The sequence below is a fragment of the Thamnophis elegans genome, chromosome 11, assembly GCF_009769535.1.
Source record: "Thamnophis elegans isolate rThaEle1 chromosome 11, rThaEle1.pri, whole genome shotgun sequence".
Taxonomy (NCBI): domain Eukaryota; kingdom Metazoa; phylum Chordata; class Lepidosauria; order Squamata; family Colubridae; genus Thamnophis; species Thamnophis elegans.
In genome coordinates, this window is record NC_045551.1 from 45,931,064 (window position 1) to 46,075,242 (window position 144,179).

The following is a 144,179-nucleotide window of genomic DNA, read 5'->3' on the forward strand; positions in this document are numbered from 1 at the left end:
AGCTTGAAGTCTCTATTAGTCTTACTCATTGATTTCATTTTTTCCCCGCAGCAGTTGTGTGTGCAGACTATTCATTCTTCCCGCTATCTGGGGGAGCTGTTAATTTTTGAAAATCCAAATAGGAAACATGTATGGGCTCCAATTAATTACAGGAAACAATTGGGTGTGTTGCAGTGCACAACTGGGTGTGTTGCATTGTCTGAAACCAGGAAGAAAAGCAAAGTGACCAATTAGTTCTATGATAATACCTCTGACAGGAAACCCAGCTGATTAAACGTTTTAACTCGCTAAGTTATCAATTAACAGGTTCTGTGTAGGCTGATTTAGATTAGAACTATATCCTTCTATTGAAATCTGTGGGAACATATAATGAAAAAAAGAAAGATCAACCCCAATCCTCGCCTGCCCAGAATCAGCCAGGAGAACGTCAGAGATGTCTGGCAATCTAACACTTTGTTACTCCATCCAACTTATTACTGCTCCAGCTCTTCGGAGTAAGTCCCATATCTCTTTCTGGAATTTATTTTGAATGCCAAGCTTTCGATCCTTCCAAATACTGTTTCTAATGATCTTTACAATAGCATCACACTGTCTTCAGGATCCTCTTCTTTTACTTATAGTTGACAGATCTAAAACAACCTGTTTCACCTCTTTCTTCTTATAATGCCAATGCCACAATTGCAATTGTTTGTAAACTTATGTTTTTCTTCCTTTCTCCCTCCCTCCCTTCTGGACTAATGCAAGCATTTGATGCGGCAGGATGGCGCGCTATGGATATTCCACTTAATAAAAGAAAGCATGGATTATTTTGGTTTCCCAGGGCAGACATTTACATTTATATTATAGCAACCTTTGTAAAAATCTGGATAGGCAGATTTCAAATAGAAGCTGTTTACGCTGCTTAAAAACTAAATTTATATATCTATTAGATTAAAATTTTCAAAATCCTGAAGAATACAGAGAAAACATTTATGGAGAAATGCCTGAACACTGCCAAATTTGATGGATTTCATAAAGGAACATTTCCAAATCTGATGGGTGTGGTAAATTTAATTGTTATAAGCCTGGTTCTCGCATTTTTCTTTTTTTAGAAATTTAGAAAGCTTACTGTGTGGTACATTCCATCTGAACAAATGGCAGCAGCATCCAGAAATATATATTTAATCTGCAACATGTATTCTTCCATACAGTTTGAAAGAGCTTCCAGATGATATTGTTTTCTGCAGTCACGAAGCCACCCAGAGTTACCATGTAGGGGAGATGGAGAGCCTCGAAATGTAATAAATAAAAATAAAATAAAACATCTTATTTTTGTCCCATTTTTACCTGAAAGAGGATAAAGACAGAAAGATCAAGTTCAAAAGTGTATAACCTCTAAACTATGGACATGCCACACCACATAATTCCCACAGGGTAGAAGTGAATAACATATAGCTTCTGGAAAAAGCAAGCGAACAAATGAAAGATGAAAAGGCAGCTTTGTTGTTGTGATCAAATTCCAACCAAGTACTTACGACCATGATTGAGCCTAAACTTTCTGTTGCTAAGTGAAAGATTTGTTAAGTGAGTTTTGTCCCATTTTACAACTTTTCTTGCCACAGTTGTTCACTGAATATTGCATTTATTAAGTTAGTACAGAGGTGGTATTCATCCAGTTCGCACCGGTTCGGCCGAACCGGCAGTGGCGGCCAAGCTGATGTCATCATGCACGCGCAGAAGATCCTGCACATGCCCAGAAGTGTGTGCTCCCGCTACTGAACTGGTAGCGAAGAAAATAGGATTTCATGCCTGAGTTAGTAACACGGTTATTAAGTGAATCTGGATTCCCCATTGACTTTGCTTGTCAGAAGGTCGCAAAAGAGGATCGTGTGACCTTGGGACACTGTGACCGTCTTAAATATGAATCATTTACCAAGCCATGTCACTTGTTTCAGTGCCACTGTAACTTCAAATGGTCACTAAATGAACTATTGTAAGTTGAAAACTATCTGTTTTATCAGTGCCACAAGAACCCTACAAAATAAAATTGCATGACTGAAAATAAAATCTTAATGAATGAAAGGAATGAGAAGAATCATTCCTTCAAAGATACACACCCCAAGCCCCTCCCTCTCTCTGAGTCTGTGTGTTAATGTGTGATCATATAAACACATGAATAATTTCAATTTTCTCAACAGTTATATTATGAACCCATCATACAACAAGCAAAACATAAACTACATCATAATTCTCAATATTTGTAAAAATCAAAAAGTATCAGTCATATAGCTCCAGGTTATTCAATTATCGATCTGAAAGAATTCTTTGTCAGTAGTCAGGGCTGACTGTGTCTCATGTGATGGCACAATGTCCCCTTAAGGAAAGCTCTTCTATTTTTCTTGGGAATGTCTGTCTCTTCTTGAGGAAGAATTGTGACCAATCTACTCCAGGGTCAAAGATGTCAAACTTTGTTCATTGTATTTATAGTGATATTTCATGATCCTAAATTTACTTTCTAAGGTTAATTTGAGTTGGAGGGACATAGATTTACAGTTGTAATCTAACAAAATGTTTCATTGTTAATATGAGTTCAGAGGATTAATTCTCAAATGTAGTTTGTATGTACCCTCCAATTTTTTTTATACATACATACATACATACATACATACATACATATCACAAAGCCGAGTAAACCAGCCTGAAGATGATGAATGAGACTTCGTCGAAATGTCGCCAAGACACTTCCAATTTTACGCGGGAGAAAACCCGAATAACCAAAGATCTACATACAAACACCCGCAAAAACCTCAGAAAACAAACATACGTGTGTGTGTGTGTGTGTGTGTGTGTGTATACACACACACACACACACACACACGCACACACACACAATGTGGAGCAACCTTCTCTATCTTGATCAGTGCTAGTCAACCTGATCCCTACCGCCCACTAGTGGGTGTTCCAGCTTTCATGGTGGGCGGTAGAGGTTTTGTCCGATACTGAAGCACTTTCCTTTTTTTTAATTTAATTGACTTTTTTTAAAAATTTCACAGCATTATTTAAAAACATTTTCATTAGGTTTTCATAAAATTACCATTACTGTGGAACTGGTGGGCGGTTATAAAATTTTACTACTAACAGAGATACAAAAGTGGGTGGTAGGTATAAAAAGGTTGACTACCCCTGATCTAGATGATTCTTGCAAGCAATCAGCTAATTTTGCAAATATTAAAAATTATTTAGTTGCTTGTAAATTACCACTACAATGATTCTTCCCCCCCCCCCAATGTATGCATTTAATTCAATAGCAGAGACGATAACTACAAATGCAGAATTGATCTTATACTGATATATTTTGGAGTTTTATTGGATATCATTTCTGATTGACTACAGGAAGTAATTTAAAGGACACTGTCAAAACAGGGGGCAACAAGCAAGAGTTTGAAATCAAATATATCCTGAAGAATAATTTATTGATAGAAATAAATTGCCCAAAACATTTTCTAAGTTGAGTACCTCACAAATGGCAGCTGAAAATTCTCCTGTATCAAAATATGCATCACACCTCTCCTGCCTTAGTTCCTTAGGAAAAAAACCCACTTTGACTCCATTTGTCTGAAAGCTATACTTTTACTAAAGTCCAAGTGGTTTCAGTAAAGCAAAACTAGAACTGAAGTCCATGCGAAGATTCCCTAGTTAATGTTCCCTTTTCCTGTTCCTTCTCCGTTATCTCGCCATTGTCCAGTTACATTCAAAGCATTTGTTTTGTTAGCGATCCCTGTATTGGCAAGTTAGTTGGTTAGCTGTTGTGCTTCCCCTCCCACGCCTCTGGCCTTGAGGTGCTGACCAGTGGTGGGATTCACTTACCTTTCCAACCATTTCCGCAGACTTAGAGAAGGCCAAGTCTGGGGAAACGGTTGCAAGGCTGCCTGTCTACTGGCCTGCCCCACTGTCTCTCAGATCCTGCCTCAACACTGAGGCAAGAAACTCACTCAGCCCAAGGGCACAACTGGCCCTGAGTAACCCCTTAGAAACCTCCTTTCTTTGCCTTTTCCCATAGAACACATTCATAAAATTGGGAGTAAATGTTTCTAGATCATGAGTTAATTAGCCCTCTCTGACTTTCCTAGGAATTAGAAAGGACACAAGGGGGGGGGGGGGACACAAAGTAAAGGAAACATTCATTCTGCAATTGAAATAGTCCGTTTCCCCTGTTGAAGAATGAAAATCCATTGTTGAAAGTGCTTCTTTTCTTGGCTGAGTAAATACAGAGGATTGAGATGCTTCATCTGATGAGCAACCTCACTTTATTATCTAAGCTTCTACAGCTGTTTCCTTTAAAAGCTCCTCCTTAGCTTTCATTGAGAAAAGGTAAACAAACTTTCATCATTTCCCCCCCATCCTGCATGTGCTAAAAAAGCAATGTTGAATCCCCAGCTACTCTCAAATAGAGTTCTAGGAAAACTGTGGGAAACAGGTATGAACAACTTCAAAACTGCGTTCTCAGAAGTTTCTGCTATTAGAGCGGAAACTGTTAGGTAAGCTCCCCATTGGGAGAGCGGGTCCGTTCAGAGAAGCGTTGTGAGAGTTGTGTTGGAGAACACACAAACCAGCATACAGAGACACTGCAGTTTAAATAGGCTCTTACTTTTGTGGAAATAGAGGTATCAGAGTCCATCAAACTGTCCAAGTCATACACGGATAAGACAGTCAGTGCGCTTTACATGGGGCTACCCCTGAAAAGTGTTCGGAGACTACAACTAGTCCAGAATAGCGTGAGCGATATTGGGTGTACCAAGGTACACCCACATTACACCTATCCTCCGTGAGCTGCACTGGCTCCATATTGGTCTCCGAGCACAATTCAAGGTGCTGGTCATTACCTTTAAAGCCCTACATGGCCTAGGACCCGGATATCTGCGAGACCATCTTCTGCCACATACCTCCCAATGACCGATAAGATCGCACAGGGTGGGCCTTCTCCGGGTGCCATCAGCCAGACAATGTCGGCTGGCAGCTACCCGGGGGAGGGCCTTCTCTGTAGCCGCTCCAACCCTATGGAATGAACTGCCCCCAGAGATCCGGACCCTACCCACTCTCATGGCCTTCCGAAAGGCTATTAAAACCTGGCTATTCCGGCAGGCCCCGAGCTGTTGACCTCATGACTGAGGTCCAGCCCCGATTAGACTGGGAGTATGATGTGGCTTTTTTAATCTGTGTTTCTCTGTTTTAACTTTTCTATTTTTTAAATGTATTTGTTGTAAGCCGCCCGGAGTCCTCCGGGATTGGGCGGCCTATAAATTCATTAAATCTAATCTAATCTTTCAGTTAAGGGATAATCCAAATAACATAGTCCATAAACATACAAACAGTCTGGTACTCAAAGTTTGCTAGCAGTTGCAAAACTTACAATAGCTCATGGCACTTTCTAACAGCCAGCTTCTAAAACACTCAGATCAGATCAGCCCAGCATCTAACAAACCAGAGAGCTAACAGTCATTCTGGCTCCCTCTTATGGCCGATTGAGGAAAACAGCAGCCAATCACATTTTACAGCATGATTTAAAGAAACAGGTACAGCATTGCTATATGATTTATATATTGCCAACCGAACCATTAGATTATATTCCTAACAGAAACCAAATTCATTCTATTTATATATGCCCCTTTGCAGGTGCTTGCCTGAATTGAGTAGGCGAGCCTGTATGCAAACCATATCTCTACTCATGCATTTACCTGAAGAAATACAAATGTGACAACATTCTTCTAAACGCCCTTGCAGCTTATAGATGTTTGTATTAAAGGCAGGAAGAGCAAAAAGTCACATCTGTCATTACAGCTTTTCCTTGCTCATCTGCAGGCAAATACTTGTGTGGACTTTGATCAATATAGATTTATTATTTAATTAAAAATACAAATACTTTTGTTTCTACTTGGAAACCGCTTCTGGAAACTTTGATTTTGGGTTTTACTGATTAGATAGTTCCTTTAACTTTAATTTGAAGGGGAAAAGTGCAATCAAGCAATGTCATCCCCCAAAGAAATAAAAAGAGTCACAAATACAGTTGTGTGAAATCTCTTATTGATAAAAGTAGCAAGCCACAAGGCACTCATTGATGACAACAACATATAATTGGCAAAAGCATGACTCTAATGCCAGTTTAAATCAACTTTTTTGCCCAGCGGCTTAAAACAACACTAAACCTTTGTATATTGTAAGGCTTTCACAGAAGAGCCGGCAAGCATTTGGAAAGCATTGGCCGAGAATTATGGGAAGATGTCTCTGCAGAAGCCAACATGTTTATGGAGGCCAGTGCCCATTAACCAGAAGGAAGGAACTGTGCCTTAGAAGCCTAAAATGGTCAATGATTGCTGGGCAGATTCCAGTTCTGACTGCTGTCAATCATATCAATTAAACTGCAGAGGATTGCCCCTATAGCAGAAATTATGTTAGAAGGAGAAATAGTATGTTAAGATTGCAGTAGCTAAGGAACACATGCCCTAGCTGTGGACAGCACAAAGAAGAAGGCAGTATTTGCTATCCTGTCGTGTAAATGGTTACCACACTATATTTGTGTGCCATGGTTGATGAGATACTACCTAGCATTATTACTGGAATTCTTAGTTTTACAAAAAAAAATGTATTTTGATTAGTACTACCTCTGCATTTGTGAAGAAATAATGAGTGTTTTGAATAGTCCCAGGAGCTCCTAAAATTCAAATAAGCAGATGTTCCAAGCACAAATGGCTCTTTCCCACTGTGATGCCAATTTTCCATGTAGGAAAACTACACGTTATATAGAAAATTAGAAAACATATTAGAATTAGTACAAAAATATTCCAAAATATGTTTCGATTAAACGAATTACTTGAAATCCGGGGTATAATTTTGGCCAGTAATATAGAAACTATATATCTACATACTTACAATTTACTAACTATTGCAAGACATTACTAACACCATGGATAACTAGCTCAAAATGGGTAGACTTTCAGATAGAATGTGGAAATTCTAGCTCTAGCTGTACTGAGACACTGCCATCTGGAATTGATGAGATGAGAGAAGATACTCTTCATTGCTATTTGATAAGTAAAAATACAAGGATATTAGAATTAGTTGTTTCTGTGTACAAATTGAGTCAGCTTGGAGTCTGACCTCTCTGTTTTATTATTTTATTCATTTTAGGGCACGAACTGCAATGGAAGATAGCCCTTGTGCTCATGGTCCATGATTAACCGAAAGTACACCACTTTATAGTGTATAGTGTAATAATGCCTTGGTAAGGCCATGCTTGGAATACTGCATTCTGTTTTGGTCGCCACGATATAAAAAAAAAGATATTGAGATTCTAGAACAGTGTTTCCCAATGTGGGGCCCACAACCCAAAGGGGGGCAATTTGATTTTTAATGGGGGCAATTTGAACCTTGTTTAAATCAGGTTAATGGCCTTCTAGGCTTCCTCCATGTGAATAGAAGTTCACTTTTTGAGTAAAGTAAGAATTATATGTCACAGGGGAGGACATCAGGGTTTTAAAGATGCTTAGGTGGGACATGGCCAAGAAAAGGTTGGGAGCCACTGGTCTAGAAAGAATGCAGAGAAGAGCAACAAAGATTATTAGGGGACTAGGGACTAAAACATATGAAGGACGGTTGCAGGAACTGGGTTTGTCTAGTTTAAAGAAAAGAAGGACTAGGGGAGACATGATAGCAGTCTTCCAATATCTCAGGGGTTGCCACAAAGAAGAGGGAGTCAAGCTATTCTCCAAAGCACCTGAGGGTAGGACAAGAAACAATGGGTGGAAACTAATCAAGGAGAGAAGCAACTTAGAACTGAGGAGAAATTTCCTGACAGAACAATTAATCAGTGGAACTACTTGCCTCCAGAAGTTGTAAATGCTCCAACACTGGAAGTTTTTAAGAAGATGTTGGATAACCATTTGTCTGAAGTAGTGTAGGGTTTCCTGCCTAAGCAGGGGGCTGGACCAGAAGACCTCCAAGGTCCCTTCCAACTCTGTTATTCTAAGCAATCTAAGCATACACTGTACTAAAGCCAAAGTGGTTACAGAAGAAGTGAAGCTGGATCTGAGTTTGTCGTGTGCAAAAGATACAGTTAACTTTCCCTTGTTCCTGCCCAACTGCTTGGTTATCACTGTCCAGTTAGGTGTTAACAAACTGTTCAGGAAACTGTCTCTCACTTCGCAGCTCACTGATTCTGCATTCTTTTGATGTGACCTTGAAACTGCTGGTGTTTCTCACAGGATGGGATGGCTTGGTTAGGATTCCGCTTGTTTCCATCCCTGTATCCCCACCCCGCTGCTCCCTCCCTTGTTACTAATATCAAGCTGTCAGCTTGGGAGGCATAGCTTAGCAGAATGGCAGCCATGACAATATGGTTAAATCCAATGTATTTTCGTACCAAAATAAAGGTTCGTGGTTATATTTCAAATGCTTTCTCTTTACTTCCAAACCTACTAGTTATGCCAAACGCCCATGCAATACGAGTAGATGACTGAAGGAAGAGCATTATGGGTTCACAATGTTTAATATTAGAACGGATAGGGTTAGGGTCGCACAAAACGGGGGGGGGGGGATTCTGAAGAGCTCCATGACTGAAAAAGTTTAGGAACCACTGCTCTAAGGTACAGCTGGAGTTATATTTAACTTTAAATTCTGGTTCCCAGACTGCAACTATGGGTAAGTGTGGGTTTGCTTCCCCTTCCTCTGATAAATGTTCTTTCTTGGAAACAATACAATAGGCCAGCCAATTCAGTGTTTTAAAGATATAAGAAAGAGCCATGGCCAGGAGAACTGCTAGGTCACAACCCAAGGGTTATCATTTAAGCATTTCTATTTTGACTCAGTTCATTGATTCATGAAGAACTTGAAATAAAGCACACAGCTGCCTTTATGAAAGAAGGAATCAGAGCTTGGTCCAACATACTATATAAAATATTTTACGACAAAAAAAGTGATTTTTCTAAAGTTGATTATAAACATAATACATTAGATGGTTCAGCTATTTTTCTGACTTGAAATATGATTTTGCAGAATGCAAAGGTTATGTACATGTAATGATCTTTTGACTAATACAGGTAGTCCTCGGCTTGCAACAGTTCATTTAGTGACTGTTCAAAGTTACGATGGCACTGAAAAAACTGACTTATGACTGTTTTTCAGTTACAACCTTTGCAGCATCCCCATGATCATGTGATCAAAATTCAGATGCTTGACAATTGGCTCATATTTATGACGGTTGCTGTGTCCCGGGGTCACATGATCTCCTTTTGCGACCCTCTGAAAAACAAAGTCACTGGGGAAGCCAGGTTCACTTAACAACCAGGTTACTAACTTATCAACTGCCATGATTCACTTAACAACTGTAGCAAGAAAGGTTGTAAAATGAGGAAAATCTCAATAACAGAAATTTTGGACTCAATTGTGGTTGTAAGTCAAGGACCAGCTATATAGTATAGGCTGCATAGTACAAATAATTTTGGAAATATATTTCAGAACATAGAATAGAATAGAATAGAATAGAATAGAATAGAATAGAATAGAATAGAATAACAGAGTTGGAAGGGACATTAGAGGTCTTCTAGTCCAACCCGCTCCTTAGGCAGGAAACCCATTTTAGACAAATGGTTGTCCAATCTCTTCTTCAAAATTTCATTCGCAACTTCTGGAGGCAAGTTGTTCCACTGATTAATTGTTGTAACTGTCAGAAAATTTCTCCTTAGTTCTAAGTTGCTTCTCTCCTTGATTAGTTTCCACCCATTGCTTCTTGTCCTACCCTCAGGCCAGTGGTGGGTTCTGGAACCCGTTGCAACCAGTACGGTGCAATGGGGCCGCACGTCCACCACATGCATGCGCGCAGCACATGCACAGTGTGTGCATGTGTACTTACCGCTCGCGACACTCCAGCTGTTCGGTGGAGCATCGTGCAGGCACTGTACGCTCCGTGCATGAAAGCCCTGATCGGCTCAAATACCGGTAAGGAGTGCAGGTGGGCTGGTGGGCCCTCTGGAGCACCGTACCGGAATGGTACCTGATGCTCCCAGCAGGCACCGTACGCCCATACCAGGGCGTACCAGTCATATCCCACCACTGCCTCAGGTGCTTTGGAGAATAGCTTGGCTCCCTCTTCTTTGTAGCAGCCCCTGTGATATGGAACACTACTATCATGTCACCTGTAGTCCTTTTTTTCATAAGACTAGACATACCCAGTTCCAGCAACCGTTCTTGATATGTTTTAGCCACTCCCCTAATCATCTTTGTTGCTCTTCTTTGCACTCTTTCTAGAGCAGTGTTTTTCAACCTTTTTTGTGCAAAGGCACACTTTTTTCATGAAAAAAATCACGAGGCACACCACCATTAGAAAATGTTTAAAAAATTTAACTCTGTGCCTATATTGACTATATATAAAGTGTTTTTCCCACGGCACACCTTACACTATGTCACGGCACACTAGTGTGCCGCGGCACAGTGGTTGAAAAACACTGTTCTAGAGTCTCAAGATCAGTACCTAGATCAATACCTATCTGCATTTTTTTAAAGCAGCAGTTTCTTTTTTCTTCCCCTGAGGTCATTCAGTTCTTTTCTATTCATTATAATTACAGATTCTCTCTCTATACATATATATGAATATCTAGATGTATATTATATTATTATCTGGAGTAGTTCTGCATTTCCATGACTGGAAAATACAGGCCAGGTTTGTTATCTTCTGTTGATAGTTCTGGAGTCGGCTTTGTGCTTTTCGTGCAGACACAAAATGGCAGATGGGTTGTTTGTAGGGGTGTTAAATCCATTTTTTTCATAGTCTTTTATTTACTCACTGCCCTTTCTCCCATCCTCCCCCCACCTCTGCCTCTCCACAATCCTTCAAAGGTTGTTGCTCAGGAACAGAATCTGAATGAGTTATAAGGCTCTATCTGCCAAAATATGTAGTCACAGCACAGCCTAGAGGACGTATTTAAAATGGATGGACCTTGTATGGTATGCAGCTGTTTTGAAGATATTAATTTTATGCTGATATGCTCAGATGAAACAACCCAGAAGAGTTTCCAGGCTAGTGGACTGGCTTTCTGAAGTAAGGTATTATAGACAGGGATGGATTCCTGCCAGCATTACTACCAGTTCGGCAGCCAAAACATTTTGCACGCATATGTGCATTTGCACCAGAGGTGGGTTCCTACCAGTTCGCACCTATTCAGTAGAACCGGTTTGTCAAATCTACCGAAACACTTAGAAGAGGTTCCACCAGTGGACCCGGAAAGCAGGCCCCACCTACAGAAGAGGTTCCAAATTTTTTTGAAACCCACCACTGGTGGGTGTGTAATGTCCCTATTCAAAGCCTTCTTGATTTTAATTGTCAATTTATTTATTCCTGCACATTGTAATATTTATTCATTTACATATCTCTGTTTTTCCACTGTTGTGCAAACACAATTCCAGCAGTTGCTAACATGTGTAAAATTAAATATATATTATACTTCCTTTCAAATAGCCAACAAAATATTTCTGGTTTTAATTCCATATCTTGCTTTACGATTGCTTCTAACCACTAACTTCTGAATAGCTACTTGGGCCGACCTAAGTACTAATTCATAATTTCATATCCGATCACATGAGCAGCAAGCCACTCCCATCTGGTCACATGGGTGGCAAGCCATTCCCACAAAGGACACCCACAGAGTCGGTTCCAACAATTTTTGAAACCCACCACTGATTTGCACCTAAAAATGTCTGCTCTTGAGCACAATATTAAAAAGGGGGGGGGAGTACATTTTTTCAATGAAAATTGTTCTGCGCATGTGCAGAACAGAAAATCAAGATGGTGGCCCCAAGGATAAAACTGGTTTGGGTGTGTGTCCAGCCGAGTTACTACCTACTCAGCCAAAATGCAGGTAGATAGGTAGAAATTTTTTAAAAAATCCTACCTTTTCTGTGGGTGTGGCTTGGGGGGCATCATGTGACTGAGTGGGCGTGAGTGACATCAAGTTGGCCATGCCCACTCAGTCACATGACACACCCCCTCACCTAGTCACAACCACCGAACCGGTAGCAAAAAAAATTGAAACCCACCACTGATCAATAGGAAAGTGGTTAGCCGCTATCTTCATCCAATATTTTTATTTTTTTATTTACCAATCTAGCCTACAACCTTAGTACTCTCTGGAGGTCTCTCATACAAGAACAAACCAGCATTCTGAGTGATCCCATTTCTTTAAAATGAATCTGGCCTGATGCATTACACTCTGTTTATCTTTGATGCTACATTTGAAGCTCTGTGTTTACTTGGCGCTTAAGCAGTACAAACACAGAAAGTTATTTGGAAATAAATTCCACAGAGTTCAATGCTGCAGAGTTCAAAGTCACTGTTATGTACGTTCATATATGCAGGCTTACTGTCTATTGCTATTGTCTGCTACAATAGTGATGTATGTTGACTGGGCAGGAGAAATTTGAAGCACCCTGGACTGACTGGAGTACACAAAGCAGTGGTGGCTTGCAGGTGGTACACCCTGTTACGGGCGTATCAGTGCCTGCTGGGAGCACCGGGTACCATTCCAGTATGGTGCTCCGGAGGGCCCACCCGCCTGCCTGAGCTCCTTACCTGTATTTGATCTCTTTGGCGCTTCTGCGCATGTGCATGGAGCATATGGTGCCTGCGCAATGCCCTACCGAGCAGCTGGAGCGTCGCGGAGGCGTCACGGAGATAACAACGCATGCGTGTGTGTGTGCGCGCGTGTGTGTGTGCACGTGTATGTGGGGGATTCTGGGCCCCATTGCACCGTACCAGTTGCAACGGGATCCAGAACCCACCACTGACACAAAGGAACACATAAATGATGCTTGGTTTGTTATGATTAGTGCCATTTTTGTAATATTAAAATCTGAACAGGCTTCTTTTGGGGTCTCTCAAAATCCACATTTCCTCTGGGATAATATCAGGGCATGAACAGCAGTTGGGTAGCATACAAGGCAGCAGTTAGTGGAGCCAAAAACTGTGATGAATGGATCCTCTCATTTTCCTGTTTCTGCCACCTTTTTCCCCTCCCTGTTCCTCCTTTTTTCCTAGTGTTTCCATGATCATTGTGAGTTGATTTGAAAAGAGACAGATGGGAGAAAGTTTAACTTATTGCCATGTTGGGGTATTATTAGTTTCAATGATAGGATTGATATACTCTCATATGTATATTCCAGCTTCTGTTGTAATATATTCATGAGTTTATTCTAAATATTTTGGATTTTTTTAGTTTACCCATTCAAACCAACTTAAAGAAGAATGGAAAATAATTATGTTTTAGAGGGGTTTAGGCAAAACATTATATTACACAAATGTAAATTTAACAAAATTCTTTCTTAACAAAAGACTTAAAATATTTTTTTAGGAAAAAAAGATTACCGTATATGCACAATAGATACCATAATGCTATTTCCTTTTCATGATATGGGAACAGACTGTTCTCCATATTTCCGCATGCCTTTCTATCCTCATAGATCTTACTTGCTTTGTCTTTGTCTATCCCATCTGCTCATTTACAAACAACTCAACCAGATAAGAAAAAAAAATGAATCACATAAACAATTCTAGTTGATTAGATCGATTTCTGAAAAGCGCTTGGCAGAAAAATCACCATATGATTGATAGGAGAGTCATTATGATTGGTAATGAATCATAATGACACTGATTTCACACTTATTTCATTTGTCCTTCCAAATCCATTACAAATAATGGTCTCTGATTTTTTTTTCTTTCAAATCATCAAGATTTTCCAGATCTAAGTGTGCCTGGAGATAGTTTGTCTAACAGATGCTGTTTTGAAATTTGTGACATGTAGCATTTCATCCCTCAGTAAATCACATAATGTAAGAGTACCCAAAATAGCAATGTCAAAAATCTGAAAGCCATTCTAACTGCTCACTTCATCACCAGGTGGGGAAGGTCATGAGAATCTAGGGAAACAAAGCAGACACTAGTGAATGTCAATAAGATTAAAATCCTCATTATTTTAGTCATCGTCTATCCACTGTAGGATGAAGGCCTCTTCCGCATGATTCCAACCAATACAGTCCTGAGTTTTCTTGGCCAATTGGACCCACAATACTTCCTGATGTCGTCAATCCATCTTGTTTTAGGTCTCTTTTGTGGATACTTTTTATCAAGTGGGATCCATTCTATGACTGCCATCATTTCTTTTTGTTATGTGACCAGCCCATTTCCAATTCAATTCTTTTACTGTCTTGATGATATCATATACTTTTGTTTGTTCTCTAATCCATATGCAGGTCTTAAAATACCAAAGATTAAGATACATGATATAAAGTTCAACTTGGTTTTTAATGCATTAGCCTTTAGATAGACTTCATGCTCTAATGCACGTAATAGCTATTTATTCTAGGGAGTTATAAATGCTCATGTATTTTGCAATATTCTGACATCATCTCTGGAGCTGCTAGAAGTTGTTGCCGGAACATCTGTCTGAGCCTCAGTTGTCATTTTTACGCTGCCAAAGCTAACCAAATAAATCACATCATTTTCCAGAGTTGCTCTATTTTGTTTATAAATATATTCATAAACAAAATCACAGATTTGAAATTAAATGACTAATTGGACCCCATTTTATCACTGGCAATTGTTTTAGTTCTTTCAACTTTACCAAAAAACAGACACTTTTAAAATATCAGCATATACTCATTATGTATGAGTCAGGTGGGTGCGCTTCGCACGCGTGAGCAATTCAATGGAAATTGTTCTGCGCATGCACAGAACTCAAAAACAAGGTTGTAGCAGTGACTGCGGTGTCCGGGGAACCGGTTCAGAGGTGTGGCCAGCCTGGGTTGCTGCCGGTTCTGTGACCCAGGCCAGCATGCCACTACCAGTTCAGCTGAACCAGGCCAAAGTGGTAGGAACCCACCACTGGTATGAGTCCTTTATTTGATCTTACTAATTGAACTATGACTTTAGGAATAATATACTAATATACAAAGGTCGCATTTTAACTTCTTTGCCAATCCTCAATTGCTTTTTTCTATTAAAGGTAGTCCCAACTTACAACGGTTCATTTATGGACCACACGAAGTTACAACGGCATTGAAAAAAAGGAACATGACAGTTTTTCACACTTACAACGATTCTAGCATCCCTATGGTCACATTTCCAAACTACAAACAGCTGGCAACTGGCTCATATTTATGACAGTTGCAGTGTCCCAGGGTCATGGCGGTCACCTTTCTGCAATCTTATTGCACAACCTTTTTCCTTTCAAGAGTTAAAATTCCATAATAAAGTGATTGAAATGAAGCCTCATTTCAATCACATTATTATGGAATTTTATTTAATCTCATCTAAATTTAATGCCTCAGCGTATCATCAGAGGTGGGTTGCTCCCGGCTCAGTCCAGTTCAGCCGAACCAGTAGTGGTGGTAGCATGAGGCTCCGCCTACCCGCCCCGGACACTTCTGCACATGCGCAGAAATGTTGCACACACGCGTGAGCTCAAGCAAACCGGTAGTAAACCGGTTAGCAACCCACCACGGCATATCACCTAAAGTCAAGCGTAATTCTTGAAAGAAAAAAAGGTTGTGCACTCTTGGTACTATAAGGGTGGAGGTTGGAAGGGCTATCAATTGATGAGGAAGGACCAGTTGTGTCCAAGTAGAGAAGGATATTACATAGACAATTCTCAATCTCTTCTGAAATCCATTACATGACACAACAAGCACCTGTTAATTTGGAAATGCATGAGGAAATATTTGGAGTTTCAACTCTGGAGTGTAGATCTCCCTTCTGCCAATTGTCCCATTCCTCTTGCTAGAATCCAGAACAATGCAACACAAGTAAATGCATAATATATACTTATGCTTTGCAACATGAATCATGTTATTGGGAGGACTTTCAGATTTCTCCCTGTTCTATGTGAATGGCTAATGTATCAAGTTTCATTCCTGGCCCAGAAGTAAATCACAGGTTTCCATTAACTCCTTAATAATCCATCTTGACTTAATTCCCAAGGAGGCCATAGAGTTTTTATTATAGACACAAATGAATCTTTAAAATATTGAAGACCTATTGTGGTACAAAGAGATCAGAGACAGAAATTGCACAGAACTCATAGACCTATGAAAATTTATGACATTATAAATGATAGTATAATTGGTGACTCTCATGGTGTTAGTGCTGATGAATATTTTAGAGATGAACCAAAGATAGGGAAATGCTCTGATCCAGAAAGTTATCTGTATTTTGGAAGCTGAGCATCATGCAACCCAGTTTATACTGTTTTAATCAAAAGCCCATAAAATCCCCTATAGGAGCACCTTTAAATCCATTAAAACAGCTAGTTGCCTAAGGGCTGGGGGAGTGCAGTAGTAAATAATGAGCTGGATTTATTTCTACTTATCCATGTGCTGAATACAGGAAATTAAAGTCAATCTAGATGGATCCCAATATGCAAGAAAGCAAATGTGGATTATTCTTTGATGTCCTTTTAAGTAATGCCAACTTAAGTATAAGATAAAGAAATCAACTGCACTCTCTATTTCAGGAAATTATTTTAGCTTAAAGCTTAACAACAAATTGAAGATGTTTTGGATTAATTTCCCACATGTAGATGACATGATCAAAATCACAAAACTACATCTGATTTACTTTGGCCATGTCATGAGTGCAAATTCATTGGAGAAGTCAATTGTCAAACTCGCAAGTGAAGTTAGCTGAGCCCATCTTGGAGGCTTCAGGGTTGCTACAAAGCAGAAGAAGGGGGAAGGAAGGAGGGGGAAAATAGTTAGTTGGGGTTTTGTAGCCAAAAAAAGGAAGTTTTTCTGTCGGAACCAAGGACATTCCAACAGGTGGCTGTCCAGGGGAGGAGTGAAGTAACCAAGCAACTGGCCAACACCTTGATTTGACAGTGTGACCAGTGACTTGGGGAAAAGGGAAAACGTTTACTTTTTAATTCGGTGAAAGCCATTAGAACTTTCAGAGTTGACTTTCACCAGTTGTGCCAATATGATGTATCCAATAAACTGTTCTTGGAGGAATCTGCCTGCCTCAGATTTCTGCTTTCTATGGGTGTGTTACTTGGAAGATTGACATCAATGATGCTAGGGGAACAAGAAGAAGGAGCAAGCAAAGCAGACATTGGCTTGATAACATCGAAACTGATACAAAGATGAACATCCAACAACCGAAAGAAGCTGCTTAAGAGGGTAGGATGAAGAGCACTTGCCTATAAAAGTCATCAAGAGCAGGACACGACTAAATGGTTAAAATAAGAAAAGTAGATTGAACATTAGAGGACTTGCCAAACAATCTTAAGAGAAGAATCAAGTTAAATGAACTAACCTTGTTTAGAGATAATTTAGAATCATTAGGTATTAATTTAACTGTGATTAACTATAGGTTGTCTGCAATGAGCCCAAAATTTCTGTTGCTAAGTGAAACATTTGTTAAGTGAGTTTTTCCCCATTTTATGACTTTTCTTGCCACAGTTCAGTGAATCACTGTAGTTGGTAAATTAGTAACACAGTTGTTAAGTGAAACTAGTTTTCCCATTGATTTTTTTTCTTAGAAGGTCGCAAAAGGTGATTACCTGGACTCCTGCAACCGTCACAAATATGAACCAATTGCCAAGCATCTGAATTTTGATCATGTGACCATGGGGATGCCACAATGGTTGTAAGTGTGAAAAATTGTCATAAGTCACTTTTTTTCAGTGACATAGCTTTGAACGGTCATTAAATGAACTGTTGTAAGTCGAGGACCATCTTTATTCAATGTGACTGAACTGATAAAAAATAGTACCAGCTACACAACACATGTAATCCACTAGTCCCGTGATGGCAGTGGTAGGTTTCAAAACTTTTTAGAACCTCTTCTGTAGGTGTGGCTTGCTTTGTGGGAATGGTTTACCGGCCATGTGACTGGGTGGCAGTGGCTTGCTGGCCATATGACAGGGTGGGAGTGGCTTGCCGGCCATGTGACCAAGTGGGAGTGGCTTGCTGGCCACGTGACCGAGTGGGAGTGGCTTGGCAGTCATGTGACTGGGTGGGCGTGGTCACTTGTAAAATGTGAAACTTAAGTGAAACTCACTTAAGAGCACTCTTGCTTAGCAACCAAAATGTTGGCTCAGAAATTCTGGCATTGAAGTGTGCAAGTCTTGAAGCTGTCAAGTTACAAGACCCTTGCACCCCTTACCCTTTAGACAAAACCCCCAGGGGTGTTCAAACTTGATAGCTTTAAGACTTGTGGACTTCAACTCCCAGAATTCCTCCTCTCGCTCTTCATCTTGATGATGTGTGGACGGGCAGGGGGGAGGGAGCTGGAACCAGTTCTAAACGGCACTGTAGATTTGTGGAACCTCTTCTATAGAAGAGGTTAGAACTGACAGGAACCCACCCCTGCGTGATGGTGAACCTATGGCACGTGTGCTACAAGTGGCACATGGAGCCCTCTCTTTGGGCATGCAAGCCTTCGTCCTGCTGAGCTCCACCATGCATGCAGGTATGTCTCCTGCCGGCCAGCTGATTTTCAGGTCTCTACTGCACAAATGCAGAAGATGTGGGGGGGGGGCAGGGGGGGCATGGACATGCCCAGGGTGTAAGGAGTGTGGCACCCCCCCACAACCTGTTTTTTGTTTCAGGAGGCTTCAGGGAGTCCTTCTAGGCCCAAAATGGGGTGGGGTGGGTTTCACATGCATGCACTGGGGGTCACACGCATGCACAGGGGAGCACGGGGGCACATGCATATACACTTGTGCAGGGGGCAGGGTGCATTGCATTATGGGTGTGGGCATGTTGACATGTTCTGTCACATGTGCACGTGTGCTGTTGCATATGCACGATTTTGGCATGCAAAGAGAAAAAGGATAACCATCACTGCACTAGTCCATGAGCTGCACTGGCTGCCGTGTTGTTTCCAGGCGTACTCAAGGTGTTGGTTGTCACCTTTAAAGACCTACATGCCTTGGGACTGGGTTACCCCAAATACTATCTTTTTCAAAAAGTTTCTACCTATCCAATCTGATTCAACAGATTGGGTATGCTGGAGATCCTATCAGCCCAAAAACCGTCAGTGTTTTTGTTAATGGCTTAGGGTTAGGGGTTAAGGTTAGTGTTAGACTAAGGGCTTGGGCTAGGGCTAGTGTTAGCCTGGGTACTAGGTGTACATTATGATTTGAATATGGTTATGGTTATGACTACAGCTACATCTACATTTAGTAACAGTTATGACTGTTTGACGTTTATGACTTTTATTGGTTTATCAATGTATAAAGTACAAAGAAAAATAGGAAATTAAAGAAATAAAAATGAAAGGGGGAAAGAAAATATGAGGTCCATTGGAAGAAAGATAAAGGCTTTGACTTCCGACTCTTTTTAGCACAGTACAATATAACATCACAGCCTCAACTTTTTACTTTTACGCATTAGTATATAACTAGCCATTTCTATAACAACAAATCTATCAGCATAGCCAAAATCAAAGTTTCATTTTTTTTATCACAAGCAGAAAAACATCAATACATTCTCCTCTTTGAACAGAACAATCAACTTAACAATTTCTGCTTTATCTTCCTTACTGTTGAAATAGTATATATTTCTATTTGCCCTTAATAATCTTTATAAACTATCACAATTTATATTAACAATATTCACTGTATTCTTTCAGATGCTTTAACCTCAAAAGAGAAAAATACTTCTTTTTTCCATCCATTTTAAAACACTAAGTTTTTGTTAAAACATTTTTAAAAATCAAAACATTCTAATACATTTTTTAAAACTTCCTCTTAACATACATACTTTAAAATTCAGTTTAAACTTTCATTAAATTTAGGCCAAGGTCTCATTTTTCCAAAATACACATTTTTGTAGTAGGAATCTTAAATACTGGGCCTGTTCTAACAGTTTTATGAAGGCAACATTATAGTAATATAATCAATGTAATGCATTCATATAGTAAGAATCCATTAAACATGTATTGTCTTATGTGACTGGAACAACAATTTTTCAGTCTTGAACTTGGTCATCCTCAGAACTACAAAATTGTTGTAAGTAAATTTTGTTTAGTAACAGAGATGGAATACTTGAGATCAAGATTGGGAATAGGAGAAAGAAAAAATACCAGATTTCCCCAAAAATATCTTGGAGTACAAACTTTTAATGGGTTGGTTAACTTTTAACCAACCCCAGCAAAGACTTGGCAATTTTCTGCAGGATCATTCTTCTTCACCACACGGATGGTGCAACTTTTGCGGTGAAACATGGCAATGCATTTCTTCTTATCATAGTTGATAGGTCTGAAAACTCTAAATAAATAAGACAGATATTCAGGCCATGTTGCATAAAGGATATTAAAATTACCAGTACATTAAAGAAATTGTCTAAGACTCCAATGAACTTGCAAGATAGACTGACTGTTGGTACACAACACTTATGGTGCTCAGATGCTCAAACTGAAGACTATCACTGGTTAGAATGCAGTACTGCATTCTCTAATGAAGAGGATTCTGAAGTAAGTTCTTAATCATTCAATTACAATTAAACTGCATGCAGTTTTGGTCACCACGATGTAAAAAAGATGTGGAGACTCTAGAAAGAGTACAGAGAAGAGCAACAAAGAGGATTGGAGGACTGGAAACTAAAACATATGAAGAACAGTTGCAGGAACTCGGTATGTCTAGTTTAATAGAAAGAAGGACTAGGGGGGACATGATAGCAGTCTTCCAATATCTCAGGGATTGCCACAAAGAAGAGCAAGTCAAGCTATTCTAAAATGCAGGTTTAATAAAAGTTAATTTACATTAATAAAATCTAAAATTGCTTAGATCTTTATGAGAGGACAGTATAATGATCTAAGCAACGTTAGAGTTTATTAACTTAATTTAACTTTTATTAAAACCTGAATTTTATTATTCTTAAAAGTTTGAGCTACTGAGATAGGTGGCAAATACATTTAACAAATAAATAAAAATAAATAATTTTGCAAGCATAAATAAATGACGAATTCCGGACACAGGTTGGCCTAGATCCACGGTCCCCATCTCTTGGGTACCAGCACCGGTACCATGAAGAGAGTTTCTTCCACAGACTGGAGGGGGCGTGGTTTTCCATGCTGCCTGAATCCCATGGATGGGGCTTTGCTTGTTTGCGCAACCCGGTTTCTGGCATGCCACGGACCAGTGCCAATCCATGAACCAGGGTTTGGGGACCTCTGGTCTAGAGTCAACAACCCAAAAGATGATTTATGTAGATCAATAGTTGCAGACACTTGAGAGTCAAACAGGAAGATTTGGAAGGTCTTTAGAACAAGAAGGTCAAGGACAATATTCTCGCCATTACTTTAAAAAAAAACAGCAACATGAACTGCCCCCAAAGCTTTCACATACAATCTATATACATGAAGGGAAGTGCTTCATGTATTTGACAAAGTAAATTCTATCCTACGACCACCTTGACTAGATGCCATGCCTGAGTAAGTTTCTGTGCCAGCCAGGATCTTGCATTACCAGGATTTGTTAACCATTCTCATGGAAATATAGATATAGGTACAAAGATATAGATATATAGACATAGATGCAGAGCATATATCTATGTATATAGAGTTGAAAGTGCCACACAAAGCCAGGGGTGGGCTGGCACGGTTTGCCCGGGTTCAGGAGAACCCATAGCTAACGTTATGGCTGGTTTGGAGAACCTCCAAATCCCACCACTGGCTGGCCCTGCCCACTCTGCCTCTCCCCTCCCAGGAGTCTCCATTTGGCCCATTTAGTTGTGAGGTAAGTGCAGGGCCCCCGCAGCAGCTTGTGGAAGGGGGGAGGAAATGCGCCTTCCGGAAGTTCCAGAAGGCTGGAAATGGGCCTGTTTCCAGTCTCCGGAGGGCCTCCAGAGACAGGGGGAGGCAGTTTTCGCCCTTCCAAGGGGCTCAAGGAAAGCTTCCAGAGTCTGGGGAGGGTGAAAACACACCCCATCGTGGTGCAGGAGGCTGACTAGACCATGCCCACCATGGTCATGCCCACCCAGCAATCAGGCAGAGAACCCATTATTGAGATTTTTGAAGCCCACCTCTGTACAAAGCTGGTGTCTTTTGAGTGAGGTGAATGGACATTCAAAATATAGCAACTTCAGAGGAGGTTTACAGTCATCTAAGAATTTAAACATAACAATTCAGCAAATCCGAGAGAGTTGAACGCTTGAACTTACAGGCTGCAGCATATTAATTTTTGGGGTTTACATTCACATCTTTGGCAGTTGTTTGTTTTCCAAACAGCTGGAGCACGGTACCATTTTCCATCATGAAAGCAGCCTGCAAGATGCAGAACACAAACAATTTAGGACTAATTCTGAATTTCTGGATATGATCCCAGCAACTTTTCAGTGAATTTGAGCGGACAATTTTTCATAAAGTGGCCAAGTCTTTTTCATGTTCTCTTATCATGTAATCAGCACAGAAACAATTTGTTTCTAGAGTTTCCTTTATCACAAACTTTACAAGCACCCTGTTCAATTCTGGAAGGTCCACATAGAATTTCCTACCACATGTTCAATTCACTCACATTGATTATAGTTGTGACAGTCAAAGTAATATTATTAGTGAGAGCCTTGATTTAAAACCAAATAGATTCATTGATAGATTTTAATTATATACTTGCATGCTGCCAATTCCATTAGTGGCTCAGAAAAGCTATTGTCTGAACTCAAAAACTGCTCAATAAAATGACAGATAACTTTAAATAGTGGATGGATGGATGGATGGATGGATGGATGGATGGATGGACGGACGGACAGACAGACAGACAGACAGACAGACAGACAGATATGATATAGAGATAGAGATAGAGATAGAGATAGAGATAGAGATAGAGATAGAGATAGAGATAGAGATAGAGATAGAGATAGAGATAGAGATAGAGATAGAGATAGAGATAGAGATAGAGATAGAGATAGAGATAGAGATAGAGAAAGAGATATAATCAATGTTGGCTAACCTTTTTGGTACTGCCAAAATGGGAGCGCATGCGGAATTCATTTAGTGACTGTTCAAAGTTACAACTTTTTTTACACTTATGACCATTGCAGCCTCTCCATGGTCACAGGATCAAAATTCAGACTTTGACTCATATTTATGATGGCTGCAGTATCCAAGGGTCATGTGATCACCTTTTGCGAACTTCTGACAAATGCTCAATGGGGAAACCAGATTCACTTAGTGACCGTGTTCCTAATTTAACACCTGCAGTGATTTACTTAACAGCTGTGGCAAGGATGTCATAAAATGAGGCAAAACTCATTTAACACATGTCTCACTTGACAACAGACATTTTGGGCTGAATTGTGGTCGTAAGTCGAGCACTACCTGTACTATAGAACCCTCTTTTAACCCTGCTTCTTCTTTCTATAACATCTTAAAATTACATCTTTATTCCTGGATAGGGCATTTTTGCTTTGAAAAGGAAGAAAAAGTCAACAGCTCAAACACCTCACAGGTTTTCAAAAGGGACTATTTTAGGCAGAGTGGGAGGAATTAACTGAACCAAGGAAAGACCGCTCCCAGAGAGCTTCAGAGAACATTATGCTTTATTGTTACAGATTGTTCTGATCACTCAGGAAGCATCACTAAGGATCCACTTCTATGAGTCTTCAGGTTGCAAAACACTTTTATCAGAATTTTAAACCAATTTCAAAAATACATATTTTTATGCAGGAATGTATTGGTATTTAGATGTAGAATTGAATGATTTAATGTAATAGGCCATTCTAATTACTGTATATACTCGAGTATAAGCCTAGTTTTTCAGCCCACTTTTTGGGCTGAAAAAAGCCGCCTCGGCTTATACTCGAGTCAGTGAAAAATTTGCCCGAAATGGAGGAGAAAAAGGGGCGGGGCCATGCCGCTGGGTGACACTCGTGAATGGCCCAGTGCCCCTGTGAGTTTCCCCTCCCTCTGTGTCAGTTTGCCGCGCAGCGCGCACCGCACCATCCCCCCTCCTCACGTTCTAATGTAATGCAGGGCTGTCTTACGATTCCCCTTCCTCCCCCTCCTGCCGCTCTGCAACGATGTCCCACCTCCTCCTTGTTATGGCAAGCAGCCACATAGCGATGTCCCACCTCCTCTGGTACAGTGATCCAATGATAGGAATCACTGTGCCGTGTGTCATAGGAGGCGGGACATCGCTCCCGCGGCTGCACGGGACATCATCATCACAGCGGGACATCATCATCATGAGGTGAGTGAAGTATTTCATTGAATACACCGCTAGTTTACTGTTTTTCTTTGAAATAAATATTCAAAAACATTATTGGTATCTATTTTTATTTTTGAAATTTACCGGTAGCTGCTGCATTTCCCACCCTAGGCTTATACTCGAGTCAATAACTTTTCCAGTTTTTTTGTGGTAAAATTAGGTGCCTCGGCTTATATTCGGGTCGGCCTATACTCGAGTATATACGGTACCGAGATTCTATTTTTTAAAAATCTTAATCAACTATAGTAAAATATTGCATTAAATTTGTATGTTATAATATATGATTTGTACAGTGAAATTGTGTGATATTATTTTCATCAAATTGAAATCGGACTTTGCCTTCCTTCTTTGGATGCTGCTTTATTTTGCATTTTGAAAAAAAAACATTAGGAGACTCTGGATAACCATAATTAGCACTATTTCAATTTTTTTTCTTTTCTTTTGAACACAAAACAAAATTCTTACCCTTTTTACCAACTGGTTTCACAGAACATTGAGCGTCACATAAGTTTCTTAAAAGGGCAAGGATCAGAAGGAAAACCAGAATATGCCTCTGTAAAGAACAACAACAGGAAAGCAATAAAAGTTAAATTTAGTGGGTAATTATGGTGGATATTACTGAAGGCAAAACCTGTTAACCCAGGAGTTGCATTTGAACATTAGGTATTGCACAATTCTTGCAGGAAAATGCAAAAATCCACTCCTCTGCTCACAATAGAATCCCTTATGCCACCAGGCTCGAAATTTTGGGCTAAGCATAGGACACAAAATTGTCTGCTACAACGTCCTACCTGTAAATGACTACTTCAGCTTCAACTACAATAATACATGGGCAAACAATTGATAGAAAATCAAGGTAAATCGCTCCAAACTCGACTGCAGAAAATACGACTTCAGCAACATTGCCTGGAATGCTCTATCTGACTCCGTTGTTACATCCTCAAACCCTCACAGCTTCAACCTCAAACTCTCTACCGTGGACCTCACCCCATTCTTAAGAGGTCCGTAAAGGGGGCGTGCATAAGCGCACCAGCGTGCCTACCATCCCTGTCCTACTGTCCCTATTTACTTGCATTCATTTCCTTTGTTCAGGTCCATGTTCATACTTATACCTGCTACCCTGAACATGTTTGACAAACTAATAAATAAAAATAAAATAATAAAACAAATAAATAAATTGGCCACAATCCTTCCCTTAGGATTTGGATCCCTCCAGCCAAAGGTGCACATGAGCCTGACCTCAGGACCACCATTCTTCCCTTCTGGGTCGCCTCTGGAGCTTTCAAAAAAGAACACGGATATTCTCTCTTTCCTTCCTTAGCGATTCTGGAACTGAGCAGCAAGGGAAGATAGTATGGTGGCTTCCTCGGAGAAAGCTGGTAAGTACTGGGTGCAAGGCCTAACCATTTCCAGTCCCCATCTCTTTCCAGCCTTAATTTTGGTCCAGCACCCAGAACTCCCCACCCTGCATCTCTTCCTGCTTATCAGACATTCACCTTGTCTGGATCCTTCTGCTTTCCCCTCTCTAGCACTCCTCATAGGTTGTCTATCCTTCTGTTGGGACAAAGCCCAGCTCTAGGTTTACTGTATCTAGTTGGTGTAGAAAAATCCTCCATCCTGTCTTTAGGAACTGTTTGTGGACACCCTAAAACACTTCAAACATTTAAAGCTATTTTTGAGAAGGGGGGGGGGCAATTTCAATTAGCTTAATTTTGAATATGATTCCTGTTTTATTTTATGTTATTGTTCTGATCTCGGCTTCCCAAGAGCATGAAGCAAACTCCTTGTCCCAACAAAAACTCCTTTTATTGTTTTACTGTGAATTTTTCTCATTCACATCCAACAAATTCTTTCAAGGGAGGATTTATAGTCACAGACCTTATCTGGCTTAAACTGTTGCCAGGCCAATATATGCAAAACTTGGCAAGGAGTCTCAGAGAGTCACAAACCAATTTAGCAAACTAATTGTCTCCTGCAAACTCCCCTCCCCTTTCACTCATCTTTTATTTCCTCTGGGAGGGGACATTCATTGTCCACCTGTGGCCTTATTCCCAAGTTGACCCCTGTTCTTTAGCTGTTCTCTTCGACTGGCAACTCTGTGCATGCACACACTGGAAACAGACTCCAGCTGTTCGTCTGCTTCACTGATGTGACTCTGAAGGCAGCTGATAACTGGCATACGTTCCTGGCCCCCACTTTGCCTCCAACACAGGGCTCTCCTCAGAGCCTTCTCCAGACTCCAGGACTGGCCCATATTCCTCCCCAACCTCCTCACTATCTGAATCTGCTGCCAGCTCCACTGGCTGCTGGCAGGCCACAACAGTTATTGCCTTATCTCTATTTATTTTTTGGAGATGTTCTAGGAATCAGACCGGCTGTCAGCCTGAAAAGGGTTAAGCATTGCCAAACTAAAAAGATGTAAGCCAGAATATCATAACCAAATCTTTTTTGCGTTACTTCCAACTAAATATTCTACATTCAGGGTATTCATGAGACAGGAGCAGAAACAAAAGAATCCTCTAGGCACTTACCATAAGGGAATCATCTACTTTTCATAGGTTGCTCTGAGAATTTGCAGGCACTGTTCTGCAAATTTATAAGTGGATGCAAATGTATGCATTATGTATGTACTGCCATGTGAGCAGAGTTTGACAACTGACAAATTTGCTAATTTGTCCTAGTCACTGCTCAGGAGAGGTGACTTTGGAGAGAAATTCCAAAATTTCTGGAACTAAATGCTTGGCCAATTGATTATGAGAATTGATCACTGGTGTTCCTTTACAAAGTCCAGATTACTGCAGCTCTCATTCTACTTTGAGCCAAACGGGGGGTCTGTATGCCAGCAATTCATCAAAGCATTATGTACAAAAGGACATATGTGACAATGTGTTTTGTTCCACTGACCTGCTACAAGGTAAAATAGGTCATGGGGAATGAATACCAAATGATCCCATGCAGGGCCTTCATTGTTTCGTGTGCAATTCATTTTTCGGAGGGAAATAGTCACCACAATAAAATGTTTTGTTTCTAGATCACTGATTCCAAAGCTCATCAATTAAAAGCAGACTGGATTCAGTGTTGGTTACCTGGAACATTACCCCCCTAACTTGTTTGGTGAACTCTCCAAGTCCATCTGGTAAACCAGCCTGTGAACTAGAGAGGTTTTTGCTCCAACTCCCTATGTTCTGAATATCGTTGGCCAAATCTATGGATAATTTCTCACCAAATATCAGAGAGCCACTTAAATCCATAATTAGTCACAGATTTTTTAAAAAAAACAACAACATTAAAGTAGCAGACTTTCAGAGCAGTATTCAACCTAATCAGAGAACCACTTCTCCTTGATCAGATTCATATCTGGCTCAAACACTGAGAAATCATTTTGTTTTTCATATCAAATATTAGATAACCAGAGTATCATTAAGCTAGATATACTTTTGGAAAACGTATTGTCATAGTGAGCATGTTGTTCAAAGTCACCAAAAAACCCCAACCAATTAGCATACCAGCTATCCTTCTATGCAGTAGGTTCCTTCTGCAAGCAGCTATCAGGCGTGGTGTTGGAATCCTTAAGTTTGTGTTGGATGACTTTAATCATCCTGTCCTCAGGGTTGTGTTAAGTAATGCTCATAATCATGGGTTCGTCCTAAGTAACCTTGAGCCCAACAAATAAAGATTGTGTTGGACCTGCCACAACTTTAGATGAAAATGATTCTTGGCTCTATTTGTTGAGAAAGGTGTAGTTTATTAGAGATTAAGAAGTATATTGAAGGTGTGCAAAGCCAGCACTGAAAATCATGCGCCAAAATCCCTAAGTTTTTCTTTTCCTTTACTTAACAGTCTCTCATTGCCCACCCCAGCATAACCAATCAGGATCAGGCAAGATGTTTTCCTAATGGTCAGTCCAAGTGTAGTCTGGAAAGTGGTCCCTTTCCTTCTCCCAGCTGGGTGACCTTGAGGCAACACCTTGAAGAGATAAAGCACTTACCTTTATTTCCCAAAGCATTGCTCATTCATTTCCCCTCTGCCAACTCACAGCAGCGAACCACAAGCAAACATAAGGTGGCAGGAAGGGACTGAAGCACTTGATAAGATTACTTCTGAATGGTCTTTCTCTTTTACCTGATCAGGGGAGACTATCTGATTAGGGAGGAGTCTAGGACAACTGATGGACCAAGACAATTCCTGAATATATGAGCAGCCAGCAAAGAAGATAAGGCAGCAATGGAACAATCTGCTGCTTTTGTATTACTGTTGCACTGGCAAATTAATGTGGGATTGCTTTCTTTCATTTAGCTCACATTTTGAGCATAACCTTATAGGAATGGAATGTTCAAGTTTTCCTTTAGTAACCAACTTCCTGTAACTAATTGCAAGGTAAGAACTTTCTCAGGCTGAATAACAAAGGCTTTCTTTTTCAATTGTGCATGTTAAGAAGTTTCAACTTAGCTGAAATTATATCCATTCACAACAAATTCTATGGGACCCATGATGTCTTTTCCAGTGGTGGGTTCCAATTTATTTTACTATTTTATTATTTACTTTAGCGCATGCGTGCGCGCTCGCATCCAGGTGGGTGGGCAGAGCCTCCCCCCGCCACCACTGTTGGTTCACCCGATTCAGGGCAAACTGGCAGAAACCCACCTCTTGTCTTTTCCCATGCTAACATTTTACTTTTGATACTTTTAATACAATGTGCTTTTCAATTCTTTTGTTAACATTATTGGATGTTTAATTTTTCATGATGTAACTGGGCAAATGATTGTTCCTAAACCAATTGACTTTTACTTTGTTGTGCAAACTATAAAAAGAGATGAGTGTTTATGTTTCTCTCCCTCCCTCCCCCCTCCCCTCTCTCTTGTAAAACCAGAATCCTTTTTATCTTGGGAAGTTCCAAATAAATTGTAAATTAAATGGTCTTATCCCAGTATTTAATTGGGGTTCAACATAACATTTGTCCATCAAAAAGCACCTCCCTTTTTAAGATCCTATACTCCCTATTTGGGGTAGAGTTGGGGCAAATGGATGAAGCTGAGCAATTTACCAGCTGGATGCCTTTCCTAATGCCTATATGGAGTTCAGAACAGATTTTTTTTTCCTCCCTTTTTAAAAAGTTTACTTTTTAATTTTTTATAAATGAAAAACTGGGTATGTCTAATTTACTGATGTCAAACACACATCATCATGGCGTCATCAAGAGCCGAGGTGGCGCAGTGGTTAGAGTGCAGTACTGCAGGCCACTTCAGCTGACTGTTATCTGCAGTTCAGCGGTTCTAATCTCACCGGCTCAAGGTTGACTCAGCCTTCCATCCTTCCGAGGTGGGTGAAATGAGGACCCAGACTATGGGGGTGATATGCTGACTCTGTAAACTGCTTAGAGAAGGCTGAAAGCCCTATGAAGCGGTATATAAGTCTAACTGCTATTGCTATTGCTATCATATGATGTATCACAACTTTTTTCCCCTTCACTAAACTGGGTGCGGCCATAGCCAGCACATGACACATCCAGCTCACAGGCCACAGGTTTGACAGCCCTGGTCTAGTTTAATGAAGAGAAGGACATGATAGCAGTGTTCCAATATCTAAGGGGTTGCCACAAAGAAGAGGGAATCAAGCTATTCTCCAAAACTCCTGAAGGCCAAAAAAGAAGAAACAGATAGAAACTAATCAAGGAGATCAAACCTAGAACTAAGGAGAAATTTCCTATACAGTGAGAACAATTAGCCAGTGGAACAGCTTGCCCTCACAGTGGTGGATGCTGCATTACTGGAGGCTTTTAAGAAGAATCTGGATAGCCCCTTGTCTGAAATGGAATAGGATTTCCCGCTTGGGCAGGGGGTCAGACTAGAAGACCCCTTAGGTCCCTTCTAACTCTGTTGTTCTGTTATTGCTATATAGCATATTGTGTCAAACAGATCTCTCCGTTTTTAAAGATCTGGTCAGGCATTAAAAAGATTATTAGACTTCCTACAGATAGCAATATACCTAAGGTTCTGTTCAGGGATGAGAATGGAAAGCAGGTTGGGTTATTCTACTTGAGATTTGGGTCTTTGGGATCTCCCCTCATCCCAAGAGGGAATATTGTGCTGCCAAATTATGACACTGTCATCTTTCAACCTAGAAAACTCAAAGGAATATAGGAATCGGGAGGGGAGAATGCAGAGGATTGTTCAACCCTATTGTCTATTTTCATCCAGGTCATGGTTGTCCCAAAGGTGCTTTTTTAAGAGGCAACTGGACTTTCTTTGTTTTTCTTTAAAGATGTTCCATTTCTCATCCAAGAAGCACTACTCAGGTCATCCTGAGGACAGGTGGCCTCAACAACTCTCCAAAAGAATGCAAACAACCAGCAAGGAATATAAATCCTTCCATTCCTCACAATCCAGTCAGAGCTGAAGAAGAAAAAAAATGAGAAGGTCCAGTTGAACTCTTGAAAAAAAAGCATCCTTTGGTTTTTCCCTATTAATCATCCCTCTTCTTGAAATATAAGAAAACATGGTAATTCTATTGTTACTGCCACTGGACAACCCCCAACTGGGGCTTTGTAACCTTGAGAGCTATATGCAACAAAATTTCATTTTAATCTATGCTGATTAGTTTACATTCAAAGTGAAAATAAAGTTTCCTATCCTATCCTATTCTAATCTATTCTATCCTAATCTACCTTATCTTATCCCAATGCCAACCTATTCTATCCTATCCTAATCTATTTTATCCAACCCCAACCTATCCTATCCCAATCTATTTTATCTTATCCCAAAGCCAATGTATCCTATCCTAATCTATTTTATCCAACCCCAACCTATCCTATCCCAATCTATTTTATCTTATCCCAATGCCAATGTATCCTATCCTAATCTATTTTATCCAACCCCAACCCCAACCTATTCTATCCTGTCCCAATCTATTTTATCTTATCTTATCCCAATCTATCCTATCCTATCCTAACCTATTCTATCCAGTCCTAATCCCATCCCATCCTATCTCCTGCCCCGTTCCTTTCTCCATCCCCATTCTATCCTTTCCCGGGCTCTTTTCCTCGTCCGTCGCCTTTCCGCCAGTCCTGAAGCGCTGGCGGAAGCGGCTCCGGCCGAAAAATCACTTGACAGGCCGTCGGGGCAGCCCGTTTTAGGGCGCTTCCGAGGCGCGGGTCACGTGGGAAGCGTCAGCTGACGGACGCCATTGCCGCGGCTTTTGAGAGAGAGAGAGAGAGAGAGAGGGGAGGGTGGGGGGCGGGAGAGAAAGAGGGAGAGCGCTTCTTCTGCCGGAGCGGCGATGTCTTCTCCCACCTCGTCCTCCTCCGCCTCGGATGACACGGAGGCTTCCTCCGGAGCCGGAGCCACGAAGGAGGCGGCGGCGGCGGTGGCGCTGCTGCTTTGGGAGCGCGCCTGGTCCCTGGAAGAGATTCGCTCCAGGAGCCAGACCTGGTCCCTAGCGGCCGACGCGGGGGTAAGGACAGGCGGCTTGGGCTTGGGCTGGGCTTGCAGCTGTCTAGCTGGACACAATTAACCCGGTGCTTTTTGTTTTGCTACCGCAAAGGTTTAACGACTATTTATTTTTATTCTGTAATAGTTTTACTTTAATAAAATCATGACTGCATTATATACATTAATTCGGGATATTTCACAGAATAATGTGGGTTTCTTCAATAATTCTATACTGTATACCAGGGGGCAATTTTAAGACTTGTGGACTTCAACTCCCAGAATCCCTCAGGCAGCCATGTCTTGCTGGGGAATTCTGGGAGTTGAAGTCCAAAAGTCTTAAGGTTGCCAAGTTTGGAGAAGCATGCTCTATACTGTAGGGTGGTGGGGAGCACTGAACCAAGGTCCAGGTTATGGGCGGCTGCAGGGAAGAGCGTTCCAGCTCGACTTCAATGCCCCGATTTCCCCGGGCAGCTTCCTTTCGCTGAGGGGGAGGTTTCCTTGCCCTGGCGACTTAGAAAGGAGATGTTCAGTTAGGTTGCTGGTCGCTCCATAGGATGGTTCAATCAATCAGAATAGAAGGACCTTCGAGGTCCTCTAGTCAAACACCCCCCCCCCCCCTTTGCTCAAGCAAGAGACCCTGTACAGGTAATTTTCACTTTACGGCTGTGATTGAGCCCAACATGTACGTTGCTAAGTGAGAAATTTGTAAAGTGAGTTTTTGCCCCGTTTTACCACCTTTCTTGCCATGCAAGTGAATTGCTGTGGTCGTTAAATTAGGAAATTGTTAAGGGAATCTGGCTTCCCCATTAGCTTTGCCTGTCAGAAGGTGGCAAAAGGGGCTCAGATGACCCCAAGATACCGCGATTGTCATAAATATAAGCCAGTTATCAAGCATCTGAATATAAGTCATGTTACCATGGGAATGCTGCAATGGTCATAAGCATGAAAAGTGGTCATAAGTCACTTTTTACAGTGCCGTTGTAACTTTGAACGGTCACTAAGTGAACTGTTGTAAGTTGAGGACTACCTGTACAATTTGAGAAAAGTGGCTGTCCAGTCTCTTCTTAAAAACCTCCAGTGATGAAGCACCTATAATTTCTAGAGGCAAGCCATTCCACTGGTAAATTGTTCTCACTGTTAGGAAGTTTCTCCTCAATTCCAGGTTGCTTCCCTCCATGATTAGTTTCCATCCATCGTTTCTTTAGGCCCCTTTGTTAGTTATTGATTCGTCTCTTCATATTATGTTATGACTTTCTGGAAACGCATCCAAAGGCTTCGTAAATTAAAAACATAGGTTTGATGATCCATATATTTTCAAACTTAACATGGCAGTGCTTTTATAGTCCCACCTGCCCACCATCTCTCCCTCCTTCTACACTGCAATTTAAATTCTGTACAAACACATTTTTGGCAGCTTTTGCAGTTTCTGCAAGAATTCTCCCAGCAAACCATCTCCAGGACCCATGAAATAAAGAAGCAGATGGACAGACTGATTCATGAAACTAAAAGTGTAGATTGTCGCCTGCATAATGTCTTCAACGGTTTCCTCATGCTTTCAAATATGCAGTTCATTGAAAATGTAAGTATGTTGCGTTATGAATGGAGAAAGATTAATGGCAGATTTCAGCTCTGATAAGGAAAAGCGATCTAAAAGAAGTTGCAATTTAACATGTTATTTGTTTATTTACAATAGTTCTGTTAATTTTTCATACAATGCATCTTTAATTATTGCAAAACTTTTTATACAACTTAAAATACCTGCATATCAAATAATTGAAAGTTAAAGGGTTAAACAAACCAGTTTATTATTAGTGGAGCCATTATTATTGTGAGAATCATCCTGTTGAAAATCATGCACTAACCCATGTTAAATTCAATTTCCTGGCATGAATCATTTTCTGATTGGCCAATTTCCTGACAGGATTGGCCCAAAATAATCTGTCAGCTTCCATGCCTAAGAGAAGACTAGAACTCAGTCTCCCGGTTTCTAGTCTAGCACCTCAACTACTAACCAAACTGGCTCTGTTTAAAAATTAATCAGATTTTCTTCTCTCTGGGCTGAGTGGTCTCCCACTGGCTCTGGCTCCATGCTATCACCTCCATGCTTCACGTGTATATCCATGAATGCATAGAGCCTCAGAGTCAGGCCATCTCATTTGACCCTACTGGTGAGGGATTACAGCCCAGCAAAATAATTGATTATGCATAAAGTCATGGCCATGACAGTGGGATTAAGGGATTTTGAGGAGCCACAGTAGAAATGACAGATGAATCCCACTCAAACTCAGATGTGCACAAGCTAACAAGGAATTGAAAACAGTGCGATCAAGGTGAGTTGGTGTTTTAGAGAAAGCGTTTACTCCACATTCATTAGTTATACCTTGTTAGTGAGCAGGCTATAATCAGTAACCTGGAGAGTGAGATAAAGGAGTAATCTTTGGTCACCTTCCAGTGACAAGTTGGACCTCCCAACAGTCATTGTCAGATCTGGCCAGACCTGGGCAAGGTTTCCTCAAAACTGAAGGACATCACTTTCCTGCTATTTCTCTGGCACATGAATAGTAGGTGTAATTGCCATTAAGTATTATTTGAAATTATTTGTTTATAAACACTTGATGATTATGAACTTGTATCCAAATCTTCATTTGAATTACTTTGTTTATATTTATAGAGCATTTATGATGATGAAATAGATGAACTTGTATCCAAATCTTCATTTGAATTACTTTGTTTATATTTATAGAGAGTTTATGATGATGAAATGGATGAACTTGTATCCAAAACTGAAGGAGGAGACAAATTAGAACAGGCAAGTTTAATACGTAAAAATAATGTCCTTTTGGGTAAAATCCAGTCTGTTTAAAATGCTGTAAGAATACAAACAAGCAGAAGCACGCACTTTAATCAGAATGTTGTCCTTCATTGTTGTGAATGTAACCAATATTTATAGATAATATAAATATTTATAAATAGTATGCATATTTATAAATAATATAAATATAAATTATATTTTATAAATAATATAAATATAAATTATATAAAAATATAATATAAAAGCCAGCTGGCCTGAGGTCCAAATGGGAAAGTTCTACACTGGAGGTGGCTGCTGGGTTGATGACAGATGCCAGTCCCTGCCATGTTCTCTATACTCTACCTGTCCATCTTTCTTTTTGATCATCATATTAGTTGTGTTTCTTGTTGTGTCCTCTTTCATTGTTTATTTGATTGTTCTGTGTCTTATTTCTGTTCACACTTTTCATTTCTTTTTATTGTTGCAAGCTGCCTAGAGTAGCAGTGAGATAGGCGGCAGATACATTTAACAAATAATAATAACATCATCAAATATCCCCATCTGCCTATCCTACACCTTGGGAAGGACTTCATAGGTCAGTGATGGCAAACCTATGGCAGAAGTGGCACACAGCGCCCTCTCTGTGGGCATGTGAGCCGTTGCCTGAGCTCAGCTTCACCGTGCATGCGCATGCGCCTCCCACCAACCAGTGGTCTTTGGGTCTCTGTCGTGCATGCATAGGGGTGGGACACGTGGGGGGGCTGTGTGCGCATGTGGGGGGCTGCGCGTGCATGCTCAGGGTCCGTGCGTGCACGCAGGGGGCATGTGAGGGGGGCATGCATGCACAGGGGCGGGGTGCGTGTGCATTGCATTTTAGGGGTTTGCACGGACTTTGGGCACTCAGTCTGGACAAGGTTAGCCATCACTGTGATAGATGGACAAAATTGCCAAACTCAATCTGGCTGACTGTGCGACGAATCATAGTTTGCAGGCAGGCTCAATCATACACACATCCCCAAGAGAGTGGCCTTTGCGCTGAGTCATGCACAGAGTGAGATTACCAGAAATCCTCTCTCTGCTGGAGATTGAAAAAATGGTTGTTTTAATCTGTGGACAAAACACCCAACAAAATCACTGGACCAAGGCTGGGAAAAAGTGACTTCACTCTCCACAGTGCCTGCTTTGTTTGAAGAGTTTCTGTTTTTACAAAAATAGGCAATGCACTTAATTGCACTAGGATCCTCATTTGTTTCTGTGTTGTACTGAAATCTAAATTTTCTCTCCACAAGTTAAGGAGTTGTTTACAAATCCAACGTTTTACGCATTGTGATGTCCCCAAAGATGCAGCCTTTTATTCTGTGGAATATTCTTGCTCTTTAATATTTTGTACTCTTCACTTGTGATCTATAATATTCTGGACAGAGTGTATACAGTACTATCAGGTCATTGAGTAGAACATTTTCCAGAATTTTTCTTCTGTTTATTTAAGTTACCAATAACTTGAACAGTTTTGCAAGTTGTCCTCTCCTCCACTGAATGTTTGTGTTTTTTAATTGAAAATTGAAAGGAGATGTTATATTTTACATTTTCTTTTAATGTTTTTTTTAATTTATGAGATTGGTTTGTCTATCAAGGAAAGGAGAAAGGAGTGAATGCTCTGATTGCATTTCTTTATGCTGTACAGCCAGAACGTGGCATTGTCTTGTTTTATATTTTGACCTTTTAATAATCAGAAAAATAGGATGGATTGTATATGTCCTATCTCTTTCTATTCCTTTCTTGGGAATAGGAAATAGAGGCATGATGAGGAAAGTATGTGATGGTACAAGAATTACTAAACTGTCTTAAAATAGGAGGCCTTATCAAGGTATGAAAATCCAGAGAGCTTCTAGGAGGAGAGAGAGATTTGCCTATGGGCTCAGTCTTTCACTACATCTTTATAGAGTAATATTAAATACTAGTTACCATATTTTTCGGAGTATAAGTCACACTTCCCCCCCTAAAAGAGAGTGAAAATTTGGGTGAGTCTTATACACTGAATGCAGTTCCGCCCACCCCCACCCTTTGGCCTCCGTGCATCGTGTTTCAGACCCATTCAAGGCTGCGGGGATCGCCAGAGCACATTCGCCGAGTCCATGCATCACATTTTTGGCCGCTGCGCATCACGTTTTTTATCTCTCTCCCTTGAACGGGTCTCAAATGGAGCGTTCGGTAGCTGAAAACTGGAGGTGCTGAGGCTAAAATGGCAACCCGGAACAGCTGCTGCCTTGTCTGGCCAGTTCCATGCTTTGCCTGCCATACCCACTGGAGCGCCCTCTGATGACCAGCTGTGTTTTTTAAGCTGCATATCAGCCCCAATGCACAAACTGACAACCAGTGAACCCCTTGCTAAAGTTCACCTCTGGGAACAGCTGATTTTGGGGGGGGGGAGGCCGATCGACTCGCCAATCAGCTGCTTGTACTGAATCAGGCTGATGTGCTGAAGCTGACCAGGCGGTTTGCTAAGGACGCTTGCCAGATGAATGCCAATGGATGCTGGTAGGCAGAGGCAGAATTTATTTTTCTTATTTTCCTCCCCCAAAACTAAGGTGTGTCTTATATTCCGGAGCACCTTATACTCTGAAAAATACGGTAATGGGATAATTCTTTCAGCCTTCAATATTCACTCGCGTTGCCAGTTCACTGGATCTTAGGTGGCTCTGGACTCCTAATGCTGCTGTTGAACACCAAGTCAGATTGTATTGCGAGTGCTATCATATGTGGCTTGATCTTGGCTAACACAGCAATCCAGGGGTGGCCCAAAGAAGGACTTCGTCTTTCAGAGTTGTGCTCACATGAATTTTTAGCTCGACACCAGCTTGACAAGGATGGGTTTGTCAGATTATCTGTAGATTGATTTCCCTGAAAGAATGATTGACAACAGCATGTCTAGTCTCTGAGCTGTATAGTGGACATCATTCTAAAGTTTTTGTAAAAGGTACAGGCAACAGAAGCACGAAACCAAAGGAATTCCCTATTACTTGGCAGACACTGTGAGAACTATTATTGCCTCTATTATGTAAAATTCAATCTTAATATTTTCTTTGGTTAATTCTCCTTCCCTTTTTCACATTCTGACTAACGTTAAAACTTGTTCTGTATTAGCATTGTTAGTTGTATTTTGAATATAACAAGACCCTCCCTCGTTCTCGTAAAGATAAAAGTGTGCAGAGGGGGGGAACACCTACAGACCTGCAAAATTCCCTTTATTACAACCTTATAATATAAGTAAAATTAATATACATGTTTGGCCTACCTTGAACAGTACACATACTCTTTGACATTACCACAATTGGGCCCAAAATTTCTGTTGTTAAGCAAGATAGTTAAGTGAATTTTGTCCCATTTTATGACCTTTATTCCTACAGTTGTTAAGTGAATCACTGCCAGTTGTTAAGTTAGTAACATGATTGTTAATCATGAGCCTGGCTTCGCTATTGACTTTGCTTGCTAGAAGGTCACATAAGGTGATCATATGACCCAGGATAAATACCGTATTTTTTGGAGTATAAGACACAGGTTTTTCCCTCAAAAAAGAGGCTGAAAATCTGGGTGCGTCTTATACACTGAATACAGCATTTTGTGCCTCCTGAAGCCCCGCCCCTTCACCAAAATGGCCGAGCATAGCCTTTAAGAGGCTTCCAGAGTGGACTTCCTGGGAGGAGCCTACTGGTGAAGGCAGCAAAAAATCAGCTGCCTCCGAATTCCTGGCTACGTACCTGTTTAGAGGATCTTCCATCTGACGTCTTATCAGGTTTTCTTATCCTTCAGGCAAGAGGGAAAGAAGAAACTGTTTTGCTGGCAAATGCTCTTCGATTTTTGCAGCTTTTGTGCTTGCAAGGAAAGGGGGGCTAGCCCAAGGCAGAACGGCTGTCCATGCTGGGAACTTCAAACTGCCTTGTGCAGGACAAAGTAGGTCTCTCCCACTCTGCTCTAAGTTTTGTTTGATTTAATCTTATCACGAGCTGAATCCGTTTACTGCGAGGACAATAATTGCTTATCAACATTTTAGCTTCTTCTCTTTTTCTCCTCCGAAAAATTATTTACTCAGAGGCTTTTAAAATGGCGCCGAGCAGGCTGGTTTCTCCGGTAATAACGAACACTTTTTGCTAATTCTCACAAGACTTCAAAAGAATTCAAAACAAAAGAGATAGCTTATCATATGTTTTGGTTTCACAATAGAAGAATTTTACTCCTTCATTAACTTTGCTTATTTGGAAGTTAAATGGTGACGAATCTGTTGAACGGTCTTGTTACAATGTTTACTCACTGAAACTTTTGCCAAGCCTTAAACTTCAAAATAAAAGCCTCTTTACTTAAAGCTGCATATTTAGGCAATAGAGTTTTATTAACTGCAGGCAGACAAATTTTGAAATGGCCTCAAAACCAAATATTAACTTGAAGTCGTCACCCTCCACTTCCAGGGGCACATCCTCAGTGCCTGGCACAAAGCTGCAGCCTCCGCTTCCTACGCCCCCTGCTGGGGATGTGTTAACGAAAGAATTTTTCTGAGTAATCTAAGCGAGGCTCTTAATGCACAGACAATTAAAATGGAAGATAAATTTAGAGATAATAGAGAGGAGGGAAAAGAGGAAATAAAAGAAATGAAAGAAGAAATTAAAAGTGAAATTAAAAGTGAAATAAAAGGACTTAAACAGGAGTTGTATGAGAAATTTGAGGCTAAGGTTGATAAAATTAGAGATGACATGCTGAGTCTTGTAACTGTATTAACAGAACATATTTCTGGAGTGGAAGATACTCTAGAGGTTCTTAATGATGCCAATGCTAACTTGACATTGAAAACAGAGGTGGTGGAACAAAAAGTGGAAAATGCTGAAAAAGAAATTATTATGATACAGTACCGACAAATGGAGTTCGCATTAAGAGTAAGGGGGCTGCGTGAGGAGAAACAGGAGAACCTGAAACAGATCCTATCGGAAGCTTTTGACCGCCTGATGGGAAGACCAGGGACCAACCAAGGCTGGCAAATTGACAAAGCTTACCGCGTTAACTCCTGGCTGGCAAAGCAGAAGCAGCTTCCTCGAGACATCGTTATATATTTTACTACAAGAGAGTTCAGAAATATGGTACTGCAAGCGTCTTATAACACTAAGCTTCAAATTGGCGGTGAAGACCTGGCTGTTTTGAAAGAGATACCACCTCAAATGTTAAGAGCCAGAAGAGACTACGCTTTTTTGGTCGAAGAACTCAGAAATCGTCAGATACAGTATAGATGGGATGCACCATTCGGCATCATATTTACATTTGATAAGCAAAGGTACCGCCTCAACTCTGTATGGAAAGCCCGAGATTTTTATTATAATATATTGAAGGCCGGACACCCTGCACCATCTGGACCTAGAGAAAGACCACAAGAAGGACAGGATAGACAGCAAACTATACAACCACCAGACAAGATGGAGCATCTCTCTTCTCTAGAAGTGCAAGGTGCTATGGAACCAAGACCTAGCCGCATGACTACTAGACGTATGGAGAAACAAGCTAAGAAGCAACAGCATCAACAATCATCGGCCATCGATCAAGGAACTACAACAACAAATCTGGAAGCAGTGGGAGGAGCTAGACCTAAGGTTAAACAGGCCGTGCAGGAAGCTCTAAAAATGCTTCAACCAACCAAAGATGACAACTAAGATTTTAACATGGAATGTCAACGGACTGAACTCTCCACAGAAGAGGAAGAAAATATTTCATTATCTTAAACAGTTTAAGAACGATGTAATTTGTTTGCAAGAAACTCATATCAAGTCAACTGATCAAAAATATTTGATCAACTCAAAACTTGGTCAACATTTTGCAGCTTCTGCTATGGAAAAGAAGAATGGTATAGTTGTATACTTAAGAAAAGATATGAAAGCTGAATTAATAGAAGCAGATCCCTTCGGAAGATATATTGCTTTAGACTTAATCTTAGAAGGGAAAAAGACATTACTTTTGGGAATTTATGCTCCCAATCAACAGCAAGATAGATTCTATAGAAATCTTCATGCTAAATTAGTACAGTGGGACTATAGTTCCTGTATACTATTGGGTGACTGGAATGGAGTGATAGACACTAAGAGAGATAAGAAGATTTCCCGCCTAAATACCAAGATGCGAGCAAAGTTACCCAAATCTTTCTTTGACATTATGGATGATTTCGAATTGAGAGATATCTGGCGAGAAAGAAATGCAGAGGAATATGACTTCACTTTCTTCTCGGACAGGCATCAATCCCTTTCAAGGATTGATTTTATTCTAACCACTAATGATTTGCTTTCTAGGGTCAAGAAAACAAAGATTGCAGCTAGAGTCCTTTCGGACCATAACCCAGTTTGGATGGAGTTGGGAAGGGTAGTGCAGGCAAGAAGGTTTTGGAAACTGAATGAAAATTTATTTAGATATGAAAACTATATTAATGATTGTAAAAAATTACTATCTGAATATTTTGTTTTGAATATGAATAAGGGTACATCTATGGAATTTGTATGGGATGCAAGCAAAGCGTATATGAGAGGAGTTTTGATGAATATAAATAAAACACATAGAAATAAGCAAGGGTTAAAACGAACAGAACTGGAAGAGGAAATTAAGAGAAAAGAGCTGGAGTTAACAAGGAAACCAGACGATACAAAGGTTAAGGAAGCTATTAACATATTAAAATCTCAATTCGACATGTTGATCTCTGACCAGGTAGCTACTAATTTATTATATGCAAAACACAATACTTTTTGTAATGCAAACAAACCTGGCAGATGGTTAGCTTATCAGATTAGGAAAAAAAGGAAAACTCGAAATATATCTAAACTGATTTACAGAGGGAAGGAGGTGTTCCAACAGGAAGAGATTCAAAAGGCTTTCTGGGAATTTTTTACAGAACTGTATAAAGGGGATAAAATTAATGGTTTAGACATAGACAAATATTTAGACAAGGAGAAAATACCTTCAGTTAGAGAAGAACACAGGCAAAAATTGAATCAACCAATAACCTCGGGGGAAATCCTGCAGGTAATTAAGCAATTAAAGCCAGGGAAAGCACCAGGTACAGATGGCTTGACAGCGGTTTACTACAAAAACTTACAGTTAGAAATGGTAGAACCTCTTAGAGAATTATTTAATATGATTCAAACGGAAGGTAAAGTCCCTCCATCTTGGAAGACAGCGTTTATATCTTTGATACCCAAAGAAGATCAAGATACTACTCAACCCAAAAATTATAGACCCATTTCATTACTGAATGTAGATTATAAAATTTTTACTAAAATATTAGCAAATAGGTTAATGTTGGTCATTCAACAATTGATACATACGGACCAAACAGGTTTTATACAAGGGAGACAGATGAAAAGTAATGTTAGATTAATTATTAATGCATTAGAATATTTGGGAAAGAACAACCAGATCCCTGCTGCGTTTATATTTTTGGATGCTGAGAAGGCCTTTGATCGAGTTAATTGGCAATTTCTGTTGAAGATACTGCAAAAAATGCAGATAGGAGATAATTTTTTACAGTCAATTAAAGCAATATACCAACAGCAAACAGCACAAATCATAGTCAATGGAAGTCTGACAGACTCTTTTCAAATTGGAAAAGGTACAAGACAGGGCTGTCCTTTGTCCCCATTATTGTTTATTATAACTTTGGAAGTATTGTTGAATAAAATACGGGGCTTGGATGGTTTAAAAGGGATCAAGATTAGGCAGCAAGAATATAGAGTCCGCGCTTTTGCGGATGATTTGGTCATAATATTGGAACAACCGCAGGAATCCAGTATGGTTTTAATGAATATGATTAATCAATATGGTCAAGTGTCGGGCTTTAAAATAAACTTAGGAAAAACGAAAATATTAGCTATAAATATGAATATTAAACAAAAGGAAGAATTAGGAGTGATGCTAGGATGTGAGGTAGTTAAAAAAGTCAAATATCTTGGAGTTAACATTTTAACTTCAAATGGGAAATTATATAAGCATAATTATGAACCACTTTGGTATAGCATACAGACAGAGATGAAAAAATGGGAGAAATTGCACTTATCTTTGCTGGGTAGGATAGCGGCAGTGAAAATGAACATTTTACCAAAAATTTTATTTCTCTTCCAAATGTTACCTATACTTAAAAAAGATGCGAACCTTTTAGAATGGCAGAAGGGTATCAACAAATTTGTGTGGGCAGGAAAGAAGCCGAGGGTAAAGATGAAAATAATGCAAGATGTACGTGAGAGAGGAGGATTGAAACTACCTAATTTAAAACTATATTATGATGCAGTGGCATTATCTGTAATTAGTGATTGGATTCATTTAACTAATGATAGAATATTGAACATTGAGGGACACGATCTGGTATTTGGTTGGCATGCTTACCTGTTATTCAACAAAAAATTGGATAAGACCTTTAAAAGTCATATTTTAAGAAATGCTTTATTGCGGGTCTGGAAGAAATATCAATATAAATTAAATGACAAGATACCCATGTGGGCAATTCCTAGACACGCAATTGAAAATATGAATACAGCACAAAAACAGGACAGAATTACTTACAGACAGCTTCTTACCTCGGAAAGGGGGGTATTACAATTAAAATGTTTAGAGGTATTAAAAGAGGAGAAGGTAGTTCAAACATGGTTCCAGTATGGGCAATTACAGGCTAGGTGGAAAATAGATCAAAAAATTGGTTTTATTCAAGTTGAGGATAATCTGTTTAAACAAATAAGAGATCAAAGCTTAATGCATATAAAGAGGATATATAATGTATTAATACAGATGGATTCGGAAACAGAATTAGTTAAAGATTGTATGATAAAATGGGCTCAAAATATTGAGGAACCAATAATGTTGGATACATGGGAAAGAATCTGGGTAAGAAATGTGAAATTTACACAAGCTCAAAATCTGAGAGAAAATTTTTACAAGATGTTCTATAGATGGCATTTAGATCCTAAAAAGTTGGCTTCTATGTATCCGAATGTACAGCCTAAATGTTGGAGGTGTGGTTCTCTCGATGCTACATATTATCATATATGGTGGACCTGCCAAAAGGTTAAGGCATTTTGGATAAAAATATGGTGGGTCATGCAAAATGTTTTTAAAAGAAGGATAAAGTTTAGTCCTCAGTTATTTTTACTAGGTATATGTACTGATTTTACAGTGGTAGAGACCAATTTGACTCTGCACCTGATAACTGCAGCAAGACTGTTGGTGGCGCAATATTGGAAGAAGGAAGACTTGCCTACAATCCAAGAATGGACATTGAAAGTAACAAACTTAGCTGAAATGGCTAAAATATCGGCATATCTCAAAGATCATTCAAATGAGAGATATAAACGAGACTGGAAAAAATGGATTGACTATATACAAAATAAATACGGGACTAAGAAATTCCAGTTAGCCTATGCTTAAGATCAGAAATGATTTAAACTGTTAAAAGTCAGTTCAGTAAGAAGAAGCTAAGGTCAATCTAGAATGTCATTAATTTCTTTATTTCTTTTTTCTCAATAGATTTTAGACTGTGTTAGTTAAAAATCCATACCGTGTACGGGTTCTGGGAAGTCGGGGGGGGGGAAGGAGGAGGGGGGGTGGGGGGGTGGAGGGAGGGAGGGATACACACAACAAAAAAAAAATTGTACTTCAATGTCTTAATGATTGACAAATGATGACATATTTGTGTTTGTTTTTTTTAAAGAAAAATAAAAAAGTTGAGAATAAAAAAAAAAAAAAAAGAGGCTTCCAGAGTGCTCCTGGGGGCTGGGGAGGGCAAAAATGAGTGAAAAACAGGTCGGTTTTTGCTCAATTCTGCTCCCCCCCAACCCCCAGGAGCACTCTAAGCTTCCTAAAGGCTATGCATGCCCTTTGTTTGACAAAAACTGGGCTGTTTTTGTGAAAAACGGGCCATTTTTGGGAGGTCTGCAGAATGTAAAAACTTTTTTTTAAATTTGCCTCTTCAAAACCTTGGTGCACCTTATACTCTGAAAAATACGGTACATGCCAATTGACAGCATTCAAATTTTGATCATGTGACTGGAAATGCTGCAACAGTGATTTGAAAAACAGTCATAAGTCACTTTTTTTAGTGCCCTTGTAACTTTGAATATTCACTAAATGAATGATTGTAAATCGGGGATTATATTCTATTCTCATTTCCTTATCTTTTCTAATAGGTTAGTTAGAAGTTCTGTGTCTTATTTTGAAACATCTTTTAAGATTTATTGAGTTTTCTAAAATTAATCACCTCGCCTCCGTATAACCAATTTTGTTGTATTTATTTTGTACCATGACAATAAAGGCTATACTATGTTTTGCAAATCAGTTCTGTTGCAATTTCACAATGATGACCAAAAATTATAACTTCTTCCATTGTATGTGAAAGATATGGGATCAAAATCAATATATTTTGACTTTGTAGGAGAAAACCCGTGAACAGAAAGAAGCTGATTTGATTCCCAAGATTCAGGAAGCCATCAATTTTGGGCTGCAGGTATTAGACAGTGCCTTTGAACAACTGGACATCAAAGCAGGGAACTCTGACTCTGAAGAAGAAACCAATGAAAGGCTAGAACTGATACTGGAGCCAAAGGTAATAGAACTTGGTATTTCTGGTCATTTCAATTTTACAGGTTTGACTTATTCAGTAGTAAAAGCTATTTAATGACCTCAGGCCAATCATGATCTCTCGATACATTAAATCAGGGGTGTCAAACTCAAGGGCCGCAGCCCGCATCCGGCCCTTGGGACACTGGTGGGTTGCAGGCACTACGCCCTGGTATGAGCTACCAGTGCCTGCCAGGAGCACCAGGTACCATTCTGGTATGGTGCTCCAGAGGGCCCACCCACCTGCCGGAGCTTCTTACCTATATTTGAGCTCTTTGACAGTTCCGCGCACGGAGCATACGGTGTCTGTGCGATGCTCCGCCGAGCAGCTGGAGCGTCACGGAAGCACCACAGAGGTAAGGACACGTGCGTGCGTGCTGCGTGTGTCCATGTGGGGGATGCCAGGCCCTGTTGCACTGTACCAGTTTCAACGGGATCTGGAACCCACCACTGCCATAGGGCTACCCTGAAAACAGCGAAGGACCAGCCCGTGTGCCTCTCCCAGTTAAAATGGAGCTCAGGGGTGGGTGTGCACAGCCTCCCTTGGCTCACTTTTTGCCTGCGATAGCTTCCTACAGTCCTCTGCCAGCAAAAACGAACCGGAGGCTGTCCCAGCCGAAAACAGAGCCTGAGCAGCCACTAGGGTCACCACAGGTGCCCCAGACATGAGTGACATCGAGTTGGCCACGCCACCTGGCCATGTCCACCAGGCCACGCCTCCCCTAAGTCAAACACAACCCTGATGCAATAATTTTTACTTGTTATTGGTAATGTGGCAGGTAGTTAATTAAAGTTTTAGGAATTGGTAATTAGCCATCAAGAGGTGTGCAGATTATTATGATTTGAAGTTTAATCTTTAAAAAGTGTTTTAATTTTTTTTTTTACAGGATCTTTATGTTGATCGACCTTTGCCGTACTTAATTGGCTCCCAACTGTTTATGGAACAAGATGACGTTGGGCTTGGTGATCCTTCCAGTGAAGGTATGTGAAAGAATTAGTAATACATGCTTACAGTTAATTTATTTTTAAGGCTTATTATAGGCCACTTACTATTGATTAGGGACAATGCTGTGGCTCAGCAATTAAGACACTGGGCTTGTTGGCTATAGAGCCAGCAGCCCAGGTTCCAGACCTGAGCTCCTGTCCTCACCCAGCTCCTGCCAACCTAGCAGTTCAAAAGCATGTAATTGTGAATAGATAAATAGGTACCACTTCAATGGGAAGGTAACAGTACTCCATGACATCATGTTGGCCATATGGCTATGGAAATATCTTCAGACAACATTATCATCAAAGCGAAGATGAGCACTGTGCCCTATAGTTAGCAATGTCTAGTGGAGTAAAATCCACAGGGGCTTCCTATTATTCACTAAGTATGTGCAAAATATTTAATCTTCAATGACAGAATATTCCAGAGAAGAGTACAGGTGAAACTAGAAAAATTAGAATATCGTGCAAAAGTTCATTTATTTCAGTAATGCAACTTAAAAGGTGAAACTAATATATGAGATAAGACTCATTACATGCAAAGCAAGATAGTTCAAGCCGTGATTTGTCATAATTGTGATGATTATGGCTTACAGCTCATGAAAACTCCAAATCCACCATCTCAGAAAATTAGAATATTACATGCAATCACTAAAACAAGGATTGTACATAGAACAATATCTAGCTATCAGCCTGTGGCACTGCTGAGATGTCATGGAAGACCAGGATGCTTCAATAGCGGCCTTCAGCTCTTCTGCATTGATTGGTCTCATGTCTCTCATCTTTCTCTTGGCAATGCCCCATAGATTCTCTATGGGGTTCAGGTCAGGTAAGTTTGCTGGCCAATCAAGCACAGTATTCCCACAGTCATTGAACCAGGTTTTGGTGCTTTTGGCAGTGTGGGCAGCTGGAAAATGAAGTCAGCATCCCCATAAAGCCGTCTGCGGAAGGAAGCATGAAGTGCTCCAAAATCTCCTGGTAGATGACTGTGTTGACCCTGGTCTTAATGAAGCACAGGTCCAAAGTCCTGTTGCTCCTTGTTCCAAAGTCCTCTTTTCTGATGAGAGCAACTTTTGCCAAAAGGACCAAAAACTGGTTCAATGACTGTGGGATTACTGTACTTGATTGGCCACTGCATTCTTCCTCCATACTCTGGGTCCTTGGTTTCCAAATGGGATGCAAACATTGCTCTCATCAGAAAAGAGGACTTTGGACCATGGAGCAACAGGATGGGCTCCCAGCAGCGGCTGCTTGGCGTTGCCATTTGAGAGAGAGAGAGAGATATTAAATCAGAGTCCAAGGCAAAACTATCCTTAAAGTTCCAATTTAATAAGTCAGACATCTTGGTACATGTGTGGAATCCCAAATCTGAAAAGCTTCCTGGGATTCCATCCAAATGAAAATTCATGAACTTATGCCCACACCCATAAATCCATCACATGGTCCAATCTTCTTTGCCCATGCTGGCATCTCCACCGGTCAGGTGCAGAGGTGCGGAGACAAAAGATGATTTTGGGCTTCTAGAAAAGAATGACAACAACACATTCCACAATTCTACTCCTTTCTATTCCCCCCTCCCAACTACTACACTAATGAAACAGCATAATTAAATAATAGAGTGTGTGGCAGGCCAAAGATCCTAAAAGGAACATAACTACAGGCCTGACTTTTATGAAGGTTGCCATGTCCCGGGGTCATGTGATCACCTTTCATGACCTGACAAGCAAAGTTGATGGAGAAGCCAGATTCACTTAAGAACCGTAAGAACTTAAGTGTTATTAGCATAACAACTGGCAGTGATTCACTTAACATTATGGAAAGAGAGGTTGTAAAATGGGGCAAAACTCAGCTGCAGAAACCAGAAGAAATGTTGGTTTCAATTGTGAGTATAAGTTGAGGCCTCTCTGTATAACAAGTTAAAGAAACAATGCACAAATCTTGTCTTTTCCCTTCACCTATGGAACAAAAGGTTCAGTGGATGGTGACCACGGAAGCCTGATGGACAGTGAAGGAAAAGAAGAAGAGGTGAGTAGACTATCTCTTGAGGAATTTTAGGAACTGGAATGTTTAGATATTTATCAGTTTATTATATTGGGGGGAATATTTTTTAAAATTCAATTAAATTTAAATTAAGTACTTATTATCCCTGTCATAGAGGAAGAGGTCCAAGAGAGCATTGACAGCATGATGTCACGTTAAGTGCCACTTTTCTTAAATGTGTGTTGTTGTTGTTTTACTTTTTAGGAACTGGAAGAACTTGGGACTATAAGCGATGAAGATCAGAAGCAGGTAAGAAATGCATTTGGTCAAGTTTCGGTTCTCTGCAAATAACCATTGGGTTGAGAAAATAAGTAGCATGAGAAAATGTTTTGATAAGATGCCATTGACAAAAGCAAGTTTTCCTCTTTTATTTAAGTGTAAGAATCTATCTTAACTAGTCCTGTACTCCATACTGGACAGAAGAGAAAAGTGTAAGGTGCATTTCTTTTTCCCCACCCCAATCTGTCGCCAGATTTTTTTTATTTCTAGGCACTCAGATTGAAAATTATGGTTTGTTGAGGTCATTTCAACACTGATTTTTAATACATGTCCACTTCTTTTAGCATCATTTTTCAAGATGTAATGTTTACTATCTCAATAGTAAGTCAAATCAGTCAGTCAAAACAGACAGTCAAAAACTGTCTAGATCTATTTCACCATATGAATTTTTTTTCTCAAGTGCAGTAAAACATACCGGTATGTTTATTTTTCCAGAGAGCAGTATTAATGAGTGATGAAGATGAAGATATTTTTGGTGACTATGAAAAGGGGGAAGAGGAAGATGGTGACCTAGAAGAAAATACAACATTGGTAAGGAATTGCTGCTCAACAACATCATCAGTTTTATGAGAAAGCATTAATGAAGCATATTAATAAGATGCTTATAGCATGGATTATACCACTGAAAACTACAAAGCATTCATGTGATCAATGAAGTTGTTGTTTATAAAATACTTATTCCAGTACTGCTATATTGTGCCAATATTGGTAATATCCCAGATGCTTTAGGCCTTCTTCCTTTTGCCAATTCTGAATCTGCTGTTCTTTCTTTTTCCTATGACCAGAATATTTATAAGAATCTAATCTTCTTAGCAAAGCATAATACAAAAAATTCATAGCTTATTTGAGGGGCAGCATGAGTATAGGTATATGCAAAGAGCTAGTTTATTACATTTTTTCCATATTTGTGCCTTTGATATAAAAACTATAGTGGGCAGAGCAGAGCAGAAAAACCTTACTGGCAGCAGAGAAGAATTAGAAAGGAGAGAAAATTAAAATAGCTCAGTCATAACTTGGTAGCACAAACTGAGATAGTAGGGAATTAACAACATGTACCATATTTTTCGGAGTATAAGACACACCAGAGTATAAGACGCACCAAGGTTTTGAAGAGGCAAATTAAAAAAATCTTTGCATTCTGCAAATCTCCCAAAAAGGGCCTGTTTTTCATGAAAATGGGCCCATTTTTTTTTTAAAAAAAGGGCATGGATAGTCTTTAGGAGGCTTATAGAGTGATCCTGGGGGGGGGGCAGGTCCAAAAATGAGCAAGAAAAAGCCAATTTTTCACAAAAATGAGCAGTTGTTTTTTTTCCAAATGGATAGCCTTTAGGAGGCTTGTAGAGTGTTCCTGGTTGGGGGTGGCAAAAACGAGCAAAAAATGGCCCGTTTTTCACGAAAACAGGCCCGTTTTTGGTCAAAAAAAGGGGGGCATTAGGAAGCTTGTAGAGTGCTCCTGTGGGTGGGTGGGGGTGCAAAATTGAGCAAAAAAAAACGGTCCATTGTTTGCTCATTTCTATCCTCCCCAGCCCCTAGGAGCTCTCTGAAAGCCTCCATAAGGCTATGCACGGCCATTTTGGTGAAGGGGCAGGATTTCCAGAGGCAAAAAATGCTGTATTCAGTGTATAAGACACCCAGATTTTCAGCCTCTTTTTTGAGGGAAAAGGGTGCGTCTTATACTCTGAAAAATACGGTAGTCCTTAATGGAGCTACATCTACATGGAGGGAAGTAAGCAGTGGGATACACCAATGTTCTGTCCTAGTCCCATGTTTTTTAATATCTTCATAAACAATTTAGATGAGCGAATGGAGGGGAAACTCATCAAATTCGTAGATAACATCAACCTGGCAGGAATAACCAACACCCCAGAAGATAGGCTCAAGATCCAGAAGGATCCCGACAGACTTGAACACTGGGCCATATCTAATGAAATGAAATTCAGTGTTGAAAAAAATAAAGTTTTTGCACTTAGGCAAGAAAAAACAAATGTACAGTATAAAATAGGTAGAACCTGGCTCAAAAGCAGTAACTGCAAGAGGGATCTAGGAGTCCTAGTAGACAACCACTTAAATATGAGCCAGCAGTGTGCTTCAGCCACCAAAATGCACAGTGCAACTCCAGGCTGCATTAACCATAGTATAGTCCAAAAATCACATGAAGTGTTAGTGCTTTATAATATCTTGGTAAGACCACACTTGGAATACTGCATCCAGTTGGGGACTCCTAGATCCCTCTCGCAGTTCCTTCCATGTGCTCTTATTAGTTTGAAAATTGTGTTTACCCCTCTAACTTTTCCTAGCCTATAATATGTCTGGCTGTAAATAACTTATGAATATATATATATTTTAAAAAATAACAAAGTGTGTCTTTTTTCCCCTCTTACCCATTTCTACTTCCTTATTTGGAACTCAAAAGAAAAGACCAACATCGTTTACTGATGAGCTTGCAGCCCGAATCAAAAGGGAAGAGCCAAGTAAAGAACAGAAAGAACAATTATGTAAGCAGTTCCACATCTTTTTTTTTCTTTTGCTGCATAAAGTATGATAGAAAAAGCTTCGCTAATGATATTTTGAAAATATTTTTTATTTCCAGTAGACTGTTGTACTACAACCTAAATTTTAATGTCTTTTAATTAATGCACAAAGGAAGGTATTCAATGGAATCAAGGAGAACTATTTAAATGTATCTTACACTTTAAAATATATTCCAGATCTAGAAATTACTTATTAGAATAAACTGTTTCTATTATGAAAAATATTCTTTGTCCAAAGCTGAATGTAATTCTCTTTTGTTAAAAATATGTCCAATACATCCAAACTCAAAATATATTTTTTTGGGCTGCCTGTGTAATTATTTATCCCAACCTTCCGTCCATGAATGTTGCTGCAATTTCTAATGTTGGATTTTCCCCCTTACCAGAGGGAGCCCCCTTGTGGAGTGTGAAGCCATTACCATGGCAACTCCACAGTGCTGTACAGTAGAAGCCATTTTAAGGCACAACAGGCTGTATCTTAACAGAACACACACACACACACACACACACACACACACACACACACAGGGTGTCTTTCCCCCACAGTATTTGTTTCCAGAGAGTAAGTAATCTGTATACCAATTTTGGCTGAAAGAAATAAAATCAGACTGATCTGATAATAACAACTTAAGAGAAAACAAGTCAGAATGATTAGGATATTTAATAAAGTATGGCGATTCCTGTTGAATATTGGAAAAATGATAACAATACAAAATAACATCTTCCATCATTTCAATTACTCCTCTACCACATGGACCCAGTCCCTGTCCAGAAAGGATCTTTCAATATATCTTTTCAGTAACAGCTGTTGGGAGGGCATTAAATCTAGCCAGGGATAAATCCATTCCAAATTTTGGAATCATTATGTGACTCAGTTATTCCGGCTAATTCAAGAAGGTGTGTAGAGTAGGTCAAGAAGATGTTTCTAGGCAGAATCGATAAGTCAGCTCTGTAGTGGTCCATTTTAAGATCAGATAGTGTATGTAATCATAGCCCATATTCATCATAGGGTGGCCATGAAAAGCCATAAAATTGCAGTTTGGCATGGGGAGGGAGGGGGGAAGGAAGGAAGGAATGATGGAATCATAGTTAAAGGGCCAAAGCCAGTGGGGGGGAAAATAGAGAGCTTAAACCTGTAGGAAAAAATGAAAAAGCAGGCAGATGATAAGTTTCCTGTTCATTGCACCTTTAAATGTTTCATATGTAATGTTTTCTTCCTGAACAGATACGAAAAATAAGACTACAGTCACTATTAAGGAAGATGTTGATGCTGACTCAGATGGTAAGTTGGGGGTGGGTGGGGATGGGTTGGCCTTAGGAGCTGCATTTCTTACGAGAGGAGAAAGACATGAGAGCCACCTCATTTAGGAGGGTGAAGGATGATTTAGGTATATTCACCACCTTGAGTTATAAAAATAAGTGCGGGATAAAAATAAATCCTGAGTTAGCCATTTTCTAAGGTAATGGATGTCCTTACTGTTGAATAGTATTGTGCCTTGGAAATATTGTGCATTCATTTTATTATTTATATTCAGAACAAGTCAGGTCATACTGAAAAGTGTGAGAGGCTTTTGTTTGTCCTATATTTTAGCTATTTTGTTGGCTTTAAAATCTTTTCTCTCATATAAACCCCCTTTCAGTGCATTTTTAAGTGCTATGGAAACTTTATTAGACGCTGAAAAAAAATGACATTTTTACATTCTCAGTTAATTAGATAGAAAGAAATTTTGAGTTTTGAATCTCCAAAAATTATCCAGGAGATTGTACAAACACAGCTTCTGTGCCTCCTTTGCCCCAATCTTCTGTGGAATGGTTAGTAAGTGTAGTCAATGGAAAACTTCAGTAGGGAAAGTTTGCTCCTAATCATACTACTGTGTTTCTCCAAAAATAAGACAGGGTCTTATTTTCTTTTGACCACCAAAATAAGTGCTTGGCCTTATTTTCTGGAAGGTCTTATTATTTTTGAGGTGCAGGAAGCAGCAAGCATGGTCACCTCATGGCTGCTGCTGTGTTGCAATATTTTTGGGGAGGGCTTATTTTAGTGCATGCGCTCAAAAGCCTGATTGGGCTTATTATCCGGGCTGGTTTTATTTTCAGGGAAACAGGGTATCTTACTATCTATCTGAGAACTTCATAACTATCTTATTTTTAGCTCCTTTGACAAAAAACATTTATCTGATTCTAGATGATGATATCTTTAAACCTCCCAAGCTAACTGATGAAGATTTCTCACCGTTTGGTTCTAAAGATGGACTCTTCAGTGGTGGGACAGGACTCTTCGATGATGACGAGGTTAATATGTGGTTTATATATTCCTTTATGGAACTAGCGAAGGACATGCAGCTATTTGGATGCAAGGCAGAAAACTACTTTGAACCTAGGTGTATGTATCTCCATGAAGAGGCAGATGCATCCATGCCCACCAAAAGATTATAGGATAAACCTCTGTAGTAGGATGCAAACACAATCACTGCAGCCTAATTTGCGATCCTTGATGCCTACTTAAATTCAGGTGCATATCTTCCTGGAATTGTATAGCTAACATGTAAGCCTGGAAAGGGACATGGCGTCTTTCAAGAGGGGTTGAGAGGAGCACACTCGCACCCTCTAAGGCCCCCATTCCCCCACTTCATATTTAAATAATTGTGTGTCCTTAGAACTAGGCAAAACGTCTTGATGGAACCTCTGCTCTTCTATGCCATATGGTTGTGTAAGAATACAATCTGTATTGTAGTACAGTCTTTTTTTCTTTCTTTTTTTTTAGATATGGTTTCCATAGGTTGGGTCTTCCACTCCTCAGAACATTACAGTCCTGTTCTGAACAAAATTAAGCAGGAAAGAATTAGCATGTTTCTCACTGGGTTATTATTATCTTGGTCAGAAATCAGATAACATAACCGAAGGAGTGTGAATTAGGTAGAGGATGGTATGCGGAAAAAATATCTTGTCTATAATTTAGACAGTTTTACCAAATCTGATGATTCAGAACAGCTAAAGAGGGCCAGCCTCTTATTCCTGAAGTCCCAGGGCCTAGGGCTAATGGGCTCCACAAGTCAGTTTAGTGGTGAATGTGCAAAATGAAAGTCATAAGTCAGGAAGTAATAGTAATGATAAGCAATATTGTGGTTTTCTTTTGTGCAAATTAGGCCATTATGACTTGCTTAACAACTATGACTTTTTTTAAAAAAAATTAGCTTTGTATTACATAGGAACAAATTTTGTCTACATTATACATATGTTTTATAATGTCTTGGAATATAGAGGGATCTCACACCAAATTTTGATGAAATCTGATTAACTTCTTTTTTTCACATTATAAACTGCATTTCATTATGAGCTCTAAGTACCTGTTACTGTATATATATACACAGAAGCCTAATAATCAGAAACTGATTTTTTTTAATATGTAAAATTGTATGAAAAATAATTTCTAGTGTTTTTTCCAGTATTTGTAGTCTATTATTCTGTTTTCTAAATCTAAAATACATTCTGTTATGAGATATATTATTCTGTTTTCAATCAGAAGGATCTTTTTGCTGAATTGCCAAAAGAGGAAAAGGAAAAAGAAGCACGAATTCCAATAAATGATAGTAAGAATTTTTGTAAAACTTAATGATTTAATAGATTAACACAAGAAAACTTTGTAGTTCATTTGGGAAAGAAAGATGGTCTTTTTTTTTAAAACGTTGCTTTGGAAGTATATTGAGACAAACATGATCCAATCTAAATGAGGATATATTTAAGCCTCCCCAAGTTTAGTAAAGAATATTGTAGAATGCAGCTTTATTTTTCCAAGTGTAACTATAAAATGTGGTTACTCCCCCAAAGAGCCTTTCATTGATTCTTTTTTATTTTCATGGGATATACGTAAACATTTACTTTCCACACACTTGATTGGCACCTGATGCACTGACAACAGAGCTTCCATAACTCCATTAGGGTCAGCTTCCTTATGCTCTACATGAGTGACCCTCAACCTTTAGGGTATCAGGGACCGGTTCCATGGAGAAAGGTTTTCCATGGACCAGAGTGGGTGTGGTTTTGTGTGCTGCCTGCATACTGTGGGTGGAGCTTGTTTGTGCAGCCCGATTGCTGGCATGCTTCGGATCGGTGTTGGTCCACAGACTGGGGGTTGGGGACCCCTGGTCTACACGTTAGGACTTCACTGTTTCCCCCAACCCTTATATTCCATCTACTGACAGGTGAGTCCTCTACATGGGGCAGCCCTTGAAGAGCATTCGGAGACTTCAGCTTGTCCAGAATGCAGCCGTGCGAGCAATCATGGGTGTACCTCGGTACACCCACGTTACACCTATCCTCCGCGAGCTGCACTGGCTGCCTATTGGTCTTCGGATACGCTTCAAGGTGCTAGTCGTCACTTATAAAGCCCTTCATGGTATTGGACCTGGGTACTTGATAGACTGCCTGCTGCCAATTACCTCCAACAGACCGATTAGATCCCACAGATTAGGCCTCCTCCGAATTCCATCCACTGGCCAATGCCGACTGGCGACCACCCGGAGGAGGGCCTTCTCTGTGGCTGCTCCGGCCCTCTGGAACGAGCTCCCCGTGGAGATTCGAACCCTCACCACCCTCCAGGCTTTCCGCAAAGCCCTTAAAACCTGGCTGTTCCGATAGGCCTGGGACTGATGAGTTCCTGTCCCCGCTCGAATGGTGTGGCTGTTGATTGTTTTTTTTTAAATTGTGGTATTGTTTGTCCATGTCGTTTTCCCTATTTGTATTCCCCCCCCCCCCCGACTTGGGTTGTGAGCCACCCTGAGTCCCTTCTGGGAAAAGGGCGGCATAGAAATATAATAAATTCAATTCAATTCAATTCAATTGAAATCATATTAGGTAGCACCATATCCACTTCATCAAAGTCCTCGGGCAAAATGACTCCCAGCAGACATTGTAAGAGGTCATCATCTTACAACTGTAATATTGTAAAGTGTCACACCTGTAACAATGTAAGATGCCATCCCTGTGCCCGTGAACAGTCAGGAGTAAGGCAAATATATACTTAAAGGCATAGTTACAGAAAAGGAAGTTGACTTTGGGACAGTTTCAATTTGATCCCTTTTCTGTGCTTTTTAGAACCATCATCAAAAGCAGTAAGGAAAGTTCCTCCTGGAGCAGTTTCTCTCTTTCCAGGTATGAATAATAAAAAAAACTTAACCAATGATCTGCAATTTTTTTTAATCTTTACTTAATTGACCTTAAACTACCCTAATTCGCAAGTATGTCTGTAGAGTGGAACCTTGAAATCCTTTGATCAGCTTCATTACAGAAGCAAGCTATCATTGATGCTTTAGTTGATCTAAACAAGTGGCATTTGCATTTTGTGTATATACAATAGATTCAGCTTTACACATAATACTAAAAGTGAAGTCTTCTTAGTTTTGGTTTTCATGTTGTATGAACCAAGCCAGTTGTGTTTTCAGTAAACTCTGTGTTGAACAAAAGATGACTTAACTAGACATATGAATTTGATCAGAGACCTCTACTGAACAGCTATTAGCAATAGGACTTAGACTTATATACAGTGGCGGGATTCAGCGGGTCCACACCTATTCAGGAGAACCGGTTGTTAACTTTCTAAGCAGTTCAGAGAACCGGTTGTTGGAAGAAATCTTATTTTGTTTTTTCCCACTTTACAGGGCTAATCCTGTAAGGAAGGCAGGAAGGAAACATTCTGGTGTTGTTTCTAGCCTAATCTTTATTGCCCTACTTACAGAAACTGCCTCTCTGGTTAACCCTTATTACATTGTAACAGCTAAGGCGAAGCACCCATCGTCCTGAGTGACATTGAGTTGACCATGCCCACACAGTCATGGCCATGCCCATCTACCTGGTCATTAGGGCAGAGAACCGGTTGTTAAATTACTTAAATCCCACTACTGCTTATATACCACACCATGGTGCTTTACAGCATTCTCTGAGTGGTTTACAACTTCAGCATGTTGTTCCCAACAGTCTGCGTCTTCTTTTTACCGACCTTGGAACGATGAAAGGCTGAATCAACCTTGAGCCGGTCAGGATTGAACTCCTGGCAGAGGGCAATGTTAGGCTACTATACTGCATTCTAACTGTTGTGCTGCCACAGCCCTTGCATGTTTATAACATTTCTGGAGATTGAACAGCTCTCATCTGGAAATGTTCTGGCATATATAGTTACTACATCCTCTAACCATTTAGATCTTATTGCTCTCATGGACATAATAAGGTGATGTCTAATGAACACATAAAAATGTGATTGCTATTATCTGAAATTTAGAAATTGTGCCTCTGTTCCTGCGTTTAATTTTTTTGTAACCATATCAACATTTCTAACTCGTGTTTCTCTTTCAAAAAACTGAGATTATTTTTTGAAAGAGGTTGCGCTGGCTTTTTTTTGTCCTCTATTTTTCCTCATTGGAATTGTTAACATTTATTACTTGTTAACTTTTCCTCTTTTATTACTTTCTTTTTAAGGGAAATGTGTTTCTTCCTATTACTTTTCTTGTTTCGAAATTTATTGTTACTCAATATTTTTAATATTTGATTTTCGAGTCTGGGATACATATCTGAATTCACTCAGTTTTAGTGTTTTTTAAAATAAAATAAAAATCAGCATTATGTGGTCTTTTTTTTTACCAAGTTTCTGTTACTTTCACTTCCTTCTCTTAAGTATTCTGTAATGGTTAATATTAAACTAGGAATAGATAATTATCTTGCATAACTGTTTTGGATTTAAAATCATGTTCTGTCACTCAAAATACTTCCTGCTGGCCAACAGAGAGATTAAAATAATCTTGATTTAACAGTGCTATAGATCTGAATATACATTTTAAATGTTTATCATTGCTACTTCTGGCAAAACTGCTTTACTTTAGAAACCTCTTCCTAGAAATATTGTTAAAAATAAGATGACTTCTAGTTGAAATGGTACTGTTCATTTATAGAGTGACATATTGGTATATTTGGAAGTTGAACAGTGAATTTTATGCCAAATGATTTATAAGACAAATTCTTAAGTGTGATTGTTCCAATGAGTTTGAAAATGCTTTTTAAGCGAAACAATTTGTAGAACTCCAGCTCTAGGTATCAGATAACTATTTTTAAACCCTGTTCATAGGTATGCAGGATGTATTTAGTCCTTCTTCAGTTCCATTGGAAAAAGAGAATAAAAAGTTGACAGAATCAATCACAGATAAGTCTTCTAAGCCATATGAAGCTCCTGGTCTGTTTGAGGAAGATGAGAATTTTGAACCCAGTAAGAGTAGTTGCGTTATAGGTAAGTTTCTAAAACTAAAACATGTTAATTCCTTCTCTTTTATCATAATTAAAAGAGCTTAAAATATCTTTGTATCTTAATTTGTGACGGTGCCCTTGATAGTGAAATATAAGCTATTTTTCTGTAGTTTCCTGTCACATTAATAAAACTTTATTGCATATTACATTTAATTTATATCTTTAATGATGTGTGGAAGTATTCAGTAAAATATAGTACACAATAAAGTATTTTAATTAGGTGTGAGATCCCTCCTTAATTATTTTTATATACATATGTATGAAGTGTTTTACCAGTATTACTATTTTGTTAATTGACTTCCCCTGTTGCTGATAAGTCTGATCCTAAAGTGAACTCTTTGTGTCTTATTTTTATATAGCCAAACCTTCTGTGGATTTATTTGATGATGATGGGGATCTATTCAGGGAGAAGCCTGACAGTGCCAACATTGCAAAAAATGTAATTTTTCTTTTCAAACTGTTTTTTTTTAAAGTGCTACATTGAGGATTAGTTTATAATGTGACTTGCTTCAGTTTCAACATCCAATGAACTTAGATGTGAGTCACTTTAAACCCCCCCCCGCCCCTCATGCTTCCAAATCCACCTAATATTTTGCAGTTAGTAAAAAGCAGATAGTGTCAGACCCGCCACAAGTTTAAACCTCTAAATAAAAATGATCCTTGATGCCATTTGTTGAGAAAGGTATAGTTTATTAGAGATCAAATGTATTGCAGTAATGCAAAGCCAGAACTGAATATTGTGCACCAAAATCTCTTAAGTTCTCACAAATCAATTATTGGAAGTAATTTCAAAAATGGACTACTTACATTTGACACCTTTCAGGTTTATTAATATGTGTATTGTGTGTTTTTAAGAGTCAACATTCTTCTGCTGAGAGGTTTAAAAATTTAACTCCAACACCTTTCACGAGTCAGAAAAGCCTATTCTCTGATGAAGAGGATACTGAAGTAAGTTCTTAATCATTTAATTACAGTTAAATATTGTACGTACCACCTCCTTATTGAAATACTGTAGCTGGGAATGAGTGTTTCTCCTTTGCAATGTTATCATGATCCTTGAAGGCCACAAGTATAATGAATTGTTATGATTACTGGCCACGGAACTCAGATTACTGAGCCACAGTGGCGCAGTGGTTAGAGTGCAGTACTGCAGGCTACTTCTGCTGACTGTTGGCTGACTGCAATTTGGTAGTTCAAATCTCACCAGGCTCAAGGTTGACTCAACCTTACATCCTTCCGAGGTGGGTAAAATGGGGACCCAGAAGTGTTGGAGGGCAATATGCTGACTCTGTAAACTGCTTAGAGAGGGCTGTAAAGCACTGTAAAGCGTTATATAAGTCTAAGTGCTATTGCTATTACTAAGATTTCTAGAAATGATATATCTACATTGCACTCAACGTGCAACTCAGTGTAGTCGACTTATTCCATGTGTAGTCCCCAATGGAACTATATCTACATGGAAAGAAGGGAAGCAGTGGTTTACCCCAAGGTTCAATTTTAGGCCGAATACTCTTCAACAACTTCTTCGATGATTTAGATGAGGGAATAGAAGGGGAACTCATCAAATTTACAAACAACATTAGACTGGCAGGAATATCCAACACCCCAGAAGATAGGCTCAAGATCCAGATGGATCTCACGGACTTGAACACTGGGCCCTATGTAATAAAATGAAATTCAATATAGAGAAAAGTAAGATTCTACACATAGGCAAGAAATATCAAATGTACAGAAACAGATTAGGTGAAACCTGGCTCAATAGCAGTAACTGGGAGATGGATCTTGGAATCCTGGTGGACAATCATTTAATATGAGCCAGCAGTGTGCAACAGCAGCCAAAAAGCCAATGCAATCCTAGGTTGTATTAACAGGGATAATACATGAGGTATTAAACCATTTTATAAAGCCTTAGTAAGACCATACTTAGAATACTGCATCCAGTTTTGGGCACCATATTGTAAAAAAAGATGCAAAGACTTTGGAAAGAGTGCAGAAAAGCACAACAAAGATGATTAGGAGGTTTGTCTAGTCTAGTGAAAAGAAGGACTAGGGGTGACATGACAGCAGTATTGCAATATTTGAGCCACAAAGAAGAGGGGGTCAACTTATTTTCCAAAGCACCAGAAGGCAAGACAAGAAACAATGGATGGGAAATAATGAAGGAGAGAAATAATCTAGAACTAAGTAGAAATTTCCTAACAGTGAAAATAATTAAGCAATGGAACAGCTTGCCTTCAGAAGTTGCAGGTGCTTCATCAGAAGAGACTGGGCAGCCACTTATCTGGAATGATATAGAGTCTCCTGCTTGAGCAGGAGGTTGGATTATGTTCTGACCCAGCCTTAGCAGAAGCAAGAAACAGACTCCTTGCCACAAAAAAAACATCTTTATTTACCTCTTGTGAGTTAATTGCATTCACTCACTGAAAAGTCCAGGCAATAGTCTTTCAAGGAGTTATCTGCAGTAACAGACCTTATCAGTTCCTTACGATAATTGCAAGGTCGTGAGCTCCCAGCCAAAAGGCTGCAAATTAAGTTCTGCCAAGCAGTCTTTGTGGCACAAAACACAATGAGCAAAATCTTCAGAAATACAAACTGTTGCCTCCTATGACAATAACTCTCTTTCCTTCTATTTATTCCCCAGCCAGGGAGGGGACATTCACGTCCACATGTGCCTTGCTTCCCAGTCGACTCCTTGTCATCCATTGTTCTCCTCTCCTAACTGCTCTGTGCATACGTGCATTTGGATAAACCCCAGTTTTTCTTCCTTTTCACTGATATCAGCCCTCAAAGGCAGCTGCCTCTCTGGTGGCTGGGAAATGTCGGACAGCCCTGGCTCTATCTCTGCATCCGACACAGAGCATCCATCAGAGCCTTCCCCAGAGTCCAGAACTGGCCCAGGTTCCTCCCCAACCTCCTCATCGTCCGAGTCTGCCGCCAGCTCTGCTGGCAGCTGGTGGGCCACAACAAATTAGAAGATCTCCTTCCAACTCCGTTATTCTGTAATTCTGTTAAATTGAAAAATGTAGGTGAACATTTCATTATAAACAGTGAGAAAAGAGTCTCTACTGGTGTGAGGCTAAAAGGACACATGTTGTGTTCTAACACAATCAAATATCTGCTGCAAACTAGAGACTCACAACTCAAATCTCTGACATGTAACTTGATTAGCAGGTTCTCAAGTGGAGGAACTGGCCTTCCTGTTACCTATATCTGCCAGAGTTCAGAATAGACCAACAGGGATTGTGGAAGTGTGTTTCAGGAGTGTTTTCTTTTAACATTATTTCATCTGCTAGATAGGGAATCAATTCTTGGGCTCAGTATCTTTACTAAAGTGTTTGACAGCACAAGGATGCTATTGCATGAATAGTTATTTAGTAATATATTATATTATACTATATGACACTATACTATACTATACTATACTATACTATACTATACTATACTATACTATACTATACTATACTATACTATACTATACTATACTATACTAATTATATTATATTATATTATATTACATTACATTACATTACATTGCATTATATTATATTATATTATATTATATTTATATTTATATTTATATTTATATTTATATTTCTACAAGAACAGAAATTGACTCAAAGTCCTAGCCTTTCTTCCATTTGTCATTTTCTTCTACCATTCAGTTGGCTGCTTAAAATGTTCCAAATGGGTAAATGCATATCTTTAAAAATGCTACTTGTGGCTTTCTTTTGCAACAGGACTTGTTTTCTTCACATCAGCCTATAGGGGTGAAGAACTCAACTTCATCATCTACTAAAGTGATGACAAAAACTGCATTGTCTTTGTTTGAAGATGAGGAAGAAGAGGTATGTGACAGCTGAAAACAACATTTTACAGTATAAAAGGTGCTAGGATGACTGTAAAACTGAGAACATTATATTTTTATTCATCTGTGTTTGAAACTTAACAGGTGCTTTCACAAGTCAATTTGCCTAAGACCCCCCCCCCTTAAAAAGTCCAGATCTAATGTAAATCTACGATCTTAAATTTTATTTCACAAGCAATGAATTGTTAATGTTAAAATATAACAAATTTGTCAAGACCACTAGAGGATAGATTAAGAGGAAGGAGATGTGAAATTCAAAATACAAACTCATGTGTGCAACAGTTTCATTTTGCACCACCAAAACAAAGCTTTCCAGAAATACTCTTAATATACATCGTAATTTCAATTTCAGATGTTTTTCTCTCTTTAAAACCATCTTCCTCTGTAGTACTGTTTTACTCAGGGTTTTATTTTTATTCTGAGTCATAGCTTCCTTTCTTTCTCCCCAATCCTTGTATTGGGTTGCTTGCTCAGCCGTAATCCCCCTGTTAACCCCTGAAACAGCAAGCCTCCAGCAGGCCATCTCAAGGTTGCCATTTGGGGGGGAGGGGGCGCTTTCAGGGGCATAACCTGGACTAGAACTCACAGTGACGATGATGGTCAGCTGGAAGGTTGGAGGAATCCGCCAACAATCAGCTGGGGCCTGGAGCACCAATTGGAGGCTGCGATGTTGCTCCCCTGACAAGCCGGTGCATCATCAAACAGCTGGGCAGCAGACCTGATCAGCTGGGAAGCGAAACGCCGATCAGCTGGAGGGTGGAGAGCAGGCTGGCAACTGAATGACAACATAGGCACAGACAAAGATTCTCAGCCTTTCGCAGCAGCCAGAAGCCACATAGGTGGGGCAGGGGTTTTAAGTCCGCAAGAGAGCAGCAGCAATAGCAATAGCAATAGCAGTTAGACTTATATACCGCTTCATAGGGCTTTCAGCCCTCTCTAAGCGGTTTACAGAGTCAGCATATCGCCCCCACAGTCTGGGTCCTCATTTTACCCACCTCGGAAGGATGGAAGGCTGAGTCAACCTTGAGCCGGTGAGATTAGAACCACTGAACTGCAGATAACAGTCAGCTGAAGTGGCCTGCAGTACTGCACCCTAACCACTGCGCCACCTCGGCTCCCTCGTTGACTTTGTTTGTCACTCTATGCCGAGTTTCCGAGCTTTCCAAGATAAAACGCTTCGAACAAATTGTTGCTTGCTATTTCATGGTGCTGGAAGCTCGGAATGTGACACACCTACTTTCCTGTCCTACTACACGAGAAGTCATCAGTTCATTGTATCGGCAGCCACAAAGAAGCAGCAATCCTAATATTCACTTCAGCATAGTCAGGAACAATGTAAAAATATGCTTCTTGACTATTGAGCTGATGCTTCTTTTTAATATCAGCAGTTTACCAAAGTAAAACTGAAAACTTTTTGTTATTATTTTTTTCTTTTTATTCATAAACATTTTCCATTCATATCATTTACACAAAAGCAAAGAAAGAAGAAAAGGAAATATTAACACATATACTAATAACGCTAATAGTGTAACAGAATAATTTGAACTAGATTTCTTTTTATATTAGCTTAGAGATGGACAGATTGACATTAAAAATAAAGGACAAAGAAGACACAGAATATTAATTAACATGGAATAAACTTTACGAGTGGTTAGAGATAAAAGGTAGAAATTAGATATAGATTATTGCTATGTATGAATTAAATATAAAGATGGTTTATAATTATAAATATGCTAATATAATTAACAGAATTGCAAAAAAACTGATAACTTTTAAAAACAAAACAAATTTAATGTGAAACATGTATTATTTCTCATCACAAAAATGCAAAATTTACCATCAACATCAAACGTATCTGCTTATAGATTCGACAGAAATTGCCCATTGCCAATCTAGGATTGCAGGGCAGACAGTATGGAAATAGTTTGTCCTAAACACACAAAGTTTGTTTTAAATTCCCATTTTTTTTCCCTACTGTGAAAATATGGAGACTGGTAGAGATTCGTTTTTCATTGCTTGCAGTAAATTAAATTCTTCTTGGTTTTTTTTTTTTCTCCAGGACCTCTTTGGATCTATGCCAAAAATGTCAAAATCTTCTCAGGAGAGATCATCCAACTTATTTCTCAGCAGTGATGAAGAGGTACCATGTTCAGAGGTTATTAAAATGTGGATCTGCAACATGAAGCCAAATTTGTTTACTATAGAGCAGTGTTTCTCAACCTTGGCAACTTGAAGTCCGGACATCTTCAAGTTGCCAAGGTTGAGAAACACTGCTATAGAGCCTTCATTGCTTACAAATTGTTTACATAGGATGGTGGTTTCATTTGTTCTACTTCAAGTCTATATACAGGGCATAATGCAGTGCCTACTCTGCCCTCTGAAGTTTTGATGGCCGCAGATATAAGGAGTAGGATCCAGAAATAAACATGATTAAAAAAAAACATGGAACAACTATTAAATATCTTCTGTTGCTTTTTCTTCAGTATGTAGATCATGAGTTCAGTTGGAATTTTGAATCAGGGAGGTTGAACTTGTTTTCAATTCAATTCAATTCAAACCTTTATTGTCAGAGTACAACACGTGTACAATGAAATTGGCTGAGCCTCCCTTCGTGCACCCCCCCCCCAAACACAATGCAACTCACAGCGAAAGACAAAAAAATCCCTGAAATCCCTAAATTTGTGCATCACATGATTACAGGAAATTCTGGGCAGTACATAAAGCAACCCCGGCAGTAAAATAAGTAACAAAAGATGGCAAAAACTGGGCAACAAGAAACGGATCCAAAATAATCAAAAGTCTGGATGCGAAGTCAAGGCCCTCCTAAATACCAGCAAGGAAGAAGTCACACAGAACTCAAGAACCTAATTCCAGAGGGCAGGGACAGAGGGAAGATTCTTCCAAGGTCCCAACAAACACCATTGTTTAGCTACTGTTGGCATACAAATCTTCCTGGTTGAATCAGCCAGCAGATACTACGTGAGACAGGCAATCCTTCAAGTAACTCAGCCTTATGCTTATAAAATCACACCCAAAAGCACACTGAGACCAGGGAAGCTCACAAAGCAGAGCTATTATATGGTCATATTGAGGCATGTCCATCACTGCCTTCACTACTCCATTCTGGAAAAGTTAAAACTTCTGAATAGTCTTTTAGGGCTACTCTAGAAAGTAGATGTTGTCGTATGTAGAAAAACTAGGCCATGAGTCACTGAAGGGTTTTATGCATGTTTTATCAGAAAGATCCCTAATTTCAGACTGATAAAAAGACTTATATTCATAGGTCATATTCATAACCTGCTTTTCATTGGGATCCCTTAAAACAGGGGTCTCCAGCAGTAATGGTTTTCTCTTACTTTCACTACTGGTTTGGAACTGGAGCGCGCTCTCTCGTACGGGGCTTCTGCGCATCCTCAGAACCTTCTGCGAATGCGCAAAGCATCCATGATGGTGGGTGAGCAGAGCCTCCAGCCACTGCTGCCACTACCGGTTCACCCAAACCGGGGCAAACCAGCAGAATACCACCTCTGCTATCCCTGGTCCATTAAACTGCACCAGTCCACGGAATCTGTGAAACCAGGCCACGCAAACAAGCAAAGTCCCATCCACAGGATGAAAGCAGCACATGAAACCATACCCTCTCTGGTCCATGGAAACAACCCTCTCTATGGAACTGGTCCCTGGTGCTCAAAAGGTTGCAGAGGGGGGCGGGGGTGCTGCCTTAAAGCGAAAACGAATATTTAATCTTATTTTGATTTCATGCTCCTAAGAAAAACACTTGTCTTATATGGTGGGATTTGTTTATTTCGTGGTTCGTATGTCACTATTTTGGTGGACCTTGGTTATGGTGCATTCATTGATGTGCTTTGATTTGAACCTCTGTATCTGAATAATGAATTGAAGAATAATTATATGACAACATGGTATATTTTTAGGATCATTGTAATAATAAAAAAGAGATCAAAGCTACTTCTGAAGGAAGTAAAATAAAGGAACCTGTGAAGTCTGCTTATGGGGCCAGTCAAGCTATTAAGAGAGACCTCTTTGAAGAAGGAGGAGAAGGAGAAGATGATTTCGTTGTTGCCACAAAAGACAGGTAAAAAATTTAGCTGCAAGAAAACAACATGTTCATTTATTAATACTGTATTATTCAATACTAGCTGATAACCTGGTGTTGCCTGTGTACTTATGTATCCTAATCCTGTATTAGACAGGAAAAGCCCTGATTTTGGCAGCAATTAAATTAATTACAAATGCTTTCCCTGTGCCCCAGAAGCGTCAAGGAAAGTGATACCACCTTGTTGTTTTGCTAGCTGATCCATTATCATTTGGTATGCTTTTTTCTGATCCTGATTTAGAAGTGGCTGCTTGTCCGCAATATTTGCACTAAGCTGTTTGAGGTTGTAGTTCTTTTCTCGTATGTAAGTACGTTGTATTGGCCATACATTCATCCTCAAAAATAATTAAAGCCTTGTTAAAAATGTCTGGACCAAATGTAATTTCTAATGTTGGATTTTCCCCCTTAACAGAGGGAGTCTCCTTGTGGAGTATTGTGAAGCCATTACCATGATAATTCAACTGCGCTATACAGTAGAAGCCATTTTATGGCAGTACAGTAGAAGCCATTTTAGGCACAACAGGCTGTATCTTAACAGAACACCCACCCTGTCTTACCCCCACAGTATTTGTTTCCAGAGAGTAAGTCATTTGTGTACTAAGTTTGGTTGAAATTGCTTGAGGTGTTCCAGAGTTATGCTGGAAAACACACACACACATAGATAATTGGTGTGAAAAATGGTCGTAGTCACTTTTGTCAGTGCCATTCTAACTTTGAATGGTCACTAAATGAACTGTTGTAAATCAAGGACTACCTGTGGTCATTAATAGGGCAACAATGTGAGTGGAACAAGGTAATTCTTTAAATATTGTAAAACAAATAGCTGTGCTTCCATAGAGTAGCCTTGAGCACATGTGCTACATGAAATTCTTTAATCTCTACCAACTGTACCACTATTACTGTAGATTTTCTTCCTACTGACATCTTTAGTGACTAAAAAAAAGTAATTGTTCTCAGTTTATGTTAGTCAAATAATGGCAGGGTTGGATCTTATTAATACTTGGAAGAGTTGCCACCAGGGGATGGAAGCTACATGGGAAGTCAGAGAAACATACCAAAAAGAAGTGAGGAAATACCAGTAAAACTGCATGATTATATCCATGTTGTAATCAGGAATTGGAGAGCCAATTTGGTAAAGTGGTTAATACATCAGGCTAGAAATGAGGCTGTAAATTCTACTTCGATCTTAGACACGAAGGCAGCTAGCTGACTCTCAGCTCCAGGAAGAAGGTTATGACAAACTGCTTCTGAAATCCGTGAAAGTTTCACGGACTAGTCCAGGCAATCACTAGGAGTCAACAAAGGCACAAAAAAGAAGAAAAAAAAACAGGAATTATTCTTAGTTAAAGATTTTAGAATTAGTTAATGTGGAAAATATAATATTTAACTGGCTTAGTGCTTAATTTTACCTTACTGATAAAATATTTGTGAAAATAGTTATAAAGAAATAATTACAGAATTCTACCCTGTTTCCCTGAAAATAAGACCTCCCCGGATAATAAGCCCAATCAGACTTTTGAGCGCATGCGCTAAAATAAGACCTCCCAAAAAAATAAGCCCTCCCTGAAAATATTGCAACACAGCAGCAGCCATGAGGTGACCACGCTCACTGCCTCCTGCACCTCAAAAATAAGAATACCTCCCCAAAAATAAGGCCAAGTGCTTATTTCAGGGGTCAAAAGAAAATAAGACCCTGTCTTATTTTCGGGGAAACACGGTAGCAATTAAGTAAATCTCAGATGCATTGTTAAAATACCATTGTAGTAAAAGATAACCAGGTAATAACGGATCCATCTTGGACCAAACTTTTTTTTTTCTTTCAGCAGTAAAAAAACACCTCAGAAAAATGCTGCTCTATTTGAAGATGGTACCTTGCACTACAGCTCTCAGCCAACCTTAACCAGTCCTCAACCAGCGTCATCTGATGCCCAATCAGTAACAGTGTGTGCTGATCAAGTAAGCCGTAATTCAAATTGTGACTTTGTAAACATTAAAGGCTTAGCACTCTCATTCACATGATACCAACTTGTTGCACAATGCATCCATCTAATGAGGTTACAGCCAGTTAGATGCATCTAATGAAGGTTTGAGGGGGGAAAAGATGACATTTCTGAAGAATGATTCCTCTTAATAATAAATCAGTTATGGGATCCCAATCTGGAAATATTAGATCATATCAGTGGTGGGTTGCGGATCCCGTTGCAATGCGTCCTTACCTCTTGTGACGCTTCCGCGAGCCTACGCAATGCTCCAGCTGCTCGGCAGAGCGTCGCGCAGGCGCCATGCGTTGCGTGCACAGAAGCACCAAAGAGTTCAAATACAGGTAAGGAGCTCAGGCAAGCGGGTGGGCCCTCTGGAGCACCATACCAGAACGGTACCCAGTGCTCCGGGCAGGAAGTGGTACGCCCGTACCGGGGTGTACCACCTGCAACCCACCACTAGATCATATGTAAGAATAGCAGAGTCTTATAGCAATTTGTCAGCTTATTAAATCTATTATGACAGTTTGTGGATTAGAATTCTACTTTAATCACTTACACAATGAAGCGATGAAATCTGTTTTATTTATTTTTACAAATAGGGTGGCAAAGCTATCCAACACAGCTCTCTCCTACTTTCCCCACAGCAATAACCTTTTGAGGTGGGTTGGGCTGAGAGAGAGTGACTGGCCCAAAGTCACCCAGCTGGCTTTCATGGCTAAGGTGGGATTTGAACTCATGATCTCCCACTTTCAAGTATGGTGCCTTAACCACTTGACCAAACTGGCTCTATTCACAAAATCTTACTATAATAAATTATTTTTTTTAAAAAAATATTATAAATGATGTATCTGGATAACAAATACAACGGGGATTTTTTAAAACAGTAATTTTCACTACTATGTCATCTAAATTTAAATCCCAGTTATAAGGTAGCTTCCTATTTGTCATCTGAATAACATAATAAATCACAAATAATAACAGAAACTTTTAAATATAAAACATTGGCTATTTTGATGTTCAAAGGCAACTGTTAGGACTGGATTTTCTAGTGAAGCAGATTAAGATACATTCTGTAGACAATTAGCAGTTCCATCCAATTGGAATTCCATGACGTTCTGAGCTAATTTTAATGCAAGATAATATATGTGTATCCATCAGTTAAGTACTGATTGTAAAGTATGGTGCTTATACTTGTAAAAAATACAGTTTTCCAGAGAAAGGGGTAGAATCCTCATCTTTTACTTTTTGACCATCAGGAAAATTTCTTGGAAACACCTCAGAAGAAATTAGTAGAAAAGAAGGCAGGACCTTCGGAAGAATCTGGTACACATCATTGTTATAATGTTGGAGAAGGAGGAAATGTATTGGAGCAAGAAAGGAAGGACAAAGTGAGGAAAAGCTTTATATATAATACATATGTGTTGCTGTGTACCAATGGTTCAACACTTTATAAAAAATATCTTTCAGTCCTTTCATATTTTCTCATTGTTCCATATGCATATTATAACCAATTTTAGCCCACTTTATCATACAGCATCTCACTTGTTTCAAATTTCAGTAAATTTTTTATTTCAACAGTTGCATGTTCATTTGTACACAATTCTATTTCAAATTTATCTTACCCTGTTCAAAACCATGAAGTATATTTTTCTAAACCTTTCTGATAGTTGCACATAAGAAAATCATTGATAGGTTGATAGGTATATCCCTCTGCCACCAGTTTTCTTTTATTTTAAATTCCCCTTGACAGAATTCTAATTCTAACCTGACTGTGGCAAAAGAAAGCAAAAGTAGTACCAATAGTAATAAGCACCTTGGATACAATCACAAAACAATAGAGCATCACTTGGACACCATCAGCATTGACCATTCACCATCCATCAATTGCAAAAGGCAGCTTTACTCGGAACAGCTTACATTCTGCGACAATATCTGTAACACCATCAAACATCCACACCTGCTTATTCCAAGTCCTGGGGAAGGACTCAATAAATGGACAAAAATGTTAAATGCATTCTGAACATCTGGCTGACTACATCCAGCCATAATAAAGTTCGAGGATGAGCCATTTCAATCTTGACAAAAACCATCCTGACAGGTTCAGTGACAAAAAGGGTTGCACATCACATGAATGAAGAATGAAGTGCCTTATTGGACTGAGGTTCCCTAACTCTGGATTACCAAATCATTTATGGTATAAAATCAAGCTATTTAATCCATTTGTCACAGGCCCAAATATTAACTTCTGTCTGTGAACTTCCAGCTCTTTTTGGAGAAAGATGCCAAGAGAAAGATGAGAACTGTATTCAGTTTGTTTGAGGACGAGGAGAAAAATGAAGTTGTGGATCCTAGTAAGAATAAACAGATTGGAATGGGGAAGGTGAGTAACATGCGGAGGGTGGAATGGTACGACTTACAATGGCCATGTGGTCGTGAAAGAGTGGGCCCAGATGGGTTGACGCATAGGACTCTGTATGACCAGGTGGGCGTGAATGGCTGGGCGTGACCAGGTCACATGGAACAAATCACCCTGGCCATTGGACTTGAGAACAACTCGATGCCCCACTAGCTTCTTGCCTCCCCAAATTGCTGGCAGTCAAACACATGCCTCCTGGAGCCCATGCTGGAGTCTGGCTGTGGTCAATCCACTGCCTCCCCCAGAAAAGCTTCCTTTCAGATCATGGGAGGGGAGAGTTTTAATTTGAAATCTCCAGCTGCATTAAAAGTTCTGCAGTGATGCTGGCACTCTTGTAGCCTTACCTGGACGCAAGCAAAAAAAAAGGGGGGCGTTAACACTTTTCATGTGTTTGCTGCTGCGTTGTGCAGATTGGGCGGCCACATGGTAAAGTGTCAACCCCTCCCTTTATTTGTCCATGTACCCCCTTCAGGGGTACTTTAGCACAAGCTCCAGGAGGCACACACTCGGCTGCCAGCAGTTCAGGGAGGCAGATTGTCCCCATGTGTTCTGGCTAGGCTTCCTGAGAAAGCATAAATCACAATCGTAGTCCCCAAAATCCTCTTTTATTTATACGGCTGTGAATTATGATCATTCACAGCCCACAAGGCTTCACAACAGTCTCTGAAGATTCCAACAGATGTCTGCTCGAGTTGCCACAGTCTTTCAGGAGAATGATAAGCACCCACCTTATCTCCCTTGAAATGCTGCCAGAGACCTAATTTCCAAATTAGTTTTGCAAGGCCAAACTGAGCACAGAGTCAAACAGAAATTCTCAAAACTTGAACCGACCAGAGGAACTAATTGCTTCCTGCAAAGGTTCACGTCCCATTCACTCTTCTTTTATGTCTTATGGGAGAGACCAATCATCTCCAAGCCTTACTCCCGAGTTGACCCTGTTTTCTTAATTATTCTTGCCTTCTGGCAGCTCTGCACATGCGCACATTGGAAACAGGCTCCCTCTGTTCTTCTCCCTCACTGATATCAGACTCCGGAGGCAGCACATAACTACCAGAGGGCCTTGGGCCCCCTCTTTGCCTCCAACACAGAGCCCTCGTCCGAGCCTTTCCCAGACTCCAGGTCTGGCCCATATTCCTCTCCAACCACCTCAGTGTCCGACTCTGCTGCCAGCTCCGCAGGCCGCTGGCAGACCACAACATCATGTCCAGTTGGCCAGGGTGACTCATCACTGACCTGGCTGCATCCAGTCATCTGTACCCACTTATCTACTCCCATCTGCCCATACCCACCCAGTGATGCCCATTTGGTCATGCCAAGTCATCTGCATTGAGTCATCCATGTCAACTCAGGCATGCCCACTCCTTCACACTCATCCATCCACCCACGCTCACCTGGCCACTGTGAGTCATAATAGACCCTGAAGGGGGTACTCAAAATGTCTAACTTGCCTTCTCTGTTATCAGTTTATAGGACAACTTAACTTTTTTTAGTCCGGAATAGACTTAGGTGTTACAGCACTGGTATCACTCCACATTTCCCCAAAGAATTCCAATTTGCTATAAAATATGTTAAAACTGACAATATATTGTCAGTGTGTTCCTTATTGTGTACTTGCTTACTATTTTGTAATCCCTTTCTCCACTCTGTGAGGGAAGGAAATACATCATGCACAGGAAAGATTGCCTAAAGAGATCACTTCCCTCACTTTCTCCCCTCCCAGTTTGAGCATTTTCTACTCTGCAAGGGAGAAAAACAGAAGCAGTCTCTTAAATCAGTTTCTCCTGTGCTTGACTTGTTTTTTTATTATTTCTCCCTCTTCCACAGCAGAGAGATTGGAGAGAAAGACATTACAAAACACTAAACAGGCATACAGTAGAGAATATAAACACTGCCTGTACTATTGTATTGTTTTCTGTATGTATTCCTCCATTGTTTACCTGCTTAATCTCTTGTAATCCCTTCCTCTCCAATGACTGAAAGTACAAACATTAATTCCTTCTTTCTAATTATCTCAGCACCTGAGTGAATATTCCAAAGAGTAGGAAAATGTGGAAAACAAAAGTGGAGTTGTAGTCATGCCATTTCCTTCTCAGCATCTGCTTTGCTTAACAACAGAACTGCTGATCCTAATTGTGGTCATTAAATAAGCCCTACCTATCTGTTGCACAACACACGAGTGGGCTGGGTTATTTTTGCATACAGATGGATTCAGTGGTGGGATTCAGCCAGTTCGCACCTATTCGGGAGAACCGGTTGTTAACTTTCTAAGCAGTCTGGAGAACCGGTTGTTGGAAGAAATCTCATTTTGTTTTTTTCTACTTTACAGGACTAATCCTGTAAGGAAGGTAGAAAGGAAACATTCTGATGTTGTTTCTAGCCTAATCTTTATTGCCCTGATTACAGAAACTGCCTCTCTGGTTAACCCTTATTACATTGTAACAGCTAAGGCGAAGCATCCATCATCCTGAGTGACATTGAGTTGGCCATGAGTTGACCCACACGGTCACATAACCACTGAGCCATGCCCACCCACCTGGTCATGAGGGCAGAGAACCAGTTGTTAAATTATTTGAATCCCACCACTGGTTGAATCCCTAAGCAAGTAGCTGATCTGCTCTGTTACATTTTATTATCAGTTTTTGACCCTGTGTTTTGAAAACAATTCAATGGGTTTTTTCCAGCCTTCAGAGAAGAGCACAGGTGTGTTTCAAGATGAAGAACTTCTCTTCAGCCGTAAACTGCAGGAAGACAATGATCCTGAAGTTGACCTTTTTGATAACAAAAAAGTGGTCAGTCAATTGTAAATGCTTTCATTTTTTTGTTTACATATTGCTTTATTTCCAAGTTGTTAAATAACAAGCAAAAGTTGGACATTTCCATTGATTGCATATAAGCTTTAAAAAGTGTTTTTAAAGGATCTGCTAATTGACTTTAAAGTACTTATAAGTAATTATAAGGATAGAATATGACAGTGTAGGAAGCTATGGACCTCCAAATACTGCTAAATGATAACTCTAGCAACCTAGCCAGCAGAGAAACAGAGGGAGTATAAACTTTAAATAGGCGTGTAACTTTTTAAAAGTGAACAAGTGAACATACCGTATTTTTTGGAATATAAGACACACCAAGATTTTGAAGATGCAAATTAAAAAAAAAGTTTTTGCACTTTGTGGATCTTTCAAAAATGGCCCGGTTTTTGTGAAAATGGGCTCGTGGTTTTTTTTTTTTTTAAGGGGCATGAATAGCCTTTAGGAGGCATTTAGAGTGCTCCTGGAGGGGGGTCAAAAACAAGCAAAAAAACCGGCCTATTTTTCACGAAAACGGGCCCGTTTTTTAATCAAAAAAGGGGCATGCATAGCCTTTAGGAGTGCTCCTGGGGGCTGGGGGGGGAATTTATAGAGTGCTCCTGGGGGCTGGGAGGGCAAATTGAGCAAAAAAACAGGCTGTTTTTCACTCTTTTCTACCCTCCCCAGCACCCAGGAGCACTCTGAAAGCCTTCTAAAGGCTATGCACTGCCATTTTGGTGAAGGGGGCGGGGTTTCGGGAGGCAAAAATGCTGTATTCAATGTATAAGACACACCCAGATTTTCAACCTCTTTGAGGGGGAAAAGGTTCGTCTTATACTCCAAAAAATACGGTAATTCTTTTTAGACAGTAGGTCATTTCATCATTGAAGGATTAACTTCTGATTGTAAGAAGTACATAAGAAATGCCTTTTTAATTCTAGTTGTAAATTGGTTTGTAGCAACTCAGCTTGTGAACCACAATCTGATACTACATTCCTATAAAATAAATGATTTGTTATAAACAAGTAAGAAGTATTGAGGAAATAGTTATTTGCTTATCCTATCTATATGATATGTATGTATATTTCTGTTTCAATTTCAGATTTCAAGCCCTAAAGCAAAATCATCATCTGGAGAATGGCTATTTGGGACTGATGACAACGCCGATGATGGTCTCTTTAGCAATTCTGCCACAAAGCCCTTGGTACTTATCATGTTGTGATTAATAGTTGAAAAAGCCTCAGATGTTGCTTTTTGTTTGGATTGCTTGAGATTGTTTAAACCAGATAATAGAGGTATGCAAATTATTCTAAGTTCTGAGTGATCTAGGCTTCGAGCAAAACATTTTTGCCCTCATTTTTGCCTTTCAAAACCACCACTGCTGTTTGGCTATCACAACTTTTACTGTTCTACAGTTTACAATGAAAGATCTTCCTCAGAACAAACTAATGAACACATACTCAGGGATAATTGCCAGAAGCAACATATGACTTCTAAGAAACTTCTGAGATGGCCATAAGAATCTTTTTGCTACTTTTGACTTGCAACAGTATAGTTAGTATTCCCTTTTTGTTTAAAATATTTTGTTACTTCAGTGTAATTTACACACTCACACATACACACAAAAAAATTGAGAGCAATAGATAGAATATAAATAGTATTGCGTCAGGATCCGAGAGTCTGCATAAAGTTTCTTCAGAATCCAAACTTGCAACTTTAAATATGGCAAACAAAGTTATAGTTGGTTTACATAATATCAAAAGCTTCAGGCTGACTGGCATTTTTTTTTTACATTTTATAGTTCAACTTTATTTTAAAAGAAAAAACAAAAGCTGAGTGGTGGGATGAAGTTGTAGGTCTATCTCTATTTCCTTTTTTCTTAATTTGACATGCTTTTATCTCTAACCATGTAAAAGTTTAAGCTGATAGATATTTGGGATAGAGTATTGATCTTACCATGTTTATAATGTTTAGACTTGGCAAATTCAGTATACTAAAACAAATTAAGTTGATTTTAAATTATTCTAAGATGTTTTTGTAGTTATAAATTTTGTTTTAGAGCAAGATACATATTTCAGTTTTTAAATGTTAATGGCATTGGCAACTTGCAACTGCTTTCATAACCAACATATAGCACAAGCTTGCTTCTTTAATATGTTACTTTAATTTTATTCTTTGGAAGGTGCCAGAAAAGAAAACGATAATAAAGAAAGAGAGCCCTGTTTTGTCCTTGGAAAAAGATAGTAAAGTTCTGCAGAATAATCAACATGACAAACAAGGAGAATCAAAAATTCAAGCCCCCAAGGTTTGTAAAGTACAATTTTGAATTACAGGCTTGAATATATGAAAATTACATATCTTAACAAGGAAAGGCATTTGGATGTTCCATAACCATTAGTAAGTAGGGTATCTTCAGATGGAAACACACACATGCACAAATGCACGCGTACACAAATCACACCAGTTGTACTGTTCCCATGTTACAATGCAGATTGGAGTAGAAATGGTAAACCAATAGTAAGTTTAGACCAACTCCATTTGTTATACCTCCCTGTATCTTTCTATCCTTGAAAATTTTCCTTACTTCAATTGCATTCCTGTCTCTTCATGGATTGTTTTTCTTTGCATTTCAAATATCTTTTTTGTGCTTCATTAATTCCATCACCATGATTACTTCTTCATCTTTTCTTTCCTCTTAATTCATTCATTTTTCTTTCATATAAATGTGGGGCTCTCAGTTCTGTCAGCTGACGAAAATCATATCAGCACTGTAGATTCATATTGGTCACTTACGTTTTAATTTTCATTCACTCATCAGCTATTTTCTTTGTCTTAGTTGTTTCTTTCTTCCTTACTTACACAGTAAGAAGGTTCATCTTCATTCTTCTTCTTTTTGTGTCATATCCATCATCAGACATTGCTGATCTTGTTGATGATCCTATTTTTATCAACAGCTGCACACACAAGTGCTGTTGAGTTTTGTCCAAACCAGTCCCTTAGATTTTGAAGCCATTATGTTCTTTTTCTGCCTGGACCTCATCTACCTTCAGTCTTTCCTTGGAGGATTAAGTGAAGCATGCCATATTTTCTGGGTGTCTCATTACATGTCCAAAATATTCTAACTTTCACTTTTTCTTCATTGCACACCTTTGAATTTGTTCTCACCCATCAATCCTTCTGGAAATGTAGTGCCTAGAAATATACAGGTGTAGCCTCACTAGTGCTGACTAAAGAGAAGTAAACCTCTGGTATGATGCTTCTTATAGAGTCCAGAGCTGCATTAATTCTTATAGTTTCACTCTTCTGATTCATGTTCCGCTTCTTGTCAATGAAGCTTGTTCTTTTCAGGGACATTGTAGAGAATAAAATATATATTTGTATATCTAAGATTTCACTGAAGCTGACAAGGTAAAAGTTTCTGCAAGGAAAACATAAATGCAGTACCAAGCAGTGTGCCAAATACAATATGGATAGCAATGATTATAGCAGGAAATCTCTGTACTGTGACATAGACCATTTCACAGCAGCAGCTGACAATAGCTCAATGTTTCTTTTTTCAAATCCCACTCAAATGAGATTTTTGCCCTGAGTTTATGTCTTTTAGGTACACTTTATCTTCCCTTTCTTCTTGACCTTTGACCCTCTCTCTCTCTCACTTTCTCTTTGGGTTCCGGAGACTTCTCCATCCACTCTAAAAACAGTTTCTAGATAAAATTAAAAATTGTCCTGTCAAGAGTCAAAAGCACTGTGGCAAGTCATCCTTTTTCTGTACTTATTTACTGTTAAGATGATTTTGCATTACCACCTCCATTTTTCCAGATCCCCCTTGAATCTTTTCCCCAAATACGCATTTGTTTGATCTGCTGCCACAAATAATAAATTTGATTTTACTTTGTAAGGGAGAATTGGAAATTAACCCAAAAGATAAACTATACAAGAAAACGACTAATGTGAAACCACCATCAAAGGGACCATCTCGCTTACCTGATGACACAAAGCATACCAAAGTAGCTTCCACAAGAAATACTACACAGCTGGGAGTTAGTTTTGATAACCCTGTGAAAGCCAACACGCTGCAAAATGTCAACAAGGTAATTTGATAATGAAAAAATCTTTATAAAGATGGTTATTTTAATGAACTACATAGGACTCGTTTTAGTTGCCAAATGGTATCAAAGTATTTACTGATGCAGAAAAAAATGTAGTGAATGAAATAAACGTATAAGCATTTTCTTTTCCACATGTTCACAGGGAAAGGGAAGAAGTGTTATATTCAACTTCGTATGGTTAATTTAAATTGAGCAGCGAGCAGAGCAGAAAGAATTATTAGGTTAAGCCAAGGGTCGGCAACCTTAAACACCACAAAGGTCCTAACCGGAAGCCCCGTGTTCAATTCTGCAGCCGACTGGAAGTCCAGTTCCCCCACCTTAGAGTCTCCTCCTAGTATAGCATTGTTTTTTCTCTGCCGACTGGAAGTCCAGTTCCCCCACCACCGTCTCCTCCTAGCACGGCATCCTTTTTTCTGTACGTGTCCTAGCTGAAAATCTTATCAATTGTGGAGCCGATGACAGGGAGCCACAGCAGAGGGATGAAACAGCCACATGCGGCCCCAGAGCTACGGGTTGGTGACCCCTGGTTTAGGCTACTCACCTTCATAAAGCAATGCTTAAGAAGAGAATTTTTGAAGACCTCTCTCATCTATAGCCTCATGTAGACAGATTCTTTCCTTTCTTGTCTGAAGGGGAGGAATACCAGTTTGAAAATAGCAGTGCTTCTTTTAGAAGTGTGGTATTGTCTGTTCTTACTCCTTGTCAATTTGTACTGTTTCTCACTTTGCATCCTTATAAACTCAAATTACAGGGAAGAATCAAAGTGAGTGGGAATCGAAGGCCACCCACCAGAACTGCCAGGCGATTAGCTGTTGAAGAACTTGACAAAGATGAAATAAATGCTGCAGAGAACAAGTGTCTGCCTATCTTAAAAGGAAACTCTGGGCCACCCACCCTATTACATCATAGCGAGCTGCCTAGAAAGAAAAATACTGAAAAAGCTTGCTTGGTTCCATCAACCCATAGCAGCAACCAACCCAATGAGTCAAAATCAACAGCCTATTCCGATGTGAATGATCTCTTCGAGTCCAACAACCTTTTCACTAAGGATAGTAACTCTAAACCAACACTGGAAGCTGAGGGCATTGTAAGCCAGGTTGCAAAAAGTGAGGAGCTGTTTCCTGCTGCACAAGAGGGGACAGACCTCTTTCCTTCTAGAAAGACATTAAGGAAATTAAGTCCAGTCCCTTTCCCGGAAGAAAAACAAGATGCATTCATCACTAGTAAGAAAACTGTGAAGAGAAAAGAACAGGAGCTCCCACCTCAATTACATCAAAGTTTCCCTATCCAAGACATTTTTGAGGTAATTTTGAAATTTTTTTCTCTTCAGACTTGGATTCTTCTGACTTGGTATTGTGCTGTTTTTGTTTATTCCGCAGGCATTAGAGTGATGGGGGAAACAACTTGGGATGAAGGCAGTTTGTTTAAATGGTAACCAAAAAGTGAATAAGGAAAGATGGGATAGATTTGGGATTTTTTAAATCATTCATTAGCAACCTCTCCAGTTGTGTTAAATCGTTTTAAAAGAAGCTCCAAACAGTGCCTGAAACTGGGGACTGGAGACTAAAACATATGAAGAACGGTTGCAGGAAATGAGTATGTCTAGTTTAATGAAAATAAGGATTAGGGGAGACACGATAGCAGTCTTCCAATATCTCAGGGGTTGCCACAAAGAAGAGGGAATCAAGCTATTCTCCAAGGCACCTGAGGGCAGAACAAGAAGCAATGGGTGGAAACTAATCAAGGAGAGCAGCAACTTAGAACTGAGGAGAAATTTCCTGACAGTTGGAACAATTAATCAGTAGAACAGCTTGCCTCCAGAAGTTATGAATGCCCCAATACTGGTCAAGCTTAAAAGTGGCAGGAATCATGTTTAGATGACCAAAAAGATTCCAAGCTAACAGACAGATATACCTGCTATTCATTCATGAGAAATCAAGCCATTGATAACTAGACGCCTCTTACGGACTTTATGCATAATTATGATAAAAAAATGAAACTATGATTTATGCTTTTGATGATTAAATAGGATAAATTATAAAAAGAAGCATAAGATGGTGTAACTTTCAAGAGGGAAGTTAAAATATATTTATACTTAGAACTGCTGTGAATAATATTGGGAGCCATTTCTCTATATCTTTTTCCTTTTTTATTTTCCTTCAGCTTGTTTTCATTTCTTAAACTTCTTGCTTTTTCTTTGATTTTGTTCTCTTTCTTCTCTTTCTTTACTTTATATTAGTTTGTGTTAATTTTAATATCAAACAATGTGCTTCTGGGGTAAGGAATTTAAGGGATTAAATTCAATGAATTAAATGAATGGAATCATTTTATGGAACCATATTTGGCAGGCTGAAGATATGATATTCTTATTTACCACTCATATTCCTAAATACTTTTCAAGTTTCAAATTAGAATAGTTCATATTAAAATTTATAACCACATAGAACTAACTGCTTAGCGGAACTGATTTCTAAAGCTTAGATGCAGAAAATGAAAGCTACCTGTATTTTATTTTACAAGCACTAACCAGAGAAAATACCGTATTTTTCGGAGTATAAGAAGCACCTTTTTTCCTCAAAAAAGAGGTTGAAAATCTGGGTGCATCTTATACACTGAATACAACATTTTTTTTGCCTCCTGAAACCCTGCCTTCACCAAAATGGCCATGCATAGCTTGTAGGAAGCTTTCAGAGAGCTCCTGAAAGCTGGAGAGAGGGCTGGGGAGGGCAGAAATGAGCAAACAATGGGCCGTTTTTTGCTCAATTTTGCCCCCCCCCCCCAGTGCCCAGGAGAACTCTACAAGCTTCCTTATGCCCTTTTTTCACAAAAAACGGGCCAGTTTTTGCTCGTTTCCCCCCATCCCCGAACTCTACAAGCCACCTAAAGGCAATTCATGCCCTCTTTTGGGGGGGGGGAAATGGGCCCATTTTCGTGCAAAAGGCCATTTTTGGGAGGTTTGCAGTGCAAAAACTTTTTTAAAAAATTTGCTTCTTCAAAACCTTGGTGTGTCTAATTCTCTGAAAAATACGGTATATGCTTTCAAAGATCATTTTCATACTGAGTAATTCTTTTCTTTATTCAAGGATGATATATTTGCAATAGAAACTGTTAAGCTGCCAGACAAAGCAAAAGAGGTAGAAGTCAATTTGTTTGATGATGATGTTGATATCTTTGCTGATCTTGCTGTAAAATCAAAGGAAAAGAGTACAAGAAAGAAAATGGAAGCTGTATCTATATTTGATGAGGACACAGGTAAAAAAAACACCTAATATTTGTAGAAAGATCTGCAATCCACTGACAAATATATCTCTGTAGAAATAAGTTGAGAAAGAATTGGGTAATGATTTTGCAAATTTAAAAAAAAATACAAAACTACCTGTCACTAGACTAAGGGCACTCCCTTGGATTGGGAGGATTGGGGAATGTCAGAATATTTCATATATTTCTTCAGACACACAAAAGGATCATGACTAATCCTAGTCAAAAGGATCATGACTAATCCTTAGATAGGAAGAGATTATCTTCAATGAAGGAAGAGTATGATATATGCAAAAAAGAGGTGGAAAAACACTTGTGCTTCATGAATCTAATGGGGCTTGCTCTCTTAATAGTATTGGTTCAAACTAGATTCCATAGTGTATCTTTGAAATTCATATTTTTGAAAATTCATATTCTATCCAGTGGGGAGTATAATTATTGAGACTGTAGGAGTTTGTTTTAAGTATTTTCAGTTAATTTAAAAGCCAACCCGGACAAGAATGACTACATTTATGGCACGTTCTCTTTCTTAGTATAGCTAGCTTCTGATTTGGCATAGTAAAGGGTACACTTCTCAGAAAATACAATACTAAGACAAATACTAGATTTGATTTTAAATCAGTATAGATAGTATGATACTCTTAACATATTTAATATTTGCATTTTTCTGTACATTAGAAATTAAAATTGGAGGCACTATTATAAGGGGCTCCACTCAAAGCTTTTGAGTCTCCTGCAACCCTGAGTCCTTTCAATTCAATCAACACTGGGATTTCCCTTTTCTGTTACTTCAGACCTACCATATGTTGTCAGCAATGCATTATTGATGTCTTTGCTAAGAATATGCTTAGGAACCAGCAGACTTTTTATCAACATCCTTCTCTGTACTCCTGTTAATATAAATGTAATTCAACATTTTCTAAAAAAAACTGTCTATGAAACAGTTCTGGTCATGAACAAGCACAGATTAACGGTTTTCTTCCTTTCTCTAGATGATATCTTCTCCCCTGCTAGTCAATCTAAGACATCAACAAAAAAGACCACCTCTCAGTCAGTCTCAGGAAGTAAGTGTGAACCTAGAACAGCAAGCACTTTTGACGACCCTCTCAATGCATTTAAAGAGCACTAATAAAGAGACTGCTGGACAATTTATCTTCAATTTGTCACTGAATGATAATTCCTTTATTTTCTAATCAAATACTTGGTGTGACAAAACAGAATATTCCTGGACTCATTCACTTGTGTATTTTACTCCACGTGGCATTTTAAAAAATGTTATAAAAGCTATTTGAGCAAACAATAATTGTCCTAATCAGCTTGTTACAGGTGATGTAATATATATATATATATAGACAGAATATAAATCAAAATTACAGAACATTTAATGTTGATAAATGGCATTTACAAAATCAATATTTTTTGATCTGCTATTTTGTAAGCCAACTCACTTTCCGGAATTAAGTTTATGATTATAGCTCATGGTTTTGAGAATCTGAATTCTCCTTTTGGGTATATCCTTGGTTACTGATAAAAGATTATTTCATTTTACTGGAAGGGATGGGATTGGATAGAATGGAGTTTTTTTACTACCATATATACTTACAGATAAGCCCTTTCTTCAATAAGGTAACCCTATATTTTTTTTTACCAAATTATAGTTTAAAAAGATGCCATCAGTGAATAAGCTGTCTTATATATTTTTTATGTTCTGGTAAAAAAAAATTAAGGTCTGTTTATCTGCCGACAGGTTTACATGCAAATATATATAGAAAATACATGTACTTTAAAAAAAGAATACTGTATACTCTCTCAGATAAGCCTATTTGTGGATGAGCCGAACCTATTTTTTGGTACTCAACATTTTTAGCTTACCTGTCAGTATGTACAATATTAAAATATCTCTAAGCCAATTTCAGTTAATCATACGTGCTTTAACTGTTTGCTATTTTTCTTTCCCTTCCTACACATATACCCTCATTAGCAATTTCTGGTAATTTTAGCCTGAAAATTATGTCTTATCTTAGATGTATGGGATTGCATAAAATTAACTGTCAAAAAAAAGTGATCACTGATTTTGCATCGTATCAGAATTCCATTTGTGTTGAATCTGTTTACCTTAATGTTGTATCACCACCAGACAGTGATAAAAATGCACATTTTGGGTTAAATGTATTGTTCACACCAATTATTGGATACTATTTCATGTCAAGTACTATGCATTTTCTCCACTATTCAGTCTGTTCAAAAAGCAGGGTACATGCATTCAAATAGTTCTTTGAAGGAAAAGAAGGATGATTTCTCATTGAATTGATTGAATGAATAACCCTTAAAAGGCTGCAATGTCAGAGTTGTTACACTGGCTTATATCTGAAGTTCTTGCACTTATAGAAAACTAGAAGCTGGGTCCGTCTATGTGTAATCCTAAATCCCCACAATGTAGCATTTAACTTTTATTTCTTAAACCCTTCTCTCGGGAGGAAGTTCAGTATAAAATAAAACTAATAAATGCAAGTTATTGTATGACACTCTGATTCAATGGGGGCAGGTGGGGTGGGGTGTCATAGCTACTGTCCTGGACAAAATCCAGAGTATCCAGGAGTACATCAGCAAGATAGCTCCCAAAGATAAACTGCTGAGATTAAGCAGAGATAAAGCATGGCAAGACAAGACCTTGCATGGGATGTACCATTGACTGATAGCTGAGGTGACAACCAGTGGCTTAAAGCCTGGACTAAAAGCATGAAGGCTGGCATGAAGTAGAGCTCTAGATTTCCACTTGCACTCCAGTGTCACCGTTGTCACTTAAGGCTGCATTATGCCATTATCCAACAAGCTAAGCCTTGGGGAAGGGTGTAATTGCCCCCACAGCCAAGCGCTTCCCAGAATCTGCCATGCACTCCGTATCTTCAGGTGATGTTCTCACTCTGTTGATAGGCAATCTCAGGTCGTCCACAAGAAGTTTGGGAGTTTGAAGGTTCTGAACAGTAACTTAGCTGTTCTTAACACTGCACTCTTCTGGACAGAAAGTTCTGACGTTGGTCCTGGGATATTTTGAAGCCACTCTCCCAACTTAAGACTCATAGCACAGAGTGCTCTTACACCTGTGGGATCATTTTGGTCTTTACTTTCCACATCCTTTCTAATTCCCCCTTCAGGCCCTGTTTGTCCAGCTTCTCATACTTCAGAGATTGTGGAAGAACATATATCACCCATAGGGGTAAGAAGGAAATGTTTTATATAAGTTTCTAATGCACTTATATGAATATCATGGGTTTTTAACCTACTATATTCTGTACAAATGAGCCCCATATTTCATTATACTTATTCATATAAAGTCCACATCAATAAACAGCCCACTCTTAAATAGCAAGTGTAATTAGTTCTTCACTTTATGGTGTAAATGGGGCCACAGATTTATCTTTCCTATTTGCTTAACTTATATGCTGCCCATCTTACCTAGAGGTGGCTCTAGGCAGCTTACAATCATTTTGTATTAAAGCAATAATTAGTAACATTGCATTAGCTTAAAATTGGCAAAGATAGGAAGGGGGAAAGATGCATAAGAGGAAGAAGTGGGATCTTACTCTGCACCAGCTATAGTTGCCAAATACTCTTCAAGGGTAGTCCATGTAGATACTATTGCAATAGTTCAACATAAGATGACTAGGCTGAGCACAGGACTTCCTGATCCAGGAAAGGGCACAACCAGTGTACAACACAGTTATACAAAGGCTCTTCTGACCACGACAGCCACCTGCTCTTTGAGCAGGAGTTGTGAGTCCAGGAGAAACCCACAAAGTTGTGCCTTCAGTCAGTCTGGGGCAGTGCAACCCCATCAAGAATTAAATATGTTAATTGTCCCAGATTCCAAAGCTCTACACACCCAAAGGCTTCCAATTCAATGCTGCAATAAGTAACCCATTTATATTGTCCAGTTGCCAGATTCCTTATATTAACTAAGGATAAAGGATATATAAACTAAGCAAGTATAAGACATTGTAAAAATGTATTTTAAAGAAGCATCATCATCATATCCAACAACTGCTGTTCTAGACAATTTTTCCTATACCAATGTAATGGAATCTAATAAATTCTTAATATTGTTTTTGATACATAAGTTATAGTTTAAGGAAGATCCATTGACAGTCTTGCTATACAAAATCAAGACACTCCCATTGTCTAGAGCTGTGATGGCGAACCAATGGCACGCATGCACATGCTGGCCAGCTGACTTTCAGCCTTGATTTTCAGCCGTTTTTCATCCTCTGGAGGCTTCCCTTCCCTTCCACTTATAATGGAATATCTTATTTTACTAAAAGCATATATTATTTGTACCAACACTGGGATAGTAGAGTGAGGTATCATCTCAAATAAAATCAATTTGAGTAAATTACATTCTACCCTGTAAATCTCCTCAAGTTGTCTAAAAGTACAAGCCAAGGATTCCATGCAAATATTAAAGAGCAAGGATAAAAGTGGCATTCTTGCTTTCTTTAAACAAGAGAAAACAGCAGAAAGCATACTATTAACCTTTATTTTAGTTTGTTCACTTTATAAATTTAAAATCCAAACCTTTACCGTACAGAAAACGTGTATTACGTATATTTTGCCAAAAGCTTTTTCAGCATCTAATAACAGGATTACAAATTGGCTTTCATTTTTATTCAAGTCTATTAAATCTACAATTAATATTGTTCTGATGCCTGCTTATTTCTTAAAAGTTCCATTTGGTTACTCTTAATAAAAGATTTGTAAACTACCCAGTTTAAAATCACTTTAATATATATGTATATCATTTTAATACATATTAAAAATGCTTTTTTTACAGCCTCCCACTTACATTATCTTGCATGCTGCCTGTAATGCTTAATTTGGAAACCCATGGAGACTCAATAATTTCAACACACATTTTCAACTTGAGCATTCTATTATAGGTAGTGCTCACCTTATGATTACAATTGATCAGAAAAATTCTGTTGCTAAGTGAGTGTTGAGTTTTACTCCACTTTACGACCATTCTTGCCATAATTGTTAAGTGAATCAGTGCAGTTAAGTTAGTAGCAAGGTTATTAAGTAAATCTGTCCTCCCCATAGCCTTTTCCTTTGTCACAAAAGGTGATTGCATGACCCTGGGACACTGTAACTATCATAAATGTAAGCCAACTGTCAAACAATTGAATTTTGACCAGTGATCATGGGAATGCTGCAACGGTCATGTGAAAAATGGTCATGTCACTTTTTTCAGTGCCTTTCAGTGGTAGGTTGCAGGCGATACGCCCCGGTACGGGTGTACCGGAGCCTGCCTGGATCACTGGGTACCATTCCAGTACGGTGCTCCGGATGGCCCACTCGAGCTCCTTACCTGTCCTTTAAAGCCTTCGGCGCTTCTGCACACGCACATGGCACGTACAACACCTGCGTTACACTCTGCCAAGCAGCTGGAGCATTGCAGAAGCTTGCAGAGGCATCGCTGAAAGGTATGACGCATGCGCGCACTGCGGGCGGAACCCACCACTGGTGCCTTTGTCACTGAATGGTCACTAAACAAAAGGCTGTAAGTGGAGGATTACCTGTTTCTGTTAAAATTCTGAAGATATAAAAGACTTCACATTAATATTCTGGATAAGGTTAGATCATTTCTGATCTCCTTTTGCTAATATGTCTGCTATTCTGCTTATTTTATACATTGGAGAAAATGCAATTTATACATTAGATAACAAATTTGAGCTGTAGAGTATACATATTGGAGTTTTAGATTATGAACATTAAAACTGTACATTTTAAGATTACCCGGTTTCATATAATATGCAAGATATTCTACATCAACTGAGAACATTAGTATATTATTTTTACAAGATTTGGACAGTTATTTTTTTAGGCATTCAATTTCTATTTTCATTTTATCCGATAACTTTAAAAAGTGCCCCGCGCACCGCTGTCCATAAGATTCCCCTGCAACTTCTGGATTCAGTTTGGAAAGTGGAGGTGGTTTGGACCTGCAGCCCTTTCTGGGGATCTAAGTAGAAGTATCATTGAGGCTCAGTATTTTGGGTGGTTGCAGTTGCGGGGGGGGGGGGGGGGGAGTGGCTGAGAAGAAATGGACCCGGGTCCAGAGAGAGAATAGAAGGGAAAGAAATAGGGAATAGAATATAGCATAGCACAGCACAATGCAAGGGTGTCAAACTTGATTTCATTGAGGGCCACATCAGGGTTGTTTGACCTTGTGGGGGCTAGGGTGGGTGTGGCCAGCTTGATGACACTTGTGTCTGGGGCGCCTTTCGTGGCCCGAGCACTCTCTCAGTGAAAACAGGCTCCCGAGGTCTGTTTTTGGCTTCGATGGCCACGCCCCCCCCCCCGGCCCAATTTTGGGTCACAATAGCCTCCTGCAGCTCCCTGCCAGCAAAAAGGGATCTCTGGCATGCAAGGACAAAAACAAAGTTCAATTTTTGCTCGCAGAGGCACTGCGGACCAATCTGTTTCAAAGGCGGCCCCATGGGCCAAAGCCAGCCCATAGTCCTTGAGTTTGACACCTCTGGAATAGAGCAACAGAGTTGGAAAGGGACCTTGAAGGTCTTCTAATCCAACCCCCTGTTCAGGAAGGAACCCCTATACCATTTTAAACAAATGGTTGTCCAATCTCTTCTTAAAAACTTCCAGTGTTGGAGCATTCACAACATCTGGAGGCAAGTTGTTCCACCAATTGTTCTCTCAGGAAATTTCTCCTTAGTTCTAGGTTGTTTCTCTCCTTGATTAGTTTCCATACATTGTTTTTCGTCTTGCCTTCAGCTGCTTTGGAGAAGTTTCACCCCATCTTCTTTGTGGCAACCCCCCGAGATATTGGACCACTGCTATCTTGTCACACCTAGTCCTTTTCATTAAACTGGGCATATCCAAATTCCTGCAACCCTTCATGTTTTAGCGTCCAGTCCCCTAACCATCTTTGTTTCTTCTCTGCACTCCTTCCAGAATCTCAGCATCTTTTTTACACCATGGCGGCCAAAAACGGATGCAATATCCCAAGTGCGGATCTTATCAAGGCATTATAAAATGGCATCAACACTTCACCCGATCTTGATTCTATCCTGTTAATGCAGCCTAGGACTTTTTTGGCAGATGCAGCACATACTGCTGGCTCATTTTTTTTTTCATTAAAACAGATGGCTGGAAAAGTCCCCCCCCCCGCCAAAAAAAAAAATATCGGACGAGCCACCCGGGCAGGCGAATCTGGCGGTTGCCCTCTGGACAGACACGAGGTCTCGAGACCCCTTGAGGACTGACGACGAATAAATGAAGGGTGAAAGGCGTCCCGGGCCTAAGAAGATATATGTGGGGCGGGGGGGGGAGGTGGCACCGCATTCCAGCACCGGAATTCCCCGGCGAAGCGTTGCCTCAGCTGAGGCGCCAAACCCCGCTCAGAGCCAACCCTTCCTGCCACTTTCCGAGCCGCGCAAGGATCGGAGCGCCGCGTCCCTAAGCAACCGGACTCGCCCGTTTGTCGCGTCACAAAGGGCGGGAGAGGGCGGGTTAAGGCGCCGCCCCTTCGCCGCCGGGCGGAGGGAACGGGCCCTCCCGTGAGGTTGAATGTCTTCCGCTCGCCATCGTCTTCTCCGCTCCATGGCTGCCTCGGCAGCTCCCTGAAAGGGGGGAGGCGGCGCGTCGGCCCCTCCCTCGGGGCCCTGCGTGGCGGGAAACGGCAGGTGAGGAGGACGGGTCTCCACACCTGGCCGCCTTGGGGGAGGGGGGCGAAGCAGGCGTGGCTGCGCCCGCCCGTTTCTCCTCTTTCCCCCCTCAGCGTTCCCCACCAGCCGGTGCCCCGGTGGCCATCAAAGCTTCAATGGAGGCTCCGAAGTGGGGCCTGTTATCTTCCTTGGCCTGGGAGCAGTTAGACTAGGGAGGCTGCTTTCTTCCCTTCGGGGCGAGCTGGGAAGCGAGAGGCTCCCCGGGAAGGGCCTGCTGGCAAAACCAGGGGCGAAAGAGCCCAGTCCTGTAAAGGACAATTTAGTTCCCTTCGGCGCTTCCATCTTGAGGCTTTTTGTTTCTGGCGTCCTCTTGATCGTTTCCTGGGTTTCGGGGCTTTTTCCCGCCCTGGCCGTAAGAACAGAAAGGGTCGCAACTAGCAAGTTGTTTTTTTTTAATTTCCCCGATCCTGGGGGGGGGGGGGCGGGGGAAGGCTGTTTCTGCAAATGGAGTTGGCACCAGGGTTAAATAATCATACCAAAAAGGCTCTTATTTATTCTGCACGTTGGCCTATTCTCTATAATTGTAGATGGGAGTGAGGAGGGTTGAGTCAGAAAAGGCCCGGTTCTTTTGCTGGATAGTTGTGTACACTCAAACATTGGAGCTTATTTTATTTTTTATTTTTCAGTGTGGCATATACAGTAGTGATGATTAGAGATAAAGAACATAAATAACCTTTGGTAATATACAGGTAGCCCTCGACTTACAACAGTTCATTTAGTGACCGTTCAAAGTTACAACGGCACTTAAAAAAGTGACATGACTATTTTTCATAGCTACGACTTTTGCAGCATTCCCATAATCGCATGATCAAAATTCAGATACTTGGCAACTGGCTCACGTTTATGACCATTGCTTTGTCCCAAGGTCATCTAATCACCTTTTGTGACCTTCTGATCAGCAAAGTCAATGGGGAAACCAGATTCACTTAACAACCAGGTTACTAATATATCAACTGCAGTGTTTTACTGATCAACTGTGGCAAGAAAGGGGATAAAATGAGGCAAAATTCACAACAAATGTCTCACTTAACAACATAAATGTTGGGCTCTATTGTGGTCATAAGTCAAGGATTACCTGTAGTGATTATTAGAGATAAAAGGACATAAATGACTTGGTAATGCAGAGGGTTAATATATCTGCATGACTATGCATGGTGGAGGGCAAGAATCATTTTGACACAACTGATAGATTGTCAGCCCATCAAAAAAAGCTGAAAACCTAATGTTAACTTAAGGCAAAAAGATCACAAGAGCGTATCAGTTTCTTTGGTTCCATGGAAACAATAACAGTTTTCTACTACTTGATTGTTTGTGAAATCACGTATGTGATTTTCCAGAGTGCTTAGCATGGGATCGATCAGCAAGACCAAAATAGGCAATTGTAGCTCAGTAACTGAATTCTCGCTGTGTTTCAAACATGTTAGTGCAGTTCTGCATCTTATTTTGCAATAAGAGCTTTTGGAAAAACATACAGGAAACAATTTGTGTCATTCAGCATAGGTAGAATATTCTGAGTACACTGCTGGCAGGAGTACAAACATCTTCCATTTCTAATAATAAATGATTCACATAATAGTTTTTTTATCTTCTGTGGTTTTAGAATTTCCAATTGTAATGATCATTATACCACGCTTGATCTTTATTATTTTTATTGCTTGAGAATTGGCTGTTGACATTAATGGAAATGCTTTTCTCTATTGGCTTGTTTTCCCAGGAACAGTATTCTAACCTTCCAAATGTTTAGATTCTTCACACATGTAGGAATTTGGGGCTGGAAATGTTTTTAAGATATCTATTACAAAATTGATCTTAGTTGATTCACTTTCCTAAATTATTAGTGTAATGTAGGTATCCATCTACTTATTTGCTTGCACCAAAGTGGTCTTTTTGTAAGGAAAATCTTAATTATCTTTCTTTGGTGAGACTTATTGTATTTTCATGCGAAGAATTGCTCTGAATTGTAATATAAATATAAGGAATATAAATCCTTCCTTTCCCCACGAAGAAGCTTCTCAGTTGAGAAGTGAAACGTTTTCAAAGGAAAAAAGCTAAGAAAGTTGAGTAGCCTTTTGAAAAGCATCTTTTGCACAACCGTGACCTGGATGATTGAGAATCTCCATAGACAATTGCTCTGAATTTTTGTGTACTCTTTCTGTTATTATAAATTAATACAGTGAAAGAAGTCATTTATTTACAGGTATTTACATTTTTTGCCTTTAAATATGTACTTCTGGTGGGGGGAAAAAGAATGAAATTTGTTTTGTTGCTTTAGTACATTTACTAAAGAATGCTTTTAATAGATGTTAATGTTATTTCCTAAATGTTATGACAACAGATCTTGTATGATTCTTAACCTTGAAACATGAACAAAACCAGTTTTCCTGTTTAGAGCTGACTTGAGTTAAAATTGAGATATAATGCCCAACTGATTTTTTTCACAAGGAATACTAACTAGAATGGCCAGCAAGAAGGAGCCCCCTTTCTTCAATGAGGATAATGTTGGATCATGTCATTGCAAACTTACTTTCTATGAGACCATGGAGCTCTTCATTGAAACTCTTACAGGAACATGCTTTGAATTGCGAGTGTCTCCTTTCGAAACAGTTATTTCTGTGAAAGCTAAAATCCAGAGACTGGAAGGTACATGTTCTTTTTACATCAGGGTTTAGTTTTGAAATTTAAAAGTTCAATTTTAGAGGGAATACCAACAGAATTAAATGTCTGGTCAAAAATTTGAACATAAAATATTTTATATTGATGTTCTTGAAATAAATTTGGATGAAAATTTAACAAATATATAATTGCTTGGGTCAAAATATCAGTACAAATGTATTTTTATAAAAGCTCAAATTATAATAACATTTGTCAATCAACAATATGAGGTAAGGATGATGAATGACTGTTCTGTGTAGGATACCTTTCGCAAACACAGGCGGTCCTCATGTAATTATCACAATTGAGACCAGCAACCTGGTTGCTAAGTGATGCGGTCACTAAAGGAAATCATATGATCACAACTGATTTTAGCTCAAGTTTTCCTTTTTCTCCCCTACCCTTTTAGATGCTCATTGGAATAATTAGCAAAAAGAAAATTAATGTTTGTATTTAGATTCATTGGAAAGAAAGGGAACAGTATAAGCAGTCACATGGTAGGAAATACAGATCCAAAGGAATGTTCTAGCACCAGCATGCTCCCAGCTCCCAGTCCTGAGCATAGTAGACAGACAGCCAGACTAGCAGATTCATTTCAGTGTGTACCTGATTGTGTATCTGCTTACTATCTTATAATCTTTTTCTCTCCAACTTCTCTGTTCTGTGAGGGGACAAAAACCAACCAGGCCCATTATATGTACTAACTAGTGGCAGATATGTGACAAAGAGATGCTACAAATGTCCTGAGTGTGCACCTTGTTGCAAAGTTATGTTTTCAGCATCATTATAACTTTGATCACTGCATAAGGCAATTAATAAGTGAGGTCCATCTGTAATGTTTCTTCTTCAAATATCCTTCTCAAAAACGTTCTTATAATGGATCATATCAATTCATTTTTGAAATGTGAGATAATATAATGAAAATGATATAAATTTCAGCATTCCATTGTAGTGAAGCACTTATTACGGCCATAGATTTATAAGTAATTATTAGAGAGTACTTTTTATTTTATTTCTTTTATCCATTGCATTATGTCAATATTTTTTGGCTTTATGACAATGTCACTTAGCGACAGAGTTCCCAGTCCCAGTGGTTATTACCTAAGGGCTACCTGCATGTTATGTCTACAGAATTCCACAATACACCAGAAAATTAACCAAAAAATACAAGTAGTCCTCAAGTCACAATTATTCGTTCAGCAATTGTTTGGAATTACAGTGGTGCTTAACAAAGGAACCAGCCCTTGAAGTTCCAGCTGTTGCATGCCCCCACAGTCACATGAACAATATTTGAGTGCTTGGCAACCAGCTTGCAGTTATGATTGGTTACAACATCCTTCAATAACAGGATTGTTGTTGATTTTCTGCGCCAGCTTCCCATTAGCAAAATTAATGGGAAGTTGGTAGGAAATGTGACAAATAGCCCAGGTAAATGTGTCCCCGGCCGCCCATCCTTTCTTTACATGCACCAGCACCCTCTTTCACCCTTTGCATGCTCACACCCACCGGCAGACTCCTTCCTGGATCTCCACGTTTGTACAGAGGAATGCACCCCCGCACCTTCCTTTCCTGTTCCTCACTGCACTCGTACACAGGTACTCTAGATTTTTTTTTACAATTGCTTTTTGCAGCCTATTGGACAGCTAATAAACTGATTGCTATTTTTTTGTTTTAAACATATCCCAACTTATGCAAAGAAATTTCCTAGCATTTTTCACCCATACCAGCTCAGTCTCCTATGTAAAGAATCCAAACCTTTGCAGCGACATTGAAATACAACATTTTTACCTTATCAGTGAGAAAGGAGGTTAGAAAACAGCAGTGAGCAGTCAAATACTATAGTACATGAATTGTATAACAATCTTGGATTTAAGACAGTTCTCTTAAGTATCATTTTCATGTAATTAAATGAAAGCAGAATAAAATGCTGGTAATTTGCAAATTACTTCATTAAGTGAGGAGAAGCATTACTGCATTTTCTCTCAGAATACTGCATGTTGACCATAAACCTGATCGTTGTCTTCATTCCTCATTTACAAATTCCATGTTGTTGTAAATGCAATATCTAAGGACTAATTTGACAAGCCCTTACTTAGGGTTAATGTGGATTATTCTGACTTGGAAAAAATATTTTCAAATCCTTAATTCCAAGTGAATTTTACCAAATGTCTTATAATACTTGCAGCCTAATTACTTCATTGAGTTACAAGGATAAGATGAAAGGAACAATCATATATACCACCTTGATCAAATTGTGGAATTGTAGGGCAGTAGTTAATGAAATTAACCCTGATCTTGGTGAGGTAATATAAGATTATTGTTATTTCTTACTACTAACCAACTGGTATTAACTGCCTTACTTAAAGGCAATTTTTACTATTATTTGGATTTAATCTTGGCCCTAAAAATAAGGAGCTTAAGTCAGGAATGTTGTTCATCATACAAATTAAAATCATGTTTTTCATTTAAAATGTGATAATTTCTGAGGAATATATATCCAAATAAATAACTTTTAGTAATTTTAGTTATAGTTTTACAAAGTAAATATATCCATTCAATTTTACTAATATTTCAAGGTATCCCTGTATCTCAGCAGCATTTAATCTGGAATAATGTGGAGTTGGAGGATGACTATTCTTTGAATGATTACCAGTGAGTATTCAAATGTGATTATTCAAGTGTTTCTGAATATGTCTTGATTATATTAAAAAAGAGTTGGAAGCAACCTTGGAGGTGTTCTAATCCAATCCCTATACCATTCTGAACAAGTGGTTGTCCACTCTCTTCTTAAAAACCTCCAGTGATGGAGCACCCAGAACCTCTGGGGGCAAGTCATTCCACTGATTAATTATTCCCACTAACAGGAAATTTCTCCTTAGATCTAGGTTGGATCTCTCTGATAAGTTTCCATCCGTTAAATTCTTGTTTTGCCTTCAGGTGCTTTAGAAAATAAGTTGTCCCTCTCTTCTTTGTGACAGCTTCTCAAATATTGGAAAACTATTATCATGTCAACCCTGGTTCTTCTCTTTGTTACATTAGACATACCCAGTTCCTGCAACCATTCATCATATGTTTTAGTCTCCAGACTTCTAATCATCTTTTCTCTGCACTCTTTTTAGAAGAAAAACTTACAAAATATGTCTGATTGATTGTTTACAGCATTTCAGAAGGATGTACTTTGAAGCTGATCTTAGCAATGCGTGGTGGTCCTATTAATACAAAAAGAGGTAGGCCGTTTTATATTTAATCTTTGTGTTTTTATAGAGAGCATAAACTAAAATTATGCTTATCATTTCCTAATGAATGGGAAAAGATTAGGGCTAGTACAGTATATGATTTATCTTCCCTTCTGTTTTAATTTAATAACATACTACCATATGCACTATAAAGGTAATTCCCATTTAGCTACCACATTTGGGACCAGCAGTTTGATCAATAAGCAAAGTGGAAAAAAACACCTGACCACAACAGTATTTCTGATTGTACATTAGCTTTCCTATGTTTTAGAGTGATAGAAGGCTGCAACTTCAAACAGATGGATAAGGCCAAACTACAAGAAATTTTTTCAAAACTTGAAGCCGGGTAAAAGGCAAATCTTATTATCCTTTTTCCTCTATTCCCTCATGGTGGAATGTTCACCCCAGCACTGGGATGATGAGGATGATTTATTAAGAAAATTAATGTTTGTATATACATTAATTGAAGGAATTGTACTTGAAAGCAGACACACAGTGGGCAATACACATCCAAAGGAATGCACTGACATTGGCTATTTTCCTAACATGCTAGCTACAGGGATTAAATATTAGGGTCTTGTCAATTTCAAGAAGCAGCTGCAAGGAAGCTAATTACAAGTAGTCCTCACTTAACACCCCAATTGGTTCTGGAATTTTGGTCACTGATGTAGATATTAAGCAATCATTATGTGATCAGACCCCATTTTGCGACCCTTTTTTACCATAGGTAAGGGGATCACATAGTTGTTAAGCTTCCTCAATTGACCTTGCTTGTCAGAAGCCACCTGGGCAGGTTACAGATTATGATCAGGTGATCTCATCAGATGCTGCAACCATTGTAAAAATACCTCTTCTCATCCAACAAGGTTTTTTGAGCCTTCTCTACATATTAAAGACATAAACAATTTTGCATAGACAATTTTTGAGATCATTTCTTCACGTGAAAAGTTGCAACTCCTAAGTAATTAAAATCAATAGATAAAATCCAGTTTAATTTTTGGGCTTACTCCAATCAGTTATTGAAGTATATTTGTAGTATACAATTCAAGCTATGAGCCTAATCTAAATAAGTTGCAACTTCTAAATTATAACAAAAAGTACTGGTAGAGCACACTGATGTTTTATCATTAAATGTTACAGCACTGGTGAATTTCCAAATGACTAATTCAGCAAATATAAATATCTGTTCTCTCTGTCAATCCTTCAAGATAGACAAGAATAGAAAAATCAAAGCTCTGAATACTAATACTGCTTTCATTTTATCTTTTAAATTCATTTTACTTTTAGGATTATAGTAACAGAATCTTGCAAGCCAGAAAGTGCCTCCCTTTATTTTTAAGAAAACAAGGGAAGGTTATTGCTGAGAAATTTTCTTAAATTCCATTTTTGTCTTGGACTTAACATTTTTTTATCTGACCATTGTCTTGGTTGCAGCTTTTCCTCTTTTTTCTCAAGGGTTATTCTTACAGCCCATTAGATCCTCTGAATCTGGTTTAGTTCTGTGTTAAAGATTTCACACCATATGTCTGAAACCAATATACTGAGAACGTGTTCTAGTGAACATTAATGAAACATTATTATATCTCATCAAGACTGATGGAAGAAAAGAGTACAAGTAGTCCTTACTTAATGACCGGTCATTTAGTGACTATTGAAGTTACAACTGTACCACAGCTACTTTTCGGAGTATAAGACGCATCGGAGTATAAGACGCAGCAAGGTTTGGAAGAGGAAATTGTTTTTTAAAAAACGGCCTGGTTTTTTTTTTGCGAAAACGGCCTGGGTTTTTTGTCAAAAAAGGGGCATGAATAGCCCTTAGGAGGCTTGTAAAGTGCTTCGGGGGGGGGGGGGGGGGCAAAAAGGAGCAAAAAACTGCCCATTTTTTTTTTTTAAAAAGGGCATGGATAACCTTTAAGAAGCTTATAGAGTGCTGCTGGAGGCGGGGGTGGGGCAAAAAACGGGCCGCTTTTTGCTCATTTCTGCCTTCCCCAGGCCCCAGGAGTTCTCTTAAAGCCTTCTAAAAGCTATGCACGGCCATTTTGGTGAAGGGGCGGAGTTTCAGGGAGCAAGAAATGCTATATTCAATGTATAAGACGCATCCAGATTTTCAGCCTCTTTTTTGAGAGAAAAAGGTGTCTCTTATACTCCAAAAAATATGGTACTTTGTTTCAAAATTCAAGTGGTTGCAAACACATACACCCATGGTCACGTGATCTCAGTCACCCAATACTGATTTTTGGCAATTTGAGGGGTATTTGAGGTGTATGCTTCTGGTTTCTGGCAAAAAAACACCCATTATGGAAAACACGTTTGCTTAACCATCACCACCACAAAAATGCTAATAAAATCAAGTGCAGTCATGTATTGATCCACTTAATTTCTCAATTATTACGATTGTAAGTCAAGGACCACCTGTACACAATTTTGTCACATGTTTTCATGGCTGTGACAACAAATTTGTTCCTATTTGTTTCACTATGTCACTTTTATGCTTGAATGGAAACACCTAACTTGTGAATTGTGGATTGTAGTACATCAGCAAGACTTGGAGAAAATACCAGGTTATGAAGATTATAGCTAACACTTTTCTAGAGAATTATGCAATTATGGGAAGGGCGCTGTTGGTCTGTATCTGAGATCTTATATGCTCCATGATGCTTTTGATGTTACTGATCTTCCTAATATAATTTTTGTAAAGCAGTAGAAATGTTAGTTGATATTCAGCACCCTCAAGCCAGTTTTATTTCTATTTTAAAATAGGATTTTGTGACTAAATCTGGTTTATTTAATAAGGTTGCATAATGCTTTACTTGGTTTATTAGAAACGAGAGTTTCTGTAAACATGTCCTTCATGTCAGCATTCAGATGAAAACGTAGTCCCTTTCAAACCATCTTTTTTCTTCATGTTTCTTTTCTTGGTAGTTCCTTTGGAAGACCCAATTAAAGAAATAGCAGAATACATGGGGCCATGTCGAGATGATGTCTGGGAAAAGGTTCCATCCAGTAAACATGTTACATTCTTGGTCTACCAAGAAGGAGACCAGCTGAACTTTTTTCGAGTTGTGGACAGGGGAGATGGAACTTTAACACCATTATCTGAATCTTTAAGGTATGTTATTTGTAATGTTAAGGATATTCAAATGTTACTGAAAAATCTAAGCACACTTACAATTAAGTCAGGTTCCAGTGCATTCTGCTCCTGGAAGAACTTTCAGAAAACAAGGTACATAATAAAGAATAAAAATGTTGCTATGATAAATGAGAGATTAAGCAAATTAGGGCATCAAAAATAATGATCAGATTGGCTGATATTAAGAAAAATAGAAATAGAAAAATGCAATGCAGAATTATAGTTAAAACATAAAATAAAAATTCAAACAATAAATAAAGCATATAAATATAAGAAGAATATAGGTGGCCCTTGTTTAATAATCACGTTCAGCAAATGTGTAAACTTGCAAACTAGCTGTCCCAATTACAGTAGCATTGTTAGAATGAGAACAATCTCTTATATTACTAAAGCTTGCTTAATGTTACTTAAAATCTAAAAGCCCATAGGAATAAAAATGTTTTTACTCGTTGGTGAACATGTATTCTCAAAAATTGTTTAATGCCAATTGTGTGATAACAATATCTGGTCCTGGTTGATTTTTAATATATTTGTATTGACTAAACAATGGAAAAGGACCAGTGAATGGTATCTGAAGGAAAAGAGAAAAGGAGATTATTACATTCATTAAAAATGTCTACAGTGTTTTTCCTACACGTGTACATATTCACATATAGAGAGAGTCCCTTTTTTATTAGAAGGTGCTATTTCATTTGGCACATATAAGGACAGGTTCTCAAGTAAAAATTAGATCTAAAAGATATTTGATGTAAAAATGCTTTTGAAATATAAAAATATCACTGTTTTGTTTCAGAAACTCTTTTGCTATATTTTTGTAATTCTGACTTACAAAGTGTTAACATGTACGGTACTAGACCACATCTGAATTTTCTTCTTGCCACAGTGGTGGTTCTGTTTATAATTTGTATGCTGATGACGATGAAGACACAGAAATATCTCCTTCTGGGCAACAGATTATTGAGAACTCCATTACAATGAATAAAATGAAGCTGCTAAAGGCAAAGATGGAAAACATGAATCTTAATAAAAAGGTAAAGTCATAAAATATAACATCATCTCCAGATATCAGTAAAAAACAATGAAAAGACTCTTTAAATAACAGATATTACTCAATACACAGTATATCATCCAAAATTAATTTACATAAGCTGTACACAATCATGTGCCATTTTTCCCATTATAATGTAATTTTCCCCAAAAAAACCATCATGACTGTGTCATGAAATTACCATGTCAGAAGGCTATCATTTTTAGTCTATCAACAGCTGTCATTTTTTAAAGCTTTTTATTTTTAAACAAACACAAACAAACAAAACATAAAATCATCATCCATTACAAATTACAGGTAGTGTGTTGGTTGGTTACAAGATTTATGTGCATCCCTTCTATAGTCATCACTTACATTTGTTCTCAACTCATTATTAAATCAAATATATTTATATTCATTACTATTATTGTACCTCGTTTATATCTCATTTATTTGACTTATCACCCCTCTTACAATTTAAACAAATATATATATAAATTATAATTATTAAACATTCATTTGACTATAACTTATTACATCCTTTTATATAAAATATTCTAAATTTAAAGTAAAACTATATAATGGCATTCCATTACATCCTCTTAAATCATCCAGTGACATTTCATCTTTATAGCATATTCTAATTAAAAATTGATTGTATTTAATAGCAAGACTTTTAAGCATCCTCTCATAGTCCTCATTTACAATTTATATAAAATTTCATATTATCAAACGTGTGTGTGTGTGTATATGTTGTATTTGTGCTGATAAATAAATAAAGGGAGACTAGTATAGATCTATTTCAAGCTATTTAGCTCTCATCAGCTAGCCATACCCTTACTGGGATTAGAACCTGTGCTGTATTACATCTTAGGCAGATGTGTTAACCACTAAGCCACAAGGTTCTCCTCCTTATATATACACACATACATACATACATACACACAGATTATTATCATTGTTACTCATTTAAATGACTCTAACTATTATCACTCCATTTTATACATAATACTCTAAAATTAACTAAGCTTAACTTGATTTTTATTATGAACGTTCATTACATCAACCTGTGTCCTTCCAATAATAGTGCAGTCTTATATCTCTTGCCATTTGTAGTATTAGTATTCTGGTTGCTTTCTTGTAAGTCTTGTATGGACTTCTCTTCGCAACTTGTTGCTCATTGCATATCTTATAAAAACTCGAGACCCTCCATCTGTTCCTTCCATCAGCCTGACTGGTTATCACCAATGCTTCTGTCAGAATTTCTCTCCTTCCATCCACACTCAGTTTAATATGGCTTAATCTCACACTTACTCTCTTCTGTCTTCAATTTTAATTTAACTTAATTTTTGGGGGGTAGTCTCTTCTAATAATAAAATTTTCTCACCAATTCGACACACTTTCTCTTCCACTTTCCTTCGTTCTGGAGCTGTCCCAACTTCAGCAGCTTCTATGGCGGTGTCTCTGTCATCAGAAAAAAGAGCTTCTCCTGGATCATTCAGGGACTTTGCGGTATGCCTGAGATCAGCAGAATGTGCTCTTCTCTATCACCATCTCTATGGGACGGGTTAGGTCAAAAGGACCGTCCAGCAGCAGAAATATCAACTGCAATCTTGGAGCTCCAAGATCACACGTTGTGACGTCAGTTCTGCCCCCCCCCCCACCAGCTGTCATTTTTAATGAGTACTAAATATTGTGATATTTTCATCACAATATGATTTCATCATTCCAATCCAGAGTTTTTCCAACTGATCTATAGAACCATATTGACAAGTACAGTACTTTGGACAAGAATCCAAGGACAAAAAATAGTTCACTTGAAATCAATCTATTTTCTACCGGTTTTTGCCTTTTGATCCAGATTTTTTTTACCAAATAGATTCAACAGCCTGAGAAAATTTGAAAATCCTGTTCCAATTGGATAGAGATTACTGATTAGAATCACTATTGAAAGGAAAGCAAGTTATTTTTTAGTCTGGATATCGAATAATATTTAAGTATTATGAAATCATTCAAATTGAAATATAAAAGAGAGTTAATGCTACAGTGCAAAACCAGTGGAGAAATACATTGGGCTTCTGTAGTTGCACTATAGTTAAAACTAATGACTTTTCCATTTTTTCCCCATAGCCTAAGATCAAAGTGAACCCCCATTCTCCAGTGGTCCTTCATCCATCTAGTGGCTCGCTTGCAGCTGTTCGTCATAATTTTCTACGAGCACTTCCTCATATTGGGCAATCCTGTCTGCCTCCTGAAAATTTATATAACTCAGGAATATCTCCAAATGCCTTTTCAACCCTAGCACATACTGATAAAAAAGTGCCATCCATTACTAGAAACTTTCTTAAAGAAAATGACAAATGGGAGAATATTTCACCATCTCAATCAATTAACAGCATGGCACTGTCTTCCAAAGTATCATCTGTGGAAAAGGGAGAGGCAAAACTTTCTGAAAACAATGTAGTTCCTCAAGTGACAACTGCACTCACAAATTTGGAAAAAAATGCACAAAGTAGTATATCATCCAATGAAAGATGTCCTTTCTTGTATCCAGATCTCACAAATGTAAATCTGTATACTGCAGAAAAAAATGTTCTACCAAACAAGGAGTCTCTTCCCTTGGTATCAGAATCAATTTGCAATGACTCATACAGCAAAATGCCTGGATCAGAAGAAGGGAATACCACGCTTCCGTTACCGCAAGAGCATCAAAACAAATCCATCGCAAAAACTTTGACTTTTGCAACAGCAGATAATAGTATTTTTAACTCTCATGAGTTTAGTCTGAAGAAAACACGCCTGTCACCTCTTCATTGTTCATCACAGATGGCGCATTACAGTCCTCAGAAATCTCAAGCTCACTCCAAATATTTTGAAGAAGCTGGCTTGAGGCCCACTATTTCCCCAAACATTCTACAGTCATTGGAGGTGCACAGTTTAGCAGATTCCTCTTATTCAAGAACATCTAGATTTCATGGCATTGGTTTGGATTTACCTAGCAAAAGGCCTGATCCCCATTCTAAAGTGGAAGCAAGAGATATCACAGAAGTAGCACTTAAGGCTTCCAAAGACCCTGTTGTTTCTGTAAATAACATAAGTTTGCTAAGTTCATTTACCCGAAGCACAAATAGAGATGGCTTACCGAATTCCTGTGGCACAAGCAGGTTTCGGACTTCTGGTATTTCATTAACTACCAACTTTCAACATTTTCCAGAAGAAAATTTTAGAACGGCTTCTCCTCCCAATGACATGCCTGGATATTTTTTAGTAAGTATTCATACTTTATTTATTTATTTATTTGAGATTTGTACTTGTAGTAGGGTTTACTCCCTATTTATTGGTCAAGAATCAAAACTGGCAACTTGTCAAATTGGAAAACCTCAATATATATCAATATTTTAATAAGCTTGAGTTTTGGCTTTCAAAATTTTGAAGTTACCATTCAATAAATGTTCCATTCTTGGATGTATTAGTTTTTTTTAAACAATGGCCATTTTTCTGAGGCAGATTAGTCATGTTTTATTTTTACAGACAGATTTGTAAATTATGTCTGGTTTTCTAATATACTGTAGCTTACTATGAAGTTACTATATAAATATTCCTTCCCTTAGAAGAATCGTAATACATTTCCAAAATGATTGAGACAGCCAATTTTAGATTTTGTGTATTAGTACACTCTATTTTCAAAGTTTTACATTCAAATGTTTGCACATATTCATTAACTGTGAGTTTTATATTTTAACATGTTGATAATATGTTTTGTATATTTATCCTATATTTAGCTAATGCATATGTTCTGAACTTTTGTTTCTCAGACATGTTTCACTGAGGTTGAAGGTATTTACCTCCCAATTATAAGATAAACAGACATTGTTCAGATGTCATTCAGTAACAATTTCCAGATAATGCTCACTCACAGCTTGAGGGGAAAGATGAAAAGAAACATAAGCATGAATTTGTTTTTTCTTCATATATAATCTGACCTTAGACTTGAATGGAAGAATCCTTTTACAGAACCTATTCATATATTTTCTATTTATTTGATTAGTGACCACATGCAAGAGAGCAATGTTGGTGAGGACTAAGAAAATACAGGAAATCTCTACAAAACCCAAACTGTATAAACCACTGTTTCCTAATCTTGGCAGTTTGCATGTGTGTGGACTTCAAATCCCAAAATTCCACCACCAGCATGGACATTAATGAAAATTCTAGGAATTGAAGTCCACAAACCTAGAACTTGCCAAGGTTGGGAACCAGTGATATAAACAATAAATGAGAATGAACCATAGATAGGATTGAAATTCAGAGGGTGTCAAATGCATCTCAACTAAGAAGGAGGGAGAGAGAGAGCATTCCGTGTCACACAGTATGGCACTGGGGCATTCTGCAGGTGATGCTTTATTCTCAAGGGAAGCCCCATGGATCAGATTGTAATGTGGTGGCTCATGTGGCCCTTTGGAAACGTGAATAACCTACATATGCTCCAAGGACACACAGTGGTATGAAGCAGCCATCCCAAACATCTGGGAAGGCCCAGACAAGCCTCCCTAGCTGCCATATACTCTGTACCATGCCAGCGTCTGACCTTCACCACGTTCTTTGTCCCACTATTTAGAAGGTGCACCCAGGGTAGCTCTTTGTGAACAAGAAAAATAAATGCTAAAATAATATATTTTATATATTAAATAAAAAAAAATGTATCTTTAAGAACCCTTTCCCCTCATGTTAGTATGCTTGAAACCATCTCTGGTGCTCCATCCCACCTGGGAGCAGAGGAAAGGGGCATTTTAAGACATTGCAAATAAGTGGCTGCCTTCCTCAATTATTTTTCTTCCTTTTTCCCGGAAAGGGCCAGGCTGGACATTCCTCAGTAAATAGTGAGATGAAGAAAGTGGTGAAGGTCAGTTGACATGGTACAATTGCAGGTATCTCTGCTGGGCTAGAGTTTCCCAAGTGTTTGAGGGTTCATGTGTGTTTGTGTGGGAGTCTCTAGGGTGTTTGGAACTTCCTGCAAAGCAACTGCTTTGGTCCAACTGTGGAGACTTCTGGAGCGTGTGTGTGTGCGTGTGTGTGTGTGTGTGTGTGTGCTTTTCCTTGTAGTACTAAAGGTTAGGGGGAGAGATAGGCAGGTGTGAGGCATTGCAGCACCTCTGCAAGTGGTTGTAATTTTGATCATGTAACTATGGCGGTGCTGCAACAGGAAGTGGTTTAACTCCATCATAATTTTGAACAATTTTGAACAATAAGTTGACTTCCTGTGTAGTACCACGATAAATATATGATACTAATAATATATACACCATCTCTTAGCTCCCTATGGCTGTAGCACATCTGCAAGAAGTACATATAAAATTTTACATGCAGAACTGTAACTCTGTAATTTAGCCTTTCTAGCTCACATAAAAACCTCTTGGTATAATGCCACTGCCTGAAGATGCTCATATTTTTTTGTGTATGTCAGGGGTATCAAACTCAAGCCCACAGGGTGCTTAGGTCTGACCAGTGAGGCCACCCTGGAAATAGCGAAGGACCAGCCTGCAGTGCCTCTGCCAGTGAAAACAGAGCTCGAGAGGGCCGCGGTCAGTGAACCTAGCTTGCAAAGAATACAATGAACATGGTTTCTGGATTTAAGCTGAGTTCTAGTTATACTTGTGGCACACTCACCAGGATGTGATCATGCTGAACAGTTTCACATCCTGCTATTACAAGGACGTTGGATAACTATAGATAATAATGAGTCAAGCTTTCCTCTTATTTGGCTTTTAAAATGTTTTACTCAACCAAGCTGATTTCTCTTCTCATTGTTTGACAATTTCATTATATATCAGAGAGTAATAATAAGAGGCACTTCCATTCACTATATAGCAAAATGTGGTCTGAGGTTCCCTGGTGATTCACAAAATCTAAAGTATTTGCCAGCCTATGTTAAAAAATAATACAATATTAAAATCCCATCAAACAATTGTGAGAGTGAATACATCAATATTATTTTTAATATGGTAAATATTGATTAAATAACTCATAGAAATAAAAACTTTTTGGCGTAGGATAGATTCAGATGAAAATCTTGATTGACCAATGCCAAGGTAATATATGTAGACCTGTCTGGTCATGATTATGGAAGATGGAATGAATGAAATAGCAAGGGTTGTGGAGGAACAACTGAAAACTGTAAAATATCTGAATGAAGGCATACATACATGAATATCTGGAAAATGAAATGAAAAAAATGTTGTTTTTTTCAATTTTCCAGCATGGAATAAGGACTTCTGCCTTAGGCAAGGGGTTAGACTAGAAGATCTCCAAGGTTTCTTTCAGCCGTATGATTCTATGACTTTGTGCCTAGAATTGTACAATCTCATATGAATCTTCTGGGAAGAAAAACTAGGCATAAACTAGGAAACAATGGAAAGTGCTCATATGTGCTTAAGGAAATGGAAGACTGACACAATTATCAAGAAACCGTATGGCAAGTAGTTAATACTTGCGGATATCAAGTCATAAAGGCTAGAATGCAACAGGAATTTAGACTCACAAGAGAAGCTAAAGTCAACAATGTCAGTAACAAAAGAAAGGAAGGGGTGGGGCCACTGTGGAAAAATAACATGGTAAGAAGTGATGAGATGGCAGACCTTCTCAACGACTACTTTGCTTCGGTCTTCTTTCTAAAGGGAAAACTGTTCAAATGAACCTAAGAAGACCAATTAAGGAGGAAGTGGCAAGGCAGGTAAGTAACGAGATTGTTAGAGAACATCAACGAAACTGAAGACTACAGTACCAGATCAATTACATCTAAGAATTTCTGAAGATTCATTTTTGAGAACCTTTCACATCTTTGACAAATCATACCAGTCAAGTGTAGTGCTGGAGAACTGAAGAAAGGCAAATATTGTACCTCTTTTCCAAGAAAGAAAGAAAAAAGATCTGGATAACTGCACCTAATATGGGCAAAACTCTGGAACAGACTAAGTTTGCAAAAATAATAAATTGCTTAGCAGAAATTATCATGATTATAAATAACAAATAATTTTACAAATCATTTTTGGTACTCGTGTGCCTTCCAGAGCCAATTAATGATAAGTACTGAGGTACCATGGTAGAAGGCAGCTTGAGTTGTGAAAAAAACAAGTGAGATATAAGTGTTAGTCAAATTCATTTAATGCTTATGTTTAATTGGATTTTTAAAAATCCTTTATGCTATGCTAAAAGTGTGTGATGTCCTAGCCAATTGTATTCTCTAGTTACATGTTATACAATGAACTTTATTAAGTTGTATACAGAACACATTTGCATTTCTTTTTTTTCTCTCTACTATTAGAATTCAGTTGTTTGCAATCAGACATTTAATATTCAGATTTGTAGAAGAAATTTATTTAAAATATTTTAATTCATTTATTCATTGCTTGTGTTCACATTCATTATTCTTTCCACCCTTTATATTTTAGTCTCCTGGAGTTGGATTGAATGGAAATATTGTGGCTTCAGGAAAAAGAATGGGTGAGTAACCAATCTGGAATCTTCAGAGATTGCCATTTATAGTGATTCCCTATTTAAATAAACACAGAAAGGAGAATTGTATAAGACTTTTCTGTAAATCATAGATTTATGAAATGTCACATATCTGCAAGTGTTGAGGCTCCTTCAATTAGCTGCTGCTATGCATCAAGTGCAGATACGCAGCTTTCAATTCCCATTCAGTGTGAAAAACAGTCTCCATAACTAGCCAGTGTAAGACAGAATATAGATAGTTTATGAGTTACAACTGCAATTAGGTTCAGTATTTCCACTGCTAAGCAATGTGTTTGATGTCACATGATTTCACTACTTAACAAGGCAATCCAGAAAGTCCTGTTACGTTTGTAAAGGCACAAAGTGCATGCCCAGGGAAGAGAAGGTGTATGAGAAAGAGTTGAGAAGCTTTGGGAAGAAAGCTGAGACATATACCATGCTGAGCAGATCCCATTAGAGGAGCCAGATGTAATGTGTCTCTCCATAAACAATATACAATATAATATAAGTGTACAATATAAGTGTACAGATACCCGTACCAGATCACTCATCACCAATGTCAACAAGCACCGCATTAGGTGTTGGAGTTTCTGGACATTTGGTGACAAATGAGGCTATAAGACTCAAAATTATTGACCAGCAGCTGCAAGTCCACTGGAAGAACGGTTGCTTGCCTGTCACAAATAAACAAAGACTAAAAAAGCAATCTATTATTACAAATACAATCCAACAAGAATATCTGAAAAGAAGGCACCAGTTCTGGAAAAAAAGAGCCAACATGCAAAAATTATGGAACAGACTAGCAGACCAAAGTTGATTTATAATATGAAATATGATGCCAGCTCTCCTTCATGTGTGGAAGGGAACTCCTTTGGCGAGGTACAAGAACAGAATTCAGATATTCAGGGACAAGAAGAAATCCTCTTAGCAGGTGCTTTCAACCTTCCCTACCAGCTTCCCCAGTGACTCTCTGGAAGCCGGCAGAAAAGATTGCAAATGGCGATCGTACCATTTCAGAGTGCTTGTCAACCAGTTGTAACTGCAAACAGGTGGTCAAGTACCCAGATAGTGATTGTGTGACCCTAGTGGGTCAGCATAATGTTTTATGACAGCTGGAAGTGCTTTTTATGGACCACCCTTTCTCTGGCCATACTATCTTCAAACAGTCATTGAACAACTGGCCACAAGTCAAGAACTACGTGTAGATAGTTCATGACTTCAAAAAATGGGAACTATAGTGGATTAAAGATTTTAGGTAGAGGAAAGATGTACAGGCCAAGATGATGCAAAATGTGAGAGTAAAAATACTGAAAGAAACTTTGGAAGAATAGAAGCAGAAAATAGTAGCCAAAATAACAACAGTGTTAGTAATGATGTCTGCTTTTAATAGACTTTTGGGGGAAATATTGTTTTATGTGTTGGATGTAGAACAAATTTTATCTGGCAAGATAGAGATACTGAAATTTGGTTTACAATTGACAGACCAAGAGAAATGTTTAGAAAAGGGTGTTTTACTATATCTGCAATTGACAAACCAAGGGAGTGTCCTGGTTAATTTTTTCCTGTTGGATTTACAAAAAAGGCTTGTTAAATGGAACAACAAGAAATGAAGATAAATCAAATTACATGATAGTATTTGAACAAAGTAAAGATTAAGATGGTTAGAAGTAGAACATATGAAGAACGGTTGCAGAAACTGGATATGTCTAGTTTAGTGAAAAGAAGGACTAGGGGAGACATGATAGCAGTGTTCCAATAGCTCAGGGGTTGCCACAAAGAAGAAGTCAAACTATTCTCCAAAGCACCAGAGGGTAGAACAAGAAGCAATGGGTGGAAACTAATCAAGGAGAGAAGCAACTTAGAACTGAGGAGAAATTTCCTGACAGTTAGAACAATTAATCAATGGAACAACTTGCCTCCAGAAGTTGTGAATGCTCCGACACTGGAAGTTTTTAAGAAGATGTTGGATAACCATTTGACTGAAGTGGTGTAGAGTTTCCACTCTAGGCAGTGGGTTGGACTAGAAGACATCCAAGGTCCCTTCCAACTCTGTTATTCTGTATTCTAAAAGGAAGAAATATAGAATTGGCTTATTTAATTAAGGATAAAATACCCAGAATTCTATTCTTTAAATATGACAGAATCTTCCACACTTACAGCTGATTATCATCCCATTGGTTGAAAAACCTGACTAATTTTAAATGAACTATAAATGATAATCCTAAATGATAATTTAAATGATAATCCTAGCAGTTCTCATACTTTTGCCACATACAAACATCTAGCTTTACATCATTTTCCACAATAAATAAATGAACCAGTTTGCTTTTGACTCATTTGTTTAACTACAACTTTATCTAGTTTTATGATTTGTATGTAGAACACATGACACATTTTAGGTCATATTTATGCAGAAATACTGAAAATTAAAAATCATTCACAAACTTTTAAGTACATATAGATAAACTAAATATCATTGTTGGTTTTAATTATATGAAACTGTAAATACATTATCTCCATCTTCAAATGAAGAGTAGCTTCTATACTATAGAGTATCACTGTGGTTTATTGTCTATCAAATATTTCCATGAACTTATTTAACATGCCAACTTGTATTCTTTCACCATTCCATTGAGTAAAACAGAAAAGTTCCATGTGAGGCCTTTAAACAAGCTTTGTTCAATCTGTGTCTCCTCAAAATAAGATATTCAGTAACCTTTGATTCACATAGTAGGTCCCAATAACCCCTGTCCTGTTTTTGTTCATAGAATGCTTAAAGCATACATTTCATTTTTATAATACTATACTAGCTGTCAGGTTGAAATTACATATTTAACAAAACAAATCCTAAGCAAGAAGCAGTTTACCTATCTCTTAGCATCATCTCTATCTCTATCTTGTCTTTATGAATGGAAACATTCTATTGAGTTCTCTTTTTTTATTACTTAATTCAGAAGAAACGGAATGAAGTTGGAGAAGTAACCTTTTGATGCTTTATATAGCCTTTGTAAACTCAAGTATAACTCTGATTTCTCAAAAACCACAAGCAGCGCATAAAATGAATGTTGATGGTTTTGAATTAGCAAATCAGCACTATACTATTATCCATATTGATGTAGAAGAACTATCAGTACAATAATTTTGTAAGTTTTTTAAATGAATAGGTTTTAATTAACAGGTATGGTCCAATAGATATGCAATATAACTTTACAGTTGTTTAATATACTATATTAACTTGTTTAAAAAAGGTAAATTAAACTTTTACTGCTGCCTGAGAAAATCAGTAATATGCCATATTTTGATTTTTTAAAAACCCATATGTGTTTCTTGGCAGCTGCTTTTCCCTTGTATCATATATTTCATAGCAAATGTACAAAATAATTATGAATATTTTACTTTTTTGAAAGCAGGTGATACCACTCATCTTCCACCTGTGAATTGTTCTATTCAGCATAAAAAGAAAATTGCAAAACATTGCTTCCTATGTGGAAAGAAAACTGGATTAGCAACTAGCTATGAATGTAGGTAGGTTGAATTTGCATCCTAAAACTACTTACCATTATTGAAGCAAAACAAATAGAAAGTGATTCATTGGGATAAGTGCTAAATTATTTATTGATATAAATAATGCTGTTAAGACCAATCTTTCACTTTTCAGCCAGTAGACTAAAATAAAAGAAATGCAACCTGTAATTAAAAATTAACAGAAGCAGGTTTCTTGTCCGTCATTCTCTTTCATTGTCTCTATGTAAATATGAAGGTGACCTTAAATTTAGCAGTGCTTGACTATAATTGAAGGGTTATTGTATTCACTGCTAATTCCATGAACTAAATTTACATCAAGAAATGTCCTGTTTTCCTTACAAATTGGATTTTATTCCCTCTAAAATAATAATTTTTCAAATAGAGAATTATTATAAATAAATGAGATTTTGGGATGTAAACATTAATGGCAACAATTTTAGCCGATTGTTTTTCTTGGTGTTTGGGCCGAAGAGTCTGCTTATTTTAGCATTCATCCACTTGCTTCTTCCCTTGGACTTCAGCCTGGTGCAGTGAGAGATTTTTTTTTTACAATTGGCTTGTCATTGCTACTGATAAAAGCTCAAAGGAAGGATCTGGCCCCAAGTCACTTAGCAATCTTCCATGCCTACAGGAGGAGAACAACATGGGGTTTCCTGCTCCTAATCCTTAATTGTAACACCACACTAACTCTCCATTATTTTATATAGTCTTCAGTTAAATCTTGAATTTTTACCTGATTCTGATTCAGAATTTAGTAATTTTGGGTCATATGTTTGGAATTGACTGCTTGTTTGTATAACAGCAAATGTGATTTGTTTTTTTTTTATTCCACAATTGCGTTTGTTATGGGATTTATATTCTATATTATTTATTAGTTTTATATTTTACCTTTCATTCAGGACAGTGGCATACATAGGATTGCCTCTTGCCATTTTTGCAACAACCACCCCAACTAATTTTAGCATTACATATCTATTTTGTTTTTTCTGGAATTGTCAATTTTTGTGTTGTGGATTACAGGCTATATGGCAGTTTTCCAAGTTTGCCAAATACAGTATTGAATATTACCACCCTTACTGATTAGCATTAGCTTCCCTCACTTCTCTGTTTTTTTAAGAAACCCTTTGAGTCTTGATCTGTGCCTTGCAACAAAATGGCAAAAAAATGCCTTCTAGATTTTCGGTCGTAAATCAACCACCACAGGGGTCTACCATTGAAGTTTCTCATAAGAGACCTAATAGAATGTTTTATGACTTTATCTGATAGAGATTCCTTAGTTTTTATTCTTTTTTTCTGTTTCTAAAAAGAATTTATCAGTTCATAATGTCTCTGTGGAATGGTTTTGTTTCCATTTTTCTATAAAATGATTCATTAAGGCCATTTTGTATTGAATTTATACTTCCTGTCCTATTCCTTCTTGGAATATTGTTTGTTGTTTTGAAAATATGCTGTATTTAGCTAGGGATCATTTTTGATCTTCAGTGGGAAAAAGTTAAAAATTGTAAAACATTTTTTGATCTTTATTGATAAAATACCTCCATCAACTGGTGCTTCTTACTCCAGTTTTCCAACATAACAAAAGTCCTCTTAAATGAAGATGAGATTACAGAATTAAAAAGTGATGAAGAATGCCTATATTTTGTGAACCTCATTTTGAGGGTAAAATACAGTATTTAAAAATCTGTGTTAACAGTTTCTCTTATCTGCCAGGTTTGTTGTTTCAAACATTGGAAAATTAAACTAGTAATTTCCATTGGTTTAGTATATTTAAAAAATGGGGAATTGCTTGGACAAGAAAGTCATAGAACAAAGATTTGAAAAAGCTGACAATAGAAAATAATTTATTGAAATGTGGTCTCTATTGCTTTATTTAACCTTTTTTTCTAGTAAATTATATGTTCTAGAAAGAAAGGTTGAATATGAGTGTTTGAAATGTTAAAATGTTCTTTTTATAATTGTATACTCACACACCCACTTACATCCATGCCCATAGAGTTTGAGTTGCTCTTTTTTATTGTCTTGGTTTTGAAGATTTGTAAACTTTTTTTTTAGTTTTTGTCTTTCTATTTTCTAACCCTTCGTTTTTTTTCTTCAGATGTGGAAACAACTTCTGCGCAACTCATCGCTATGCAGAGACTCACACCTGTACTTATGACTACAAGAATGCAGGAAGGAGATTCTTGCAGGACTCCAATCCTGTTGTCAGTGCACCAAAGCTTCCCAAAATCTAAGCATAATTTTATGGTCCGTGACTGAACTGTTTTTCTTTACTGTATTTCAAATCTTGCAAGTAACAAGATCATCCAAAGCTCTATAATTCTGAAGAATGATGTAACACTCTTGTAACTGACATCTTTTATTCTTTAGTGAATCAAAATTTAAACATTAGTTTTTAAAAATGTACATTCTGATTTAACAATTATTATATATCTTGTGTTAAGTATTTTATAATTGAAAATGTCCTTTCACTCGTCAAGTCTTAAAAGATGCACTTTAGAGTACATACATACATACAGATATATATGTATATATGTGTGTGTGTCTGTTTGTATGCACACAGACACATTATAATGAGACTTGACAGGATTCTGTATTGAAAATGTCTTATAATCCCTTGGTTTTCAAATATGTTCTTTTAGTTTTTAGTATTGAGGTTTCATTGTACTAGGCCAACTTTCTCATAGTGAAGGGCCTTGTATTCCATCAAACCAGCTGAAAACCATGTTTCTGTTCTGGAAGTAACATATCATGTTAGATCATTATTCTTATCTGGCAGATTAAAAAGCAAAAACAAAGGAAGGATTTTCTTGTTATTAAATAGAAGACGCTTTAATTATTGTGATTTGTGTTTTTTAAGGATCTTACAACACTTTCAGATATTGTTACAAAAAAGAATAAATATGCTTTTTTATGTAATAAATAGAGTAAGTGACTTGCTGTTTTACAGCATGCTGGCAGTTGGAGGAATATAAAAAATGCTTAAGGCTTGGTATCTCAAAGGTGCTTCTTCAAAAGGCAACTGGACTGTTTTTCCTTGAGGAAGAAGAAAAATGTTTTTTTTCATATCCACCAAGCTTCATCAGTTGTGATGGTGAGGTGATGGAAGGATAGATTCTGACAAGATGGTGGATGGGGATGGAAGGATGGTATTTCTTTGCAGCCATTTGTTTGTTAGCATTCTATCTGAAAGCTGTTGAGGCCACTTGTGGGGTTTATCCGTGCACTAGAGATCATCTGAATCAGTGTGCAATTGGTTGTGGAATTTTCTTGGAACTGCGAAAGGGCTGTGTTGTAGACTGGAGATAAGTAGTGGCCTATTCCTCCCCCTATGTTGAGGGAGGAGTGTTTAGTTCTAAGATGGATGGATGGATTCTTTTACTCTTTCAAACCATTGGTCCTCTCTGTCTGAAATGTGGACTTTGCTGTCTTCAAAAAAGTGACCTTTATCTTTCAAATGCAGATGGGTCGCTGAATCTTGTCCTGCCGTGCACTTGTGAAGTGGTTTTGTTTCATCAATGTACAGATTTGCACATCTCACTGCATTGAATTGCATATATCACATTACTCAGTTTGCGTTGGGTGTTTTATCCTTGGGGTGGCCAAGCTTCTGTATTAGTTTATTCTTGAGTGTAAGATCTACATGTATGATGTGTTGGTTGAAAATTCTCCTGAGCTTTTCAGATATTCCTGCAATGCATGGAATGGCAATGTTGCTATGTTTATTGTTCCTCCCCCCCCCTCCCTATAATGGAAGAGTTGGGTGTGTTTTTTTAAATGTGATGAAGGCCCCAGTTAGAATAAGTTCTAACATATTTTAGTTTTTTTCTTTTCCCTGGTAGGCAAAGTTTCAGCCTGGTGGTTTAGGGTTCTGATCACTCCCATTTTTGTGCTTCAAAGGGTGGTGAGTGAAAAAATAAATCTTGATCTCTGGGGAGGGGGGGTTCTGTAAACCTCAATGCTAAGGCTGTTGTCTTCCTTAATGTGCACTGCACAGTCCTCCTTCAACAGAGGAGGAATAAGACACCACCTATCTCCAGTCTACAACACAGCCCTTTCAGCAGTTCTGTTCTTAACTTAGCAGAACCAATAAACAGACTCCTTGTCCCAAACCCCCTCTCTTTATTTATCTCCTGTGAATTAATTGCATTCACCCACTGAAAAGTTCAGGCAATAGTCCTGCAAAGAGTTAATTGCAGTAACAGACCTTATCAGTTCTTTGAGATAATTGCCAGACCGTGAGCTCCCAGCAGAAATGCTGCAAATTAAGTTCTGGCAAGCAAACTCTGAGCACAAAACATGATCCAAATCTTCTGAAATGCAAACTGATGTCTCCTACGACCACCACTCCCCTTCTATTTTTTCCACAGCTAGGGGGGCCATTCAGCATGCATGTGTGCCTTGCTTCCCAAGTCGACTCCTTATCCTCAGTTGTTCTCCTCTCCTATCAGTTCTCAGCCTCCATTTGCAACTGACTCTCTGGTGGCTGGGAAATGTCGAACAGCCCTGGCTCTATCTCTGCATCCTACGCAGAACATCCATCAGAACCCTCCTCAGACTCCAGAACTGGCCAGGTTCCTCCCCAACCTCCTCATTGTCCGAGTTTGCCCCAAGCTCCAATGGTAGCTGGCGAGCCACAAGTTCCAAGAAGATTCACAACCAATTGCACTCTGATTCAGGTGACCTTGGGGGCACAGATAAACCCCCAAGTGGCCTCAATGGCTCTGAGAGAAAGTGAGTACTAACGAGCAGATGACTGCAAAGAAATACTTCCATCCCCACCCACCATCCTTTCAGTATCTACTTCGTCAAGGAAAAATAGTCCAGTTGCCTGTGAGAAAGCACTTTTGGGACATTGATGACCTGAATGACTGAGAATCTCCACTCACATTAAGGTTTGATAGCAGACCAATGACCCAGAGCATATTAATGCTGGTACAGGGTGGATAGCGCTGGACTGGTAGAAGTCAGTGAATAAATCTATCAAGACTTTCACCAATCCAAAAAAGGATTCTGACCTTTTCCAAAACATCCAATCAGCACAGGGTTGTTGTTGTTTCTATAACTGCATAGAAAGGGCAAAGCCAGCCTCAGAAATGTTTTTGTGTTGCTTATGATGGTTATACCTTGATTGTCGATTCTGATCAGTGACAAATGCGCTTTCTTCTGCCCAGAGAGCTAATTTTAGGGAAAGGTTATTTTTTCCTCCTGCTGAGACTTGTAGAAGCAGTTCGTTCCTCTAGTCTGAGGGAATTATTTGGGCATAATAATGAGATGGTGACACTGATTTTCTCAGAGTACAAGTTCACCTGGAACATTGTCAAAGAGTCGAAAGCAAAAAAACATCTCGAGGAGTGTCCCAATGGAGCATATAATAGAAAACACATTTGCAGTTCAAAATTATAGTGCTGAATAATGAAGATTAAGGGCTGTTTCAGATGCGTTCAAAAGAAAACTAACAAATTAGTTTCTCACCAAATGTTAACTAGAGAGAATTCAAAGGTAGAGCTATGTTTTGGACCCATTCCCTCCCATAAGTATGTACTGATGATGTATGTTGAAAATAGAGGACAGTGGATTAAATTGAACAACTTTCACAATGCACATGTCTTTTTTTTCAAAGTTCTCACCTTTTTATTTTTAGATCTCAACAATTCTATTCAGCATACTCGTCATACCTTTCTCTTGAAATGATGTTCAATGTCTCTATGACCAAATTGTCTTGAAATACATATTTCCTGCACTGGCTGTTTTTGTATTTAGTCCACTTCCATTCATCACCTGTTTATTCTTAAGCCTATCTCTAGTTTTACCATACATCTTAAGTAACCCCTTCCTATTGCACTCAGCTTTAATATCTGTGAACAGATGCAGCTCCTTTCTAGAGAGGAGCAAAACTTTTATGTAACAGCCACCACCAAACTGAAAGTTACTTTGAGGCTATTTTAATATATCCACAAATAAAATGAGAGAGATTTGAGGCAGAAAGGGTGTCTTTACCAGTTAGACCAGACAGATGACCCAATTCTACTTTATAGTACATTGTCTTACAAGTCTGAATATAAAATTTTCTTTACTGTCGATGCAACAATGGAGATACAGTATATCCAGTTAAAATATGCTTGACCTCTCAACATGGATCTGATGCTTTAGCAACTTCTAACATACTCAATATGTTATTAATACTAAAGAATTAATTTCAGAATCCAAACCTACTTCTTTCTTATGTCAAAAATTAAAGAAATGGTTTAAAATATGTACAAGAAGCTCAAAATCAACAACTGGAAACTCTGGTTCTGTCAAAGGACTCAATGGATTCGTGTTTTGAAAAATACAAAGTTTATGCCCTATGAATTAAAGCTTAAATTAATCCATCAAAATATTAATCTCTATGGGACAGTATGTAGAATATTTTGTAAAGGATGGATTTATCATTTATTAGTGTTGCAAGAAATTCAAGAACATCTTAACTCACATGTTTTGATCATGTTCTTCTCTATATCCCCGTTTGGAGTAATGTTATGAAGTTAATTGATTGATTGATTGATTGAATGAATTGGTTTCTGTAGCCGCCCCAAATCAACAAATGACACTGGGCAGTGCATAATAAAATGTACTGATCTGTCTAGAACTAAAGATTAAATGGAAAAATGGGGGTTTCTCTCTGAGGATGAAGATATTCACTGTAAATGTGGCACTATCCAAACAAGTATCTATTTTTTTACAGTGCCCTCTGGGACCGATTTGCACACAGAACGACTTGCTGGCCGGATATGTTTCTGCCACTAACATGGCCCATTATTGAGCTTGAATTATAGCAATAGCACATACCACCACATGGTTCTTCACAGCAATCTCTGGGCATATTGCCCACAACCATCTGCAGCTCATTTTACCAAAGAATGTAAGCCTGAGTTAGTCTCGAGCCCCATCAGGATCAAACTACACTTACTGCATTGTAACCAGAATTTTAATCTATATTTTATTAAAGCTTTTAATTTTTTAAATATTAAATAATGTCCCTCCTCTTTCTAGATCCTGCATTTCTGACATGAGATAAGACATAATAAAAGCAAACCTATTAATAAAACAGTTCAAAATAAATATAAATGGCACTGATTAAAAGTGTTCTTATAGATGCAGCCAGCAAACAGGGCTCTTAACATACTCAGGTCCCCAGGCCCAAGTAACATAACCAAATCTTCACAGCCTTACAAAAAAGCCAAGATCAGGGTTATCCTAACATTTCAAGGGAGAATATTCCCGAGGGATAGGACCATACTAGAAAAGTCTGATGTTGGAAAACTTCATGTTATATTGAATTACATACAATTATACAATACTAACGGCCCTCATAAAATAAAATCATTGAAGAAATTCATCTGAAATATCTTTGCTTAAATGAGAAAATATTTTAAAATATTAAAATGCATTTATTTGTCTCCTTTTTATTTATTTGAAAAACATAATATTTAAAAAGTACTGCATACTTATTTTGAAAACTAGCATTATTTATAATGGCTAATTTCTGTAAAGCAATATATAATTCCAAAAACAGCTGCCAGTTAATAACCATATCTAAAGTGTAAAATAGTTCAAGAAATCAGAAATTGAGTAGTAAATGTCTAATAAGCAGCAGTATATCTAGAAATAATCTTGTCGTAATATACAAACAGTGGTTCCAGTTCTCAAAGCTTCATTTAGCATCATTTTTTGAGCATTATCTCTAGACACAAGACCATGCTGAAGCATTTTAAATTGCTGTTGTCGACTTTCTTCCAATTTCTTCCAGCGATCCTCTCCTTGAGATTTCTGTGAAAGCAAAATATAGAGTATGCTAATATTAATTCAAACATGTTAAATAAAATAATCATTGCAACATGCTCTACATGAGGTGGCTCTTGAAGTCCATCCAGATGTCGCAAGTGGTCCACAATGCTGATTGAGGTGGCCCACCATACACAAGTAGGATTTCCTTCAACATCCCTAAGGTTTGTTAATACATCCCTAAGATCCTGCACCTAGGTCACCTGGTAATGGTTTGACTACAAAGTCTCAGTGAAACTTGGAAAAGATTGGGAAGACACAAGAAAAAATAACCCTTTTATGTGACCCTTCATCAAGCTATCTAAAATTTTCCTCTGATTGTTTTATTGCAATAAATTGAAGTGGCCTCTCTTCTTTCTTCATTGGGGCAGCTGGTATTTGGTATTCCAAATATTTCCTAGGTACTTGAGTGACAGGAAGAGCTTGAATTTTTCAACCCCTGTATTATTCACCTTTTATCACTTTCTGGAAAGCCAATTAAAATAAACTCCCATGGACTGAACTTCTCAGATCAAAATGATCACAGAGGGGTCAGGATTTTTAAAAAAAGATACTAAAAAGTACAACCATTTGCTAACAGTGTCATTCCTTGCTTCAGTTCTACATGCACTAAATTGGCCCCTTCGAAATTCTATGTCAAAAGAATGAAATGCCATTTCCAATCTGAAACAACTAAGCACTGGACTAGGTTATCTCAACAATGAACTGAGAGTGTGATCAATGTAATGTGGACACAACCTGCAAAAACTAATTAGTTAAGTGATGCCATGAAGTTCCTTGTGAAGGTGAGGCAAATATAATTTTAGACCCCTTTCTCTGAAAGTTCCTCATGCAAATGGATATGGTAATAGCAATAGTACTTAGACTTAAAAAAAACTTCATAGTACTTTCCAAACCTCTAAGTGGTTTACAAAGTCAGCATATTGCCCCCAACAATCTGGATCCTTATTTTACCGACCTCAGAAGGATGGAAGGCTGAGTCAACCTTGAGCCACTCAGAATTGAACTGGAGTAAGCCGTGAGTTAGCCTACAGTACTGCATTCTAACCACTGCGCCACCACAGTAACAGAATGGGAGAAGGTGCTGTTGTTTTGCGTGGCACGACAAAACCGCGCTCGACTAAAGCGCGTCCGATTAAACCGCATCGCTGACATCATCAACAGGGCGACAACTGCAAGCGCGGAGAAAGAAGGGCGCTTTAAATAGCGCTTTGAAAGCAAGCCGATTCAAGTTAAGGTAAGGGTTAGGTTTAGGGTTAGGTTAAGGGTGAGGGTTAGGTTAAGGGTTAGGATTAGGTTTAGGGTTAGGTTAAGGGTTAGGTTTAGGGTTAGGTTAAGGGTTAGGTTTAGGGTTAGGTTTAGGGTTAGGTTTAGGATTAGGTTTAGGGGGGTTAGGTTTAGGTTTAGGGGTTAATTTTAGGTTTAGCGTTTACAGCATGCTTTTTTCTCCATGCTGTTGTCGCGCTGTGATGACATCAGCTACGCGGTTTCGTCGAGCGCCCTTTAGTCGAATGCGGTTTTGTGGTGGAACCGTTGTTTTGTCTTCAAATAACAAGAGAAAAGCTGTTATTTGAAAATAATAAACTTAAGACAAAATTCTAGAACCGATTATTAAGCAATTGCTATGTAGGCATTGTGGGATGCGGTTGCTCAGTGGCTAAGATGTTGACCTTGTCGATCAGGTCGGCAGTTCAGCAGTTCAAATCCCTAATGCCATGTAATGGAGTGAGCTCCTGTTATTTGTCCCAGCTTCTGCCAACCTAACAGTTCGAAAGCACGTAAAAAATGCAGGTAGAAAAATAGGAACCACCTTTGGTGGGAAGGTCTTTGGCTTAGAAACGGAGATGAGCACCACCCCTAGAGACGGAAACAATTAGCACGCATGTGCTCTATGTAGGCATTTTAAAATTAAAGCATTGCTTGTCAGAAAGCAATGCTGTGTGGAATTGCGAGTGTCCTCATTAAGTGTTCAGCAGAGCACTTCTCTCCTTGCTCAGCAGGTGAGATAGACCCAGAACCATCAGTGAGGAGAGGATGCTTCTTGTGATTGCCGTATTGCCCAGCAGCAGGCTACTGCTGCCAATTTAAATTCAAAAAAACAATGTTTTCCTCCAGATGCAGGTGTCATCTTAAAGCCAATTCTGCAAATCCCATTTCACCAATGGTTTCACCTTGGCTTGAACATGCGCATCACTTGCCTCGTGCCTTCTGAAGGAGGGCAAAGAGAAGAGTGATATCTTCCAAGCAGTTGGGATTAATGTGTACGTGATGGCCACCCCACCAATCTGCACTTTAGCCTTTGGTGAGCACTGATGGAATAAAATTGGGAAATGATGGCCTTATAGTAAATTTGAAAAGCAATTAAAAGAGAACAAATGGACAAAAATGCTCTTTAGTTATTTAAGAACATTTTTTCTCCTTTCTATTTTTCTCTTTGAAAATGTAAGTTTCAAAAAGTTTCAGATATTAATCAAGTACTGAAGTATGTATTGAAATTATACTTTAAATTTCAACATATATTTACTTGATTAACATTTGAATCAGCTGTTTTATATAAATTTTAACTTTTGAAACTCGATGTCATATTTTCATGCATAGTATGAGTGTTATAATGGAAATTTATGTTCTACGACCAAGATATAGAATATATTAAATGTATGGGTGTATGCTTAATTTTTTCAAGTGTAAAACAAGAATATACAATTATTCCAATTTCCACACATGCTTCAAAAACCCATTAAATTAAGAGAGAACAGTCTGATTGTTTTATAAAATGCAAAATAAAGGGCTATTTTCCTTTCCTTACTTTGTCTAACTTCCAAATTTTCTTTGATTTCCCATTAGACTTCATACATTTAGTTTTTAAATATTCAGATTGCATTTTACGTTCAGTAGACTTTTCCATAATTTTTTTTTGTAGATCTAAAACTTGTTCCTCTTTTAAAATGGCTTCACGAGGCGACACCTTAGTTTTCTTTTCCTCCTGTCTAAAAAAATGATACAATAGATAACACTTTGCAATTAGTTGTTATCCAGAAACAATGACTTAATTACAACTTAATGAGAAAGACATACAAGAAGAAAAATACACATCCAAGCATGGTTCCATTCTAAACAAAAGGCATTATGAGACATGCATCCAGCTAAATTGTGCCCTTATTTCTTCATAAATAAATTAAAAGGAATTAAAGTTGTAGATCTATAGTCCCTGGCAGAGAGTTCCAATTTCCTCAAAAAATACACCAGGAATGTCTTCTTAATGGAACTCTCATATACTTCTTTTGAATGAGTTGCGACAGCAAAATAGTTTGCCCACCATAAAAAAAGCCAGCAATAAACAGGTAGGAAACACACATTAGCTGAGATTGCTTTTCAGGTTACATACTGTATATACTCGAGTATAAGCCTAGTTTTTCAGCCCACTTTTTGGGCTGAAAAAAGCCGCCTCGGCTTATACTCGAGTCAGTGAAAAATTTGCCCGAAATGGAGGAGAAAAAGGGGCGGGCCATGCCGCTGGGTGACACTCGTGAATGGCCCAGTGCCCCTGTGAGTTTCCCCTCCCTCTGTGTCAGTTTGCCGCGCAGCGCGCACCGCACCATCCCCCCTCCTCACGTTCTAATGTAATGCAGGGCTGTCTTACGATTCCCCTTCCTCCCCCTCCTGCCGCTCTGCAACGATGTCCCACCTCCTCCTTGTTATGGCAAGCAGCCACATAGCGATGTCCCACCTCCTCTGGTACAGTGATCCAATGATAGGAATCACTGTGCCATGTGTCATAGGAGGTGGGACATCGCTCCCGCGGCTGCACGGGACATCATCATCACAGCGGGACATCAGCATCATGAGGTGAGTGAAGTATTTCATTGAATACACCGCTAGTTTACTGTTTTTCTTTGAAATAAATATTCAAAAACATTATTGGTATCTATTTTTATTTTTGAAATTTACCGGTAGCTGCTGCATTTCCCACCCTAGGCTTATACTCGAGTCAATAACTTTTCCAGTTTTTTGTGGTAAAATTAGGTGCCTCGGCTTATATTCGGGTCGGCCTATACTCGAGTATATACGGTAACTTCCAACTGTACAGCAATCTGATTAATGCCAAGAAACGTAAGCCAATTCCTAAAGCTGAGTGCTAATTCAGAGTATCCGATTCATTTGAAATACAGATAGCCATTGAATTATGGCCATTTGCTTAGCGACCAAAGTTAGAACGGTGCTGAAAAAAGTGACCCACTACCAGTCCTTGCACTTATGACTATTGCAGCGTCCCGTGGTTGTAAGATCGCAGTTCAGGTGCTTAGTAAATTATTTTTGACGGTTGAAGTGTTCTAGTGTCGCCTGATCACCATTTTCAGTTCTCTTAGCCAGCTTCTGACACATAAAATCAATGGGGAAAGCAGAACTCGTTTAATGACATGATTCCTTCAACAAACGCAGCAATAAAGGTAAAATGGGGCATGGTCATAGGATGGTTCACTTAACTACATCACTTAGTGACAGTGGTCGTTAAGTCGAGGATTATATAAAATGAAGGGCAACTAAAACATTAATAGCCCAGAACAATTCAGTGCAAAGGAAAACTACAGCACTTGGAGTGATGATGAAATCTTACCATGAACACATATTTTTCAATGAAATCTTGGTTCTATGGGGTTACTCAAATACAGTAGGCAGAACTTATGGAGTGGAAGGGCTTCTCGGGGCGAATTATGTGATGAGCTCTGTGCATGTTTGTATTGCTTTGTCTAGATTCCTATCTTGTTTCCCAAAGTAGAAATATACTTACCGGTAATTATATCTTGGAAAATGGAGCAAGAGTAAAAGAGGAATAGAAAAAAATAATGTCCATGTCAGATCATGCATCAATCCCTCTGAAGATATCCTTATCTCCTATCCTTGGGACAATACTCAGAGAAGATGGCAGCAAAGAGGGGCAAGATATACAGAGGGTATAAAAAGTCTAAACGTCCCTGTTAAAATGCCAGGTTTGGAGGATGTAAAAATATCAGATCAAGATAAATCACTTCAGACTTTTTTCCAGCTTTTAACATACAAGCTGTACAATTCGATAGAAAAACAAAAATTCTTGGGGGTGGGGGGAGGGAGAATAAAAACGTAAAATAACAGAGTTGTGTAAGTGTGCATAGTCCTTAAAACTAATATTTTGTTTGAAGCACCTTTGGGGGAGGAGCTTTTTGACAATTTTTTTCTTGGGAACCTTTGTTCATTCTTTCTTGCAAAAATGTTCCAAACCTGCCAGATTGCGACAGCAGCTTCTGTGCAATCCTCTTCAAGTCACCCCACAGATTTTCAATTGGATACATTCCAACTGGATAGCTGGGCCATTCCAAAACATTGATGATCTTCCGGGGAAGCCACTCTTGTTGTTGATTTGGAGGCATGGTTTGGGTTGCTGTCATGTTGAAACGTGAAATGCCTCTTCAGCATTTTAGCTGAGGCTTGAAGGTTTTGTGTTGAAGTTGGCTGATATTTGCAACGGTTCATAATTCCCTCCACCTTGATTAAAGCCTCAGTTCCAGTTGAAGAAAAGCAGACCCAAAGCTTAATGCTGCCACCACAATGCTTTAACTGTCACTTGTTTTTGTCAGACTTGATGTAGGTTTTTGCAAAATGTAGCTGGGTTTGGATGTTTTATATGAAGAATACGGGAGACTGTTTTCATATGTAGTACACATTCAGTACTCACTATAAATTCATGCATCTCCTTTAATGTTGTTGTAGACCTCTTGGCAGCTTCACGCACCAAGTTTTCTTCTTTTTTTTTCATCAATTGTAGAGGGACATCCAATTTTTGGTAATATTACTATTATGTTATATTTTCTCTACTTCTTGATGTCTGTCTTCACTGTGTTCCATGGTATATTCAATGCCTTAGACATTTTTTTATACCTTTCTACTGAAGGATACCTTCCAACAATGAGATCACTTTGATGCTTTGTAAGCTCTTTGCAGACCGTGACTTTTACTGTAAGAGGCAACCAAGTAATTGTTCTAGTAAATCCTACTACAACAGCTGCACTGTGGGTTTGTCAGAGTAATTGTAATTGTAATTTGTAATTTACTTTATTTGTATGCCGCCCTTTTCCCTGAGGGGACTCAGGGCGGCTCACAATTCAGGGGGAGGGAAGGACAAACAAGTTACAAACATGAAGACAATACATCATTAAAAAGGCACAACAGTCATACTATTCGAGTGGGGTTGAAGTCTTTAGCCCCAGGCCTGTCGGGACAGCCAGGATTTAAGGGCTATGCGGAAGGTCTGGAGGGTGGTGAGGGTACGAATCTCCACGGGGAGTTCGTTCCAGAGGGTCGGAGCAGCCACCGAGAAGGCTCTCCTCCGGGTAGTTGCCAGTCGACATTGGCCGGCTGATGGAATTCGGAGGAGGCCTAATCTATGGGATCTTATTGGCCTAGTGGAGGTAATTGGCAGTAGGCGGTCTCTCAAGTACCCAGATCCAATACCATGAAGGGCTTTGTAGGTGACAACTAGCACCTTGAAGCGCACCCGGAGATCAACAGGCAGCCAGTGCAGCTCGCGGAGGATAGGTGTTACGTGGGTGAAACGAGGTGCACCCACGATCGCTCGCGCGGCTGCATTCTGCACCCTTTAATTGATGGCAAACTGACTACTATTTAACATTGGTTAATTCTGAACAGTCATATCCTTATTTCTAAGAGGGTATGCACTTATGCAATCACATTATTGTGTGTTTTATTGTTATTTTTTCACCCAAAGGATTTTTGGGTGGAAAAAGGATCAGTTTTTTTCAATTGAATTGTACACTTTATTTATTTGTCTATGAGATTATTAAATAAATAAATTTAGTGTGCACACTTTTATGGCATGTGTTTCATCATAAATAATCGCATTGCTTAAAACAATGGAGTCTGCATAAATGTTACCGTATTTCAAACTAACTTTAACGCAGCTGCTCTGCCGAATTGTTCTCTGAACATACAGATTTGATCCAATGTATCCAAAAGAAGTTGTTCCTTCGCATGTTTTTCATGGATTATCAGATCCCTCTTCTCTTCTTCTGCTTTTGCTGGGATTCTTTCAGCAAAGCTAAACGTTCTTGAAGTTCCACAATTGACATCTCACCAAGTACACCATGGTTACCAGTCTGTGGAAAAGAAAAACAGAAGCACCTTATTTCTGTTTTATCTTAATTTACATAAGAATCCACATGGAGACAAAAAAAATTTAAATTTAGTGGCTGAAGCAATGAGGTTGTGCAGTGAGCCAGAACATAGTTGTGGTTGATTGGTTAGAGAGTGCTGACTCCTGTGTGAGGCAATCTGTGCTGTGATTGGCTGCTGTGGGCGTAGAGGGGGAGTTTCCCGTTTTTCCTGCCTTTTTCTTCTGTGTATCCTGACAATTTATCTCATAATGCTCCTGTCAGCCTATCTTGTCTGTTGTAAATATAGTAAAATGTATTTATTTATATAAAGTCTATGTCAGCCTCTCTGACTTCATTTGTACCCCTGCTGCACAATTCCCTGACATATAGCCAATGTAGCTATATAAAAAAATTAGTGAATATCTGAAAACATAAAATAATGCATATAGTAGATGGAAAGAAACAGTATAGTCACTTTACTGTTACCAAATAAAAAAAACACCGCATTCACATATAATTTTTTTGAGAACTGAAGTACAAACAAAAATAACCAAGGTAAACAGCAGCAATCTGTGGATTATCTTTGATTTTCAATGGGAAAAAGTGTATGGCAAAACATGTTACTTTCTTGGCTCCTGATTTAGTATTTAGAATCAGTCATGAGGACGAAAAGAATGTAACAGCTGGCACATGGCAAATGGACCTTTGGTTGCCCAATCTCATGGTTTAATATTATGAATGAACACAAACAAACGAACATCTTATTAGTAAAACAAATTAAGATTCATGGTACTGAACTAAATGGGCCATTATTTTAATCTTCTTTCCTGAAAATTTGGAAGGAACAAATTATCCTGAATAAAAGTTTAAGAAAAATGGACTGCCAGAACGTATCCAACATTTTAACAATGCTTTCTAAAACTCTGGAAAAATTAATAGAGAAAAGTTTTTAGAAGTTATAAGATAGGATTCATAAGTTATAATAAACAAAATATCTTCTTTTTCTGATTCACTGTTGGCTTATCCATAATATTTTATTATGAGTTTACCTTGGTTAAGTCAATAAATTTATTTTTCAGGAATGGCACATATTCTATAGCTCTTATTTGCTGAATCAGTTCATATCTTTTTTTAAATTTCTCTTCTTCATCTTTTAAAACTTGAAGTAGCATGTCCTCGCTTTTTTTAGATACCTCTTGAACTAGAAAAAGAGAAAAAGATATAAACTTTACTAATATACTATTGACAAAGATAAATAAATACAGAAATGATTTGCAAATAGAATGAATTCTGGTGTAAATGGTAATTGGAGGTCTCAGTAATTAGAGAATATATTCAAAGAGCTCTTGCTACTCTGTAACTTGACCCAATGGTCAGTGACAATGTCAACATAGACTCCAAAAGGCATATTTGTATTACATCCCATCCCATTCCTGCAGATGACATCTATAGACATCATAAGGATAGCAGTTTCTTTAATTGTTTAGTGGCATTTAGGGATTCCACAGATTAAAAGCATCACCAGGAAGCATAGGGAATCCATTTTGTATAGAATGAAATCTATCTAGAAATCTCTAAGTTCTGAAGTATTCAAGAGATAATATAAAGAAAAATTTCAGAGGCTTATACACTGGTGATGGTAAAGCTTTTACGTGCAACCTCTTTTAAGTGCAAAGCTTTTAAGTACAATCTCTGAAACCAATGAGTTTTCTCATTTTGTCTTCTCAAATAAAATAGCTGAAAGTCACAGAATAGCAGCTAATGGTGGGGTATGGGGAGGGGAGTACATTTATGATCAATTGGATTCCTTTTTTGTCTTCCTCCAGTGGGGCTCTTGGCCCTCTTCAACACTCTCAACAATTCTGTGAACTATGAGGGAGGAATCAGGAGAGATGAGCCAAGAGAGAGCACATAAACATGCGCCTGTCAGCCCTCCAGCCGCCTTTTGATTGCAAGCTGTGGCCAAAGCCTCCACAGCAGACATCCTCCGGATATCCCCCCGTTCACTCTGGAGCCACGGAGGATCCATTGGTTGCTGAGGATGGATTATTCAAATATATCCGGTCTCCCTGCAGAAGGGGGCAGCACTGGAAAATTTCAAGGCCACTACGGCATGGCCTGACCATGACAGAGGGGATAATGATAAATCTCCCACCAAATCTCGTTGCTACTGCTCTGACAAGAAGAATGCTTATGAAATGACATCATTTCTCTCAAGTTCATAAATGTTCCAGTTGCTAAATAACTTGGTTAAAAGTCTATAGATCTAACAATCTTAATACCTATTTGCTGTTTGCATTTGTGGAGTTTCATTTGTGCTTGCTTCACATTTTTATGTCCCTCTGCCACTTGCTGAGCCTTTTTTCTTTTTCCTTCCTTTCTTGAAGACATCTTTCTGCACACTGGAGCCGCATTTCTTCTGCCTAAAATCCAAAAATAATTTCCAAGTACGGTAAGCAAATAGATGTAAATCTAGATGATTTAATTGGAAAAAAGATCGTTTTAAATGACTTCACAATAGTCTTCCACATCTTAATTCAAAGGTTAAAATGATTAGAAAGGAAGATACAAACACAACTTTATCCCAGTTTCTCTGCAAATCTATTGTGGACTGTGCATGAAGACTTGCAGGGATCTGCAGAGAAACTCAGATAAATGCATTAAAATCTTTTTGATATTAAAACTGATTATTTTTTTTCATTTTTGAATTTTCTGGAAGCGTGGTTTAAAGTTGGTTTTGCTTTATATACTGTTCATTTTCCATGTGAGAGCATGAAAAAAATTCACAGACATATATCAAAATAAAAGGAGTGTTTTTCCTTCAGCTTTTTGTTGGCCGAGTTCAACTAAAAATACTCACGTTGTTCAACTCTTCATTATTTTCTCACCATGTACATTTATACATCTGAACTAGACTGTGTTGCTTCTCTGTGTCATATATGTGGTATATATATAATTTTGTATTTATTTGTTTATTTATTCTGTCATGGTTATGTAGTGTATATTGGAGGTGGTGATCTTTTGAGCTGTATACAACGAAATTTCATTTTAATGTATGCTGATTAGTATACATTCAAAGTGACAATAAACTTAAAATTATTCTATTCTATTCTTTACCATTCTTTTTCAATGTCCCTCTTAATATCCAGTTCATTATTTTACTGATACAATTTCATTAAGGTACAGCATTGTTTATGGTGGGAATTCAAAGATAGATACAAATAAATAATTTATTGGAGAAGTAAAGATGGCAAATTTCTATGGAGGAAAATAATGACACATTTAGACAAATTATAAAAGATACTGATATTTCAAAATAACAAATATTAGAATGATTAGGACAATATAATCCAGGGCTGTGAAGGCTGAATACTAAGAAAGGAAAAGAAAAAGGTAAAGACCTGTACAGTAGACTGTAAAGAGAACCAATCAATTCTGGACCTGCTGTTTGTTTGAGAACCTTGAGTGTGAAGTGATATAAACCGAAACTGAACTAGAAAAAATTATATGTTTAGCACTGAAGGTAGTAGAAGAAAGGGAAAATAATGGACAATGTGAGTGGATAAAATTGAAGTGATTCCTGGAATTTCCTTATAATAGTAATAGAATTTACCCAAGGGTCACCGGGAGTGAAATTCAGATCAACATAATTAACTATTCTTCATTGTTTCTACATCTTTCTCTTTAATCTCTATATGGATCCTCTTAAGCCTGTATTAATCATAGAACTTTCCATCCAGGCACTTCTGTGGTTATCACCCATATTCTTTTCTTAGAATTAATTATAAAGCTACCTTCATAATGCATAATCTCAGAATGTTATCACTCTCTTGAAAATTGGAGGAGAAAATATTATGCATACTATTTTGAGATCATCTATCTCTCAAATTAATGTGCTGCCATATCTTCTAGACTTACAGTAGCTTACAGCTTAAATACAAATGCTGAAATACAAAACATTTCCTACGTAGTTTGTATTTTATATTTTTAGTAACCATCATCCTTTATCTTGGTTAAATAATTTATTCTGAAAAGAGCAGCAATGGTAGGAAGTACAAAGGAATGAAATAAACTCCATAAAACAAGTAATTAAAAGTTGATCAACATATATAAGATATTGGAAATCTGAAATAAAATATCAATCTATAAGATATCAAAAAACCAAAAGATTTGCAAGCTATGAAGAAATATCTAAATGCAGCAGTAAATTTCACAAGATTCAATAAATCAAAATTGCATCTTAGCAAAACAGAGGCATTATGAAGAGGAAGAGGGAGATTGTGTAGTTTTTTATTCTTACTAAGTTTGAATAAGTAACATTACATGCATTATGCATTATAGCCTTTACATACAAATCCTTTTGGGGTTGAAAAAAGAAGAAAAGGTTATTTTTATGAAAAGCATTGTTTTTCCTGCATACCCCAAGAATCTACTTAAACTCCTTTTTCTGCCAAATGTGTTTGTCTATAATTTAATAATGTATCTATAATCTATAACCCACATGTGCAACTCAAACCCATATAAAATCTGAAGAACACTCAGTACCTCTTCTCTCTTCTGGTCAGCATTTTTTTTCTTTTCCTGAATGCAATATTGGCGTGCCAAAATAGCTTCCTCATAGCTTAGCTTTCCTTGTAGTTTTCTACATTCTGCTTCTGTTAGCTGTTGGTCCAAATCTTTCTTATGCATTTGTTGCTGCCATTCCAGAAATTTTGATGGATCCTGTGCTCCTTGGAGAAGATGTTCGACTCTATAATAAAAATTAAAACAGTTTTTTGAAGGGAAACAGTACAACTCAAACACTGCTATCTTATGTGAAGGTTAGAATAGTTATAAGTGGGGGCCTTTGGCTCATCTCCCTTCTGCCTCTTATTTTCCTAGCATTTCCAGGCTTTTTCTTAGACAAATATCAACCAAACACCCTAAGGGTAAACGCTAGGTAAGTTATCTGCATCTCTTTTAGGTTGAGAAATAAGCTTTTTTCACCTAACACCTAGAAGCAAGCAAAGTTATAATCAGAAGCTAACATGGGTAGATCCCATCAAACAAATTCTGTGGATATAATATACTTGAAGTTCAGTAAGAAGTTTGACAAAGTAGACCACAATCTACTTCCTGATAAAATCAATGTGATAGACAGCATCGCCACCAGATGGATTTGTAACAGGCTGACAAACTGCACCCAACATGTAGTCCTTCCCCAATGCTCCAGGATCTTTGAAAGATATGGTACAATGGTTCTGACATAACATCTGTGAGTTCCTTTAGAATTTTGGGATGCAATCCATCAGGTCCAAATGATTTGAATTCATCTAGTTCAGTCTTTTAATATTTTCTTGCTTATTTTAATTTTTATTTCTAGGCTCTCTTCTACTATGTTTTGTTGAGTTGGGCTAAATATATTGGTGATAGATGATAGACAGACTGGATAGGGGGGGCAGGCATATAGGCAGACAGATGATAGACAGACAGATAGAGATAAGCAAGCTGGGTCTTGTACAACGGGCTGGATCCTTGCCCAATCTGGCTTCTTTAGGAATGACTGACTGGATTTGGGAGATCATTGGTGCCTCTTTAAACGAAAGAGTGGTATCTATCTTCTTAAAAAAGGCAATGGTATACCTCTATTTGAAGAATGTCTGTGAAGATTCTCAGTAACTCTGCTGTGATTTCTAGCATGTTAAATTGATTTTACAGTTGACCCGAAGCTTGTACAAATGTTCATTATCTCCAGTCTCTCACAAGTGCACCTCTTTTAATTACAACTGTTGAGAAACACACATCTGGTTCTTATACCCTAAGCTTGGAATCAACGTTAGCAGAGGTTGTTGGTCAATCATCAGTAACAAAGTTTAAACATGTCTGGAATAACCATGTGTCCATCAACCAACAAAAAACAATAATAATAATAATAATAATAATAATAATAATTCCATTGGAATTTGTGCAAAAATTATAATATTAAAACAGCAACAAACTGGTGGGAACATCAGCCTGAAAAAGTCACAGAAAATCAGATGGTCAAGATCTTGTGGGATTTCCATATACAAACCGACAAAATACTGGCGCATAATACACCAGACATCACACTGGTTGAGAAAAATAAGGTCACAATCATAGACATCGCAATACCAGGTGATAGCAGGGTCGCCGAGAAGGAACATGAAAAAATCGCAAGATACCAGGACTTAAAAATCGAAATTCAACGACTATGGCACAAACCAGCAGTGGTAATTCCAGTGGTAATTGGCACACTGGGTGCTATTCCAAAAGCACTGGAATTACATTTAAAACAGTTAAAAATTGACAAAATCACCATCAGTCAAATGCAAAAAGCCGCACTGCTTGGATCTGCACGCATATTACGAAAATATGTTACGACGTCCTAGGCCCCTGGGTGGGGCCCGACTAGTAACCAATGCCAAATCCGGCGAAACAACTGGCCGCTGTGATACAATTGTACAATAATAATAATAATAATTGTAAGAACAGAAAAACGAACTTGAATATGGTCTGGATTGATTACAAAAGGCATTTGACTCACTGCCACATAGTTGGATCATAAAATGCTTAGAAACAACTGGCATTAGCAAAAATATTACATCCTTTACTGAAAAGGCAATGAAACAATGGAGAACTGAGTTGGCAGTAGGGAATGAGAGCTACGGAATGGTTAATATCAAGCGAGGAATTTTCCAGGGTGATTCACTTTCACCTCTTCTCTTCATCATCGCAATGATCCCACTATCAGTAATCTTAAAAAAAATGAAATTAGGCTACCAAACAGCCAAAAAAGCTGAAAAAATTTCGCATTTACTATATGGATGATTTGAAACTCTATGGAAAGTCAGAAATAGAAATCCAATCATTGACAAATACAGTCCGAGTATTCAGCACCGATATTTCAATGCAGTTTGGCATGGAAAAATGCGCCACTGTATCCATAAAAAGGGGCAAAATCACTGCATCTGAGGGAATTGAAATGCCCAATGGCCAACTAATTAAATGCAAAGAAAATGAAGCCTACAAATACTTAGGCATTCTGCAGTTGGATAACATCAAGCATGGAGAAGTAAAAACTATTGTCAGGCGAGAGTACACCAACAGAGTTAGGAAAATTTTGAAATCTAAATTGAATGGTGGAAATACAATCAAGGCCATAAATACCTGGGCAATACCAGTTATAAGATACACAGCTGGCATAGTTAACTGGACACAAGCTGATTTGGACCTTTTGGACCGAAAAAACCAGGAAACTAATGACAATGCACTACAGTTACACCCACGTGGTGATACTGATAGACTATATCTGCCCCGAAAATCAGGTGGCAGAGGATTATTACAAGTGAAGCAAACAGTGAAGAAGAAAAACATGCACTGGCTGATTATTTAAAAGATACTCAAGAACATCTATTAATCGAAGTAAAGAACAAAAATCTACTGAAGGCCCAACAGACAAAACAAGAATACAGAAAAGATGTGATAAAATCAAGAATGGAGAGTTGGCAGAACAAAGCACTGCATGGTCAATTTCTGGAAAAAATAAAAGATAAAGTGGACAGTGAACAAACTTGGTTATGGTTAAAAACAGGTACATTAAAGAAAGAAACAGAGTCACTAATCCTGGCTGCGCAAGAACAAGCTATCCGCACAAATGCCATTAAGGCCAAAATCGAAAAATCCTCTGATGATGCCAAATGCAGACTTTGCAAAGAAGCTGATGAAACTGTTGATCACATACTCAGCTGCTGTAAAAAAATCGCACAGACTGATTATAAATTGCGGCACAATTCAGTAGCACAAATGATCCATTGGAATTTGTGCAAAAATTATTATATTAAAACACCAACAAACTGGTGGGAACATCAGCCTGAAAAAGTCACCGAAAATCAGATGGTCAAGATCTTGTGGGATTTCCATATACAAACCGACAAAATACTGGCGCATAATACACCAGACATCACACTGGTTGAGAAAAATAAGGTCACAATCATAGACATCGCAATACCAGGTGATAGCAGGGTCGCCGAGAAGGAACATGAAAAAATCGCAAGATACCAGGACTTAAAAATCGAAATTCAACGACTATGGCACAAACCAGCAGTGGTAATTCCAATGGTAATTGGCACACTGGGTGCTATTCCAAAAGCACTGGAATTACATTTAAAACAGTTAAAAATTGACAAAAATCACATCAGTCAAATGCAAAAAGTCGCACTGCTTGGAACTGCACGCATATTACGAAAATACGTTACGACGTCCTAGGCCTCTGGGTGGGGCCCGACTAGTAACCAATGCCAAATCGGCGAAACAACTGGCCGCTGTGATACAATTGTACAACAACAACAACAATAATAATAATAATAATTTGTGGGATTTGTGGATTTCCGTATACAAACCGACAAAATACTGGCGCATAATACACCAGACATCACACTGGTTGAGAAAAATAAGGTCACAATCATAGACATTGCAATACCAGGTGATAGCAGGGTCGCCGAGAAGGACATGAAAAAATCGCAAGATACCAGGACTTAAAAATCGAAATTCAACGACTATGCACAAACCAGCAGTGATAATTCCAGTGGTAATTGGCACACTGGGTGCTATTCCAAAAGCACTGGAATTACATTTAAAACAGTTAAAAATTGACAAAATCACCATCAGTCAAATGCAAAAAAGCCGCACTGCTTGGATCTGCACGCATATTACGAAAATACGTTACGACGTCCTAGGCCCCTGGGTGGGGCCGACTAGTAACCAATGCCAAATCCGGCGAAACAACTGGCCGCTGTGATACAATTGCATAATAATAATAATAATAATACATAATTTAAAACCAGAAAACTCAAAGGGCAGATTCAATGGACAATTAGGTCTTTTTCTGCTGTCAGTTTTCTAATGCTATGTTTCTATCTTTATGTACCATCGACTCCTGGAGATTGCCTAGAGAAGTCCTGCATCCTTCCTAGGGATAAATAGTTATTACTGGCCCAAGCTCACCCACTGGCTTTGTGCCTAAGTGGGACTAGAACTCAGTCTTCCAGCTTCTAGCCCACTTCACCAAACTAACTCTCCTCATCTAGGAGAACTGAAACTACTAAAATAGTCATGCCTTGGATTCTTCTTATGTTCTTATTCAGAATTCCCACAACTATTAATATATCTCAGATAACATAGCCTGACCTTTATTAATAATCCTTGGAATCTTTTACATTTTGAAAGAGAGGAGAATAATTTTATTATAAACAATAGATAGTATCTTAATTTCCTTAATGCAGTCATTCTTTAGAAGACATAAAAACCTATCAAAATCTGACACAGATTAAGTACCTCTTAAGCTCCTGTTCCACTTTTCTTTGGTACAGAACACCTTCTCTTAAGATTGCTGCTGCATTTAGCTTAACAGGAGTACTGTCAGTCTGTTGGATAAATTAATGCATATTTTAGAAGCAAAATTGCAAAAGAGAAATCTTTAACAGTCTACAATTAATATAACAGTACCATATTCCCTAATTATCATATTTTTCGGAGTATAAAACGCACCTCCCCCCCCCCCAAAAAAAAATAGGGTGAAAATCTGGGTGCATCTTCTACACCGAATACAGCATTTTTGGCCTCCAGAACCCTGCCCCCTTTGCAAAAATGTACATGCATAGCCTTTAGGAGGCTTCCAGAGTGATCCTGGGGGCTGGGGAAGGCAAAAATGAGCGGAAAATGCGCTGCTTTCCCTCCCCAGCTGCCAGGAGCACTCTATAAGTCTCCTAAAGGCTATGCCTGCCCATTTGACAAAAAAGGGCCTGTTTTCGCAAAAAATGGACTGTTTGTGGGAGGTCTGCAGAGTGCAAAACTTTTTTTAAAATTTGCCTCTTCAAATCTTAGTGCATCTATACTCCGGTGTGTCTTATACTCCGAAAAATACGGTAGATTTTAAATGGTTATTTAGATTTGTTTAGTTATTTAACATGTAGTTGATGATAAGTTGTATAGTATCCAATGTAAAAAACTGTTCCTATTTTCATCAGTGACATATCCTCCCAAGTATGATTAACAGTCAAACTATATTAAGATCTATTAATTCCCTAAAATGTTTCATTTCATATTTAGTCTAAAATCAAATCTTATTTACCTAAAATAAGTCATAATATCTTATTTTTAATAAGATATTTCTAAGATCCTATTGTTAGTTTTAAAGTAAACTACATTAATAAAATAAGGCCATGATTTGGCTCATGAATTCCTCTTTCATTAATTCATTGGTTGATGAACAGTGAGGTATACATTCTTCCTTTACATATCATTTTCACATAGAATGATATAAATTATATGGAGTTTATGGTCAGGAAGGAAACTATATTTACTTAGATTATGATTTTAAATTGATTTCAATTGAATTTTTTTGAATCTCACCGATTTAGAACATTAGGCTACCCAGAACTGCTCACCTTGTACTTGATCTTTTGGGCCTCAAATTTTTCAACAAGGTTTAGGGTTTCCTTCATCTATAAGTAAAAGTTATTGTAATTTTATTATATAACTTATTATTGAAAAAAGCATATTTCAAAATCAAATTATGCATTTGATTTTCAGATGACTGATTCTCAGTCATCCAGGTCATGGTTGTCCCAAAGGTGTTTTTCAAAAGGCAATTGGACTTTGGGGTCAAAAAAACAATGGAAAAAAGAAAGTGAAAAGCACCTTTGAGATATGCATTTGATTATGCAAATTATTTGCCAATAATAAATTGAAGAAATAGAAGAAAATAAAGGAGGGTAATACGTTGGCACTTTTGTTATTACTAGTGCTGATCAGTTCTTTTCTTTAACAGCAGACTACCAAGACTCTGGCCATCTTACAAATATAAATAATAGCAACGACTCACAGCTTATGTGATGTTCTCAGTGGTCGGCTGCTGCCAGTTCAGACTGGTTTGGGTGAAACAGAGGTGGGTTCCTACCGGTTCAGACCAGTTCGGCCAAGTAAGTAGTAAATCAGCCTGCCACACCCCCGAACTGGTTCTATTGCCGGTGGTGCCATCTTGATTTTAGGTTCTGCGCATCTGCAGAACAATCTTCATATGCAGAAATGTAATTTGTTTCTTTCTAACGTTGTGCCCATGCACCGACCTTTTTAGGTGCATGGAGCACACATTTGGAGTGCGCGCAAGCAAAGTGAGCGTGCACGTACAAAACCTTTTGCATGCCGCACCAGCATAATGCTGGCAGCAACCCACCCCTGGGGTAAACCAGGAGTTGCGACCTATGGGTGGCCCCTATCCACCCACCCGCAATCTCACCCTATATCGTTGTGTATTTGATGCCACATGCATGTGCGGAAGGCGCGTGACCTAATTGCTGTGTTTACTGATGCTGCATGCATGTGTGAACGGCGCACACAAGCGAATTGCCATGTTTTATGACGCCATATGCATTTCTGGTGCTAGGCAAAACGGTTGTTACAGTATGTGACATCCACCTCTGGCTGTTATGCAATTGCTAAACAACTTCAAATTGTGTCAGCATAAAAAGTGAACTTAGAATGAGCTCATAGCCTATGCTGCAAATCAATATCAATAAAAAATTATTCAATATTATTTAACTAACATTACAATAAATAAATCTTATTACATTACATTCTTCCATTTACTCATAACTACATTCATTTCTTGATTTCTGTTTTACTTACACTGCTTTTGTAATCACACTTTGGAGCTGCACAGTTGAACTGATTAATATTTGCTTCTAGAAGCAGTTCCTAAAAGAAAATATAAATGTAATAAATAAATAAAATGTAATTTTAATGCCATTAATTAAATGCTGGTATGTAACCATAATATAAATTGATTAATGTCATTAATTATTTGCCCAGAAATTTAATGTTTATTCTTTAACATACAAAAGCAAATACTCTCTTTATCTTTATCTCTCTCTCCCCCTCCCTCCCTCTCCGCACTGTAAAAGCAACAGCTCTTTACAAGAAGTTGAACAAAATGTAGTCCTTGTTTGTCTATACCACTAAAAATTAAACTGATCCCTTTTATAGTGATCCCAGGAGCCATTAATGCCAGTGAAACTTGAAGGTGGTCAGCCAGTATTAACAAGTCTTGATATCTCCTAATAAATATGGCTTTGACTATCCTAAGGATTCACTATTTTGACCATATCATTAATGAAGATGTGCTCCAAAAGAATTTCTCCCACAAACTATGTAACATTATTGCACCTAGATCACTCCCAACTTGCAGGTCATATTCTTAGTATGAGGAACAATCTAATTCCGAAGGTGACAATGAGATGGACCCTCCTCCCCTACAAAGATGAACTAGTCTAAAATGGGCTGGCATTCTCTTGCCATTTCCTTGCCTAATTTGGTATCTTAGCCTTTTTATGAACAGTAAAAATATGTAGCAGAAGTGTTTAACTAAACTATCCCTTAAGTAGGAATCTGGAGCAGAACCTTGAAAAGCATTATTCAAATACAAGTGGTTAATTATGATTATGATTATGAATTTTCAGCAATTCCCTGGAAACACACTGATATCTCAAAATACATCAATATGGGTAGATAAATTCAGAAAATATAGTGAAATAAATAAATTATTAAAATACTAACCTTGCTCTGCCTGCTGGCGATTCTTTAGTTTGATTCTTTCTAGATGCTGCTTCATTCTAGGTGGTTTGGTAAGTATTCTTGGGAACCTGAGCATAAATACACAGGACATTATCTCTAGTAGTCGTCACTAGCCACTGTTTATACTGTAAGCATTCAAGATATGATGGTGCTGAAAAAATAGCTTTATGCCCAATGCTCACATTTATTACAGTATCTCTCCACTCTGAAGGGAGCAAGAATAAGTCAAGCAATCTTTCTCCTTCCACTGCAATGCAGTGAGTTTGGAGAAGAATGGATTATAAGAGAGCAAAGTTTAAGGGTTTTTTTGAAATACTTTCAACAACCACTCAAGCTTTTTTTTGTACAGAAAATAAGAACCACAGGGTTTTGTTTTCTCTTGTTGTGGAATTTGCTCGTGAATCAGTATAGCTCGTGGAATTAGGGACCGTCAAATGAAACTCATTTGGTTGCGTCGTCTTTAAAGGTGTAATAGCGTGTTTATCGGCAATGTTATCCAGCTGACTGATCAATTGCTGTATTTTTGGCTGCCATCTTCCAGGAAGCAAAAACAAAAAAACCAACAAACAAAAATAAAATTTTATTTTTTTGGCTGGGTTCCATCTGCTTAATTAATACTAGTATAAGCAATTTTAATTATTTTATAGAATCTAAGCATTTAGATTGATCCTGAACTAGAAGTCCAATACAAATAATTAACAGTGCCTATCTCTGTTATGTAGAGATTCAAATGAACAATATTACTTAAGATACATTCAAACAGGAAATCATGCACATTTTTGAGAAATATGTCCTGACAATGAATTTTTCCTTCTGAAAAAGCATGTCTACAATGCTTCTATTACTTACTTTTCCAGTGGTTCAATCCAATTTTCATTTACATAATCCGAATCATAAATCTGACTCCATTCATCTTTTATCCATGTTTGCAAATTCACCAATTGAAAAAAGAACCTAAGGACTGAAAAGACTGTATGCATCAATGAAAGAAGCTTAATTTTAAAAAAAATTGCCTTGAAATTAATTCACACTTTCTATTTTCAGCAGTAACTTATTCATAATTTCTATTGAATATTGCCTGGAGCGCTAGACATGACCATAGTAGATTTTCCCATTAGAACTGAGGAAATATTTTGGAAATACCACTTTTCTCTATATTTAGTTTAGTTTAATTTGTTGTCATTGTACTTCGTACAATGAAATTAAGTGGCATCTTCAGTGTACATTATAAACTATAAAAATAAAACACAAACACCCACCTACATTCTACACAATTGAATTGAAAACCCCCTGATATTGCATTTAAATACTGCAGTATACAGTACGAGTCAATATGCTACTGCTCTGGGATAGAATCTTTTTTTTTCAGCCTATTTGTCCTTGTTTTTATTATCCTGTGCCGTCTGTCAGATGGTATAGTTCACAAAAAGGGTGCCAGGATAAGATGGATCTTTAGGAATGTTTTTGAACTTACTTAAGGCAGCAGGAGCTATAAAGCTCTTCCAAAGAGAGGAGAGGGCAACCAATGATCCTCTGAGCAATGATGTTAACTCTCTGGAGCGCTGTCCTATGCACTGCCACTGTGCAATTAGCAAACCATATGCAGATGCAGTAATTTCATTTCATTTCATTTTATTAAGTTTGTATGCCGCCCTATTCCTGAGAGACTCAGGGCGGCTAACAATAAAAAGGGAGGGGATACAAAAAATAAAATAAAAACCAACAATTTAAAATTCTACAACAGCCGTAACCTCGAATGGGACTGGATAGTTCAACAGCCCCAGGCCTGCCGGAACAGCCAGGTCTTAACTGCTTTGTGGAAGGCCGGAAGGGTATTAAGGGTCTGGATCTCCACGGGGAGATCATTCCAGAGGGCCGGAGCAGCCACAGAGAAGGCCTTCCCTCGAGGAGTCGCCAGCCGACATTGGCCGGCAGATGGAATTCGGAGGAGGCCTAGTCTGTGGGATCTAATAGGTCTTTGGGAGGTGACTGGCAGGAGGCGGTCTCTCAAGTTAAAATACTCTCTATGGTACAGCAGTAGAAGGTCACCAGCAGTTTTTCATTCAGTTGTTGCTTCCTGAGAAGTCTCAGGTAGTATAATCTTGCTGGCCTTTTGACCAGTGCTGCAATGTGAGCACTGACCTAGGTCAGGCCTCTTTTATGATAACACCAGAAATATTTATATTCTGCAAATGTGTCCCAAAATTTCAGAACCCCCAAATAGTGTACAGTCTGGTACAAGAACTGCGAGAAACACTATGGTTCTTATCACCACAATAATAATATAATACAAGGACTGAATGAAATGTAATGCCTCCAGTGTCTTCTAACAGATAGCAATACGCAATGGTGGGAAGTTGCTGTGAGAAAGATGTGTTGCTATTGTGATACGGAAGCCTGCCATGTGTACTTGTCAGTAGTTCAAACAATATGGAGTTTTTGGTTTTCTCTGAGGCTGGTTGTTCGCTTGCAGATATTTTATTACACAGCTAGATAACATAAATTAGTGGAAGCAACGTGGGATTTGCTTCCTGTTTATATCAGTAGTTTTCCCTGTCATTTTGGTGATGTATGATTTTCTCTTCATAGTTCATTAGGGTATTACAGGTAGTCTTCGACTACGACCACAATTGAAGCCCAACATTTCTGTTGTAAGTAAGACATTTGTTAAGTGAGGTTTGCCCCATTTTACGATCTTTCTTGTCACAGTTGTTAAGTGAATCACTGCAGTTGATAAGTTAGTAACCTGATTGTTAAGTGAATATGGTTTTCCATGACTTTGCTTGTACAAGATCATAAAAGGGGATCATGTGACCCAGGATGCTGCAATGGTCATAGGTATGAGTCAGTTGCCAAGTGTCTGAATTTGATCACTATTATGGGTATGTTGCAAAGCTTGTAACTGTGAAAAATAGTCATGTGTCACTTTTTAAAGTGCCGCTGGACTTGAACAGTCACTAAACGAATTGTTGTATATCGAGGATTACCTATATTTGTGTTTGATTGTTTATGATTGTAATCTCTGCTTATCTGGGTGTTCACTGCCAGAGAGGATGTGCTCTGGCCTGAAACTGTCATTTTCTTCTAGAAGATTAGAATTCATTCTGATAAGTATTTCCTAATCCCATAGTCTAAGGCAGGAATCGGCAACCATAACCACTCAAAGAGCCACAAAGATCCCAACCGGAAGCCCCCCCCCCCCCCGTTCCATTCTGGAGCTAACAGGAAGTCCAGTTCCCCCACCGTAGAGTCTCCTCCTAGCACGGCGTCCTTTTTCCTCTGCCGCCTCTAACCAAAAGCCCTAACAATTTTGGAGCTGACCAGAAAACCCGCCCCTTACATGAGAGTCTTCTCCTTGGCGCACCATCTCTGGAGAGCCAGGGATGGAGGCTATGCCTCCATCTTGGTTCTCCTCGACCTCTCGGCGGCTTTCGATACCATCGACCATGGTATCCTTCTGCGACGACTGCGGGAGGTGGGGGTGGGAGGCACTGTTTTACGGTGGTTCTCCTCCTACCTCTCGGACAGGTCGCAGTCGGTGTTGGTCGGGGGTCAGAGATCGACCACGAGGCCCCTATCATATGGGGTTCCGCAGGGGTCGGTCCTGTCCCCCGTACTATTTAACATCTACATGAAACCGCTGGGCGAGATCATTCGGAGGCACGGGATAAGATACCACCAATATGCGGACGATACGCAGCTGTATCTGTCCGCCCCGTGCCAACTCAATGAAGCGGTGGACGTGATGAGCCGGGGTCTTGAAGCCGTTAGGGACTGGATGCGGGCTAACAAGCTTGTACTCAACCCAGAAAAGACCGAGTGGCTGTTGTGTTTCCCTCCCAAAAATTTGGCTAGTGTTCCAACGATCAGGCTGGGGGGTCAAAATTTACACCCCTCAGACAGGGTTCGCAACCTGGGAGTCCTCCTGGATCCACAGCTGACTTTTGATCACCACCTGTCGGCTGTGACCAGGGGGGCATTTGCCCAGGTTCGCCTGGTGCGCCAGTTGCGACCCTACCTGAATCGGGAGGCTCTCACAACAGTCACTCGCGCCCTCGTGACCTCTAGGCTGGAATACTGCAACGTGCTCTACATGGGGCTGCCCTTGAAGAGCATTCGGCGGCTTCAGCTAGTCCAGAATGCGGCCCGCGCGAGTGATCGTGGGTGCACCTCGGTTCGCCCACATAACACCTATCCTCCGCGAGCTGCACTGGCTACCTGTTGGCCTCCGTGTGCGCTTCAAGGTGCTTCTTACTACCTATAAAGCCCTTCATGGTAGTGGATCTGCGTACTTGGGAGACCGCCTTCTGCCAATTACCTCCTCTCGACCCATAAGATCCCACAGATTAGGCCTCCTCCGAGTGCCATCTGCCAGCCAGTGTCGGCTGGCAACTACGCGGAGGAGAGCCTTTTCTGTAGCAGCTCCGACCCTCTGGAACGATCTCCCGTGGAGATTCGTACCCTCACCACCCTTCAGACCTTCCGCACAGCCCTCAAGATCTGGCTATCCCGCCAGGCCTGGGGTAAAGACCATAGTTGCCCCCGCGAATGTTGAATGAATGTTGTTTGATCTTAACTACCATATTGTATTTGTTATGTTATTGTACGTTCCCCTCCATAAGTTGTTAGCAGCCCTGAGTCCCCTCAGGGAAAAGGGCGGCCCTATAAATAAACACAACCCACCCAACCAACCATGCTTCCCCCCCCCCAACGGAAACTCCTCCCAAAATTGTGGCACCAACTGGCAATCGGGAACCGCAGGCAAAAGGATTAAAGAGCCACATGCGGCTCCAGAGCCACAGTTTGCTGACCCCTGGTCTAAAGCTTACAAATGAGGGAACAAGCTGTCTCTGAACGAGGAGAAACAACACTGTAGCTAGACTGACAGACCAAGTGACAACTTCAGGACCACAGAACCTCTCAGAGAAAGAGAGGACAATTACCCACTTGAGTCCAGATAGCTGCTCTTTACAAGAATGCAACAGGACTGCAGTTGATTCATGGGTTTGCGCATTGGAAGATGAGAAAAACCATATGGATATTGGGTTTGTCAAGCCTCACTTTCTAAACACTTTTGGAATATACTGTAACTATTTTTAAAGCAACAAGTTTAAAAAAACTAACTTCACTCCAGAAATAAGAGAAAATAACGACTTTAAAGATACAAAGTATATTGCAAAAATAGGTAAGAATTTAAGAAAGCTTGAAACCAACTAAGGATACAGCAAAATTTAAAAGTTTTAAAACTTTTAAAATATTCAAAATATTTCAGGAAAGATGATAAGCTTTCTTTTAAACAACAAAATAGCAAAAGAATTAAGATAAATCATGTTATACAGAAGTGAGAAACTAGAGGGGACTAAGATCCAGGCAAAAGGAGGGAAAAGAAAGAAAACCCTGTTTTTGACTTTGAATTCGATGATTAGCAGTGATACAGGTAAAAATGACATGTAAACACATTTCTTAGTGTAGGATAGTCAAAAGGGCAGAAAATGGGGGGGGGGAGGCAAATATGGAAGTTTCTGGCTCTTTGGCAGATAATGCTCTGGCACTCAGTTGCACTCACTGTGAGCATTCCAGTGAAGAAGCCTTGCTCAGAGCCTAGATCTCGATCAGCGGTAGAAGGAAGAAGACAGGGAACGTCAGTGGCGGCAGCAGGAGCTGACAGGAGTATATGGCAGAGTGCAGAGCAGCCAGAAGAGCAGAGATGGGCAGGGGGAAAACAAGGAGAGGAAATCCAAGGCAGGTGGTTCAGAATAGGAAAAGTGTGAGATTCTTTCCTAACGCAGAGTCCTGGCAACTAAGACTGCTAGGATTGGTTTTGCTAAGCAGCACAGTAATGTGATGTTTTGCTTAACAAGTGTTTCACTTAGCAACATAAATCCCAATCCCAATTAAGGTCATAACCCAAGGACTACCTGCTTTGGCTTGCATTTTAGTATGCATTATTGATTTCATCTAAAATCCAAAGTACCACATGAACTGAAGCCCAGTTTCTTTCAAAACATTTCTGTTATGTTGCAATGTATTCTCATTTTAAGGGATGTACAAAAATACGTAAGTGGAAGATTCTAAATGATGAAAATAAAGTACCAGTAGTTGCTTCTTCTTTTTTTAACTGAGTAGATAAAAAATGCTTCATAAGAAGTAGCATAATCTTCAATTGTTAATAGCTAGATTTTCTTCCAATGTAATTACAGTGGCTTTATGTACGATGTTAAGAAATTTGGCTTTGTTTTAGCATCTATGCAGTCTATAAGCCCATGCTTCATCATTTTAGCACTGGATGCCAACCTTGTGTTGTTTTAATTTAAACATATTAATTTTATAAATTGCCATTTGAAATATTTATAGCTTTGTAGTAGATGAGGGATGTGTCTATAACTATCAACTTGAAGACTTTTCCACTGCAAGTACAAGATAAGTACTAAAAGCAGTAGCTTTGAACAGTAATTCACTATTTAAAATATTCATTACAATTCCATACAACTTAAAATCCAATGAAAAGTTTTATTTAATTCTGATGAAATGCAAATATTTTAATTACCTTACATATCTTAGCAGTTTCCATTGATTTGATGATTTTGCTGAATTGCTGAAGTCCAAGTTCCTCTAGTCGAAAAGTAGCCCAAATAACAAATAACTAGAAAGGCACACATATTAATATTGAAGACAGTGAATAATTAAGACCTATTAAAGCTTTCTACTCTAAAATTTCTTACTTGCCTTCTCCAAATATAGTTATCTAAGAGTGGAAATGGAAGGCAAGTTAAGCAAATGATAAAATCATCACAATGTAATATATACCACCATGACTTAATATTCCTATATCCACTGTACAAAGCACTGAAAGGTTTATGTTGTGATGATATGTTTCACATCTTATTTTTTTTCATTATTGCAAGTTGTACTTGGATACCTATATATATAGCTGCTGTTATTAGTAGGATATATACAGGAGAGTAAAAACCAGACTCATTTTCTAACACTATTATATTTCTCTCTATAGTAAATGAATACTTACCAATATACATGTT

The 144,179-nt window shown here is 38.6% G+C and overlaps 3 protein-coding genes across 11 annotated transcripts; 2 read left to right on the plus strand and 1 right to left on the minus strand.

Moving 5' to 3' along the window:
* Nucleotides 1-19,417: 19,417 nt before the first annotated feature.
* On the minus strand, nt 19,418-28,327 carry MSMB (microseminoprotein beta). Its single transcript, XM_032227050.1, has 4 exons — nt 28,210-28,327; nt 24,687-24,774; nt 22,180-22,282; nt 19,418-20,285 (listed from the first exon to the last, which is right to left on the minus strand). The coding sequence occupies exons 1-4, from the start codon at nt 28,225-28,227 to the stop codon at nt 20,156-20,158; spliced, it is 339 nt and encodes a 112-aa protein (XP_032082941.1). The 5' UTR covers nt 28,228-28,327; the 3' UTR covers nt 19,418-20,155.
* A 3,071-nt stretch (nt 28,328-31,398) lies between these two features.
* On the plus strand, nt 31,399-82,765 carry LOC116514748 (WASH complex subunit 2C-like). 3 transcript variants are annotated; one of them, XM_032226433.1, is made up of 29 exons: nt 31,399-31,670; nt 33,063-33,227; nt 34,392-34,457; nt 44,878-45,048; nt 45,950-46,043; nt 48,019-48,074; nt 48,294-48,338; nt 48,804-48,899; nt 50,782-50,863; nt 52,125-52,181; nt 53,085-53,191; nt 54,423-54,489; nt 55,994-56,050; nt 58,014-58,172; nt 58,549-58,628; nt 59,045-59,137; nt 61,927-62,034; nt 64,114-64,194; nt 65,990-66,150; nt 67,995-68,127; nt 69,410-69,541; nt 70,417-70,533; nt 73,251-73,358; nt 74,458-74,559; nt 75,538-75,660; nt 77,255-77,446; nt 78,216-78,767; nt 80,548-80,716; nt 81,715-82,765. In XM_032226433.1, exons 1-29 carry the CDS (start codon nt 31,497-31,499, stop codon nt 81,849-81,851), a joined length of 3,684 nt encoding a protein of 1,227 aa, XP_032082324.1. In that variant the 5' UTR covers nt 31,399-31,496; the 3' UTR covers nt 81,852-82,765. The 3 variants fall into 3 exon arrangements, with proteins under 3 accessions (XP_032082324.1, XP_032082325.1, XP_032082326.1); XM_032226434.1 differs by having other exon boundaries at nt 67,998-68,127; XM_032226435.1 differs by having other exon boundaries at nt 54,426-54,489.
* A 5,474-nt stretch (nt 82,766-88,239) lies between these two features.
* ZFAND4 (zinc finger AN1-type containing 4) lies at nt 88,240-112,380 on the plus strand. Of its 7 annotated transcripts, none has more exons than XR_004256161.1 (10): nt 88,240-88,419; nt 90,904-91,101; nt 93,690-93,765; nt 94,273-94,340; nt 97,272-97,458; nt 98,363-98,510; nt 100,637-101,773; nt 105,181-105,236; nt 105,955-106,006; nt 109,429-109,467. XR_004256161.1 is itself a non-coding variant. In XM_032226385.1 (10 exons), the coding sequence occupies exons 2-10, from the start codon at nt 90,918-90,920 to the stop codon at nt 111,772-111,774; spliced, it is 2,106 nt and encodes a 701-aa protein (XP_032082276.1). In that variant the 5' UTR covers nt 88,240-88,419; nt 90,904-90,917; the 3' UTR covers nt 111,775-112,380. The 7 variants fall into 7 exon arrangements, 6 of the variants coding, with proteins under 6 accessions (XP_032082276.1, XP_032082273.1, XP_032082277.1 ...); XM_032226385.1 differs by lacking the exon at nt 105,181-105,236 and adding an exon at nt 111,639-112,380 and having other exon boundaries at nt 109,426-109,543; XM_032226382.1 differs by lacking the exon at nt 105,181-105,236 and adding an exon at nt 111,639-112,380 and having other exon boundaries at nt 109,426-109,539.
* Nucleotides 112,381-144,179: the final 31,799 nt, after the last annotated feature.

Excerpts from the sequence above, each read along its gene's own strand:
- MSMB (XM_032227050.1), bottom strand. Across the intron at positions 22,283-24,686 it reads GAAACCAGTTGGTAAAAAGG|GCTGCTTTCATGATGGAAAA; the intron begins GTAAGAATTTTG and ends TGCATCTTGCAG. Across the intron at positions 20,286-22,179 it reads AAATTAATATGCTGCAGCCT|AGTTTTCAGACCTATCAACT; the intron begins GTAAGTTCAAGC and ends TTATTTATTTAG.
- ZFAND4 (XM_032226382.1), top strand. The coding sequence starts at position 90,918 with ATGGCCAGCAAGAAGGAGCCCCCTTTCTTCAATGAGGATAATGTTGGA. Across the intron at positions 91,102-93,689 it reads TAAAATCCAGAGACTGGAAG|GTATCCCTGTATCTCAGCAG; the intron begins GTACATGTTCTT and ends TAATATTTCAAG. Across the intron at positions 106,007-109,425 it reads GGCTTCAGGAAAAAGAATGG|CAGGTGATACCACTCATCTT; the intron begins GTGAGTAACCAA and ends CTTTTTTGAAAG.
- LOC116514748 (XM_032226433.1), top strand. The coding sequence starts at position 31,497 with ATGTCTTCTCCCACCTCGTCCTCCTCCGCCTCGGATGACACGGAGGCT. Across the intron at positions 62,035-64,113 it reads TTGAAGATGAGGAAGAAGAG|GACCTCTTTGGATCTATGCC; the intron begins GTATGTGACAGC and ends TTTTTTCTCCAG. Across the intron at positions 77,447-78,215 it reads CGCTGCAAAATGTCAACAAG|GGAAGAATCAAAGTGAGTGG; the intron begins GTAATTTGATAA and ends CTCAAATTACAG.